Genomic DNA, 127,301 nt, shown 5'->3' with positions numbered 1-127,301 from the left:
GGACACTCCGCCCCCATCTGCCTGGACACCGCCTACGAGGTGCTGGCTCCGGGCCCTCCACCATGTCCCGGGGCCCGTGGACTGGACGCCGAGGGCGGCTGGAAGCTGCGGGAGTTTTACCGGACGTGTAAGCTTTACACTGTAAGCAGTGTGGCCTTTGACGGCAGCGCTGGGGCAGTCACAACCCAGCCCCGCGCGACCTCTTGGGGCCTGAGATGCCCCGTTGGTAAAGCGGACCGAGAGGTTCCAGATTCCGGGTCGCTTTCCAACTTGACCCTGGCCTGCGAGGTGAATGCCCCCGTGTGTAAGATGCACCCTTGAGATCGATAGCAGCAGCGCCCTCAGCTTCAGTTGCACCGCACCTACAGATAAAACTTCTGCAGATTGTGTGGTAGGAAGACCTGGGCCGCCGACGTTAATCGGTATTCAGGTTATTATCAGCCCTAGGGTGGGTTCGTTGGGTTTTTTTTCCGGGTTTAAATTCCTACCTGCACTAAAAATAGGTTGCGCCTACTGCCATCCTCCTTTGTAGAATTGCAGGGGGAAAATGTAAGTTACTGCTGAGTTCTGTATAGCTCTGTCCTTTTCTAATCAAGTACTTGCTAGATATTTCTTCTTGTTTTCCCAAACTTATTTTGACTTTATACAAAGTAATGCCTGTGGAGTTTTTTTTTTTTAATGTACAGAAGCTTACCAGAAAGTACAAGTTACCATTTACCCCCTCAGACCCACCCCCTCACAAGTTACTAAGTTTCTTGATACCTTAAAATGGTTAACAAATATTTGTTGAATGAATAAATGTCTTTCAATGAATTGTCTTTGCCTGTGGAACACACATGTATGTAAATTGCCTCTTCTCTCTTAACAGCATACTTAGATCTTCTGTCATTTCACAACCACAGAGCACTCCATCATTGGCATACTATAATTTGACCACTCTGCTGTTGATAGGCATTCACGTTTACAATCTCTTATGATAAACAGTGTTGCAGGGAAGATCCTTGAGTAGCACATGGGGTGTCTTGACTCAAGCTTTAAGTTGTTTTTCCGGGAGCTGAGAATCGGCCTGGTGATGACCAAAGAACATGGGCTTAGGATTTGAAGGTACTAGCTGGGAGGGGAGCTCTTCATATGATCATTGAAACAAAATGGTCCTTCTTGCTCTGGGAAAGATTAGTGGGATCCCCTTTGATTTAGCAGTTTTAGAAAATACAAGAGAAGAAAGAAGCCTCAGTTTCCCCCAGGCAGGCACAGTCCACCCTGCCCACCTGGTGAGGCAGAAGGTTGCTCTGGATCACCACCTCAACCTGCTCTGGAATCAGACAGGCTTTGGTTCAGTTGCCAGCTTTGAAATCCTGGCACCACCCCTTAAAAGCTTTTGAGAGTCTGGAAAAATCACATCAGTGTTTCAAAGCCCCCAGTTTCCTCATAATAGTTGTGAGGATGAGAGATGTTTGCAAATCACCCGGCTCCTACAGGCATATGATAAACAGTAATAGTAATGCTGTTAAACCTGAGGTCATTTTGCACTGACTCATTCCTGCTTTGGGCCATTTGCTGTTGCAGACCTTAGCACACATACCCAGGGAGGCCTCTTGAGAGCACAGCTGTAGGATACTTTGAAGAAGTGGAGCAGAACCAGCCGTTAGGAAGCCCAGACTCCTCTGACTTACCTCCGTGTGCCTTCTAGGAGGCAATGGGTGTTAATTCCTGTGCCACAGACTCTAGGATAGAGCTTTTCCCATCCAGGAGCTTTCAGTCTCATCAGAGATAAGACACACTTGTGAGGAAAAAAAAATACAAGATGAAACAGCTGTCAGATTAGCAGACTAGACTTCAGAGGAGAGCTAGCACTTTTGATTAGAATTGGGGGAGGTGGGGGGAAGGATTTCATCCTAGAGTTCTCATGGTGGAATTGGAATTGAGAGAGCTGGGAATGGCAGGTGTGTTTTAAGAGCTGCTCTCACAGCCCTGAGGATGATGGGTGTTAGCCTTGAGGGAGAATTCCCCACGAGACAGGGTGTGTGCCTGGTTCCCCAAAGGGAAAATCTGAGCACATTTTCCTCTAGAAACATTGTTATACATGATCTAAACTACAATGCAGTGACTAGAGCTATGTTATGGTAGATAAAGTCTCTATTTAGAACAACATAAACTTTGGTGCCCCTGGAGGTAAGCAGCAGTATGTGCTGCCAATGGGAAACTTTGTTCCACTGTTCTGAAGGGCCAGCTTAGCGATGATGAGCTTTGCAACACCACCTGTTCAGACCTTACAGCAACTACAGTGGGGGGCATTGAAAGTTCCTGAGCAGAGGAGCATTATTAGAATGTTCTGGGGGGATGTTATCTGGTACAGGCACGCAGGAGGATTTTCAGTTGCAGAGCTTTAACGAAGGCTACTGCCGAAGCCCAGGTGTGACGTAACAGCAAGAAGGACCAGTACAAAATACGATATGCAAACAGTATCTACCAAATTTTTAGAAAACAGTTAGCCTGACACCTGGATCCCTTTACTAGTAAGGTAGGTATTGTGCACCTACTGGGTGCCAGCACTGAGGACCTACCAGGAGCGAAACAAAACTCCATCCTCAGGAATTTACAGTACAACTGGGGAAGATGAGGCAGTGAACATTTGAGGGCTCACAGCTGCCAGGCACTGATGGAGGAGCTGGAGAGGTGGCAGGAAATAAAGCTTTCAAGTCCCTGCTTCCATGGAGCTCACATTCTGATAGAAAATGCAAATAAACACATGTTAAAAGGAAAAACCAAAGAGAGTAAGAGGGACAGAGTATACAGAGATTTACAGGACATACAGTGATGCCCTGAAGGCAGTGGGTATATACTGTTCATTCAGTAAGTCTGGTTGTGAATGAAGAGAAATGAAGGGGCTGCTGAGAACAGTGGGGTGAATAAAGTATTTTCCAGGATAGCGTAGGTAGAGGATTGGCAGCCAGTGAACAGTAAGGATAGAGTAGTAAGAATGGGAGGAAGTTGGGTTAAGAGCACTTTAAAAAGCTCAACTGGCAGAGGAGAGTCGAGTGCTGTGGAGGCTGAGGGGAAAGGGGAGGGACCCCTGAGTGTGAGGCCTGGGTTCAGAGCCAGCAATGCCCAGGGTGGGAGGACAGATGAGGGCTAGTGCAGCAGAGGCTGGGGAGGGACCTGGGAAATCCACAGTTCAGGCTGGTCACCAGTGGAGTCTGAACTTGAACTCTCTGTTGAGGGAAAAAGCAATTGCTGCAATCAGGTAACAGGAAGTGGGTGCAGATAAGACCAGAGGGCACCACTACCCAACATGATGGTCCAGGAGGGAGGGAATAAACGGAACTGTGGTCTCTTCTCTGACGGACCTGAGAACTGGCCCGACTCCCCACCTGTACGCTGCAGGCCAAATTGGATCAAGAGACTTGGCCCTGCCCTTTGGTCGCCCCTCTTCCAGATCAAGTGGACATGAAGTCCCTAGATTGCAGGGACCATCCTGATACCCACTGGGACCTGGACATGGTGGGCACTTGGTTTCCATTCAGTTAAAGTGCAGCCACACCTAGAATTTACAGTTAGGAGCCTCAGAAATAACCTGATTGAACTTTCTCAAGTTTGCTTTCTGTGAAGTGTGGGCCAAATTTGGGGTCTCTCATTGTAACTCAAGGTCAGACCCCCTCCCATTATAAGTAGGATTTTTCTCCCATCTTCAAGATTCGATCAGAATTTTCTAACTGCGGTCTAGAGACACCAAGGCCCCCTATGAGACTCAAAGGATTTGTGAAGCTGAAACATTTTCACAAAACTGAGATGTCATTTGCCTTTTCCACTCATTCCTTAAGAGGGCATGGTGGAGTCTCCCAGGGCTGCACTGAGCAGACGTGAGTATCCAGGAAGTGCAGAGGCGTGCAAAAATGCAAAGCAGTGCTGCCCTCCTCAAACTTAACACTTGCTATATGGTTATCTATGCTAATGTGTAATAGATTTATTTCAGGTGAATTAATGGAGCTTCTAAAATTGACCAGTTTTGCTAAGATGGTAAGTATCAGTAGGCAAGTTGCATATAAGCAAGAGTTCTTTGGGGTCTGCCACCATTTTTCACAGTGTAAAGGAGTCTTGGGGCTGAAATATTTGAGAAACACTGTGTTAAATACTGCAGTACCCCAAGCGTCCCACTTCCCTTCTTTATGAGGGTCTAAATGGTAGTTTGTGACCCAGATGCCATCTCAACCAACTCTCAGAGCAGCTCACAGTGAACTGGTGTTTCCATGCAGACACACTCAGGAATCTCACCCAGAAATCCCACTGAGCTGATAATCTTTGGACTAGTTTTTCCAGTTTCCTAAGCTTTGTTACTATCAACACCTTCCTTCCTGCAGGGAACCCTCCTAGCAGCTCAGAACTGCCCAATGAAACAACGGGGCTCCACCTCTTCTAAAAAGTGAAACCCAGTCACTCCACAGAACCACACGCCAAGAACTTGACTTGTTTGTTAAATTCGCCTTCCAAAAGTATTTTTATAATATGACCCTGGGGCTTGGTGACCACAGTATCAAGAAATGTGGGTTTGCTTTTCCAGTTCTGCAGCCAACTGGCCACATGACCTTTGAGACGCTCCCTTCCTTCCCTACCTCAGTTTTGTTGTTGTTCAGTCATGTCTGACTCTTTGCAACTCTATGGACTGCAGCATGCCAGGCCTCCCTGTTCTCCCCATCTCCCGAAGTTTGCCCAAGTTCGTGTTCATTGCATCAATGATGCTATCCAACCATCTCATTCTCTGATGCCTCTTCTGCTCTCGATCTTTCCCGGCATCAGGGACTTTTCCAATGAGTTGTCTGTGCACATCAGATGACCAAAATACTGGAGCTTCAGCTTCAGCATCAGTCCTTCCAGTGAGTATTCAGAGTTGATTTCCCTTAAGATTGACTGATCTCCTTGCTGTCCAAGGGACTTTCAGGAGTCTTCTCCAGCACCACAGTTAGAAGGCATCAATTCTTTGGTGCTCTGCCTTCTTTATGGTCAAGCTCTCACCACCATACGTGACCACTGGGGAGACCACAACCCTGACTATATGGACCTTCGTTGGCAGAGTAATGTCTCTGCTTTTCAACACACTGTCTAGGTCATAGCTTTCCTGCCAAGAAGCACTCATTTCTTGACTTCATGGCTGCAGTCACCATCTGTAGTGATTTTAGAGCCCAAGGAGAAGAAATCTGTCACTACTTCCACCTTTTCCCCTTCTATTTGCCATCAAGTAATGGGGCCACATGCCATGATCTTAATTTTTTTTTTAATATTGAGTTTTAAGCTGGCTCTTTCACTCTTCCTTCACCCTCATCAAGAACTCTTTAGTTCCTCTTTGCTTTCTGCCATTAGAGTGGTATCATCTGCACATCTGAGGTTGTTGATGTTTCTCCCTCCTGTCTTGATTCCAGCTTATAACTCATCCAGTCCAGCATTTCTCCTCATAAAACAGGGGCTGGCTCCCAGCCTCTCCTGCTTCAGCAATGACAGGACTGCTGTCCAGCCCAGGCACAGTGAAGACCTGTCCACCTGCTTACGTGCCTCTCTTTCAGTGTTTCAGTTCAGTTCAGTCACTCAGTCATGTCCGACTCCTTGCGACCCCATGAATCGCAGCACGCCAGGCCTCCCTGTCCATCACCAACTCCCAGAGTTCACTCAAACTCATGTCCATTGAGTCAGTGATGCCATCCAGCCATTTCATCCTGTCATCCCCTTCTCCTCCTGCCCCCAATGCCTCCCAGCATCAGGGTCTTTTCCAATGAGTCAACTCTTTACATCAGGTGGCCAAAGTATTGGAGTTTCAGCTTTAGCATCAGTCCTTCCAAAGAACACCCAGGACTGATCTCCTTTAGAATGGACTGGTTGGATTTCCTTGCAGTCTAAGGGACTCTCAAGAGTCTTCTCCAACACCACAGTTCAAAAGCATCAATTCTTCGGCGCTCAGCTTTCTTCACAGTCCAACTCTCACATCCATACATGACCACAGGAAAAACCATAGCCTTGACTAGACAGAACTTTGTTGGCCAAGTAATGTCTCTGCTTTTGAATATGCTATCTAGGTTGGTCATAACTTTCCTTCCAAGAAGTAAGCGTCTTTTAATTTCACGGCTGCAGTCACCATCTGCAGTGATTTTGGAGCCCCCAAAAATAAAGTCTGACACTGTTTCCACTGTTTCCCCATCTATTTCCCATGAAGTGATGGGACCGGATGCCATGATCTTAGTTTTCTGAATGTTGAGCTTTAAGCCAACTTTTTCACTCTCCTCTTTCACTTTCATCAAGAGGCTTTTTAGTTCCTCTTCACTTTCTGCCATAAGGGTGGTGTCATTCAAACACAGTAATCAATCCACCAGAAAGATCTGACTCTAGGTTGATGGCTTTTCAAAACTTGGGCTCAAAAACTTAGCATCTGCAAATTCTGGGCCCACGGTTACCCCCAGATCGGAGCACTAGCAGAGCACTAGGTGCCCACGGTTCACTTTTTGTCCACACACCTCGCTTTACTCACACCATCCACATGTGCAGCACCTCCTGTGGGCCCGGCCACGTAGAGGGCGTTACCTCACCCACTCCAGACAGCCTGGGGGGCTGGACTGTCACTGTCCAGACGAGGACATGTTCTGAGAGGTTAGCGGACGTGCTCTGGATGAACATGAAGCAGTCAAGTTAAGGTTTAAACCTGACTTCCAAGTCCATGCAGCTCCACCAGGTTGCTCTGTATGAGGATTTTAAAGAAACAGCTGTGTTTCCTTAAAAATATTTTAGAACCTGTTAGGCTGGTTCCTGTTTTTCCTATTGCTCTTACTTAGAAAGGCTTGGAGCAGTTAAAGACCAGTCCACACAGAACCCTAGTTAGAAGAAAAACATCCCCAACCGCCTGTCTTGTTTTGACATCCACTCAGTAAAATAATGTCCCCAAATCCCTACCAATGAAATAGTGTTGACTCTGCAGATCCCCTGCCCTCTCCCAAACCCTCCAGCATCTTGGCAGTGGGATGAAGGGAACAAGGGACTTCGTGAACCACGTCACACTCCCCTACATTTTAAAACAGTCTCAACACCAAGATTCCAGAGGCTCCCAAAGTTAAAAGGTTAAGAATGCTCAGCTTAGTTTTCTCCAGATTAGCTAAAGGCACACCATCTTGTCACTGCCCTTCTAACACATGGCAGACAAAGACAGGGGTCCCCTCTCTCACAAAAGTCTCAGAGAAGTGTCTTTTCTAACAGGAAGTGTTGGAAGTGTCCTATATACAGGGTGAGGTATGGATCAGCCTGCAGAGCCATGGGGGAAGGCCTGCGGTGGCTCAGGCCCCTGGCCAATCACCTGGAGCCGCCTCGGCACTTCACCTCGTGCACTGCAGGACAAGAGAGGCCTGCAGGACCAGTCTATAGAGTGGCACAAGACAAGGCTTGTGCCCAGCTAGCCAGCGCAGCGGGAGGAAGAGCCAGGCTAAGAACACGAGTGGCTCTGGGGACAGACTGCCACTTATGACTATCCCGTGCCTCAGTTTCCTCCTCAGGAAAAAAGTCCTAACTAGAGAACCTACTCCACAGATTGAGTGTGTTAAGTGGGGGAAAAAAAAAAGCCAAACGGCACCTGTTATAATTACTATTAACCCCTAAAGGATAACTTTAAGACATATGGGGAGCTTCCATTCCAAATTCCTCATTTTGCAGATGAGAAAACTGGCCCAGAAAGGCTGGGCGACTCCTCTGAGGCTAAACAGCCCTACGAACCACCAGGGCAGATGGCTTCATTCTCTGCTGCCAAGCTCCTTCTCCTCCAGGGTGTTCGGTCTGGGCAGCTGTTTTCAGGACCGCAGTAATTGTGGGCTGGTGGGATCCCCTTAACCTGCTCCACTGGCATGGCTGTGACAGCCCTTTGCAGCCCACTTTCAGACTCAGGGGATGCAAGTCAGTGCACTCCAGGATTCTGAGTCATCTCCGTCTGTGAATCAACCTTCATCCGTCCATCCATCCTGAATAGAGAGATCTCATTGTCCTCCAGTCTCTGAATGGGAACCCGGTGTTTCTCCTTTGAAAATGTCAGTGTGTTAGTTGCTCAGCCATGTCTGACTCTTTGTGACCCCATGGACTGTAGCTCGCCAGGCTCCTGTGTCTGTGGGATTCTCCAGGCAAGAATATTGGAGTAGGTAGCCATGCCCTTCTCCAAGGGATCTTCCTGACCCAGGGACTGAACCTGGGTCGCCTGCATTACGAGCAGATTCTTTACTGTCTGAGCCACTAGGCAGGTTTGGACTTTGCTTACTCAGAGTCCTCCAGCTGTAAGTACCATCAGGCTCTCCCGATTTCAGACTAGGGACAGCACACCAGAGGTGGACACAAGTGTCTGCTCTAAGATCCTGGAGGAAGCACTGAACACTTACCTCGGGCGCCTCAAAGAGGCTTCCCAGCCCACAACCCCTCCCTCCCATGAGAACTCCACCTGCCTCCCCAGGGCTGACCGGCAGAGGTGACTGCAGCTGCAACTGGCTTGCTGGACATATGCCCCAGGCAGCTGGGAGCCTGCCGGCAATCATCTGAATCCCAGGAGCAGAGGACAGTTACCATGGCTACCAAAGCTATAACCATTGGCTGCTTTGGCCGTGGGGACCGGCTCAGCTGTCCTCTCAAGGTCCCTTCCAGCCCTGGGACTCCACAGTTCCAACGAGCCCGTGGAGACCACGTCTGCTGCAAGAAAACAGGAAGTCCTGTGACACACAAGGCTCAGGCACCTCAGAGGTCACCTGTCTTATTCATCAGAAGTGCTGAGTCACAAGGCTTTCTACCTCCGCTGCATTATTAATAAGCAAAGCCTCGCTTTTGTTTGTTTTTTGGTATAGTACTTTAGGCCTTTTATAACGTGAGCTCGCTCCCACCATGTTTCATTTTTTCCCTTCCTTTTACAGCTCATACCAGAAATTTTGGTACAAGTTTTGTTCCGTATTGTGACCAGGGAAAATAGCCCAGGAACACTTGCGTCACTGGGGCCCGGAGGGGCGGGCTCCGTCAGACAGGACGCCTGGATCACGAGCCTTCTAAGAACCAGGAGGAAGGAAGTCATTCATAAAGGAGGCAGATGCTCAACTGCGACTTTGGTTTCCTCTTGCAATTCTGATTACAGGAATGTGGTTTGTTCTTATTCCACAGAAGGGAAGACTTTCTCTGTAAAACTCGACTCTCAGAAGCTGCCTACCTTTCTGAGTCAGGACAGAACAGGGAGGCGGCTGATTCAACCCCTAGGATCTCCACACAAGTGAGATCTCAGGTCTGACTGCAGCCCTCTTGAGATCCGGTGGCTGCAGGTATCTATGAGACTTCAGAGAGCAGGAGAGACGCCTAGAAATCAGAGTTGCCTGTGCTCACGGGGACAGCTGCACGCACCCTTGCCTTGCTCCTGATGCACGAAGCTTCATGTTTAGTGGATGTTCGGAGATTTTTAAAAATCTGCTTATCAAGATCAAATCAAAGCCTTTATTCAACATCCCTCCTTCAAACTACCTGCGTTTAAACCTATTCCCCTCCCCCAACTTGCAAACTACTAGGGCTGTGCGAGTTTTGTCCCTGTCACCTGATGGGTCAGATCCAGGTGAGCTGCACAATGCTGAAAAGCCACGCTGAGACACTGCACGGGCAGGCCTCTGCGGTTCTCTGCCCCCTTGGGATCTAGGCAGAGGTTGGAAGCACTGGCCCTGGAGCCAGAGCTCTGGCACAAGAGACCAGGAGGCAGACGTCTGAGCCTCACGTTCTGGACCCAGCCACGCAGAGTGGACAAGCAGCTCCTGGTGACCGCTGGGCGAGGCTCATGCGTGTGCTTTTTCTTGTCTTCTCCAAAGAAAAGAGTGAGAGATGGAGGAGGCAATTTTCAGTTGTGTGTAGGTTTGATTTAAGGCTTTGGCTGTGGTCTGTTGATACATTAAAATACTTTCTGGGAACGCCATCTCCTAAGCTCCCCATCAGAACAAATGTATTTTCAAAAATGAAAACAGTGAACAAAAAGGTGGAGCTGAAATGCTGATGCAAAGCCCAGCGGACGGGCCTGGGTCCGTCAGGTCAGGATGGTGTCGTCCACCTGCTCTGTGGAGTCAGCCTGGCCGGCCAGCTTCTTCAGAGACCTCCGGTTGCATTCATTCAGCACTTCCAAGCTGGCCACATCCAGGATCTTGCAGAGGGACTGGGGGGAGGAGGGAAACGAGGAGACAAAATGAGAAAATATGGCTTCAGCTTTCTCCAATCAAAGACAACACTGAACACGAACCCAGAACTAGAACCACTGAGGGGGACCCTGGCAAAGGAAGGAAATCGAGTGGATCCAGAGACAGCCAAGACATGCAGGCCTCACACCCCGAGCCGATGATAGAGTGGAGCCTGGAGTGCTCAGCGCTTCAAAGGTGGCTCAGCAGGCAGGGGGCTGAGGGACAGAACTCTGGGCCTCAACAGGCAGCCCTGGGAGGTCTGTTACAGGTTTGGGAGCCACCTGAGATTTTACTTGGAGGAGGAACCCTGCTGCTGAAAGGAATCTCAACACCTCAGGAATAGAGGGAGTGTTTTTAGGCACCAGACCAGATGACTACCAGATGACTATCTGCCCATCAACACTCATGCCTATGGGGTGGCAGAGTACAAGCCTTAAACACTGTCATGCAGAAGGCCCACAAGACAAGCGCCCAGAAGCTGTGGGGAGGCCCGCCAGTCCCAGGCTCCCACCTGAAACACCTCCTCTCCCTGCCTCATCTTGAGGAGGTTGACAATCGCCTGGTCGCTGTAGGCCCTGACGACGGTGTTTTTATCCTTGGTGTTGTCCAGGAGGGCCTTCAGGATGGGCTTGATGGCCTGGGGGTCCAGGGCAGGCAGCGGGTCCTTGTTTGCCCACCAGATCATCTTCTCAGCCACCAACCTGATGTCACTGGATGGGTTCTGCAGACACTGTGAAGAGGAGCGTGGGCTTTCCATCAGGCACATCCAGCCTGCTCCTCGCCACAGCCCAGGCTCTGCCCTCGTCGTGGGACCTGACCCCCTGCTCCCTCCACAGCATTCCCACTGTGAGAGGGCGGCTGGGTGTGTTCAGACCCTACCTCCTCCACGTCATCTCACACCACCCTCTCCTCGGCTCGGCACTCTCAGCCCACAAGGGCTTCCAACTTCCTCAAACACCCCACGCTGCTTCCTGCCTTGCGCCCCTGCACTGGCGGGTCCCACTACCTGGGACGTGCTTGCCCCAGATCCTCACCTGGTTGGTCCCCTCTCATCCTTCAGGCCTCGGCTCAGACGTCAGCCTTCAGGCATCTCCCCGACAGCCCTATCTAGATGAGGGCCCTCCCACAGGCTCTTTGTGTACCTCCGCCTCCAGAGATCTTGTCTGCCCCGTTCACCTCTGTACTTCAGGGTCTAGCCCGGCCAGGAGCACAGCAGGTCCTCAGTAATAAACACTGACGACAGCTGCATGCGGGGTGATACAGGCTCAGTCCAATCAGGGCCCTGTACACCCTCCTCTCTGGGTGTCTGCAGGGTGGGGACAGCAGCCGTGGGAGCCTCCCTGCTCAGAGTGAGGCCAGTGCACCAGGGCCACTGACTGCCCGGGAGCTGGTTACAAAGGCAGGGTGTAGAAAGAAAGGCGGGCTCGGCTGCATTTCTTAAAACGTAGGTTCTGGCTCTGTGTGCACACCAGCGTTCGAGCAGTATGCTCTATCACGCAGATGCTGAAGACCCCTCTGCCAGGCTCCCCAGCTTTCCCAAGCGGGTCCTGCAGCCACCAGAGCAGCCATGCCTGCTAATTACTGTCACGCCTACTAAAGGGAGGCAGGAAAGCAAAGATAAATTTGAACCCAGATCTGCCCCAAAGTTTGAAAAATTGGGGTACCTAGAAAGAATGCCTAAAATAGAGGTTCTTAACTTGATTTGGGGTCATGGATCTATGGGAGACTCTTGACAAAAAGTTGGGCCAAAAGAAAAAGTTGGGCAGTCTTCCAGAGACCATTCTGCACCCCAGCCCTACGGGCTCAGAGACCCCCCACCCCCCAGCCCTGCAGGCCACCCTCAGAGTGCCTGGAACACACGGACACACTTCCGGTGTCTTCTGGTCACAGATCCGTCTCATGAGCCAGGCTGCCCCACTCACCTTAATGAACAGGCTGGAGAGTTTGGCCGGCAACTGTCCTCCTCCGGTCTCGATGTGGTGCTTCATCAGGAAGCCCATGCCCCGGACCCCACTCACGGCGATGGGGATCTGGAAAGTGAGCAGAGAGCTAGACAGGGTGCCTCCGGCTCCCTCCTTGGGGCAGCAGGGCCATACACCATCCCTTCCCCAGGCATTTCCGGGGACCCTGGCTCTCCACCACCAGTCCCCACCCCACCCCTGACTACATCATCTCCAAGACCTTTTGACAGCTCTCATAAAGAGCTTCTGCCTGGCTATGGGGCAGGTGAACAAAGCCTGAGACACTAGTTCCCAGAAACAGAATCAGAGACTTTCTGGCCTAGAAGGGACCTCTGGATGCTCCAACCCAAACTCCTCACTATTTAGATGATGAACCTGGTGCCCAGGGAGACCAAGCACTGGTCCCAGGGCACAGGAAGTTACTGGCAAGAGTGAAATTCTGACCACCTGGTCTGGCTGCCCCAAAGCCTTACCCTGTCCGCCATGGCATTGCTGAGGATCATGTCCTGGACGTCGCTGCCATACTTGCCTACGCAGAGTCTGCCAGGAGCCACGCTCACAGCCACGGAGAGAGCCAGGCTCCGCCCATGCCGAACCATCCAGTCAATGCCAGACACGTCCGCTGGGTGGAAGGACACAGGGGGGCTGACCTGCACCGTCTACCGCCCGCGAAGCCCACCTCCACCACCTGAGACTCGTGTGTCAGCTCGGAGCCTGGTGGCAACCCCAGTCCTCACTGCACACAGACCTCCCTGCCCGAAGTGGCCGCCAAGCGGCCATCCCTCACAGGCCACTCCCAACCACAGCTGCGTCCTCGGAGCAGAGACGCTCTGGGCTGCAAGACCCCTGGAAACTCCGTTTTGACATTTCCAAGGAGAGGGTGGTCCAGCTGCCAGAAGACCCTCTAAGGGGCAGGGGAGACAGAGAGGCCCCGAAAAGTGCACACAAGAGGCCTACCCAGCAAGTACTGCTGAAGAACGGTGCTGAGCTCCTCTTCCGTCAGAAAGGCACATAGCTCCCCCAGGCACCCGGCCGAGGAGATGCGCGTGTTGTCCTGACGGGGCAGAGAAGGTAGTGAACCAGGGTGCCACCTCACATGGGCTCCACGGGCACCAGGGCGGGAGGGAGGCGGACGCCAAGTCCAGTCTTCCCTGCAGGCACACTCACTCCCACCGCCAGAGCAGGGCTGCCACTCACTGCGGCTGCCACTCGGCACCGAGTTAAAAATTACACACCCAGCACTTAACTTAATTATAGAAAACTCCAGCATGTGTGCATATGGTGATCATCATCATAATAGCAACAATAACTGTATTTACATAGCACCTTTCTTCTTACAAGCCTGAATACTTCACATTTATTATCTCAGTTACTATCAACAGCCCTGTGAGGTGGGAAGGGATGCAAGCTCTGCCCACAGTCCTCAGGGAAGGTGGTTAGAGGACCACTAGGAGCTCCACCTCAACCTCACCCCACCCCACCCCACTCCCAAACCTCTCATGTGTCCGCCTGTGTCCAGAGAGGCTCCCTGCTGCCCCAACGTTGTGTGGGTCTGTCCTGGGAAGTCAAACTGAAGCTCTAATCAGCCCAAGGCAATAGGGAAAGGCTGAGGGTTCTGTGTCAAAACCAAAGTCTCGTACATAAGCGCTTCCTGGCGGCTCTCCCTGCTGGCTCACTACAGGATGCTGTGCAGAGGATTTTGGGTTACGTGCTATAATATTCGAAGTGCCAACTTGGCGTGCCTCTCCCAAACAAAACAACCAAAGAACCAACCAGGGCCTCAAGGGCCCATGGGGAGGCATGAGCCAGGCCGGCACCCTGGACTGCCACCTCTGATCCAGCTGAAGTTCTGAGGGGGAGGAGGGTGGCCGGCCGGCAGTCTGGGCCTCTGAGCTCCCAGGTGTCACGCGAGGCTAAAGCTGGCTCTCTCTGACACAACACCCACTCTCTCAAAGGAGTCTATTTTAAGCTCCATTGTGGTGAAATGCAAATTGGTTTGCGTACTAACTTTTGCTTGCACTGTGAGTGGCCCTATAAAACCCTGACAGACCGTGACCAAAAGAAGGCAGAGGCTCCCTTCTGTGCCACAAAAGGCCGGGGCCTCAGCTGCAGGGGATAACCGGCGCCGGGCATGGGCAAACGAGGTGCAGCTCTGCGCAAACCCCAAGGCCTCCCTCCAGAGATCAGCCCCACAGTGTCAATCTGGTGACATGGCAGAGAGACGTCTGTCAAAGGGGAAAGAGAAAATCCTTCTCAAAGACTCAACCGCTTTGGGGCTCACCAGGGCACAAGGCAGCCAACTGGTACTTCACAGATGCTTGCAGACTGGGCCAGGAAGGCCCTTGGGACAGAGAACCAGGAATCATGGGCTCAGTCCCAGTTCTCACTCTAACACATGGTAGGGCACGGCCCCAGGTCAGTCTGCCCCTCACAAACAGGGCTGAACACCCCCCTCTGGACAGACACCAGACACTGTTTCCTCGGGGCTGTGCCCACACTTCATTCACCTATGGGCAAGGCTCTGCACATCAGCAAATGTTTCTCGAGCCAAAAAACAAAACTCTTCATTTGACAACTGGGGAAATGAGGGGCAGAGCAGGGGAAGCGACTTAAGACTGGAGAACAAATGAACGAGACCTGGGACTTTAGAAACCTTAGGTTCCCTTACCTATATGATACGTCGTCCATATCAACACTAAGTGCCTATCTCCCTCAAGACCAGAGGTGTGGCAAACCAGAGTGACACGAATGTCGGGAGTGATGATCACTCCTGACCAGGTTCTGCTTCTCGAGGCAGAGACACCAGCCCAAAGGAAGGGAAACCAGCCCAGCCCGCGCGCCCCGCGTCCACCTGCGGCAGTACCTCGTCGTGTCCCAGCATGCTCAGCAGGAGCGAGACGATGTTTTTCCGGATGACCACATCCACTTTGGCCCCCGCTCCCTGAATCACAAACCTCAGGGCCTGCAGCATGGTGTCCCTGCAGAACCAACGTGCCCGACTCAAACCCGGCTGTCCTCCACCCACGCTCCCACTGCACAGGCAGGGCCAGGCCGCCCCAGGGCCACAGCTCTCCCCGCGCCAGCGCCTCACCTGACGCCTGGGTCCTCCATGACCCGGATGCCATTCAGCAGCTCCGTGAAAAGAGGATCCACCTTGATGTGGATGGAAATGAGCTTTCCTAGCGCATCGGCGGCCTTCAGGCGCACGCCGCGGTTAGAGTCCTGCAGGGCTTTGGTGAAGGTGGTCTGCAGCTGGGGCAGGAAGGGCTTCAGGGCGATCCCGACCTGTCAGAGAGACCCCCATCCCAGAGCCCGGCTGAAGGGGAGTGCAGGCCACAGGGCACACAGGCATGAAAACAGAGCACCCCAAACCTGCGGGGCTCCACATTCAGGCTAGGAGTAGAGGCGCCACAAGATGGGGGAGCCCAGCACAGAGGGTCCCCTCAGCCTCCTCTTCTGCTTCCAGCTTCCCACGGGCGGGGAACCATCCGCTCAGCTTAGGGGAGTTCTGCCCACGTGGACAAGTGACTCGAAACCCCCGGCTCTGAATACATTACAGAGCGGGCCAGCAGACCTGTCAGTACCGTGGAAGAACATTCTGCAAAGGCAGATAAACAGGTCAGGTGCCACCTACTGCACACAATCCTACAGAACAGGTGGCTTCGGGAGGTCATCCCTGTACACATGTGCACCTATGCACTGACAATCCAGTCTGAGTCCTGACCACGTACAGGAAAAGACGCACGTCTGTGACAAACTACAGATGGGTCCCAGAGGAAAGATCTACTCAAGGCTAAAAGGGAAGGAAAAAGAAGCTGTTTGGAGGCTCAATGCCATTTACGGTCTAGAGACACTGGGGTTGGGGCTGCAGGCTGCTGGGAGGCGGACCACAGAATAAAGCCAGCAAAGCTGCGGTGAGAGCCACCTGCCCACGGTGACACCTGGCTCACAGCCTGTGGGACAAACTCCAGGAGGGAAAGGTTCCATCTGGACACAGAATTCACACACACACACACACACACACAAACGGCACAGAATGGAAGATAAAGATGATACTTTAAATAAAAAGAAAAAAGAAAAAACAATTTCCAACAGAACGAGGCTGATGCTCAGTCCCATTTTTTAGCTGGGAAGTTGCTCCCCCACACTTTTCTCACAGAAGGAAAAGAGCTACCACTCTCTTAAGCTTTTGTTTCCAAACCACAAGTAACAATTTTTTTTAACAAAATAAATCTTGGCTGTTTATAACTCTCTAGCCTAAAGGCTTTAATTATTGGCCTGTAAAGTATCAGAAATAGTTAATGTGTTGCTTCACTTCTGACACTTTGGGCAAAAACTGAAGTTACTGCAGTTGCTCTTGGACTTCCTTTGCGTTCTCTCCTCATATTCTCTTCATCTCCTTTATAAGGTAGTCATAAAGATGGGAAATGTATGTGAACAAAGTTTCTATTGTACTCACATGGCCCTGGATTTTGTCCTTTGAATCAACCACTTCTAATAAAAGCGATTATCAGACACACACACGCTGGCGTGTTGAGTTAGAATGTGTCATCAGATGTTATTTCACCTGAGCCCCTATCTCTCAGCCCTTTGAGAGACGAGCAGTGTTGTACCCTCAAAACACAAGTGAAGGAGCAGACTCTGAGGTCATTCTGGCCACACATCTGCCAAGTGGTGGACCTGGACTTGACCATGTGTGGTGAGTCTAGAGACCAAGGTCTTTGCTCCCTCTGCTCTGCCGACTCCCAAGCAGAGCTGTCACTCTGCCTGCACAGCACAGTGGGTGCCGGTCTCCTGTGCACAGATCTGTGCTCTAAGATCCGCGTGGACCAAGTGAACCTGTCAGTCCTCACCTTGGCCAGCAAGAGGCTGAGTGTCTCGAGCAGAGCCGCCTTCACGTTCCAGCTGAACCGGTCCCCCAGGATGCGAATCAGAGGGCCAGTGATGTTGACCACGGATGGCCGCAGGGCGTCCGCCGAGGTCAGGCGGATCACCAAGCCTAACGCTTTGGCGGCTTCCTCCTTCTGTTCCGGGCTGCCAGTCAGGACCCCCTCCCGCAGCACTGGAAGGATGGACGTTACCCCCTGACAAGAGAACCACACCTGAGAGTCAAATTGCAAAGGTTCTGGGCCCGGGTGTCCCCGACCCGAAGCCAGGAGCTTCTGTCAGCCACCCTCTCTTCAACTCTGTGAGCGACCGAGTCGGGTGGCCAGGGTCGTGGCCTGAGGGTGCTGGCTGGGGAACAGTCTCCTCGACTTGAGAGTGATGAGAGCAGAGTCCCTGCAGCCCTGTCACTCATCTGCTCTGAGGTGGCCTCCACAGCTGAAACTGGAGGTGGTGAACTCTGACCCTGTCCCCGCAGGGCCACCATGGGGAAGAAACACGCTGTCCGTGGAGGTGCGCAACAGCACCTAGAGCACTACATGGAGTAACACGCAGCTGCTCCAGCAGCCCCAGCGCTGGGGACCCAGGGAAGGCAGAGGAGGGCCACAAGCCCACAGGGCCCTGTCCAGGGCCGTGGCTCACCTTCTTCGGGAGGCAGAAGCCTGGCACGTGCTCGCCTCTGCTCTCATTTCCTATGAACCGGATTTCCTTGTGCAGTTCCTCAATGAGGGCCAGCTGGTTGCCCGCATCCAGTTTCTGTGGGACACCGGGGAAAAGCAAAGAGGATGTCAGGGTTCAAGTCAAGCCCTCTCAAGACAGCAGGAGGAAGGAAAGGAAGGGGGTGGGCGGGAGTACAGGTAAGACTGGCCACGCATGGACAGATGCTGAAGCTGGCTGACAGCACCTAGTCTTAGAAACGCCTGGAACTGTCTTCACCAGAGGTGGTCCAGCAGCCCCTCACCTTGGTGATGGCATTCAGGGCGTCCCAGCTCTCCTCCAGAACCACGGGGCTGGAGTCGTTGAAGAGGCGGATCAGGCCTGAGACCAGGCTCCGCAGGTGGCTAGTGTAGTCCGCCTTGGAGCGTGAGCAGTAGATGTTGAGGATGATGGCCGCGGCCTGCCTCATGCCCACCTCAGGGCTGCGGGTGGCTTCCAACAGGTCCTCGATGATGATCCGGTGCCCGGTGTCGTCCTCCACGGACAGGATCACGGCCTGACAGTTGGCCATCTCCTAAAAGCACAGGCGACACCTCAGCTGAGCACACGCCTCCAGGATGGGACAGGACATGGATAGAGTCCGCAGGGGTGACTGTGCCCCTCACCAGCTGCTCGTCTGGAGTCCCCAGCTTCTCCTTCAGGGCCAACATGACCGCCGGGAGGATCACGCCAAGATGACGTGTCAGGGCATCACCCGCCACAGATGAAAGGAAAGCCAGCACCCGGGTGTTGACGGGCGGGGTCGTCAGCTGCAGGACGATGAACATCAGCTTAGTGGGGCCTGCCCATGCCAGCTGCAGTGCTGGGCTCTGGGAGATCCTGTCCCATTGCAGAGTCGCCGGCCTCCCCCAGCATCCAGGTTCAGAGCTGGTCATCACGTAGACCTGGTGACGTGGCTGTGGCTGCTGGGCCAGAGAGGGTTGCCATGTGTGGGGACTTACCTTGGGCACGAGGTAGGGCAGCACCACACGACTCTTGATGGCCATCACCTGCTTCAGACCATCCAAGGCAAACTCGGACACCTCCTCGTCATCCTGCAGAGGGGCATGGGGTGACGTCTGGGAGCCGCTCTTCTCCCCGCCTCCGCAGTCTGGACCTCCCTGGCCCCGACACCCCCCACCTGACCCCCAAGAGAGTCAATGCCATCCTGTGCACCCACTCCCTCTGGAGCCTGCACTGGCTGCCTTGGCAAGAGTCAGCCCTGGCGTGCGGCCTCCACGGAGATGGTGGAACCCCTCCTGACAGGGGTGAGGCGGAGCCACTCACCAGCTGCTTCAGTAAAAACGGGAGGATGTCCTCCAGGGCCTGGTGGCCGATGGTGGAGTGCAGCTGCTCAAACGTCTTGGCCGCCGCCTCTCTGACCTCCTCCAGCGGGTCACACAAAGCCTTCCTCGCCGTGGGCACGAGGGACTCGGAGAAATACAGCACCTGCAACAGCATGAGAGTGCGGAACCTGACGTGGTGGAGGGAGGGGAAGTCAGCGGGGGATGGGGGTGGTGAGGACCTCTGGCCTAGACAGGCTTCCTGGACTCTTGCCGGGTCTAGACTTTTCACTCAGCTGGTTTCTGTGGAAATGCACAAGTATGAGAAAGCAGAGAGGATTTGTGATCTGCCCCTAAGGAGCCTTCCCCCAGTGGTGGTTGTTTTGTTGCTAAGTCATGTCTGACTCTTTAGACTCCCTGGACTGCAATCCGCCAGGCTCTTCTGTCCATGGGATTCTCCAGGCAAGAACACTGGAGTGGGTTGCCACTGCCTTCCCCAGGGATATTCCCGAGAAGGAATGGAACCTGCATCTCTGTGTTGCATTGTAGGCAGATTCTTCACCAACTGAGCCATGGACTTAACAGTTAATAGTCTTGATTTTCTTTGGCAAGTTCCCCAGATACTCTGGTCTCTCATGGGAATGCCAAACTCCTTCCCACTGTGAGGCCCCAAGTGACCTGGCCTCCACTCCCCAGGCTCCTTTGTTCATCCTCTTGGGAAACTCCAAGTCCTTCTTCAAGTCTCAACTCAAATACCTGGTCCCTTATGAAGTCTCTGGGTCTACAGTGGGGCCAACAACTGCTCTGTGCACTCCGTAACCAATTTCACCAAAGCAACGCCCCTCCATGAATCTAAGGACTGAATCTGAATATGGTGGCCATGTCATGGGCAGGGCCTCAGGCTTTGGGGCACTACCTACTTAATTAATCACAGTCCCATTTGATGACAGAATTTACCTTTGTTCTTTGAAAAACACAACTATAAAAACCCCAAATGGCACACATGTACTGACACATGCAGGAGAAGAATCAGATGAGGCTGTTCAGGCTGAGCAACTGGCCACGTGCTTGCATCTCTGACCCGCTATCCACTCATCGCTTTGGCGCTTTCATCCCAATCTAGAGCTCTATGCCTATGCTCAACCTACTCAATTAGAAAAAGTAGGGTCGGTGAAAGACTCCAACCCCCCTTGACTGCTGCCATATGGAAACAATCTCACTGCTGGAGACGACGCGTTTCCACCCACTGGGTGCTCACTCTCATCTACTCCACGCCTTCCTGCTCCCCGCCACCCTCCACCTCTCACACACATGCACCTCCCTTCACGGCTAAGCACACCACACACGTGAACTGAACTGATGCACTGACGCAAAAGGATTAATCTGAAGCCACCTCAGGAGTGCTGAGAGAAAGACCACTTCAATCTCCAAAAGCCACCCCGCCCCTAAATTGCTGAGTTCTTAGCCTGTAAACTGATGGGAAAGCTGAGAGCTGAGAAAGCCCAGGGCGCTGTGGCCCCATCAGCACCTCACTGTCCACAGCACCCTCTGGAGTGAGGCTGGCGTGTCCCTGAGGGTGCAGTGTTGTTAATGGAGCAGCTTCTCCTGGAGCCCTCACCCCCTGGCCCTCTGAGGTGGGTAGGGGGCAGGCCTGCAGGCCCTGAGGACATGCTCACAGCATCCCACCCCCCCAGGCCCTCTGAGAGGGGGTGGGGGGCAGGCCTGCGGGCCCTGAGGACATGCTCACCGCATCCCAACACCCTGGCCCTCTGAGGTGGGTAGGGGGCAGGCCTGCAGGCCCTGAGGACATGCTCACAGCATCCCACCCCCCCAGGCCCTCTGAGAGGGGGTGGGGGGCAGGCCTGCAGGCCCTGAGGACATGCTCACCGCATCCCGGCTGGTGGACTTCATGATCTCGCTCAGCCCGATGCACACGCCCTGCCTCTCGTCACTCTTGGGAGATCTCAGGCCTTCCTCCAGGATGGGGATGATCTCCGGCAGGATTTTCTCCCCTAACTTCCGGACGAGATCTCCCAGCGTCCTGGCTGCAATCTGCCGAGCAGAGCTCAAGTTAGGACAGACTCCCTGCAGACCCCGGGACACCCAGTGGGCCACTCCAGAATGAGGGCCCCAGGACCTCCCAGATGTTATTGGAGCCAGACTTAACTTTCCCCAACCCTCTATCCTGTGAAAAGCCCCCAGGGTACTTGCAAAACACCACAAAATAAAATTCTCTCTGCATCACACATGCCTACTCAGCTTAAAGAGTCAGCACCTTATGGACGAACAAGAAACTCAACACGTGTTGTCCAGTTGAGGGCTGATATCCCTGGATTGAAAACTGTGGCCTGGAAGTCACTTAACCCTCATGATCTTGCCCAGGAAAGGAGAGCTGGGTTTGTAATCACAACTTTCAGGGAAAAAGACCCATCTCCTCTGAGGCCGTGTGCAAACCCTTGTTCAGAGCCAATTATGCATTCTGTTTGCCAGGGACGGGGGTTGGGAGTGGATTGTCAGAAGTGATCATTGGCCCTGGGGGCCCTCCTCCAGCTGCCCTGGCCTTTGCTTAGCCCCTGCTCTGGGCAAATTCCTTGCCCACCTCAAGGCTTGTGCGTGTCCAGTCCTGGTATCTCAACCACTGGTCCTTTGGTCCCAAACAGTCTTTCATCACCTCCTCACCTGCTAATGCTCACTCACCGTCCGTCTTCAAACATCATTTCTTCTGAGAAGCCTTCCCTGAGCCCCTAGTTGGCTGACCTGGTACACGCACTGGCAGTGCCGTGTAGCACTCGCCATAGCTGCATTTCCCACTTGTTTGTGTGACTGTTTGATTAATATCCGTTTCCTCTGCCAGACAGCAGCTCCACAAGGCTGCTTTTCTTCTCTACAAGGTCCTAAGCCTCCACTTAGCACATGGTAGGTGCTTAAGAAATATTTCTTAAATAACTAAGTAAATAAAAGTTCCCCTGCTAGATGGTGGACCCCACTGTTCTCCCATTCTCTGCAGACCCAGCTTTCTAGCCTCTGAAAGGAGGCATCAGGGCTATGTGGTCAGAAGCCAGGCCCGGGACACTTACTGTTCTCTTATCCGCGCATGTGCTGGCCAGGAAACCCAGCAGGAGCCCAAAAAGGGTGGGAAGGATCTCACGCAAGGTGCGGGGGGTGTTAGAGACCACAATCTTCCAGACGTGCAGGGAGGCCTGCCGCACCACCAGCTGGGTGTCCGAGCGGCCCATGTACAGCCCCGCCAACACCCGGTTCCGCCGATCTACCCCCAGGGCGGTGATAATCGCCTGCAGTGGCAGAAGGGAGCCCAGAATGAGAGGTGGTGAAGCCTCCACGGTGTGAGTGCCAGGGAGTCTCCCCACCAGTAGCAGAGGGAGGAAGGTCAACTGGGGCTGTGCACCTTGTTGGACTGCGCGGTTCCAAAGTTGTCATCCTCTGAGGCAGTTTCTGTGGTCATCTTCCCAGTGACTCCTGAGATGTGGAACAGGAGATCGCCAAGGAGCTGAACAGAGCTGAACCTGAGAAGGAGGCCAAGAACAGAGTCGTAAGGGTGCAGAAGGAAGTCTCAGCCAAGCACCAGCCAGAAAAAGAGACTGAAAGGAAACGAACCCCAAACACTGGTGGTGGTTCTCTTAGAACAGGAGAGGTCACAAATTATAGTCATTTCTCGACAGTCTCCCACGTATGTTCCTTCCAAGTTTTGTACTAATGAACGTTACTTTAATAATGGAAAAGAACAAACTATTTTTAAAAGTGGATACAAATATTTCTATAATAAAAGTTATTAAAGAGAGAGAGAACACAGAGGAAAGTATGAACAGGGAATCCAGGAATGCAGATCATCAGGATGTAGGACGTAAGGAGAGGCCTAGGAGAAACTGTTTCTCTTTGAATGAATGAGTATAAAACTAACAGTTGTATTCAAACTGAAAATTCAATTAATACAAACAAATAGAAAGAAAGAGAGGGTAAACAAGCGCCCAGACTGCCAGCACCCAAGCAACCGCTCCGACACTCCGGTGACAGCCTGTACACATCAATCACCCTGTACACAGACACTCCTCCCACACACAGGATGTGCAAAGTGGGCCTGCACAGGACCTGGCCACGGCCCGCACCGCCCCACCCGGCAACAGAAGGCTGAGGAGCGTCCTGTGTCAGCGGACGCCGTCCTCACACCATTCTTCATAATGGCCGGGTCAAAGTTCAAGGTGTGGACACGCTACCCAACTTTTTCGAACCTACCCCCAGGTTTTCAAATGGTAAGCAGTATCGAAACACACATCCTTCTAAATACATCTTTAAGCACTTGACTAAATATGTCCCTGAAATGAAATCCTAGAAGGAGAATCTCAAGATGAGAAAGTATTCACATTTAAAATTTTGATACAAACTGAAGGACTGAAAAGAAAGAACATCTTAGAGGAGAATCAGAATTACAGACACTGCTGTAGGAAACTGGAGAGTTACCAAATGGTGAAAAATGAGGATCTGGAAAAGTTGAGAGCTTTTGGCAACATTCTGCTTTTCATTTCTCAGTGCATGCGTGTGTGTGAGCTAAGTCACTTCAGCTGTATCTGACTCTGCAATCCTACGGACCAAAGCCTACCAGACTCCTCTATCCGTGGGATTTCCCAGGCAAGAATACTGGAGTGGGTTGCCACTTCCTCCTCCAGGGGATCATCCTGACCCAGGGATCGAACTCATGTCACTTACATCTCCTGCATTGGCAAGTGGGTCTTTACCACTAGCGCCACCTGGGAAGCCCTCATTTCTCAGTAAGTTCCCCAAACACAAAGCTATGGTCACTGGGTCTTTCCGCCTGAGTTCTTACCTTATTCTCCAGAGGTCATCAAAGAGGCCTTGCTCCAGCTGGGGCAGCAGCAGGGCAATGGCCGTCTCAGCATACATGGAGATGACCCGCTGGCCTGCACGCAGAGCAGTATCACGCACAAACTCGTTCTCATCAGCAAGAGCCTGTGCACAGAGCGGGTGTCAGCCAGACCTGCTGCCCCCTAGGCATCGAGACCCAAGAAAAAATGGGACTCCCTGCCACCCCAGCTGCATCTGGCAGAGAAGCCGAGCCCCCCAGGAGAGAGCATGTGTCCTGGCCCCACCCTAGGCCCTATCCTCAGTGGGGGCACCGGTGCCTACTTTGAGGATACAGGGGATGATGGGCCCCACATAAGGAGTGAATTTGTCCCCGAAGGTGATGGGCAGGTAGTTGAACATCATGATGTAGCCATCTCGGACGTGGGGGGCAATGTCCACTTTGCTGGCTGTAGCCACAATTTCTGGCATCAGCTTCTCCAACTTCTCCACCCCCAAGCCGGCCATGACCTCAGCCAACCCTGCAGGAAAGGGACAGAGTGAGCCCACAGGACCTCAGGGCCCCCAGACTGCCTCCCAGGTCTGGCCCCTGGGCCCGCCCTGCCTCACCCTGCGCGGCGCCTGAGCGATCCACAGAGCTCTGCTCGTAGGTCAGTGTCTCCATCAGCCACGGCAGCAAGTCCTCAAAGCATGACTCCCCCATGCCCTTGACCATGGCCCCAAGAGCCTTTGCAGACACTGTCCGTACCTGTCAGGGAACCGAGAGAGGGGAAGGTGGGGAGATGTGACCACAGAGGAATGAGGAGAGGTCCCTAGGGTCTCCTGCCCTTCACCAGACAGATGCAAACGCAGCCTCTATGGCTTCTTAGCGATCGGTTGGCTGGGGTCGGGCTAAAGCCATGAGCTCCCGCCCTCTTCCCTCTCAGACTCACCTCAGGCACAGGATCCAGGAGAGAGGCTTTCAGACCAGGCGTCACGCTTGGCAGGTAAGGAGCCAAGTCCTGCAAAGACGGAAGGAGCGACTCAGTGGAGGCCTGAGGCCCACTTTCTCCAGACTGGTTCCTGGGTAGATCTTGACCACCCCACTCTGCTGACTAGGAGCACTCACAGGGATAAAAAACCCCCTCCATCCCCCTGGTTCCCTGAAGGCCCTGAGTGATCACTCGGAAAAACCTTTGAGGGACCCCAGGCCCTCCTCAGGTGGTGGAGAGCCCCCAGCTGCCATTCAGAGCTCTTTCTCCTCCTGGGACTGAGGGCTGCCCAGCCTTGAGCATCCACAAGATTCTCTTAGCACTTTCCTTTCAGAGTTGCACAATCTTTACCTTAAAAGGTTTATGTCTCTTGATACAGCACTCGACTTTCAGAAACAGTTTTAAATATAGAAAGAACCTTATGTTCACTGCAGTATCATTTAAAATAGCAAGAAACCTTGGACACTATGTGACCGACAATAGAATTATGTAAGTTATGGTATATAAACTTGTTGGAATGTTACATAACTATTTAAGACTCGGTTTTATGAATAACTCGTTATAACTTGGACATACGTTTATGTTCAGAAATATCATTTTTAAACGTAATTTTAAAACATAATTGTCTAGGCTTCTGGAGGGCTAAGGGTAAAATGTTTTGGTTTTCCAAATTCCAATTTCCCAAATTTCCTAGGATTTACCTAACTTTCCACTTCATCTCTTGTGCCTGTAGCCTCAGCAAGCAAATCAGAGCTGTGGTACTAAGAGCACAAACATCAGCCTCCGGGAGTGAGTGAACAGAGCAGATCTCTCAAACGAGGCTAATTTCCTGAGAGGCTCACAGAAGCCAGTGCTTATGACAAGGAGACACTGCCAGCAATCAAAGCGGCAGCCGCTTTCCCAACACCCCTGAAAAGTCAAAGGCCAGGCTGGACCTTTCCTCCCCATCAGTTGGTGAAAGGAGCTCACGGGGACAGGCCTCATCTTGGGGTGGAGGTAATCGAGACTTGTGTGGCTGGGCTCTGCAAGATGTGCAGAGGGCTCAGACTTCCACCCTCTACCCCAAACAGTCCACTTCTGCCCTGATACCATCAGGAATCAAATGCCCACAGCTGCCCTGTGTCTACTGTCGGTAGGGACCATGTGTCCTGAGCCAGCATCCATCGGTCTGTCCTGCGTGAGCCCCCCACAGGCCCATACCTTCTGGTCTGTCAGGGAGTACATGTTGCCAATGATCTGGGCGGCCATCTTCCGTGTGTCCGTGGAACGGTCCTGGAAGGCTCTCTGGACGATGGGCATGATGAGGGCCAGGGACGGTGCATCGATGAAGTGGACAAACTTGGTGTCCAGCAAGGTCTGCAAGCACTTCTGGGTCTTCCGGGAGGGGTCTGTCAGGGCGTCCAGCAGTACCGGGGCGATGGCTGCGTGTCCAGACAAGAGAGAGGCAGCTGGGTACAAGTCTGTGGGGCAGCTGCCAGAGCCCCCAGCACTAGATGGGTCAGAAGAAAAGGAGGCCAGGGGCCCTTTCCCGAGAGCCCCACAAGGGGCTGAAGAAGCCAGCCTGTCTGCAAAGAGCAATTCTATTCTTGCTCCCCAGGAGGAAGTGGTGTGGGGGCGGCAGCTGTCACCCCCTTGCCCTGCAGAGCTGTGGCTGGTGGGGTGCCTGCCGGCTAGCTTCAGTGGCCCTGAGCTACAGCCCCAGCTAGGCCTCCAGGGGAGGCCACTTAGCAACGTGGATCTTACTCAGGAAGCAGCATCAACCCAAAGTGGCTTTGTGAAAAAAACCGTTTGGAGACGACAAAGGCCCCCTGAACCAGTGGTGGGAATAAGGTACACAACACTCAGAGCAGCCGCCACAGGTAAAATGAGCTCTCCAAAGTCAGCGTTATCAGCCCAGTAGAAGGAATTTCAAGAGGGGTACCTGGCTCATCTTTCCCACAAGTCCAGGGAATTCACCACTAACAAGATACACGCCAGTCAAGAGTTCTGAGGGAATTTCCTGGCAGTCCAGTGGTCAAAACTCGGCACTGCGGGGGCCTGGGTTCAATCCCTGGTTATGGAACTAAGAACAAGCAAGCCATGCAGAGTGGTGCCCCATTCCCACCCCCAATTTTTTTTTTTTAAATAACCCAATTTAAAAATGGGCAAAGGATTTGAATAGACAGTTTTCCAAAGAAGATATGCAAATGAAAAATAAGCACATGAAAAGACGTTCCACATCATTAGTCATTAGGGAAATGTAAAACAAAACCACAACGAGTGGTTAAGACTCCGTGCTTCCACTGCAGGGGGCATGTGTTCGACCCCTGGCTGAGGAAGTAAGATCCCGCATGCTATGTGGCATGGCCAAAACAAAACCACAGTGATATGCCACTTCATACCCACTAGGATTTCTGTAACCAAAAATACAGACGGTAACAGTGTCAGCAATTGAACACCTTTGTGCGTGTGTATATAGCTACTCAGTGTGTCAGGAATGGTACAGCCGCCAGGTTAACAGTTCCCTAGAAGAGGTGAACAGTTACCACATGACCCAGTTATGCCATCTCTAGGTATCTAACCGAGAAACCTGAAATCATGTCTACAAAAACAAAAATCAAATAAAACCTTGAACACAAATGTTAGTAGCAACATTAAAAACCAAAAAGTGGAAACAACGCAAACACCCATCAATTGATGTATGGACACACAAAATGGCACAGCCACACACGAGATACGTTATTAGGCCATACAAAGGGATGAAACACTGACAGATGCTGCCATGTGGATGAACCCTGAAAACATAATGCTAGACACAGAAGCCAGGCATAAAAGGTCACACAGCGTATGATGCTGTTTCCATAAAGTGTCCAGATATGCAAACTCAGAGACAGAAAATAGACTAGGGGTCATCGGGGGCTAGAGGTAGAAGGGGAAATGAGGAGTGAAACCTAATAATGGGTGTGGGGTTCCTTTCTGGGGCGATGAAAGTGCCCCAGAACTAGACAGTGGTGATACTTACATAATTTTGCGAAGATGCTAAAAACCACTATGTTGTACATTTGTATAAAGTGAATTTTATGCAAATTACACTGCAATTAAAAAAAAAAGAAAAAAGGACCCAGGCTGGATTCCCAAAATGGAAGGCATTCATTTGATAAGAGATAAGACGGTTCTGGGCCTTAGAAATGCCCAGGGCTGTTGGACATTGTAAAGAACGACAACAAAACCCACATCTACCTGTTCCTCCCGTAAAACCCATCATTTTCTGATTAAAATCAAGTCTGGAAATACTTAGGCTGAAACGCACTGAATGGTCACCAATGCCCTAAGCTGAAGCTTAAAATTTGACAAGTATGGTGCTGCAAGTCCACATAGCTGGCTGGGGTTTATTTCTAGAAATCAGTCTTTCCTAGTCACTCAAGAAACAACCATACTAAAGAGTAAGCTCCCTAATCTTCCCTCCATCATAGGTCTCCTGGAATGAGCGTGAATACAAAGTTCCCTGGAACCTAACCCCTGAGGGGTGCTGCTGCTGCGATCCAGAGCCTGTCATTCAGTTCTGTGGATCTCAAGGCTCCCTGAGAATCAAGCTGCCTCCGGGTCAACACCTCAGTTTCCCCACCTCTATGGTCAATGAGTGCTCTAGACCAACAGGAAAACAGACCACTTCTGAACTATTTTCCACTGATTATCGTAGGAAAAGGGCTTCCCTGAGTTTAAAGGTTATCTCAGGGCGACTGTCTGTCCTCAGAGGGCCTGTGCTGAACAAGTGCACGTTCCCTGCAGCGTCGAGGAGCACAGGGAGGAGACGGCCCGCGCGCTCGTGGGAGAGGCCTTACGTACCCAGGATCTCTGGGTTCCTGATGACAGAGCCGATCTGCCTGAGCGCCTGCTGCCCAGCCTTCTGCACTTTGACGTGGGAGTCGGTGAGCACCTCTGTGAGCTTGGGCACGATGTTGGGTAGGCAGGACGACAGCTGCTTGGGAGCACAGTAGGCCATGGCCCCGAGCAACTCCACCGACCCTGCAGACGGCAGACACATGCCTGTGTGAAATCATGAACCACAGGCTGGCAGTTCACCCAGGCTGGCTGCCTGGGCAGAGGAGAAGCGGCCTGCTCCTCCCCAAGCGGGAGGGCACAGGGCTTGGCTCCAGCCAAGTGAGCAAGACGCGCCTGAGGCCGGCTGAGCCGGGGGAGCCCGGGTGAGAGCCTGGGCAGTGGTGGGGACAGAGGCCAGACCCAGCCTAGAACTGGCAGTGTCCCCAGGTCAGTTCACTGAGCTTCTCTGTCCTCAGTCCGCTCACCCACTGAGTAAGACAGTGAGTTTTCAAGACACAGTAGGGCAAAGCCTGAAGGACCACGGGGGAGCGCCCAACGCTGACCCACCCCAAATCAGAGCAGCTTCGTTTTACAAATTAGGATTCCAAATAAGATTATATTTTTAAAAAGAGGACTTAACAGGGGAAAAGATCTTAGAATCAGAGACCTAGCCACAGACCAACTTTAGAGCTCTGGGATTTTCTGATTTAGGTCTGTGGTTCTTGTCAGAGGCCTGTTTCTTGAACGAAAGTGAACAAACTATTATAGAAACAAGCCACCTGATGAGAGCCCTGGCCTCGCCCCTGGGCGGGAGGGTGGGGGGGGCGGGTGGTGTGCACACAGGACAAGAGCAGCATCTCTGCACCCCTGGGAAGGTGCTGTGCAGAACAGGAAGCTGAGACAGCGGCACCAAAGGAGCAGCCTCACCGGCTTTGGTTCTCCAGGATTCCTCCTCCAGGGCAGCCAGCAAGGAGGGGAGCACCAGCTTCACCCCATGAGCACTCAGGTTGCTCATCACAGCCTTGGCACAGTCATCTGCAGCCTCGAGGGACGAGAAAAGACATTCAGGGGCTTTCTCCAGCACACCAGGGTCAAGGCCTAAGGCTGGACCTTGTGCCCCGCTGGTGATCATTGCTCACCAGGAGTCTACTGTGTCAGAGCCCGGGCCCCGGCCCACACAGGCAACTGACAGGAGGGACGCGGTTTCTCACCTCACCAGGCTTCCGTACTGCACTGGGAACCAGGGGAGTCCACACCAGTGACCGGCACTTGAGCGGTGGGCAGAGGGGCTCCCGCGGGGCAGGCCCCCCCACACCCCCGCCCCGCGCAGCCTCAGGACTTACCTCCCGCACATACTGGTTCCCGTCCCCAAAGCAGAGCAGCAGATGGGGTAGCACGTGGACCACATACGGCTCAAAGAGCTTCCCCAGCATGGTGCAGAGCATCTCGAAGGCAAAGAGGGCTCCTGGGGGTGGCAGGGCGAGGTGGGGCAGTGAGGCTGGGATCGGGACATCCTCTGGGGATGGGGCAACCACAGGACAAGCTCCTCGTCCCCTCCTCACCCTCTAGAAATGCTCAGGGCAGCTGGGGGGCTACAGTGGCCGCTCAGGAGGGAGCAGCGCCCTCTGCCTGCCCCAAACAGAAAGGAGGCAAGAATGGGAAGCACCACCAGTGAGAAAAGCACCGTCTCCCTCGGCTGAAGGTGCTTGAGTCAGAAACAAGGACGCCCAGGCCACACCGGCGTGGCCGGGAGGAACAGCTCACAGAAGCACACACCCCGACGCCAGCCTTTGGCAGGGGAGGAAATGCCAGGTTCCCTCCTCAGGCAGCCAGGGCGGGGAGGGGGCAGCGGCCGAGCCTGGAGATACTCACCCTCCCGGCGGCGGAAGTTCTTCTTGTCCTGAATGGCATCGGTCAGCGCGGCCATCATCTCCTGCTGCTTCAGCGACAGGATGCCCAGGCCCTTCACCAGGCCCGCCAGCCCGTACGCAGCCCCTTTGCGCTCGGCGTACTTGTCTGACTCCAGCAGCTGCTGCATCAGCCTCTGGATCATACCCCCCGCGTCTTCCTTTATGGCAGGGACGAGGGGTGGCAAGCAGCTGGCCACGGACTCCTGGACCTGGGGGAGGGGCCTGCCCGTCAGTGCTGAGGCTCAACCACAGCCGGTGCCTGGCGGCTGATGCGGTCCCCCAGGCCAGTCTCTGCCACTGCCTGTCAGCCCACAAGGAGCATCAGAAAGGCCAACAGGGGCCCATGATCACGTCTGAAGTGCGTGCCCACAGGATGCACGCTACGTCTGTGAGCCCCCAAATCATCAGCTGTTATGGGGCTGTTTCTGGTCTGAAGGGAGAACCAAGGCCTGGGCAGGTGGGGTGGAGGCTCAGGACGGAAAGACTTACTCACAAAGAAGGATCCCGAGAGAAGTGGGCTACTGTGTCTTCTTAGAAACAGCCCGCGTCTCTCGATTCTCAAATTTGTTAGAATCACAGGGAAACGGGGCTGGGACTTAGAGGACCAGGCCCAAATGGACTGGTTCCAGAAGATGCTGTCAATCATCCCGACAAAGTTCAGAATGCCCAACCAGGCCCAAGAGGCGGCCTGTGGCTAGGGGCCCTGGGCATGATGCTTTGGAGGCCGGGTGCTCTGACAGCTTATTCGACCACAATTCTGTAAACCTATGGTTTTCAACTGTGACTTTGAGGAGGACACTCTGGATGGCTCAAAATGAAGTGACCAAAACGCAAGTCACAGAAAATACACATAATGTGTTCTTCAAGAAAGAGAAAAAAAAAAATCCTTTGCCCTGTGGCCTGAAAACTGCATTACTGCTGCTGCTGCTGCTGCTAAGTCACTTCAGTCGTGTCTGACTCTGTGCGACCCCATAGACGGAAGCCCACCAGGCTCCCGCGTCCCTGGGATTCTCCAGGCAAGAACACTGGAGTGGGTTGCCATTTCCTTCTCCAATGCATGAAAGTGAAAAGTGAAAGGGAAGTCGCTCAGTCGTGTCCGACTCTTAGCGACCCCATGGACTACAGCCTACCAGGCTCCTCCATCCGTGGGATTTTCCAGGCAAGAGTACTGGAGTGGGGTGCCATTGCCTTCTCCGGAAAACTGCATTAAAAGGCCCCCAAAACATACAACACACACAGAGAGAATGTCATGAAAAGCCTAACACACCAAGGACGAATTTTTCCCCCTAATCTGTGTATATCCAGAACCAAGTTTATACTAAGTGCAAAAAATAACTATTAAAAAATGATTTTAAAAAATGCATATATTTAAGAGATTTAGAACATAGTAACAAACTGACTCTCCACTAGGGCATTTCTAACTGTAAATAAACGAGGTAGTCCCCCTGAAAGAAGGGCAGAGAACACAGCCATCTGGATTTGACATCCGACTTCGTTTGCAGCTCCCAAACTTCATTTGCACTGCCCACCCAAACAGGGACCAGGTAGTCGGGGCACATACCTGCTGGGAGGGGGTGGCGAGGGCAGCAATGAGCTTGGCGACAATCGGCTTCACTTTGGGGTCACTCTTGTCCAAGTGCTTGGCTAGAGAGCCCATGAGGACCACCACGCTCTGCCGCACGGCATCGTAGCTGGCGTCGTTCGGCGCATTCTTCAGGAACTCCTCGAACACCGGCAGCAGTGAGTTGACATTCTCCTGAAAGCCCAGAGCACCCAGAGCCTCACGTCAGCCCCAGGGGCCGTGCCTGGGGACAACGGACTCTGCCCAAGCCTGGCGGAGTGACAGGCATCCTGACCAGTCAGCCAGCCATGCCAGAGGGCTTCCCGGTTTTCTGGCAGGATTGCAGCAGACTTACATCAATTTAATACCTTTTTGGGGTCTTTCTGACCCCAAGGAAATACAAACAGAATCTGCTGGGGGGCCAGCGCCCAGCCAGGACGTCCAGCACCAGGCCTCGCCATGGCACCATGGTGCAGCCTGCCGTCTGCCCCAGCCCAGCCTTCTTCCCCGCTCCTCGGGTGCCTGAGACCTTCTCCCCCATCTCCTCGCCTGGCTGAGATCTCCTACCTTTCCATGTGTGTTGAGTGTCGCAAGAGCTGCATCCAACATGCACTTCCGGACATCTGGGTTTCGGTCGTTGAGGGCGTCGGGGACAAAAAATTGAAAGAGTGGCTTCACCTGAGAGCTGTCCAAACACTGGGAGAGCTTGTTCAGGGCCAAAGCCAAGCCACACCTGGGAAAGAAGGGGGAGCGTGTCAGGGGAGTTAGAGGCCTCCCGGCTAGGGGCCTCTATCCTGGCATGTCACGAGGAGCGCGAGCCTGCCAACAGCACACGCTGCTCCAGGGCGGAGCACAGCACAAAGTCTGCTTCCCTCTGTGTTAGTGCACTGCCTAGCCTTCTCCCACCAGGCAGGAGGAGACGGAGGGGAAGGAGGCAGAGGTGACAACACCAGAAGTGCCCGTATTCTACAAAGCCAAGTATGGTGAATCAGCCACGGCCGTGAGAAGGTACCTGGGGACCTCTAAGAAAACAGTTCCCAGGGGAAAGGAGAAACACGAGCAGAGTAGCCCAGCTGGCCAAGAGGAGCTGGAAATGGACCTCAGGCCTCTGACTCAGAGGGAGGTCTTGTCTTTTCCCATCCCTGCTGACCCATCACCCTCTGCTGCCTCCTCGGGGCATGCAGCCTCCACCCAGCCACACGTCCAGAAGTGCTGAGCGGTACAAGGCTGCAACAGCTGTCGTACCTGGCTTCCCACTGGTCTGGAGGAGATTCGGAGATAACTCGTCCCAGAGCATCCAGCACCGGGGGCGGCCGCTGCAACAGACAGGTTATCGATGCACTGCAGGGCTCTCTCTGGGCCCGCAGGCCAGCCAGTCGCCCAGGTGAGGCGGGATCAGGCACAAGCCACCCTGAGCCACGGGGTGGCTCTGTCTGGATTAGGTTGGAGGCTGATCAGGGTCCAACCCCACCTTGTATGCCCAGACTACAGTGCCCGGACTACTCACATAGAGCTTCTCCTGGTAGATCTCCATGAGCCTGCCCATGACCTCAGCCGCCTGCCGCTGGTAACGCGCCACCGCCTGGGAGAGGGCTTCCGCCCCGGCCTGCCTCACAGCTGCCTCGTGATAGATGACGTCGTCGATGAGCAAGGAGCAGAGGTCTGGCTGCAGATCTAGGCCCATGGTCGACCAGAGCCTACAACAGACCAAAGGCAGCTATTCGGACCAGGACTTGCAGCGCAGGCCCTTCTGCCAAAGCCAAAGTCCCAGCCCTCGATCCCTCTGTAGGCTCAGCGTGCTGGGTCCGATTACTCCATGAGAAGAAAGAGAACAGACCAGGACAGGCCAGCCTTCTGATGGCGCTCACCTCTCGGCCAACTTTCGGATCTCTTCCTCCTTGTCGAACTTAACCACCCAGAGCCTGCGGAGAAGGTTCAGGCCATTCTTCTCATCGGTGTCAGGCGCCGGCAACACCATGTGGAGTTCCAACAGGCCCTGAGAGGGGTGGGATCGCACCACGTGAGGCAGGACCTTTGGGAGAACACTCCGACCTTCCCTCCCCGCCTCCCAAGATGAAGCCACCAGCCACACGTGGGTCTCCACAGAAAATCAATTAAAACAAACTCTTAACTTCTTCAGCTGCACCAGCCACATTCCAAGTGCTCAGGAGCCACGCGATGGCTGGTGGCTGTCCTGCTGGATAACACAGTTAAACAGTCCCATCCTGGCAGACAGCTCCGCTGGACAGCAGTGCTGGTTAGGGAGCGCCATGAGGCAGCTCAACTCATTAGCTGCTCTGTCTCTTCAAAGAGCTTTTCTTTCGTGAGATGATGGCATGCAGTGGTAAAATTTTTTTTAAGTAAACTTTCAAAATTCAACTGTTAACATTCAAGATCGACAAAAATCTCTGAAAAAGGATGTTCCCTTTGTTTTAAGAATATCTGCCGCACTGCCATTGTGTTTTCCATTTTATCAAGGACTAGTGAACACTCTGTCACAGAGCAGTAGCTGGAGGCTGCAGACTGGCATTTGGGAAACACTTTCTCATACTCCTACGGGATCCTTTAGTTTAGGTCCCAAAGCTCCAAGAAAGGGCAAGTATAAGGTAGTGGATTGAAGAAATGAGCCAATCCTGTGAGTCAGATCTACAAAACTACCAAGTTCCACGGTGCGTTTTAGAAGTTAGGTGACGTCTTCAAAGGCAAAGGAAAAAACCAGTGACACAACTGCTTCGTTGTTCCAGTTCCCAGAATGATCCCAAGCCACCCTCTGTGACCTTGCTCTTTGCCTCCAGGACACACTGGTGCACACACGCGGCACATCCCATCAGGGCAGCTCAAACAGCAGCACTGAGGGACGATGTTGGGGGGCGGGGGGCAAGGCAGCCCCGTGAGGGCATGGGCACACACCCGGAGTACAGTGTCCCGCACGTTGGCACAGGGGGACAGCAGGGCGCAGAGCAGCACGTCCACCTCCTCCTGCTCTGCAAAGGCACAGCCATCCTCGCCACTGCTGCTGGCACACAGGGTGGTCAGGGCCTCTGAAGCCAGAACCTGAGGGAGACATCCAGCCACTGGGCTCAGTTCGACAAATCGTTTCCTACTACAGGGCCAGGCAGGGGAGCTGGGGATGGGCTTCCGGGGGGAATCTGAACTAAGAACGCCCATCCCACCCACCCCTACTAGGCCTCAGACCCCAGCGCCAGACCAAGGCCAGTGGCAGGATCCAAGCAAAACCACTCATGAGCTGAGAACAGTCTGGCTGGCTCTCACGAGTACCGCTGTGCCCAAGGTCAGAACTGAGGGCTGGGAGAGGCAATCGGAACCTGAGGGTGGGGCTGTGAACAGTAGAAGCCAGCAGGGGACCAGATTACCTGAAGTCGGGAGAGCCCGTCCCAATCACCCAGGTCAGAAGGCGCAGCATGGCCACGCGAGGCAGCAACTCCGGGCCGTTCTACGGGAGAAAGCACATGAGGCAGGACGAAGCTCCACGGAAGGTCTGTAACCAAGCCCAGAGGCACGTGAGTCCCTCTCACCCACAGGGGAACATTCTGGGTCTTCCTGCTGACCACACTGGAGGGACCCTGTCAAGTCTACAACTCAATCCACAGGAGCCAACCCCAGTCAGCCGTGATCTCCAGGGACTAAAAATAACTATTCCTAACCTTGGCTGAAATTCACAGACTTTTGAAATACAGGTGGCTGATGAATACACAAAGAGACACTGAACTTTACAAATAAGTAAAGAAATGCAAAATAAAACAAGATACCATTCTTCCACCTGTCATTGACAAGCTAAACACTACGTGAGGTTGTATGAGGTTTGGAGAAAAGGAAACGCTTAGCAAGGGTATAGTTCAGAACATGTCACATGACCTAACAATTCCACGCCCAAGAATCTGTCCTATGAGAATGTGCACGTGGTGTGCAAGGCATGTAAATGAACAGGGGACACCCCACAGCTGCATTCAAAACATGGAAACGTTTGGGGCCTTAAAATGTCAATCAGCAAGTAAAAAGCTGACTAAAACATTGTGCGCCCACAGAACAGAGCCTGTAATATGAGATCCACATGATGTGGACCACACAGGTCCTGACACTGGAGGAGGCCCAGAGAAGACAGTCCCGTGGAAGGAGCGGTGCAATCCATTTTTTGCATTACTGCATTTGTGGGTATGAGCTTTATACGTGCTAAAATAAAAAAGCCCACGAGGGTATAGACCAAACTGTTATTAACAGCTACCTCTGAGGAGGGGCATTTCTCTTTTTGCTTCTGTACTGTTGGAATTTTTTTAAAGTACGTAAGCACTACTTTCAAATTTTTAGAACATAATCTACTAAAACTGGGCTTCCTCGGTAGCTCAGCTGGTAAAGAATCCGCCTGCAATGTAGGAGACCCTGTTTCAACTCCTGGTTGGGAAGTTCCCCTGGAGAAGGGATAAGCTACCCCCTCCAGTACTCTTCCCTGGTGCTTCAGCTGGTAAAGGATCCACCTGCAATGTGCGAGACCTGGGTTCAATCTCTGGGTTGGGAAGATCCCCTAGAGAATGAAACAGCTACCCACTCCAGTTTTCTGGCCTGAAGAATTCCATGGACTTTATAGTCCATGGGGTCAAAACGAGTCGGACATGACTGAGAGACTTTCAATCTATTAAAAAAGAAAATTCCTTGGGACTTCCCTGGTGGTCCAGTGGTTAGGACTTCAGGTTCCAATGAAAGGTGTGGGGATTCTAACCCTGGTCATGGAGCTAAGATACCACATGCCTTATGGCCAAAAACCCAAAACATAAAACAGAAGCAATATTGTAACAAATTCAATAAAGACTTTATAGATGGTCCACACCCAAAAAGTCTTTAAAAAAAAAAAAAAAAAGAACCCAAAAATCCTGACTGAATGAGCTCCAGTCTCAAAAGCAAGTGAAAAGGATAGTAACCAGCACTATCTTCTTAAGAACAACATACAATAAGTTAGAGTCCTTCAATTCCTTTGGCTCAGAAACTATCAGATGCAGGAGACCCATAGCTTCTGTGAGGCCTTGGAGGCTCTCTCAACAGAACATTTAGGGTCTCCCCACCAATGGCCGCTGCTGTAGGACCCCCTCCCCAGAACTGTTCATGGGTCAGGAAGTGTCAGAAGCCCCTGCCCTACCCCCCGCAACCCCACTCAAGCCAAGGGGGAGCTGAGCTCCCCAGCCTACCTCGTCCACACGCCCAGGTGGGTTGCTTGGGGAGGCCCGCAGCTGGGCGTGGACTGTGAGGATCTGAAGAATCTGGGCCATTCTTTCCTCCTCCTCCTCACTGTGGTGGGGCATCTCAGTCAGCACCATCTTCAGAAACGGGAAAACCAAGGAGAAGGCTGGCGCGGACAGGGGCGCAGCGTCTGTGAGAGCAAGAAGTAGACCGACTCTGCAGGCGGGCCGGGCCCCGAGTTTGGCCGCCACAGCGTCCATCCTCAGGGCAAGCGGGCAGGGAGACGGCTGGAGGCCCTTTCTGATACCCTGAAGCCAGAGGCATGACAAGAGGGACAAGAGACGGCAGTCCAGTTCTAAAGCCAATGCCGCTCCTACCCCAGACAGCGCCTGGTTCCACAATGTGAGCATTAAAACAGACAAGTAGATTCCAACAGCAAGAACTAAACCCTCAAGGGGGGCGGGGGTGGGGTGGGGGGGTCACAGTGACTGGACTCAAAAATCATCCATCTGGTTCAAGGGGTGAGGTGAGGAAATCAAGACCAGCAAGGGGAGAGACCAGCGGAAGCTGCGGCCTCGGGAAGCCCGGAGGATGGAAGTCAAGCCCCCGCACGGTTCACCCGCCTTGCGCCCTCTGTCCACCCTATCCGGTCCCTCACCTGGCTCACCCTTGCCTGCCCTGCTGGTGATGGTGTGACTGTGCAGCAGGGTCACTGCTCTCTTCACGGCCACCGACAGCTCTTCCTGGCACCATGACTCGTCCAGGGCACATTCCGGCTTCAGCAGGCGCAGAGTCACATGGCTCACCAAAGTGCCTGTGTCCAAGAGAAGGGACCCACAGGGATGACCCACGCAAAGACACACAATCTGGCTCGGGTGTGAACCAGGGACCCACATCCCCCTGAGTTAACACTAATCAGCTCTGCTCTGCCCTGCCCATCTCCTCAACCTAGTTTCTCGTTTCATCTCCGTGATACTCCAAAAGGGTGGACAAGCTGGCAAGGGGCTATCCTCCTGACAGTAAGGAATCAGAAGTATGCAGCAAGGAGGCATGAGCCACACAAGGTTACTCAGCTGGGAGTGAAGCTCTAGCCACAGGGTGCTCCCACCTTCCATGCAGCAGCCCAGCCAGCTGCATAGGTTCTGTGTGCACAGCCTGACTCCAGCCTCACCCATGGGAACGTATCCTTAAGGCTCAAAGGTGTCATACAATCCACAGAGCGAGGTTACCACAATTCCCAGCTACCTCACAAGGTTCTTTGTGGCTAAAGAGAAAGCTTCTCAAGGCCACAGAGCCCTCTGGTCACCCACACCTGCTGCTCAGGAGCTCTGGGCTCCATGGATAGGCCACGTGGCACCAACTATCCCACTGCCACTGAATTTAAAGCTGCTACAGAAAGATCAAGGGCTTCCCATGTGGCCCAGTGGTAAAGAACCTGCCTGCCAATGCAAGAGACATGAGAGATGAGGGTTCAATTCCTGGGTCAGGAAGATCCGCTGAAGTAGGAAATGGCAACCCACTCCAGTATTCTTTCCTGGGACACCCCATGGACAGAGGAGCCTGGAAGGCTACAGTCCATGGGGTAGCAAAGAACTGGATATGACTGAGCGACTCAGCACATACACATACACACACACACACACACACACACACACACACAATCACTGACTAGCATCTAAAACTTGGTCCTCAGAGTGAAGCCACAGTAGACATAAAAAAGGAGAGGAGATGGCATCACGTGCTCCCCGGGATGTGTAGCTTCGGCCGCCTGAGGCTGCACCCATGGGAACACAGGTCAGTAGCTGAGGTCACTGCATGCCTCCCCCAAGCACTCAGGGCACGCCTGTCCGCCCCCCTCCTGACCCGGGGTCATGCCCACAGCCAGCCAATGAGAACTAACCCAAAGCCTTGAGCCTCGGGGGCATGACACAGGCAGCCAAGGACAGGAAAGGGGTCTTGATCCTGGGAGCAGCCAGGGGAGACTTCAGCAAGGGCAGGAAAGAGTCGACCAGGACCGGGATGTACTGGGTCAGGCCGGACGGGTTCTTGGCCAGGATGGTGTCCAGCAGCCCCAGAGCCGCCTCCAGCTCACTGTCCAGCTGTAAGCAGAGTCAGCCCAGAGGGCTGGTCAGCAGGGCCTGCCCTAACAGCAAGTGAGGCGTGGTCGCTGGGGCAGCCGCTCACCTCCTGCAGCCGCCTCCGGATCTGCGCTTCCTTGTCCAGCTGGGCCTGCAGCATCTCCTTCTGTTTGCTGGTCAGCTGCACCTCCTCTTTTATGCCTTTCTTCTTCTTTATCTCCTGAAGGAACAAGCACAGCAATTCCGTCTCCAGGGCACAGACCTGCCTCCCTCCCACCACCAGGCAAGGTGAGCTTGGCGCCACCGTCGGTCCCAGGCCAGCTCTGAGTCTGTGATCTGGGCCCCAAACCTGCCGGCTGGCCTGCCCCACTCCCACAAGCCCAAGGCCGCCTGGTTTCTACAGAACAGAGAGCAGTAGAGCGGCCATTTCTTGCCAGATTCTCTATAAGGAAAACACAAAAAGAGTCTTTACGTGTTAAGAGAAATGGAAAGTTCCTCCAAGTGTTGAAGAGGGTATTCTGGGAGCCACATAGCTTCAGAACTCCAGCCTAAGGCTCTCCTACCTCTGACCAGCCTGCCCTACACTCTCCTCTAGTGTAAGCTAAAGCCTGGCAGAGGCTGAGAGCATTCATTCATCTGATATTCACTGAGCACCTAGGAGGTGCCAGATGCTGGGGAGACTGTGGGAACAAGACCAAGTCTCTGCCCTTACAGAGCTCACCATCTTAGTGGGGGTGGCTACACAACGAACAGGGAACAGATACATAAGCAAGGTGGCTTCAGATCATGACAAGTGTCATGAAAGGAATAAATATGCGTAACAAACGAGAAGGGGGCGGCTCGGCTCTGGGTAGGGTGGGCAGAGGGGTCACCTCTCTGCAGAAGGGACATGTGGGCAGAGATATAGAAGACAAGAAGAACTCAGCCTATAAAGATTGAAGAAGAAAATAAAAAAGACTGAGGGAGGTGCACAGGCTGAGACAAGAGAAAGAGCCCTGTGTGCTGTGCTTCCGCCAGAACCAGCCCCATCACCACTGAACACAGCCATGAACCCCGATGCCCCAGAGGCCACACTATGCCAGGGCCCGCGCCCAGTCAAGAGGACAGACGGGTCCCGGCCATTCAGGAGCAGGGCGTGGGGACGGGCATAGAGTCAAGTTACACCATTTAGCACAGGAAATACATGAACTACTGACAGCAGGAAGAAAAATCTCTTTTCCTGGAGTTGCGGGTGGAGAAAGCTACTGAGAGACAGCAGATCAAGAAGGTGACAGGAGGAGCCGGGCAGAGCGGGGAGGTCAGAGGAGCATGCCACGGGTCAGGGTGACCCAATGGACCGGCCTGAGGCCTCCGCACACCCACCTCCTTCAGCTCCAACTCGATGATCTGCTCCTTGAAGGAGTAAGCTTTGTTCTCTCGCTTCATGTTGGCCTTTTTTATGCTGTCCTGCTGGGCACTGAAACACCAGAGTGGGTGATCAGCCAGGTTCCATCCAGCCACGAGGCCCTTTAGCCTCCCACCAGCCACGAGATCCCTGCTACCTCTTAAGTCATGGGCACCAGGCAAGTGCTGGGTCCTCCACACGCTCTCGTATCCGGGACCGAAGACTGTGTGTGGACCACAGCCAGCACTCCCCCAACGAACAGACAGACTGTATCACTTACTGAGCCCTCGAGCAGGCGGCTCACCTCTGAATGATGGACTTGTCGTACAACTCCCCTGCAGGGGTCTGCATGATAGCAAACTCCTCCCGCGTCACCTGGCACAGTGCTGGGTTCTGCACGGAGGTGGTGATGGTGCTGATGAGCTGCGGGAGGACCCGGTCTGGGGACAGGATCGAGAGGGAGCCCATGGCGTTCATGGAAGACTGCCAGACAAACACAGACACGGTCAGTGCCTGCCACGGCTGGCACAGGAGAGAGGGCCTGCCATGTCTCACGCCCTGGGCGGCAGGCTCCCCTTCTTGCCGCTGCCTGTTCTTTCTGAGCCCTGCCGCTGGAGTGGACGGCTACAGGGTGTGCCTGCCTTCTCGGCATGCTGCACCCCGACATGGGGGACATTTCTCTCCCACTCTTGATCTCTGTGGTTCAGGCAGAGCTTCCCCCACCCTCGCTAGAGATGGACACGTGACCCAGACCGGAAGGATGGGCCCTGGGATGAGCATAAGACCTGAGTCAGGTCAACCCAGGCGGTAAGGCCCTCTGCCAGCTGGAATAGTTGGAAAACGCCAGCTTTTCCCACTGGAGCTAACAGGGGATGAGACGTAAGCCTCGAACAGCTATCCTGCTACCAAAAAGCAGAGACTGATAACAGAGCCCATGCTGCAGAAAGCAGCAGTGAGGCACAGACAGAGGAGGAAGGGAGACGGACAGAGAGCAAGAAACACACCACTTACGAGGTCTTGAGGACATCTCAGTCCCTGTCCCGTCACATCCAGGGGCTTACCAGTTAGACGTGGCAACCAGCAAGCTCCCTGCTAAGCTCAAACTAGTCTGCGCTTTCTGTCACTTGCAACCCAACAGTCCAACCCACTTCTCATCACCCCGTCTTCTGTTTCTCTGAATCTTCCTGGTCTGCCTGCTGACCTGATGCCAGAGCCAGCTCACAGGCCCAACTACCTGGTTCAAGGGGCTCTGTGTGGTGATCCTGGGGATGATCTGGTCCAAGTGCCTACTAATGAAGGCTTCCGGATCGATCTTCATCCTGGCGAGAAGTGCTGGCCAGAGGCCAGACTGCACAGCCACTGAAGGGAAGGGGAGCTCTTTGAGGCCTTCTGCCCGCCTGCTCTTCTGACAGAGTCCCTGCCCTACCCGCCCACCCAGGCCACAGACCTAAGGATGGGTGGTGAGAGATGATCAGCATCTCCTGTGCCAGCTGTTCCATGCCGGTGATGCCACCCTCCAGCCCTGGCACCCCGGAGATGACACACAGAGCCTCCTGCAGGACCCTCGGGGGCACGTAGGTCTTGCCCGCCTCAGTCACCTCCCCAGTGTCGGTCACCAGAGCCTCGAAGGGCAGCACCTGTGGGGAGACAACGAATGAGCCCCAATGATCAGAGTCCCGTGCCGCCTAGCCCTCGGGAGATGAAGACGCCAGGAACGTAGCTGTCTGTCATTCAGTAGATTCTCTGGGCCCCCTGCTGGCGTGGAGACCAAGGCCCGGAGCCCCGCGCTGGGATCCACAGGCTGTGAGATAGGCCTGGAAGGAAACACCTAGGGTCCTGAGCCTCAAAGAGCCCAGAGTGGGTAAAAAGGCAACAGAATCCGATCCAGGGGGAATGAACCTGAGACTGCAAGTCTGTCACCAGCCCACATCCCTTAAGCCCGCTCAGGGAGGGAGGGAAGCAGTGAACGGGACACAGAGAGCACTGAAATCAGGAGCCAGGTCCCCGTCCTGCCGCCATCCGCTGAAGGGAGACGCTGAGCAAGTCATGTCAGCTGCCAGAACCATGAACAACTCCCATAAAACAAGCATAGTAAGCCTGTCAGCCTTTTAAAGGCATTATGAAAAACGGACAGAGAGAAGGGTAGAAAAATGTTTTAAAAATTATAAAGTGCTTTAAAAATGAAGTGTTTTTCCATTACTCAGGAATAAAAAGGTTGACTTACGTGTCATAAGACACGGGAAGAAAGAAAGGCATCTGCAAAGGAATGGTGTGAAACAAGGTGGTCCCTGAGCTGTGGGGCAGGGCAGGAGACCTTGGCGTCACACGGAGCCCACGTGAGTGAGGACAGCCAGGGAGCACCCCAGGTGAGATCCCACAGCGCAGGCAGGGGCAGCTCGGGGGTCTGTGAGCCCCAGTTCTGGGGCCCGGAAGAGGCCCTGACCTTGTGAGAACTGAGGACGGTCTTCAGCTCCTCCAGCAGTCCGTACGCCAGCTTGAAGCCCCCGAGAGAGGACAGCAGCTTCCGGGCCGTCTGCTGGGCCTGCCTGCGCACGTGCCAGGGGCGGCTCAGGAGCACGGCCGCCAGGGCCCGGTGGTACTGCCTGCAGCAGAGGGACAGGGCGCGCTGGGGATGGCCGGGCGCGGCTCTCCGCAGCCAGCCTCCCGCCCCTCACACACAGCTGAGGCTCGGGCTCCTGCCAGGGAATGGGGTCATCTGGCCCGAGGGGGAGGGTGAACGAGCCCCACGTACTGAACTTTGTTGCCTGTGAGTCGGTGCGGATGGTCAAGAAACAGTCTCTCTGTCAGGTGCAGCACGGTACACAGGGCTGGCAAGGGGAGAGAAACAGTGCAAGTGTTTTTAAAATAGAGAATACGGCTGCGGCTGAACTGCCCTGAACGGGCCCGATCTCGTCTACAACAGAGGAAACGGGGACTTCCCTGGTGGTCCAGAGGCGAGACTCCGCGTTCCCAATGCAGGGGGCCCAGGTTCCATCCCTGGTCAGGGAACTAGATCCCACATGCCGCAACTAAGGCCCAGAGCAGCCAAATACACAAAGAAATTAATAGAGAAAATATCCAGAAAGAACTGGAAAAGTTGGAAATCAAAATGTAAGCGTAAAATCACAGTTTCACTTGAATTTTCTTTTTTTTAAACTTTTTACTTTATATTGAAGTATAGTTGATTAACAATGCTGTGTTAATTTCAGATGTACAGCCAAGTGACTCGGTTATACGTATATGTGTTATCTACTGAATTTGCTTTTCTGTTAAAAGCAAGTTATGCTTTTAGCATATACACACGTGTATCTTGGAACAAGCAAAAGTATACACTTTCTTTTAATTAAAACAGTGAGATCCTATGGTATAGCACACGGAACTATATTCAATACCCTGTGATAAACTATAGTGGAAAAGACTATGAAAAAGAACGTGTATGTATATATATAGCTGAATCATTCTGCTGTACAGTAAAAATTAACACACGAGTGTATTAATTCACTGTAAGTATATTCAACTATACTCCCATAATTTAATTTGTATGCAGTTCTAAAGAATAAGAGCACTTACTGATGTGAAATGATTTCCAAATCTAGAGAGCACAATGCATATAGCATGCATATTACCTTTTATATAAAAAGGAAGAGAACTAACACATAAGGATATTTATTGGTATAAAAATAAAATATCAACAATACACAGCAAGGGAATAAAACTGGCTCTCCATGGCTAGGGATACTGGGCAGATATCAAAGCAAAAGTGTAACTTTCAGTGTAGCCCCTCTTGGGGCTTTTATTTTTGTATTATGTGAATACATTTCCTGTTCAAAGACTAGCTAAATGTGTTTTAAACATCAGAAAGTGACTAACAGTTGTAGCTCATGAACAGAATGTTGTGATGTGCGAGTCAAAAGACTTTTCAAGTCACCAATTAGCCACAGATACTTCTAAGGCAACCTAGAATTTTAAACATACACTTAAAGATCCACAGTTCCTTTTCTGCCAAGATAGAAACCAGTAGTTTTTCTATCTCCCAGTGGGGGAGTCGAGCCAGCCACACTTCACTAGAGCTTCTCAGCTGTCTCTGAACATACGAAAACCTCTGAGACAGCACCAATTACCCAATCAGCTGTAATTATACCTAATATCACAGCTCTACAGCTATTAGTGCTCTGTCTCCACAAATCTCCCACTTCACTCCCACCTCCCCAGCCTTCCAGGCCCCACAGGAATAAATTCATTCTCAGGAAAGCTGAGCTGTTAGTCAGATCGCTCTGCTCCAGGTCTTTGCCGAGCTGACTGGTCAAAACAACAGGCAGTCCGGGAAGGGTCCTCTGTGAAGACCCACCAGAGAGACTCGGCCCCAAGTTCAACTTCGAGTAGGCAGGTAGTGACTCACCATCCTCTGAAGCCATGAGGAGGAATTTCTCGGAAGTGAAAACCTGCTTCTTCTCATCCAAAATGAGCTGCCAGAAACCACTCAGTTTGGCCTCTGCAAGAGACAAAAGGTCACTCCACCACACAGCCCACCGCCTCCCCCAGGGCTAGCCCCGCCACGCTGCAGCTGCCAGGGCTGGGTCCTCTGGAAGACCCGCCTCAGTGCAGCAGGCCAGGGTCCTCGCTCGGCAGGAAGGGGTCACTCCCAGGCTCACCGTCCTCCCACGCCAAGAACTAACTAGTTCTTCTGGTAGCATCACCCCTTATGGAAACCTCTGGTGCTTCTCCACTTCCTGCAGCAGCCCAGACGACCTGCCTCCCCCCTCGGATTCCCACCTGCTCCAGGTGCCAGGCTGAGCTCCTTAAAGTCCTCACATGGCACCTTCCCTTGTCCTTCCCTGGTCTGAACTCACACTGGGCCGTTCCCTTCCAGTCAGTGAAACTTCTTCTAGTCCTCAGGGCACTAGTTCAAACGCTCCATCCTTCAGGAAGCCTTTCCTGGCCCCCAACCCCAAAACTAAAAGCAACCCATCCTTCAAACCTGCTCTTATGCTATGTTTTGCCTTTAACAGCAGATAATGTTTGCATATCCCTTCTCCCATTACAGTAAAGGCAGCTTAAAATTTGCTGAAGCAGGGTCATGTTCATTTCTGCCTCCCCCCACGGAGAAGTAGCTGAGTGCCTTGGCATATACTCAGGTGTCAAGCAATAACATGTGAAGAGCTGAATCTTGTTTCTAACCACAGGAGTACGTCCAGCTACGTCCGCACAGAGCAGGAGTTAGACTAAACAAGCATGGAATACCCTGTAGCCCCAAAAACAGGAACGCTCTTTTTGTTGCACTGATATGGAACCTTTTCCCAGATGTGTTCAGTATATAAAATGCCATGCTGTTGTTGTTTAGTTGCTAAGTCATGTCCAACTCTTTTGCAACTCCAGGGACTGTATCCTACCAGGCTCCTCTGCCCATGGGATTTCCCAGGCAGGAATACTGGAGTGGGTTGCCATTTCCTACCCTGGAGGATCTTCCCAACCCAGGGATCAAACCCGAGGTTCCTGCATTGGCAGGCGGACTCTTTACCACTGAGCCACCAGTGAAGCCCGTGTATAGTACGTTACCCAGCGTGTTTGGGCAATTTCACATTAGCCATCTCTGGACACGAAACTGGTACTGTCCTCCAAGGACAGAAACTGAGTGGCTGGAAGGCAGGCTGGCTAAACTCAGGGGACACTGTTCATGTTACACCTTAAAACTGTATAACCAATCAAAAACAAAGTCCCACTGAGCACCTGCAGGGATGAGCCTCAGGGTCGCACTGAGCAGTGGGAGGGCAGCAGGGGGCCCTGTCACCGTCCTCCTCTGCTCTGTCGCCCCAGTGCTCAGGGACGGGAGCTTGCAGATAAAATCCATCCCGGCAGGTGCCAAGTGGCCCCGTGGCTGCCCAGGGGGTAAGTGGCCAAGCTGATGCAGCCAAATCCTGAACATTTGGCCCTCCTCCCAGGGACTCTGGAAGAGGCCCTTGTCTGCAGCCTCCTGGACACCGCTGGACTCTTACCAGCCTGCGAGTCGGCCATTGAGAGCTTCGTGAGCAGCAAGGCAGCGGCGACCCCTTCGGTGACAACGGGAACCTGAGTGCCTTGGGAGGCCGCCTTCTCCACTGTCTGGATGAGCAAGGGCAGCAAGTCCAGGGCCTGCAGCAGTGTGTCGCCTGTGGAGACAGGACCGGCGCCTGTCCATCACTCGGGGGCAGGGGCGGGGTGGGGGGGGGGAGCGGCAAGATTACCCGGGAAAGGACATTCACCCCTGTCTGAACCGGCTAATGATTACCTTTCAAATACCTCGAAGGAGTGGAATAGAATCTAGGGCTTAAATCAAACTCTACAACCTTACAGATAGAGCTAGAAGGGTCCTTACTAACCCAAGAGTCTGGCTATTCATTTGATGAATAAAGAAACAGAGGGGTGAAGTGAGTTGCCCATGGCCACACAGCTGGTTGGGCGAAGAGAACCAGGGCAAAACCTCAGGTCCACCAATTTCTTTCTGGGGCACTTCCCCCATACCAGACAACCTCCAGACCCAAACCCCCCAACCAGAACCAATCTGCTGACCTATGAACTAAAGTCTGTTTTTTCAAAAAAAGGTAAAAACCTACTAAAACCTGTAACTAAACTCATAAATTACCAAAGTGGTATATCAGAATATTTCACACAAAGAAAGCATTTCATTTGGACAATGCCATGCTTTTGAATCCAAGAAATGCATATTTTAAAGGTTTATTTTATGTTTGCTTTTAAAGTCTGGAGCAGAACTAGAACTAGCTCCAGCTAGAGACGAGGTTAAACCAAGACTTGGCTACTTAGAACTCAATCTAAAGTCAACTTTGAGCTTTGCACAGTGGCAGTATCATAGCCAACGAGGTTTATCCAAGGCGCGATTATTGCTAATTGAAAAAATAAATAAATAAAGTCAACTTTGATCAGTGCAGCAAAACTGCAAAGTGATACAGACTTTGTCTGCAAAGCTCGGACACAGAACAGAAGGGGGTCACCTTTTTAGAGGGCACTTTGGAATCTCCCAGACATTTCTTTAGACAAAATCGTCATCCATTTAAACCATGAGTGAAACACAAGCCCATCTGAGAGGTGGAAATCAGCGCTGGAGATTTTCTCCTTGGGGATCAAGCTCCTACCCAGGTTTGCTGTGTCCCCTCACTGCACGTGGAAAGGAGGCAAGTGCCCAGATGACACGCTTGTCAGCCCTGGCGCAACGGCAGGGCTAGTTTCTCACAGGTCCAGGGTGCAGATTATACATTTACACCTCATACATCAGTCTATCAGAATCATATCTTCATGATTTCAGAAAACAGAGTGACAGGTTCTAGCTATGGGTCCTCTCTGAATAAACTTTGTACTCTGAAGGTCTGATAAGGGGGAGAAGTCAAAATCAAACGGGGCTCTGATTCTAGGCTTTGTGGATGACTAAGCTGGATGCTCCCATGGACTCAGGAGGAAACAATATAAAAAAGGCTGGACCGAGAGGGCAGGCCCAGAGCCATGTCGACGCCCTGAAGACTGTGTCTCCTCTGCGGGGAGCCTCTCACCTCGAAAGCAGACCAACATGCACTGCAGGTAGGCGTGCCTCACGGCAGAGGTGGAGGTTTTAAGGCTGAAGGCTTTCTTGAACCATTCGGTGAGCTTCTTGGGTACTTCCGTGGTGAAGCGGTGACACCAGAGAGCCAAGACAGAGACAGCGTGCACCAAGGTGCCTTCATGAACTAGGGGGAGAAGTTGGAGCCGGTCAGCCAGACATCTTACACCCACGTCACATCACCGCGAGCCGCATGCAAAAGCAAGCCAGGTAAAGGGAGAGGAAGCAGTGAGGCTTCGGGGAGGGGAAGCAGGGCCTTCAGAAGCGGTCACCACAGGCTCCAACCACGAAAACCGGGCTCAAACACGGCGCCCAGCTGCAGCCTCACCGTGCTGCCCAGAATTACCTTCTTGCTGGAGGAACGGGATGAAGAGCTCAGCCACGGTCCCGCTCAGGACTTGACTAGAAGGCCCCGACACCACGTGATGACTGACACTCCCGATCCCTGGAAGACGGGGGTTCCCTGCTCAGCCCCTGGTCAGCACAGAATTGCCAACGCACCATCTTCCTGTTGCTGCCCCCTCCCGAGCGGCCACGCCTCTCCTCTGGCCATCACTGACCCTCCCTCAATCTCCCATCAGACGTCCTGCCTTTTACAGAAGCCAGGCTGGGACGTCCAAGACTGTCAGGATCCAACAGATTCGCCACACCTGATGGTCGGGGTGACCCTCATCTACAACCACACTTCCTGACACCCGAAGAGAAATTCTATACCTGAGAGAACGCTCATCTTCTGGGCTACAATAGTTAGCTTCCCCTCCGAGCCTAAGAGGAGAGAGAGCAAAGATTCAGAATTCCCATCTGCCACCTTTCCCAAGGGGGTGAACAAAGTAGTCATGTGTGTGACATCAAGACACACTGGGGGACTTCACTGGTGGTCCAGTGGTTAAGACGCCATGCTCCCAGTGCCGAGGGCCTGACTTCCATCCCTGGGTGGGGAACTAGATCCCACAGGCCAAGTGGTGCAGCCAAAAAAGGAAAAAAGAGAGAAAGAAAGATAGTTTCTGATTCTAAAAGTAGAGCCTCTTTATCATGAAGTTGGGTTTAAAACCACACTAATTGGGTTTTTCTTTTTTCTGACTAAAGAAGTAAATGGAGAAGGCAATGGCAACCCACTCTAGTACTCTTGCCTAGAAAATTCCATGGACGGAGGAGCCTGGTAGGCTGCGGTCCATGGGGTCACTAAGAGTCGGGCAAGAATGAGCGACTTCACTTTCACTTTTCACTTTCATGCATTGGAGAAGGAAATGGCAACCCACTTCAGTGTTCTTGCCTGGAGAATCCCAGGGACGGGGAAGCCTGGTGGGCTGCTGTCTATTGGGTCGCACAGTCGGACACAACTGAAGCGACTTAGCAGCAGCAGCAGCAGCAAAGAAGTAAATATGTTCTTGCAGAAAATGTGACGAACAGAAAAAATTTTTTTTAAAATCTAAAAACCACCCATCTAAGAATATTACTTATATTTTGGTGTATTTTTCTCTATTTTTTATAACCTATGTGCACAAAAACATCTATACTTAAATCTGAGCTCACCCCCATCCACACCACTCTGCCTGTGCTTCTACTCACATTCCTGACACAAGAAGACTCAGAGCACTGAGCTCCCAGCAGGCCCCAGCGCCCAGGGAGTGCCAGAGCCCGCACCTCAGCCATCCCCATGCCCGGAAAGGCGAGCCCACCTCCGAGGATAGCGAACAGGTGCCTGGCCAGGGCTTCCATCGCCGAGGAGTCACTGCACTGGCGGGCCAGGTTCCGCAGCGCCAGCACGGCTTCATCCATCAAGCGAGGGCTGTTGGACTTCAGCTGACCTGGACACAGAGAGCCGCTGCTCAGAGCTGAGTAGCCAGGCTCTCGTCTGTCTTCCTGGCTCCCAACTCATCCATCCTGGCTCTGCGTTCTCATGATCAAGGATCTCAGAAAAGAAACTCCGCGCCTGTAGTTTATTTCTAAACGGGGCTGTCTCGTGCCCCTTCTTCTACAACTGGGAGAAATGCAACCAAAAACCCAAGGTGTCATTCTAGGGGTGGGAGAGGGGTCGGGACACTCACCAGCCAGTCCTTTCCCAATGTCCAGGGCATACTGGCTGAGATCCAGAGTCACGGATGCCAGCAGACTGGAGATAGCTGAGGGGGACAGAAAGCACACACCATGCTGACCTCGGAGGGAAGTTGCCCGTTTCTGCCCGGCTCCCCAGCCAATGCTCAGGCCCGCTATCTAGCCACATGGAACACGACCACTTTTCACCTCTATATGGTCACACCTTTATCCCTCTGCTCTGCTGTAAAGCTGTACACTGCCCCATCCCTACAGCAAAATCTGTGCCCCCAACACTCCACCTATACCTCTTACCAAGATAAAAAGGGACAGAGACTCAACTCTCACATCCTAGGGTTTCAAATACCACCGGCACCAAGGTCAACCTGTCTAGAGCAGAGGTTCTTAACCTGGTTTCCAGAAGGTTCTCAGACCTCTAAAAATGTATGTATGCAGCATTTTCAACGGATACACTTTGCACACTCTTTCAACAAGAGGGCCCATTACTTTCAACATACTCTCGAAAGGGTCCCTAAGTCTCCCTCTCGAGGGGCCCAACGAGGTACACAGTGAATACAGCCTCCCCCCACACCCCCCATAAACACTGCCTGTTGCCAAGCAGCTGCGATCTGGCTCACTGGGTGATGTCATCTCCCTCCCACTGTCCTGGCTGGCAGCAACCTACTTTCAATGACATTCTCTGGACTCCTCAGTAAGGACTTCTGTATGGTGGGCAGGACCAGATCCTTAAACTCCGAGTGGGACACGTACCGGAGCAAAGGGGCACAGTTATCCTGCCAAGAGAAAGGGGTCAGGCACCCTGCCCTTGTGGGAACAGACTAAGAATAAAGCATGGCTCCGAATCACAGAATTTAAAAGGGCATTCAGCTGGACGGACGAGGAAGGGCCACCGCTCACTCACCAACAGATACTTCTGAGGCTTCACTTTGCTCATCAGGATGTTCTTCACGTAAAAGTCCAGCAGGGCACTCTGGGGAAGAGAGACCTGTCGGACCCTGGTGCTCTGAGGTCCCTCTTGTGCGAGCACTTGTGAACAGTACCAATCAGGGCCCCAAATGACATGGAGTCAAGCATGGAAATGCCAGTGTCCATGCCACTGCCCAATGAAAAGCCCTCCACAGCTTTCCATGGCTCCTGGGATCAAGTCCAGGCCCCTGGCGTGGCTCACAGGCCTGCCGGCTCCTCTCTCACCCGGGCAGCCACGTACTGCCCACGTCCCAGCCCACACACTGCTCTCTCTGCCCCCAGATGCCCTTCCTTGCCTCTTGGCCTTGTTAACATCTCTTCACCCTTTAAGTTCCTTCCTTAGAGATGTGTTGCCTGACCCACAGCCTGAGACAGGTCCCTGCCACAGAGTATCACAGCCTCTCGTGTGGTCCCTTTTGTAGCGTGTTTCACAGAGATGACAAGATGCCGCTCTGCCTAACAGTGGGCTCCTCAGACTCAGCCCCGCCCGGGCAGGGATCACGGCCCCCTCGCTCACTGCTACACCCCCAACACCTGGCACAGAGGTTGGCATAAGGCAGCTGCTCAGGGGTGAGTGACTCAGTGACAGCAAGAACAGGCAAATCAGCATCCCAGTAACTGCGGCAGGGCCCACCCCCAGTGAGAACCAGAGAGGAAACGTTCCCGCTCCTCACACATCACTGCGAAAGGCCGGGGTCTCGGGAGAGAAAACCAGCCAACTTCAGATGGGGCCAGTGGCTGGGGCCACTGGGGGAAAACGCACTCCCCGCCCAGCGCCCGCTTGCCTTGTGCTGGTTGGCCACGTCCATCTCCTTGTGGCTCGTGCAGAACTGCACCAGCAGCCCCAGCATGCCCGCGTAGCTCTGGTTGGGCTCCAGGCTGAGAATGGCTGACAAGTACTGCTCCACCAGCCCGGGGTTCTGAGGAGGAACGGGGAGGGCAGGGGTATCAGATGGCAGGGGGAGTGTGTGGAGGAAGCAGTGCCCGCCGCCCACCGCAGCCTCCGGTCACCTCTCTCCACAGCTTGGTGAGCTTCTTCACGGCACTGTCCACGGCGTGCTTGTGGGAGCCACCCAGCACCTCCAGCAGGAGCAGGCACTGCACCTCCACCTGCGGGGACAGGGTGCTCGGGTCCGGACGGAGACAGGAGCAGGGGACCCGTGGCCCTCACGGCCTGCCCAAGGCCTCTGCCAGGCCCGCCAGCCGGAACCTGAGGCCATCTCTGCCAGGCCTCTCCCACCCGACTCCAGCCAGCCCCTCTTCCCTCCACCCCCCAGACCCCCAACTCAGCCCCTGTCCCAGAATTACATCTGTTCACTCAAGCACTTCTTAAGTATCTGCTGAACACCAACTATGAGTCAGACAATGAAAACACCAGGAGAATAAGACAGATATGGTCCTTGCTTTCATGTACCTCACACTCCAGAGGGAGAAAGAGATACTAAACAAATAAACACACAAATGAATACATAATTACAGCAAGGGAAGCGCCATGTGGAAAAAGGGTAAGCATTCTGTTGCAGGTACTTCTTCATCTGCCTTGACTATTTCCCCATTAATTCCCAGGCAGTGAGCGCTGATGAAACGGCAGGCATTAGGCTAGGCACTGTGGCTAGAGAAGTCAAGACCAACAGGCTGATCCTGCCTGCGGGAGCTCACTGTCCAATCCAGAGTGGAGCACAAACAGGTGCTCGGTTAACAAGCCTCACAGAGACCATACGGGCCACAAGCACCTGAGGTCACTGGTGTGGACTGCCACCCTGAGAACGAGGGCAAGCGTAAGTCAGCCGAGTTCCATCTGCATGTGTACAAGGTGGGAGATGCCCAAGGTTACTCACGGCAACGCTTTTATGATGAGAGGCTATAAACACTGTACACGGCCATCAACAAGGGACTGGTTAGATACTGTGGTACATCCACTCAAAGGATTAGTAACAAGCGTAGAGAATGAGAAGCTCTTTATACAATACTCCAGAACAAATTCTACATCCGGTTAAAGAAAAAAACACAAGATGAGACAAAAAGTTTATATCTATGCCATGGACAGAGGAGCCTGGCAGGCTGCAGTCCATGGGGTTGCTAAGAGTCGGGCACAACTGAGCAACTTCACTTTCACTTTTCACTTTCATGCACTGGAGAAGGAAATGGCAACCCACGCCAGTGTTCTTGCCTGGAGAATCCCAGGGACGGGGGAGCCTGGTGGGCTGCCGTCTCTGGGGTCGCACAGAGTCGGACACGACTGAGGCGACTTAGCAGCAGCAGCAGCAGCAGCAGCATGCTATCATTTGCGTAAAAAAATCGACTTAATTATATACACAAGGAATATCTTTACCTACACAAGGAACTAGTTCTGGCGGGGGACCAAGATGCCTAGAGAAGGGGTGGGAAGGAAACTGGTATACATTCGACACTTGCTGAATATTGAACTTTAAAAAAAAATTTATTAAAATAGCTTTTTAAGCTTGCTGACATCTCATTAAGAACTGTACTGCTGTTCCTTCTTCCTGAATGCTCTAACCCTTCATCTGGGCATGGCTTCTTCTTTCACACCCTTCAGGTCTCTGCTCAAACGGCACCTCCTCCGGAGGCCTCCCTCCCACCACCAGCGTCGGCCCTCTCTCTATCCTCCTGCCTGCTTTTCTGCTATGCGGCTCTAAACCTTATCACCCAGGTGTGTACCTATTTGCGTCCAGCCTCTCCCCAGGACTGAAAGCTATGAGAAAGCAAGGTCCTCTTCCTTGTCCGCTGCTTCAGCCTCAGCTTTGCACCCCAGCACACGGGGGCCCTCAACAAATACCTCAGCAACTGAATGAACTGCCACCCGTGTGTAGAGTCAACATCAGCAACGAGCAAAGGAAAAGCTCTTGATGCATCCTGTCCCATAAATACAACATGACAGGGTCGACCCCTCCAGCTCACTAACCCACAAGCACACTGACTTACCTCGGGTAATGGTTATGAGAAGTCATTGGAGACGCACCAATGAGGGGCCTGTGAGATAACCATCTTATAAGAAGACCTTTTGGTAACAATGGAACCTACACTCCGAAGGAGGGTTTGGAGTGTATCCACTACTTGTGAAGTCTCGGTGTTCTTATCCTCCTGTCAACTGCTGATGGCCAATCTACGGTCATCCCCAGGAGTGTGCTGCACAAGCTCCCGGGCTGAGGCCTCAACGCATCTTACAAGCTGGCTGTGTCCGGCAGCAGCGCTGAAGGTCTGCTAACGCCACGTGTCCACCTGCACAGCCCTCCCTAAGTTTCCACAGCCCTTTCACCTCTTCTGGGCCCATCTTCATGACAACTCTTTGATGTGGATGGGTGGGTGGTACTTGTTCCCATTTTCGCAGTAATGGGAAATGGACTCAGAAACTAAATGAAGTACTTGGCCAAATCTCAAGGCCAAGAATCAAATCCACACCAAGATCCTCAGACTCCTTTTTGTTAAAACTGTGATACCTTTCTTCTTGTCCTCCACTAAGCATATCAAGACATTCAAGAGAACCTCCCAATGTGGCCTGTGGGGCCATCTCTGGTTAGCAGACATGCTGGAAGGCGAGGAAGGGAAAATGGAAGGAGCAGGCATAGACCAGGGAGGAAAGGATTCAAGGATCAAAGCACATGGCAAGAATCCCACTCCATTAGCCAGTTCAGCACTGAAATCCAAACACAAGGAAAGGAATGCTTAGTCAGAAAAAACGGAATGATTTACACTGCTGTCTGGTTTCCTAGTTTTGCGGCTGTCTTCCCTACTCTGGCCTGTCACGAAGGCAGGGACCACGTCTCTCTTGCTCATCCCTGTGTTTCAGGTCCCAGGGTCTAGCCCACACCCGATCCAGGAAAGCTCACAGATATCTGTTGAGTAGATGAACGTTATGCTGCCCTCACGCCCATCCACCAAAGTCACACACCTCAGGGTAACTCAAAGCGCCGGTCACCCGGCCCTGAGGAGAACACTGACCAGAGAAGGTGCTTAAACACACCCCAACTCTGTGCAGGGAGCCGACTCCAAAGACACAGGGACCTACCAGTTTGTTCCAGATGTCTCCTTGCCGCTTGGCTCTCGAGGGAAAGACGATGCGCACCAGTAGGCCAGTCCAGGACAGGGCCAGCAAGGCAGCCGAGCCGCTGCTCTTACTGGGAAGGGAGGGGAGCGGAGGGGAGAGGTCAGAGCAGCGGCCTCCACCTGATGACAAGGGCTTCCCGCAGGGCCCTGCCTGGCACATAGGACTCTCTGCTGACCTACATGCGACTGGACGGAACCACACACTGGTTCTCCACAAACCACCTGTGACAACTCAGGACAAGGAGTGCCGAGCCCCTGCCTCTCAGCACTCACAACTATAACATCTGAAGGATGGTTTCCCACCTTTAGGGCAGGGAGGACGGGTTGGGAGGGGAAGCATTTGGTTTCTCCTTAAAATGGCCTTGCTGCCCCTAGTTTCCCAACCCTGTTCCCCAGGAAAGCAGTCTCTCTGCTGGGCCTGACATCCTGGCTTCTCTCTCCATCTCTCTCCATCCAGAAGGCAGACCACCAGCGCCCCCCAGGGCTGCACAGGGCAAAGGGGTGGGCATGGCCACCCTGGCTGGTCTGCATGGGCTCCCCCCGAGGACTCCGGAGCCTCAGGCGCCACCAGCTTCCCCTCTTACCTGGGGACACCCGCTTTGGAGCCGATGCCTGAGGACTGCAGAGAGTGCAGAAGGTTCTTGGCAGTGGCTTCAGGCTGGGCCTCAGCCAGCTGCTGGATGGCTGCCTGCAGGGCCCGGCGTGAGGCTGCATCCCTGGGGGAGGGGCAAAGGCCAAGGTGAACACGTGGACCCAGGGCAGGGGGTGGGCGGGGGGCTTCGGCCAAGCCCCGTCTTTCCAGGAAAACAACATTGCACTGTATTTCAGCGCATCACAGATGAGGCAATTTGGAAGTAACTGGATAAATCTACCTCATCCCAGAGTTCTGGAAGCACCTAACAAAGGGCAAGGAGCCTTAAGGCTGTACGGGCACCACCTACATTTATAGAACACTTACTACAGGGCTCAGATGAGCCCTGGTGCCTTTACACGCACCAGTGAGAGCGCACAGAGCGAGCGAGAACTTCACACGAACCACCACGGAGGCACGATCCCTAGTCCACAGAGGAGGAAACTGGGGCACACAGAGCTTCCGTAACTTGCTCAGGACACAGGCAGTCTGGCTCCAAAGCCTGGGCTCTAACCACTGCCCTCTACCACCTCTCCGCACAAAGTGCTCTGGACACCAGGCTGTTAGCTGGGACTCGCCTGTATCGATGCAGGGTCAAGCAGAAGAGTTTGCAGAGGCCTTTCACAGCTCCCTCCGGCAGATCTAAAACCAGAGATTCACAGAGGTTAGTCAATAAGCACTATCGACACTTCCTGGGCATTGGCCCAGAAATAACAACACCCAACACTGAATCGGAGCTCACGAGGCACAGGCCCTGCTCTAAGCGCTTGACACACTAACTCAGTTCTCGTAAGGTGGGTACTGCGACTGAGCCAGTTTTTAAGAAGAAAAAACCAAGGCACGGAAAACTAAGCAGGCCAGTTGAGAGAAAGAGAAGCTGGTGGAACAACAGTGCTCAGTAACGGAGAGCCAACCTGTGATGGCTCTGCAGACCGGGCTGAAGCCCAAGGATGACGGGAGGAGGGTCTGATGGGGGAAAGGGAAGCTGAGTGTCAGACAGACCAGCGGGCAGGAGGCTCATGAAGGGCTCGCCCGGGCCCCTGAGGGATGGGGGCCGATGGAGGAGGAGGAGCATGGACCCAGCTCCCCAGAGCCCTGAGCCTGGCACTGGCCCACCTGATTTGAGAATGTCTCTGTAACTGAGGAAAAGAGTGACTGGGGCCAGGAACAGGTTGTGGCTAAGAGCTTCCCCAATGGTTCAGCAGATAAAAAATCTGCCTGCAATGCAGAAGACACAGGAGACGCGGGTTTGATCTCTGGGTTGGGAAGATCCCCTGGAGAAGGAAATGGCAACTCACTCCAGTATTCTTCCCAGAAAAATCCCATGGACAGAGGAGCCTGGGGGGGTGACAGTCCAATGGGTCGCAAAGAGTCAGACACGACCGAGCGACTAAGCACAGCAGAGGAGAAAAGCAGTTAGTAACTGCTAACAGATACCAGGACTGTTAAGAGCCAGGCACTATCCCTACATGTTCGCATTCCCTCCGTACTCTCACCCTGTGAGGGAAGCACGGCCTTACTATCTCCACACTCAATGCAAGGAGGCAGGCTCACAGCTGAAGGAACCTGGACCGGGCGGGTCCCACAGTCTGGAGGCAGCAGAGCCATGGCCAGAACACAGAGCCCATCACCTCCGACTGCGCTGAGGGCCTGTGACTGGCAAGGCCAGGCCCAGCAAACCTGCCTCGCTAGCCTCAGGCTCCAGGTTCAGCGAGGCAGGACTGAGCAGAGCACCAGAGGCTGTGAGGCCAGGCTCGGGCTGAGCCAGGCTGGGCACCCGCCTTCAGGGTTTGACGGCCTCTAAAGAGGCCTTCCAGCTCCCTGCCCCGCCTTGGATGAACCCACCTGCGGACCTGGGACCCTAACACAAGGAGAGGCCAGAATAACTATCACTACACAATGGCTCCACAGACTCCGAAAATGAGGAAATTGAGAACTATTTCATGTGAGGAGTTCGCTTCCCCCAAACGACCTGCACATCAAAGGCAAGCAAACATTTTACAAATATGATTCGCCCTGAACTGTAGAATTTCAGGGTGACTGGGGAGTAAAATCACCCTGGAAGGCCTGAGTAGTTCATAAACTTCACTCACACTTGTCGAACTCCTTACTCCACAAACTGGGGGGAAAGGGTGGCACTCGGCAGTTACTTAGCACGGAGTCAGCCACTAGGGTTAGGGTGGACAGCCAGCGTCTGTAATGTGGCAGCCTTCTTTAACTAGAACCCTGCTGAGAAATGACCAGAAGGACTTCTGAAGGTGCCATAAACTCATGCACCAAAGCTCTGATACACAGCAGAATCTCTCAGAAGCTCACGAACAGCAATTTACTTACACACAACTTTAACAAGCTTGGGTATGTAACCAGGCGACAATAGATCACAGCAGCAAATCAGAGTGTGGGTCAGACAGTGGAAGAAGGCTCTTTCCTAACAAGAAGTGAAAGCTGACAGAATCGGAGACCCAACTCTATGCCACCACAGTTCTCAAACTGCAGCAAACATGGGAACCAGCTGGGGAGCTTGTTAAAACACAGGTGCTGGGCTCTATCCCCAGAGTGTTCATGAATCTGCGTCTCTGGGGTGGAGCTGAGATTCTGTATCTCAAACAAGTTCTTAGGCGATGCTGATATTGCTGGTCTGGGGACCACATTTTGAGAACCAACACTGCATAGGAAAAACACACCAAAAGGAAACTCAAAAACTAACGAGGATTTTATAGCACAGGGAATGCTGCTCAATTTTATGTGGCGGCTTGAATCGGAGGGGAGTTCTGGGGAGAATGGACACGTATATATGGATGGCTGAGTCCCTTTAATGCTCACCTAAAACTATCACAGCATTGTTAATGAGCTATACCCCAATACAAAATTAAAAGATAAAAAACCAACTAATGAAGATTTATTGGTTGAAGGCAAACTAGTCTTATACACACCCCCATAGTTTGCCGTAAGAGCCCTCAGTTATGGTACAGAATCAGAATAACTACATGTGCTCAGCATTTCCCAAAATGTGCTGCCCAGACTGAATAGGTTTTCAGCAAAAAAGAGGTTCAAGGAAACACTGGATTAAAAGGTGACATCTCCCAAACTTAGATGATCTTGGAATCCTTCACTACCCAATCACTAGTTACGATCTTGCTGACTTTCATGAAACGCTGGCAAAAACAGTGCCTCCAGTCATTAAAAAAAAAAAAGTTTTTGTACAATAAAATAAAAAAAAAAGTTTTTGCATCTAATAAATTACTTAAGAAAAACTATTGGCATCCATTACAACTATTTCCAGTCAAAATGGTTAAAACTGTTAAAAGCTTTGGCACCTAGAAGGATAAACTTTCCACCAACCCAACTGTTTCAGTGCACATTTATAACAAGCAAATATAGACAGTGAAGACAGAAGTTGCTGGAAGCGAGGAAAAGAAGGCCATGGTTCTAAACAGAGAGCCCAATTTAGTCTGAAATGAAATCAGTGATGTGAAAATAAATACCTTTTCCGGCAACACATTTCCCCAGCTCACTGAGGATTTCTCTCCGTTCCTTCACACTGGCTGTCGTCACCTTCCCTGCAAAACGCTTTAGTGTCTCAGAAACCTGCAAAGACCAAGCCCACGGAGAAAATGCCACCAGTCAGACTACAAAACGTCAGCGGGGAGGGAGAGGGAGGGCGTGCTGGGGGAGGGTCGTGCAGGGCTCAGAGAGGCTCCCTCCAACCCAGGGCTTCTCAGTCTCCACTTTGGGGACCAACTTCCACTCCTGATCATTCTTGACTGTGGGGGCTGCCTTTACACCCGGCAGGATCTTGGGCAGTGCTCCTGACCTCTACCCACTGGACACCAGTAGCAGCATACCACCCTCCCACCACAGCTGAGGCAACCCCAACTGCTTCCAGACATTGTCAGGCCCCTCCTGGGGGACAAAATCACCCCCAGCTGAGATGTACTGCTTTTAACCCAACCGGTCAGCCACTCAGTTAAACTTTGGACAAAAAGAGGCAAGGCTTAAGGCAAAAACCTCAAGATAGAAAACATCCTTTCTGGGACTTCCCTCGTGGTCCTGTGGCTAAGACTCCACGCTCCCAATGCAGGGGCCCTGGGTTCGATCCCTGGTCAGGGAACTAGAGCCCAAATGCCACAACTAAGCATTTGCATGCCCAACCAAGACTCAGCTCAGCCAAATAAGTAAGGAAGTATTTTTTTAAAAAGAAAGAAAAAACATCCTTTCCGAACTAAGGAAAATTTAGGGAGGGCCGACTATGTGCCCGATATGTCCCCTTTATATTATCTCTTATAAGCCTCCTGTAACGAGGAATATCCTGACAAGTCATAAGCACAGTTGGCTAAAGGGTAAAACATTTAAGAAACTGAATCCCAGTTCAGCCTCCTACCGGCTGTGGAAACTCAGTCAAATTATGTCATCTGCTTGATCTTCAGGTTCCCCATCGATTCAATGTAGAAAACAGCACCTACCTCATGACTGTTATGGGGAAAAAATGAGAGAGTGCATGTAGAGCATTACTCTCACCCCGAGCACAAAATCAGCTACTACTAACCAGCAGGCCTTCCAAACAGGCATCGTATTCCCCACTTTTCAGGTGATGCAGAAATCGACTCCCAGAGGGGAAGCCACTGCTCAGACTGGAGTCGAGAGCCGCAGCACCTGCATTTCTGAAACTAAACCTGAAACCAGCAAGTGTAGAAACTGACGCGAGCAAGTCCTTGGCTATCAACCGCCATCCATGTTACAACTGCCTCCCTTGCACAGAGACACAGCGTAAGACCTGGAAAAGGGGCGGTTTGCCAATACTCCTGAAAATCTGCTCCTGAACAATATTCCACAGCGGTGTTCCCCAACGTTTCTGGCACCCGAGACTGGTTTTGTGGAAGACAATTTTTCCATGGACTGGGGAGCGGGGGGAATGGTTTGGGGATGATTTGCGCACATTACACTTACTGTGCACTTTATTTCTATTGTTATAACATCAGCTCCACCTCAGACCATCAGGCATTAGACACCAGAGGGTGGGGACCTCTGTTCTACAGGCTACAAAGCAGGCAGGTCATGGATATGAGCAGTAGAGCAGGGCATAAGACCCAAGTGATCAACTCCTGCCCTCTTTTTCTTTTGAGGGTATTTGACAGAAAGGCCTTATTAAAAGAGTAAGACTTAAGGGTGCATAGAGAAGTAAAATAATGCTGAGTTCCTCTTGTAGTTAAACCTTTGCCACAATTCTATCAGCAATGAATAAAATCATGTGCAAAACTCCATCTTCTACATAAAGGATCTGTTTACTGTCTTTTGCTCCTATAGTCATTCATGCATATAATTAAAGAGTCAAAAAGTTCTGGGAGGTTTGCTCTAAAAACCAGTCCCATGCCTTCACACACAAACACAATCTCTTTCACCAACTCTGACTGATTATTTCGGTAATAATTCCTCACGTTTCCTAATATACGTTAGTTCAGTAATTCCGTGTTTACATTACACGCAACTGGCATTCAACTTCCGTTTAATGAACCACGTTTGCTCTCCTGCACAGCTTTTTAAAATTAACCCTGGAGTTGAATAATGAGTCCTTCATTCTCTACACTCTCAGTCTGCCTTGTTTTATCTGTTTTAATGAACCATTCAATCCCACAGTTTCCCCCGTGTCTAAATCTCAATACATTGACGCAGATCATGCAGTCTGACCAAATTCCACCTTCCAGAAGAGGTCTCTCCCAGTTTTCTGAGCTGTCCTGATCTGGTCTGTGATCGCTACAGCTGGGATGTGGTTTATCACCCTGAGAATGTACTCTTTTTGTGTGTCTGGGTGAACCACACACTCCAACTTGTGAAGTCCTTGCAGGTTTGAAAATGTTCTGACCTCCTACCTGAAGTTTGCCTGAATACAGAATGCTAGATTGAAATTTTCCTTCAGAATACTGAAGACTTTTCTCCACTGAGTTCTAGCATTCAGTATTGTTGGGAACCTTCATGCCATTCTGATTCTCGATCCTTTGTCTGAGATCTGATTTTTCCCCCCGGAAATTTCTAAGATCTTTTTGTATCCAAGGTTTTAAAATTTCAGGTTGGGGAAAAAAAAAAAAAATTTCAGGTTGGGACTTTCCCGGAGGTCCAGAATCCGCCTTCCAAAGCAGGCAACTAAGCCCACGCACCTCAACTAGAAAGCCCATGCGCCACAACGAAAAGATCCCACATGCCGCAAATAAGACCCGATGCAGCCGTAAATAAAATAAATATAAAGAAGAAAGAAAATATTTTTTAAAAAATAGAAAAACTGAATTTCACATTAATGTGCTCTGTCATGAGTCTGCTTTCATCCATTGTGCTGACCGTTTTTGATTTGAAAACACATGCTTTGGTTCAGGGAAAGCATCTTGAATTATTCTGTTGATGATTTCCTTGGATATTGGACCTCCTACACTTTTGTGTGGTCCTGTTTTACACTCTCCAGAGAGGAAAACTTCCAGCCTTTTGCCAAGATGGAGAAAGAAAGCTGGGGTTCTGAAGGCATGTAAACAGGGCTTTCAACCAATCCTCCTAACTTAACCCCTCCCCACTCACCCTCACATCCAGGGGTTAGCAGCTGCCACCAATTCCCAGCTATCAGAGATTCTACAATGTAAATCAGGTTGGTTCTCAGCTTTCCGAACTGCTGGCTTAGGATCCTTTACCACTCCTCACTTTCTAGCTTCCCAAAGTTTGCTGCTGTTGTCTGCTCCCCATTCTCTCAAATTTTTTTTTTTTTAACTTTTTACTAGTTTCAGTAAGGCTAGAGGATAGCAAATTGAGATGCATCTTTATATATATAATACACCCTCTACCTGAAATTCCCACATAGCTGTTTTTCCATGCTAATGGTAAGTCCCTGGCTACAGTTTCTCCCCGAAAGATTAAAGGGCATTTCAGGTACAAGGCTCTTTTTCTTAATCAGAAAATGAATGTCACCCACTTGGGACCCTGTCAGAACAAAAGTGAAGAAGAGCACACTAAGATTCTTCAGAGAAGTCATTTGTTGGTTGAGATCAGATGCAAAGAGCTTAAAAAGTTCACAGGTTTCTCTCTAGGGTAACACTGTCCAGAAGCACTTTCTGTGCTGATGGAAATGTTCTTTTGCGCTGTACAATGCATCAGTCACCAGCCACATACAGCTACCCAGGCACTGAAATGTGGCTAGTGCAACCGAAGAACTGAATTTTTAATTTCACTTAATTTTAACTAACCTAAGTAGTTGGCTATTAATTAACTGGCTACTATACTGAACAACACAGCACTAGAGATTTTTTTTTTTAATATTTATTTATTTGGCTGTGTCAGGTCTTAGTTGTGGCACAGGGGGTGCCCAGGCTCAGTTCCCCGGTAGCATGAGGGATCTTAGTTCCTGGACCAGGGGCTGAACCCGTGTTCCCTGCACTGGCAGGCGTATTTAACCACTGGAGCACCAGGTAAGTCCCAAGAAGTGTTTGCTTTTTTCATTTGAGTTTTAATGTTACACATTCAGCATGTATTCTCCCAACCCCTTTCAAAATACCCCTTTCTTTCCAGGATCCATCACAATAAACTGAACAAATTACCAGTCCCTTCCTTGCACAGGAAACTCACAATACACACATTCTGAATAATGAAATTAAGGGCTCACTCTCTGGCTTCAGGGCCTTCATATCAAAATCAATAAATCTCCTCACCCCGACACCCAAGTGAGCCAAGCTGTCCTTTAGAGACCTGTTTCATTTCCCATAATATTGTCTTTTCTCTCTAAAACACTCACAGCTACAAAGGAGGCTGGGGTGGAGGAAAAAAGCCCCCCCCCCCCCACAACACTCAAGGTGACAAGACTCTTCCCAAGTTGTGACAGCTCTTTTATCTAACGCTGGACCTAATAATAACCACCAACTTACATGAAGCCCTACTTTATTTCATTGATTCCTCACAACGACCCTACGAGACAGGTATTAGTTTAGCTCCATTGTATGGATGAAAAAACCGAGACTTGACAGGATTAAGAAACTTGCCCAGCGTCTTAGAGAAACTGATCAACTAGCACTCAAACTAAGATCCGTACGAATCCAAACACTATGCTTTAAGTCCCTGAACGTAGTAGATGTCCGAGAAATATATGCTGAATATAAACTTTTAAGGCATAGTTGGCGCTGGCCGAGGTTCATGCTGGAGGGCTTCGGAAAAATGGAGCAGACTCTGAAAGGGTAACTGTGGCAACTTCAGGATCAAGAAGGGTCCGCCGAAGCCGAGGCCAGAGTCCGACTCGTCGAGCCCACGGCCAGTCTGCGCCGGCCGGGCGGGGAACCAGGGCGAACCCGGGTCCGTGAGGGGTTGGCCCGAAGCGCCCCCAGGACCGCGCCCTCCGCAGCCGCCGCCCGATAACCCCCTACGGCAGCTGCACTAGCGGTCCGACGAGACCGCCGCCGTTCGCGCCCAGTCGCTGACCGCGTTGGCCTCGCAGTCGCCCGCCTTACCTGCGTGTCCGCCGCCATCCTGCCGGCGCTGACTCCGGAACCGCTTCCGGAGCGCTTCCGGGTCACAGCGCGAGCCCACGCGGCAGGGCGAGGCCGGGAGCCGGCCCGGGCCCGGGGCCTGGCGCCCCCGGGCGGGACGGCGGTCGCCGCAGGCCGGGCTTTGACTCAGGCTGCCTGAGTGGGTTATCTGAGGGATACCGGGGACTATCAAGGCCTGCCAAGGGCGTGATTTTTGACCCCCGGGTCCCAGGGCCCTTCTCAGTCCAGCCTCGTGGAAGACGAGGGTCCCTACAGCTCCGACCCACGTGTGCGCAGGCAGGTCCGGCCCAGGTACCCCCACGTGGGCCTCTCCTGTGTGAAGACAGTTTTACATAAGTGTGGCCTACTTGTTTGCTAGAGGGGTTTCCTTGATGACAGCGGCTGAACTCAGTAACAGGTAGGCAGCCAAGTCGTGTCTTATCCCGTTGTTTGTACCCCAGCACCAATGTTAGAAGATTCTGGAGCTGAGGAAGCTGCCCAAGGGCAACTCCTTAAAACAAGGCCACAGGGTAGGAGGCTGGGGCTAAATTTTATTCTGTATGCAAACCTGACAACTCTACCTAAATATGATCTGCACACATCAGTCCTTGTCTCTGATATTAGCAATGGCTTTCAAACTTGTGTGTGTGTGCATGCTCAGCAGTTAAGCAACTCTTTGCAGGTAGATGGACTAGTAGCAGGTCAGGCTCCTGTCCATGGGACTTTCCAGGCAATAAGGGAATGGGTTGTCATTTCCTCCTCCCAGGGCATCTCCCAGACCTAGGGATTCAAACCGAGTCTCCTGGGTTGCAGGCAGATTCTTTACTGCTGAGCCACCTGGGAAGCCCCTTTGCACTTCTGAGACCTGGATACAACCAGCACTTACCTCATGACCCAGTACAGGGTAAGTGATATGTATGATTCACAACACCTACAGGACATTTTCTCTCCTTAAATAACAGTGGCCACTAAATTGGAGCACCACCCAGTCTGAAACACCCCTGGCAGCACACAGCTTAACTCAGTATGACACTAAGCCTACTTAAATTGAGTGACCCAGGCTTGTGGCCTGATGGTCATGGAGACAAATTTCAGTTTAACAAATATAGTTAACGCTGGGTAGAGACAAAGTATAGGATGCTAGGAGAGCAATGTGTCACTTTGAAAGAGGACACCCAAATGTCAATTTCAAATCAAGCTGATTTTACCATGCCTTTGGTTTCTAGCATACAGCACTATATAACCTTCAAACGCACAAAATGAGAAGCTCAGAGACTTGTAAGAGAAGTAAGCCTTTATTTTCTCATTTCACAAATAATGCTGGCCTGGTTGGCTGCTTTTTAGTGATTAGTCAAAAAGACCGAATCCCATATCCTCGTCCGACTCCTCCGACTCCTCCTTTGCTTCAACCTTGGCTGGGGCTGCGGTGGTGGCAGCAGGGGCAGCAGCGGGGGCAGCAGCCACAGGGGCAGCAGCCACAAAGGCAGATGGATCAGCCAAGAAGGCCTTGACCTAGAGCAAGGGCAAAGTTCACGGTCAAAAGGGTCATCTTAGCACCCCTACTACCCACAACCCTTCTGCCTCTGCAGAGATCTGGGTTTAAGGGCCCACTTCCATGTCAGTGAAGCCTTCCTCTCAAGTAACCAGGCAGGACAGCTTGGGTATAAGCCTGGTGAACTCAGGCCCAGCTCTTACCCATTAAACTATCCCTGCTTTAAATCTCGTAATTTCTAAAATCAAGAACACATCTCCCCTGCCTCCCAACTTCAAGTAGATAATTGGCGCTCTGTAGCCAAAGGTTTCACACTTAAAAAGACTGAACCAACTGTGGATCAAAACTCAAAAAAAAAAGGGGGGGGGGTGGATTTCCAGAACTGAATTTGCTGTATTGTAGCAATTATTTACACTCAAGTTACATTGTATTTATAAACACTTACATAACATTCAAACTGGATTAGGTATTCTAAGTAACCTAGAAATGATGTAACCTAACTAACACCATTTTATTATATGACAGACTTGAGCATGGATTTTGGTATCCATGATGGAAGCACAACTATATTCTTGCTGTGGTCCCGGTGGGTTCTTTGTACCTTTTCAGCAAGTGGGAAGGTGTAATCAGTCTCCACAGACAAAGCCAGGACGCGCTTGTACCCATTGATGATAGAATGGGGTACAGATGCGACGGTCGGGTAACCAATCTGCAGGCACACGCTGGCAACATTGCGGACGCCCTGTGGAAGGAGGAAACATTCCTTTAGCTCTCAGGCGTGACATCTTAAGAAACAATGAAGCGGAGCTCAAAGGCACACAGGATTTGCTCAGTACCTCAGTCTCACACAGGACACTTCACCTCACACCAAATGCTTCTGGCAGTGAAATTCAGACCCAGTTTAATTTACAAATGCTTTTTGCCCTTATTCTCGACAAGGGTTTTCCCTATACCATAACGATGGTATTTACTTCAAAAGCCACCGTTTTGTAAAAATATACAGTCACGGCACTCTGAGAAAAACATTAGTTCCAGGTGTGAATTTCATCCACTACTGAGATTTCCAAAAGTAACCAGAGTTAAGAGTATATGTAATTACAATTGTCTATCTGTCCAAAAAAACAGGAATTATATATTGCATCACTTTGTTAAGAGAGTGTATTAGTGGCAAAACAAGACTAAGGATGGACTGAGAGAGCCTTTCTCCCAAGATAGTAGGGTACTTGGCAACACTTGTATATTAATTACCTCATTTTCCTTATCCCTCTTTTGACTCACTGACACTCAAAATCTCACATTTTATTGCAGGCCCTAAAATGACAGCCCTTACTGTGTACCCAGCACAGTTCCAAGGCCTTACACTCATTAATTCATTAGCTCCTTCAACGATCCTATATTGTCATTGCTGTTTTAAGGATGAGGAAACTGAGATACAGATTAAACAACTGTTCCTGGTTATTAAACTGCTAGTCAGCTGCATTGCCAAGATCCAGCTGAAGCCAGACGCGCTCTCAACTATTAATGAGAAGGGAAGAGCCTGGAATGGGCCCTCGGGTACCTCCAGGAAGCGGGAATGCAGAGTTTCCTCTGTGATGTCAAGCACTTCAGGGTTGTAGATGCTGCCATTGTCAAACACCTGCTGGATGACCAGCCCGAAGGAGAAGGGGGAGATGTTCAGCATGTTCAGCAGCGTGGCTTCGCTGGCGCCCACTTTGTCTCCTGTCTTAATCAGCTGCACATCACTCTGAAGAACAAGGAGTTGGCAGTTAACCCCTGGATGTCCGGCAAGTCCAAGGCCACCGAGTCCCCACCGCTGGCCCAGCTAGCACTGGCAAGCCAGGTCCACTCACCAGGATTTCAATCGTGCCCCTGGAGATCTTCGTGGTGATGCCTAAAGCCTGGAAGAAGGAGGTCTTCTCGGGCCCCAGACCAGTGTTCTGGGCCGGCACAGTGACTTCACACGGTGCTATGGCACCAGCACGGGCGGCAGCTGGCACCTGAGAAAATGGGGAAAAAAAAATGTGAACAGTGAGATGTCTTCTCTCCAGACACAACCTGAGATCAGTCAGTTTTGTTGCTTTTCAGGAGCCAAATTAATGATAAGGTCTCTCCAGTCAACCTGATTCTCCCTTACCTTGTTGGCCAGCAGCATGTCCCTGATCTCAGTGAGGTCCTCCTTGGTGAACACGAAGCCCACATTCCCCCGGATGTGAGGCAACAGTCTGCGAAGAGAAGTTTACAGGAGAAGGTCACTTTTTAACACCATTCCTCTCCAAGAAGAGGGAGGAGGACACTGAGAAGAGAGGATGAAGACACTGACTTCTCCAGAGCCGGGTTGTTTTCCAGATGCCCTCGGATGGCCTTGCGCATCATCGTGTTCTTGCCCATCAGCACCACAGCCTTCCCGCGGAGGGACATGCGGATCTGCTGCATCTGCTTGGAGCCCACGTTGTCTGCTCCCACAATGAAGCATTTTGGATAATCATCCAGAAGTTGCTACAGAAACAAGCCAAAAACAAGCAGTGTTTCACAGGAGGAAAGAGGGAAAAGGTTAAGAGAAACCAAATCCCGCAATCACCAGCTTCCATCTCACTGACTCTTTCCTCTAAGCTTTTGAAATGACACAGAGATTGGGACAGTTCCTCCTCCTATCGGCCACCTGAGTTAACACCAGTTTTGTCAAAGACTGGCTTGTTGAGTATAAACGGTAACTGTTTCTACGGTAAATAAAAAAAAAAAATTATAACTTTTGCTCTTTCCCCAATTATGAGGCATGTTTGATTCACTAAATGACTGCCTTAACAGAAAAAAATATACTGTTCCAAGTCAGATTTACAGCAATCAAAATACAACATAAAGGAAGTACAACGAAATAGTAACTTGTAGGACCTAGGCTGTGTGTATATAATCATTTTACAAAGTTTTTTGTTAAACTGAAAACCTGCATGATAAATGAGGAAGAACGCAAAGAACTAAATTCTACAACGCATCCTAAGACTTGAAGAGCAGCGTGATTAACATTTCTGGCCAGGAAGACCCAACTCAAGGCCATCTAAATTAAAGAACTCAGATGGTTTCTTGACTGACAGGCTCTAAATAGGCAACAACTTGCTCCATTATAATGAATCACTCATCGCCTCAGATCTTCTTAAAGATGGTGACAAGGCAGGAAAATTAGGACAAGTGCTATCTGAACTTCCAACAGGCTTGGGCTTGAATGCTCTTCACCTTAAGAGCCACTTCACCTGCCTGAGTCTGTTTATCTGCAACACTGGGAGGGGGAAGGGCATGGATCTCGGGAAATTGTGAAAATTAAATTAAATGTGCCTAAAAAGACCTAATGTGGTAGCTAAGGAGTAGGCCCTCAGTACATGCCAGCTGATTGTCCCCATTAGTGCCTGGGCCCGAGGCAGCACGGTGGGCGGCTGGGGCCTACCCCAAACTTACGATGATCTTAAGGAAGTAGTTGGACTTCCAGGTCGCCCTGTCTTCCCTGGGCATCACGGCGGTGCGTCAGGGATTGCCACGCAGGGTTTAAAGACGATGTCACTGAGGAGAGAAAAGGAGCTCAAGCCACCCCGACACGCGTCCCCACAGCACGGCGGGCTCCAAGCTCAAGGCACACGCGGAGTAGGCCACGCGCGGGCGCCCGCCGCCCCGAGCCAGGGCTGTGACCGCCGCACCCCCAAACCAAGGAGGCCGGACCCCGCGGTCCCCAAAAGCCTCCAAAAGAACCCCCAAATAACCCCATCCTTCCCGCCACAGTTGCCGGTAACAACACAGCGAGACGGACGAACCTCACACGAGGACGCCTGGCGAGAGGAGGGCCGCGCGCCGGCGGGCATCTTTTATAGATGAGCGAAGCAGCCAATCAGAAGCCACGGGCAGAGCCCCCCGCCTATTGGCTGGAGCCAACGTTTGTCTGAAGAAATCGGATAGATGCAGGCAGCCATTGGGTGGCATCCCTGCCATTCCAACCATCAGGAAGCTGTTTTTAAACGAGGTAGTTAAGGAGGGCACTGCTGTGTGCTGGAGGCGCTTTCTCAGAGCTGCTGCCCTCTGCCGGGTTGGAGGTGCTGCCGTGTAGAGTTAGCATTTACAAGCTGAGTTCACGTTTCCTTTGGTCACCTGGCCAAGTCGCAACTACAGAGTATGACGTTGAGAAAGAACTCTCATGCTTTAGAAACAGGATGGTCTCTCGTCTCCTCTACAGTTTGTTCTTCCCCCTATCGAAACAAAGGGATCCTTTAAACCTAAGTCGGATCACTTCCTCATCTGCTCGCAATACTTTCGAGTCTCCCCATTTCCCTCCCAGAAAAAACCTAAAATGTAAATGGCCTACATGATCTGTTCCCCACCTCCACCCCATCATCTGACTTGCCTACTGACTCATTTCCTCCCAGCTGGGTGACGCTCCCATTTCAGGGCTCATGCACTCTCTAGTCCCTCTTCCTAGAAGGCTTTCTGCCGATATCCACACCTCCATCGCGTCTTGGCGCAATGATCACCTGCTGAAGGTCTATCCCGATTGCCCTATTCAAAATTACCCCCAAAACCACTCCCACTTCCCTCTTCCTCCGGTTTAACTTTTTGGTAGCACTTCCACCTAGTAACACACTAAAATAATTTGTCTCTCTCTCTGCCATGAGCCTGGCACCTATGGGCATATAATAAACATTTGTTGAATGAATGGATGCAGAGTTTGCAGTCAGATAACCTGAATTCATATCCTTATTCTGTCACTTGCTAGGTTGGTCATCTTAGGAAGTGATTTCACCTTCCTGACCCTCTCTTTCCCTATCTGTAAAATGAGGATAATAGTATTCACACCCCATGAGGATTATGTGAGTTATGTGTTAACACAGTTCCTGGAATGCAGGAGATTACTTAATGTCAACATATTTTATTACACTTTCATTCAACGTTTATTTGAACTATTATGCTGTATCATTAAGTATGTTTTTAATGAATAAGCTTAGATCCTAGGGTGGGAAGGGGAGAGGTGATTCTCCCCAACTCCATCCTTTTAACTTGACCAAGTTAGAACCCCTGGTATTGTTTTCAAGCCTCCTGATGATAAGCCTGTATAGACAACTGCTGGAGTCCATTACTGCTAAGATCTCTTCTTAGTGACAGGGTATTACTGCACGCTCAGCATTGTACTAAGTACTTTATGCACATTACTGCTGTTCATCTTTGCAACAAACCCCCAAGGAAATACAGTATTAGTACCATTTTACTGGTAAGGAAATTCACAGAGGTTAAATAATTCACCCAAGTCCCTCAACTGATAAGTGATGGCTTCAGGACCAAAACCTAAAAGCAAGTTCAAAGCCCATGAGTCTCACTATGCTATACAGTCCCTTCCAAACCCTAAGGCTGTCTTCCTTCAAATGCACTTTTGCAAGGATATACATACTGACACATTAACTTCCCAAGGACATCCTGCCTCTGATGATATTGTCGCTAATTATAGTACATCAATATAATGGAATACTGTGAAGCCATTAAAAAATGATGCCTATCTCTATTTATTGACATGGGAAAACATAAAGTACAGTTGAGTGAGCCAGTTACAACGAAGTGGACCTGTTCAATTACGTAAGTCCAACATGAGCTGGAAATATGATTTTTGGGTGAGGGGTGAAGGTAATTTTCACTTCTGAGCTCAATGCGAAATGGTCAAGGTTCAGACTTGAAATCGACATGCGGCTTTTGGAGGACCATTCCAAACAACAGGGAGACTGCAAAGCTACAAAACTGTCCAGGAAGCTTGCAAAGGCCCAGGACTGGAGTTATGGCTCTGATAAGAGCCAAGGAGGAAGCATGCATGCAAATTCAGACATGACCACCAGGGGGCAGTGGAGACCCATCCTCTACTATTAAGTCAGTTCAGTTTAGTCGCTCAATCGTGTCCAGCTCTTTGTGACCCCATGGACTGCAGCACGCCAGGCCTCCCTGTCCATCACCAACTCCCAAAGTTTACTCAAACTCACGTCCATTGAGTCGGTGATGCCATCCAACCATCTCATCCTCTGTCGTCCCTTTCTCCTCCTGCCCTCAATCTTTCCCAGCATCAGGGTCTTTTCAAATGAGTCAGTTCTTTGCATCAGGTGGCCAAAGTATTGGAGTTTCAGCTTCAGCATCAGTCCTTCCAATGAATATTCAGGACTGATTTCCTTTAGGATGGATGGGTTGGATCTCCTTGCAGTCTAAGGGACTCTCAAGAGTCTTGTCCAACACCACAGTTCAAAAGCATCAATTCTTCGGCACTCAGCTTTCTTTATAGTCCAACTCTCACATCCACTTGCAACAAGGAAGGTTCTACACCCAAGGTATGGTGCCAGAACTAGGGGGCAGTGGTGATGTGTCTGGTCAACATGTAAGAACACAGACAAGCCCTGGGTTCACAGCCTGTCTCTGTGCTCATTCACAGGATATCGGCTCTCTCTGAACCTCTTTCCCATCTGTGAGTGGGAGGCCACACCCCTGCGCCCATGGGAGGCAACCCATGGCAAATTGCAGTGGGTAAGAAAGCCAGGAGGCCCACAAGTGCCCCGTGAGGGCTTTGGCCTCAGGTAAGTGAACTGCAGTGACTGACCCTCAAACTGTAGTGCTTGTGAGTCTGGGGAGGGTTTGGTCTCTCTTCTGGGGCTGAGCTGTTCATCTCGGACCACAAAGAAATGGCACTAACACCGGTGAAAATAATGGCAAACTTTATTGGCATAAATCACAGGAATTAAAATGGGAAAAAGCCAGGTTATAAGTTTACAGAGGAAAAAAAAATTTAAAATCAAATCATCAAATAACCATCCACCCAGAGGGTAGAACCTCTGGAAGCCCCAGATCCTCCTCTAGGGGAGGGGTCTGGGGTGGGTCACTGTAAACAGAGCAATAAGGCCTAAGAGTAGAAGTGGAGACATCAGACCTGTGGCAGGACCTGGCCGAGCTCCCCAGACCCAGGCTGCTCCCAGCCCCGCCTCCAAGGAGGGACCCCCTTCTCCTCCTGAGAGGCTCAGGACATCCAGTCTCTGATGAGGTTGGTGGAGTGGGTCTGGCTTGTCCTCACTTAAGACCCCACTGGGGCCCCGTTCCACTGACCCGGAACCCCAGCCCTGCCTGTCTCATCCTCAGGGGGCTTCCTGTTGCCTCCTGCTGTTCTTGTCCCTCCGCCCAGAATCCTATCAGGTCCCCAGGCAACAGCCTGGGTGGGCTCTCTCCTCGGTGGGGCGGGGGCGGCCACCACCAGTCTCCAGGGAAGGCAGGAAGTTTGGGGAAGGGACGCACCCAGTGGAATCAACAAGACTAACGGTCAAAATCAGATCCCATCTTTCCTGAGGAGGCAGAAGAAAGGATCCCCAGAGTAGCAGGGGGGGAGGCTGATAATGTTCTCTTTGTGGCCAGAAAGTTCACAGGGGTGTGAGCACTCCTAACAGCTTACACAGGGAAGGGGCACCCCCAGAGTGGACGTCCCCCTCTCTCCCCGCTCAGAAACAGGACGGATGAGGTTCGGAATTCTCAGCCCCAGAGGGCAAGACACCGTTCAGGTGGGTTTCAGTGAAGAACTTGCTGGCCTGGGGAGTAAGGAAGGGGGTTCGAAATACAGCAGTTTATAAAAACAGTCCCGGAGAGCTATGAAGTTAAAGATGGGGAGTCAACAAAGCCGGTCCCCGTTCACCTGCTTGTGCTAAGAAAAAAATAAGATACGAATTGCTTCCCCACCCCGAGCCTTCAGTACAAGGCAGGCCCTGCGTATCCCGCAGCCACCGCGGTGCACACGGGGAGGAGTACAAAAGGAGTCGTCTGTAAAATCTCTTCAAAGTCAGTTTCGTATAGAGAAGTAAAAGCAATTCAGACGATATGAATCCAAACCTCAGTGTAGAAAACTATCAAAGTCGGTACAGTGTCCGGGCAACGGGGTGACACTCACCACCTCACGCGGCCCCAGGAGACGGAGGAGGTGCCTGGAAAACATTATTGCTGGAGAGGCCTTTCTCAGTAGAACCAGAGCAGTTGTGGGGGGGTGGGGGGCAGGTGTTGGGGGCAGCTGCCCAGGCCTGGGGAGACGGGAGGGGCAGGAGGCTCGTGAGGAACCTTCCAAGGCCCCGCAGGCACGTCCGCCCTTGGGTGGATGGGTGGGTGGATGGGTTGGGTGGATGCTGGCATTGTCTGGGGGGAGCTTGTGTCCCCCCCGGTACTCTCAGAACAAGGCTGACGAGGTTGGGGTTGGGGATAAGGATGCAAAGAGGCCCCCGTCTGACCCTGCCTGCCCTCCCCACCCCCGGCTCCACTGCCAAAATACAAGTAAGAGATGGCTCCAGTGTGGGGTGCTGGCTTGGCCAGGCGGGCTCGTGGGGACACAGGTGGGACCCTCCAGCCTCTGCCTCGGGGGAGGGTGATGGGCTGGCAGCCTGGGGGAGCCTCGGGAGGAGGAAGGCGGCCCAGCGGCGCTGGCAGGGGACAAGAGAAGCAGGCAGGACCCCTCAGTGTCCTCTCGCCATCACCGAGGACGCAGTTCCAGTTTCAGTCGGGTTGGCCCCTTCGCCACCGCCCCCCACCCCGGCCCCCCCGGGACGAGGCCTCTGGGTCCCAGCAGCAGTGAGGAGGCTGGGCCAGGGAAGGGGCCACGGGGAGGGACGAGGGCGCCTAGCAGAAGAGCTTGAGGAAGCAGTTCTGACAGTAAGGCTTGTCGTTCTGCTCCTTGAAGGTGCCCTTGTTGAGCTGCTTGAGGCAGAAGGCGCAGACGAAGTGCTCGGGGTGGAACTTCTTGGCCATGGCGGTGATGCAGCGGCCCGTGATGGGCTTCTGGCAGCCCGAGCACAGCGAGCCCCGCCGCTCGTGGTAGTGCGCCTCGCAGTAGGGCTGCCCCTCGTGCTCGAAGAAGCTGCCGTGGACGAACGGCGTGAAGCACTCCTGGAGACAGAGGAGGGCGGGGGGCTGTTCAGGCTGGGGGGCTGGGGGCCGAGGCAGCTCCTGGGTGACGGGCAGGGGAGCGTCAGGGTGGCCACACTGCAAACGATTCCCCCTCGACAAGTGTTTTCGACGTGCCGAGTGTGGTGCTAAACCCTTACTCAGCTCTCCCGTAATGACCTCGACTCGCTGCTGCCAAGTTGCGCTGCTGTTTTTGCTGTTCAGTTGCTCAGTCATGTCTAACTCTTTTGTGACCTTACAGACTGTAGCCCGATAGGCTCCTCTATCCATGGGATTCTCCAGGCAAGAATACTGGAGTAGGGTGCCATTTCCTTCTCCAGGGGATCTTCCTGACCCGGGGTTCGAACCTGCATCTCCTGCATTGGCAGGCAAACTGTTTACCACTGAGCCACCAGGGAAGCCTGCTAAGTTGCACTGCCTGGATTCAAACACAGGTCTGACTCCTGGGCACTGCAGCATATGTGCCCAGAAACCCTGGTGTCAAAAAAAAAGGGTTCTGAGGTCAAACTCCGCATCCTAGATTCCCGTTTATAGAGATCCGCAGGCACACTCAGGTATATTAAAGGCTCTGAGAAGTCCTGCAATGAACAGTGTTTCCCAAACTTACATAATCAGGGGACCCCTGCCGGAACCCTCATAACATCTGGGGGCCATCATCCCCCAGAATGCAGTCTGGAAACCATCCTCCATTGTCCGCCGAGGCTGCTGAAGGCTTGTTACCTCATTTCACTCTCACATCCCCTTCTCCTGGACCTGGCCTGACCCAGGGGCGGCTGCATAGGTCTGCCTTGCTCTCATTTCTCGCAGCCCCTGCACAAGCCCTGGTCCAGGACCGACTGTGCTTGAGGGAGTGCGCCGCCTGCCTTCCCACCTGATCAAGAATCTCAAGCAGGCCCTGTAAGTCAGCTTCAGAAAGCACAGGGAGGTAGCCGCTTCTCCCCGCAACGGCCCGCCCTCAGCCCCTCCAGAGGAAGCGATGGGGCTCCTTACCCGACACACAAAGCACTCGGGGTGCCAGAGGGTGTTGAGGGCCGAGATGTAGTTCTCCAGGATGGCCCGGGCGCAGCCGCCACACTTGGGCGCAAACATGTCAAAGTAATCCTTGCGGCAGTAGGCCTTGCCGTCTTTCTCGTGGAACCCTGAGGGGCGGGGGTTGGGGGGCAGGTTAAGCTTCGGGGAGGGGCCACCCTGACTCAGCAAGGGCTCTCCCCGCACCACAGCCCACCTCCCCGAGGCTCAGTACCTTCAGGCCCGAAGAAGGCTCCACACTGGGCACAGAAGAAGTGCTCAGGGTGCCACGTCCGGTCGAGGGCTGTCACCACTTTCTGTGAAAGCCAAGCGTGCGGCCCCAGCTGAGCGGCTGGTGTGCGCGACAGACTCCCCCCACCCCCAGCTGAGAGAGACCCGCAGGCCAGGGTGTCCTTCCCACTCCTCCTCCACCGGTCAAGGAAGGAGCTGACGCTCCCCAGATGGGGGTCTCTCCCAGCTGTGCTCTGAACACCACTGAGAATTCTGATTTACTGAAAAGGACGTGACGTGCCAGACACGCTCTGTCTCCTGTAATCCTCACGGGCAGTTGAGGTCATACGTTCTACTGGGCCACCCATCTTTTAAGTGTAGACATGGAGGCCCAGAGAGGCTAGGCATTTCCCTAAAGTCTCACAGCAGAAGAGCGAGGGAGACCGCACTCTGCTCCACCTATCCTCGGCAGAAGGGAGTGGGGGATGGCTGCATGATGGGCGTTAGGACCAGCCGTGCTTCAGGCTAGAGGGTGAATCCCAGTTTCCCGGCTGTGTGTGCTCGGGCCTGCGCGTGACCTCTCTGGGCCTCGCCTGGCCCCCACCCCTGCACCTGGGCACTCACATCCAGAATGGGCCCATTGCAGTAGTAGCAGCGCGGAGAGAAGAGGTTGTGATAGTCCTTTTCACAGTAGGGCTGTCCATCCCGCTCAAAGAAGTTCCGGGAGCCGATCTCCTCCTGGCAGTGGGTGCAGACGAAGTGCTCGGGGTGCCACGTCTTGCCCATGGCCGTCACCACCTGACGGAGGGGCGGGGGATGCGGTTCAGGACCCGGCCCTGCCCCTGCGCCGGGCACCCTGCCTCTCATGCCCCCCGGCAATGCCCCACCCCTCCTCATCACCTGCCCCGCGATCGGCTTTTTGCAGGCCCCGCAGACCCCCTTGGCGACCGTGGCGACCCCCAGTTTGTTCAGGTCAGACTGCAGGCTCCCCAGCATGCTGTCCAGCTGGCTCCCGGGCTTCGGGGGGCCCCCTGGGGGAGAGCTGCTCCCCGTCTTCCCCTGGGCCATAAACTGCAGAGACAGGGAAAGAGGGCAGGTCAGGACACCTGGGCCTTGGGGGCGGGGACTTGGTGCCGCACGAGGGCGTCTCTCCCTCCTGGACAGACAGGTTGAGGCGGGCGGAAGTGTAGCCCCTCCAGGGGCCTTGGAAGCCCTCAGGTGGGAACGGTCTCCACAACGCATCCGGGGGTCCCAGGGGCTCACAGTGGGCCTGACCGGGCCCCGGAACACACCACAAGCAGGACCTGCAGCCCCAGCCTCAGCACTGACCCCTCCCATGTCCTGCCCTTCGGGGCCACTCTGCCTGCCGTTCAGAGGCCAGCCAGCCGCCCAGCACAGCTCGCCATCTGCTCTCTGTTCCAGGTCCTGGATCTTAGGGGAGGAAACGAGAAGGATTGCTTTTATTTTTTTTTAATTACAGAAGAAAGAATAAGAAAACTTGTCACTAGACCATGTCACAAAAGGGACTCCAGGATAAGATAAGAGAATGGATTTTTCCCCCCCTACTGGCAGTAACCAAAATCAGGAGAAAAAGTCTACGGAAAAACCACCACGAGAGAGAGGGGCCCAGGGAGAGATGAAGAGGGAGAGAGAGGTAAGCCCACCAAAGGCACGGGACTGAGGGGGCGGGGTGATGGGTCAGAGAGCCAGGGGGCCTTGCCAGGTACCAGACCTGGGGCTGCAGGGGACACAGGCTTGGTTTTCCTTCTGAGGACAGCATCCTCAAAGGGAGCCTGGGGCAGGACCGAGGGGCGGCTGACACCTCAGGGGAGGCAGTGAGCATGGACATCGGGTGAAGCGAGGGTCCAGGGTCAAGGCCAAGGCCAAGGAAGGGCTGTGGTACCTCGCAGGTGCCTTGTGGGTGGAGGCACAGGGCCAAGTGCAAGGACGGACATGATACCTTGTGGGTGGAGAGACAGAGCGCTGCGCGTGTGTGCGCGTGTGTGCGCGCGCGTGCGCGCGTGCGTGCGTGCATGCATGCGTGCGCGCGCAGAGTGGGGACGCCGCTGGAGCATAAGGACAGGCACAGGTGGGGCTGGGCCCCAGGAGGCCTGCCTGCATCGGGGGGAAGAGCGGATCCTCATCGGTCTGGCAGCCTATGGACCTCACGGAGCGGGGTGCAGCCACGCACGGGGCGGGGCCCTGCACGCCGACTCCCTGCGGCCCCGTCCCAGTGCTCTGGACCCCGGAGGGGCCGCAGGGGGTGGGCGGGCTGGGCAGGGGAGGAGAGCTGCTGGCTGAGGAGGCGTCTTTGCGGTGCTGGAGCAGAGGGCTGGGAGGAGGAAGAGGAGAAGGCAGAACAGAGAAGGTTCTCCGCAGGGGAATAGGAGAGCCGGGAGGGAAGACGACCTGGGAGGGAGAGAAGAGGGACAGAGGTGAGCACGGAGACGGTGGAGGAGACGGCAGCTCGGCGGGCTGGGGCTCCCAGGGCCCTCTCACTCTTGGCATCAGGGGTGAGGCCGGCCTCGCGAGGACGCAGGATGGCCCCCCTCGCCCGCCCCACCCCACCTGCCCCTCTGGCCAGGGCTGGGCAAGAACCAGAGGCCCTTTCCGCCCCGGCCCGGCCCAGGGGCATCTGCTCACTACCTTCTCCACCAGCTGCCCCCCAGCCCGCCTCCCACGCGGCTGCACAGTGATGACGACGCCCTCGGTCAGCCAGTCCTCAGTGGAGGCCCCTGCGGCCCCCGTGGCCTCCTCTGCCTCCGGCCGGATGCCCAGCCGACCCTGCAGCTCGGTGATGAGCCGCTCCTGGGACGGGGTTCTGCTTAGGGTGGCGGGGTCCAGCCGGCGGCGAGGGGAGGGCTCCCGGGACATGGGGTGAGCGTGGCCGGTCTCCCGGCTCCTCCTGATCACCGAGCGGATCTAGAGGGGAGGCACACTGTCACAGGCCACTCTGGGGTCAGCGGAGGCGGCTCAGTCCACACTCGGGGGTGGGGGTGGGGGGGGTGCCAGGAGGGGAGAGCAGAAGAACCCAACCATCAGAGATGAGCCGAGCAGAGCTAGAGCAGAGGCAGGGGGCCCTGACCTTGGGTAAGACCCTGAACTTCCAGGGCCTCAGCTTCTCCATCCTTTAAATGGGGTAATGGTATTTTTTTTTTTCAATGGCTTTAAGGAGTTATTACAAGAATGATGTGAAAGAACGTTAACTGGACATTCTCGAACGGGCTTGAGACTTTTCCTCCCTTTTTTTTGTTTCTTAATAGAAACAAAAAAAAATAGTCTTTTCTTCCAGTATATCCTTTAACCAGTTGTTTTTTTTCCCCTCGTTTATATAAGAAGGATTATAACCTACTTGTTTTTAGCAGTTTGGTTTCATTTTGTTGTCGCTTTTGAAAAGGGCCTAAAAATTTCAATCAAGCAAAAAGCAGATAATAACATGACGTCAGCCACAGCTCACTGGGGACGGCGTGCTATGTTCTTCCGAAGCACTTTTCAGGCATTGTTTCATTTAATCCTTTGGACAACCTTGGGGGAAATGGGTCTATTTTCCCTCATTTTAAAGATAAGAAGACTGAGGCTGGTGGCGGGGGGGTTGCCCAAGGTCACATGGGGCACGCGAGTTGGAAGCGTGGTTTGTATTCATTCACTTCTTGCTGGTTCCAAAGCCCATGCTTTTAACCATTCCACACACATCCCATCAGGATGTCAGGCGAAGCTCATCTAAAGGAAAAAGCCTTCACTGAGCAAGAGGCTGGCTGTCACTAGGAGATTCCGGGGGCCACGGAGCTCCGCTGGCCCCACAGAGCCCACTGCCCAGCGCTGGCCGTCGGGGTCTCAGGCCGCAGCCTCTTGTAACCGGCTGCCCAAGCAGACATGCGCAGACAGGGAGGCTGCATGCAGCCAGCCAGGCGGGGCCACGCCGAGCAGCCGGGCGAGTGCGCGCCTGCCTGGCTAGATGTGGAAATCCTCTCCGTGGTGCTGGGCGTGTCCACGGCCACAGCCCATGGGAGTTCTGGCCGGTCCATCCTGGCCTCGGTGGTGACTTCGGTGGTGCCCTCTGGCCTCCTGGGGGTCTCAGGTCCCCAGGCTGGCCTGACCAGGCCACCTGCCAGGGGCGTCTCTCCACCTAGCTGCTCGTCCTCAACGGGGGTGTGGCGGCCGCTCTCCGGCGCCCCTGGCTCTGGCCTTGCCCTCTCCTGACATCCACGTTCCTCCGTGAGGCTCCACGTATCGGGGAAGACGGCCTGACGGTCCACGGCCACGACAGCCGGCTCGGTGACCTCCTGGAAGTTGGGAGCAGCTCCCTGCGGGGGCTCAGGCTTGAGCGCCCCCAGAGCCCACGGCCCCTGCCAAGTGGCAGCCACCGCCTCTTCCGGGTGCAAAGCGTTGGCCAATGGCGCTTGGGGGGCCCCAGGATCCTGGGGACCTGTGCCCCCAGGGTAGGGTAGAATGTGGCCAGGAGGCACCCTGCAGAGCTCCCCAACCAGGTCTGGTGGGTCCCTCCAAACGTGAGCCTGGCTCTCTACACTCAGCAGCCCTGGCCAACCCTCTGTGGAGGGAAACCTTGAGTTGGGGGTGTCAGGCATCACCCCAAAGCCAGCCAAATCGAGCTGGCCGGGGGCCACGTTGTCCTTGGCGCAGAGGACGCCCAGGGTGTGGCTGTGGCCTTGAGGGGAGGGCTTCCGAGGGGGTGGCAGGCCTCCAGAGGACCCGGCAGGAGGCGGAGGGGAGAGGCTGTGGTGTGAGGATGGAGCTGAGCCGGGCGGCAGCCCCGAGGAGCTCAAGGCCACAGCAGAGGAGGAGCTGGTCTGGAGGAGGAGAAAGACAAGAGACAGGGGGGAGGAGAGAGACGGGAAAGGTGAGGAGGGGCACACACTGGGGGGCAGACCGGGCCTCAGGGCTCTGACAGCCCCAGCTACACTGACCAGACCATCTGCGCTGACCAGACCAAGATGGCAGCAAAGCTGAAGCAGAACAACTGGTTCTGGAAGAAGACTCAGCCCCTAGAAGGGTTTTCCTGGGCTCCACCTCCCCGGTTCCCATCTACATTCCCCATCCAGGGAGCCCGGGTCTGACTCCTGGTGGGGGAGCCAGATCCCACATGCCGCAACTGAAGACCCCACATGTTGCACCTGGGATCCAGCGTAGCCAAATAAAGATTGTCTTTTTTGAAAAAAAAAAAAACCCAGGCAGCAGAAAGCAGCCTCTGACCCACGCCTGTGGGGCTCCTAGTCCAAGTAGGGACGAGAGAGAAGAGATTAAAATGGGGTGGACCGGGAGAGGTCAGCCCAGACATGATTAGGAGACAGGCAGCTGCAGCCAGCTCCCGGCTCTGTCTCTCCCTGGTGATCCCAGGTCTCCTACATCCCCCCGAAACCTCGCTCCTGGGGCTCAATGAGAACCAGCACAGCTTCTCAAGGGAGTCTAAAGGGGATCTCAAGGGGGTTTGAAAGTGACAAAGTGTAAAGGGCGCTGGGGCGCGGTTCCCGCCTGAGACCAGTGTACACGCTCCTGACTGTGGCCACTCAGGAGGTTCACACGTGCAGGCCACTGCCCCGCCCCAGGTGAAGCCTCAGAGGCTCAGAGGTGCCCCTGGGGCCCAGAGCTGGTGCCCCTCCTCCAGTTCCCTAACCATGCTCCCCCAACCATGGGAAGGGTGGAGTCAGTAACGGTCAGGAACTGGAGTTCACTCACTATCAGGACCCACCGAGGCACTGCCTCCTCTACACAAGCAGGTGGTGGGTAGGGGACAGGGCACCTCTGGCAGGTGTGCCCAAGAGCCTGATAGATGAGGTTTCCCAGACAAGACCCTGTGGGCCTCGGAGGTCCATGGAGGCTGGAAGGAGGCCGGCGAAGGAGCCAGAAGCAGAAAAGAAAGAGGACACACTGGGGACGCCAGCCAGCGTGGGAGACGGGGCTCCGGGACAAATGACCTCTGGGTGAAGGATCCCACCCGCCAGCGGAGCCCGCCCTCCCCCGCCAAGAGCAGCCACCAACACTGGGCCCTTTGTCCCAGCCTCCTGATCCTTGCCTGGGTGGTGGGGAGCCGGGAGCACCCAGGCAGGAAGGAATGTCCTGCTGAGCATGTCCCCAGCCTTCACAGGCTGCTGGATGCCCCTGTGTCCCAGGCTCGGAGCGAGGCACCCAAACCCTGAGTGGCCAAGTCCCAGCCACTCACACTGGGGTATGGGAGGGGAAAACTGGGGGCTTCTGAGCAGGCAGGGCAGGGGAAAGAGCAGGGGTGGGGGGACCTCAGGGCACCTTAAAATCCGACAGCGAGGCCATCAACTCGTCCAGCTCCCTGGTGGCGGAGGAGGCTGAGATGCGCGTCTGCTGCTGACTGGAGGTGACTCGCTGGGGACTGCTCATCTCTCCCTGGTTCACAGTGATGGTGGGGCTGCGGGCAGGCAAGGAGGCATCAGCAGGGACCCCTGGGGCCAGCCTGAGCGCCCCCAGCATGGCCCGGCCCTCCCCTCCCCAGGGGAGGGTCAACACTTCGGCTCCGACACTGGGACCCAGCCGCCACCCAACCCCGGGGAAGCCCACCAGCTCCCAGTCTCTCCTGGGGACATGTTGCTGGTGGGTGGGGGGGCACTGCTGTTGGCCAGGGGGACGGAGCGCCAAGCGGAGCTTACGGGGGAGAGGAGAAGGCAGCTCACATGGCACCTTTCCCAGAAGCCCAAGCCCAAGCCCAAGCCTGCCTGTGCAACAAGCCCCGGCATCCTGTGTGGCCTCCACGACACTAGACGCACACGCAAGGCTGCTGCAGCCATGCAGAAAAACAGAGAAGAGCTGACCCTGGGGAGGCGCTTACCATGTGGACTCGGTAACGTGTTCTAAGGGTCTTATCAGGTCTCAGCCCACTGAGGTGGGTGGTCTCATCCCCACGACCTCACTTCCCCTTATTCCCTTCTACAGATGGGAAAACGAAGGCTTGAAAGACGACACTCCCTAAGTGCAGAGCTAAGATGTGGCCCCGACTGCGTGGCTCTGAAGCCTACACTGGGGGACTTCCCTGGGGGTCCACTTCAGGGGCCACGGGGTCCAGCCCTGGTCGGGGAACTAAGATCCCACAAGCCACATGTGTAGCTGGAAACAAATAAAAAGCCTGCACTGACGGCCGCTGGGCTGGGGTGCCCTTGGTGCACCCAGCGTCTGTCCTCCGTGAGGGATGGTGGCTCACTGCCGTCCCCCAGGGCCTGGTGCAGGGCCCGGCAAACAGCAGGAACTTCAGGGTGACACCAGGGATGAGCACAGGATGGGCTGAGCGAGACTGAGACCCTCCCCGGCCTGGGAGGGCCCCCTGGAGACTCACACGGGGCTGGGCACGGAGCTCTCCAGCTCATCCAAGAGGTTCTCCACGCTGGGCCGCAAGTCCTCCAGGCCCCGGCCACCGTTCCGTTTGGGCTTCTCTTTGGTCAGCGCTCCAGCTTTGCCCCCTAGCAGGCTGTTATTCTCTGGGACACCATAGTGGGTGCTCAGAGCCCCCGGCAGTGGTGGGCTGGAGTTGGCCTCATCTTGGGAGAAGGAAAGAGAAGAGCCGCTCAGCCCTGAGCCCCGCAGGGACCCAAGACCAGCAGAAGGGGTTGGAGCAGGGGCGGAGTGGGGGACCCCTGGCCCAGTCCTACCTGCGGGGAAGCCTGGGGGGTTATGCTGCACGGCATTCAGCTCCAGCAGCAGGCGGTCGAGCTCGGAGAGGTTGCTGCCCAAGGAGGAGCTCATGACGGTGGGCGAAGGCTCAGCTGACTTCTGCTTGTTGGGGAAGCTTCAAGAAGCAAAGGGAAGGCTGTGGTGAGAAAAGCTCCTCAAATCCTCCAGGAGAACCAGGAGGGGGCGGGGGGGTGGGGTGAGAATCCGACGTCTCCAGCAGCCAAGGACAAAGTGTGGGGAAGGGATGTGGCGAGAGGAGAGGAGAAAGGAAGTGTTGCTTCAGTTCCTGAACCTTCCTCCATGCAGGGCGGTGTGACACCCAGCCCAGTGGCTGCATGGGGATGGCAGATAAGGCCACACCGGGCCTTCCGCAGTAACCCGAGGACCCAAGGAGGAACCCCCGCCCCCCTCCAGCGCCCTGGCGCAGCCTCGGCTGACTCAGCCCAGCATGTGTGGGATCCCCGGGTCAGGGGAGGGGCTGGCACCTGTACACGTGGTCTTCCTCGCCGGCTCGGGGACACGGGGGCCCGCCGCCGTCCTGGGGGTTGGAGGCACTGGAAGTCTTGGCACTGGAGCCGTACACGGGGGATGAGGACTGAGGCTGTGGGGAGGACGGTGCTCAGGGCCTCCCCGAGGGGCGGGGGTGGGTGGAGAAGGAACAGCCCGCATCACCCCCGGGGGCCTCCCGCTCACGGCCAGCCTCACCAGGGAGTTTCCACACTCTGGCCAGGAGACAGGTGATTAACGCTTGGTCACTGTCCCTTCACGTGGCATCCGGTGGGGAGGGCCAGACGCTTCCTGCCTCTGCCGCGCCTCCCCCCCAACTTCCTGGGCTCCCCAAGCCCCTGCCAGACCCGCTCCACTGGCCCCAAAGCTGACTTCTGAGTCCTCCCCATCCCCCACCTTACCTGCTGGTGGGTGAATCGGGAGGTGCTGGGTGGCCAGGGGTCTAAGGGGTCAAGGACTGAGCCATTGAGGGCCTCGCTGGATGGGGGCGGTGGGACGGGGGGCACGGCGATCTCCTGGTACGTGTGGTTCCCAGTCGGGTAGGAGTAGGGGGTCTCCTCAGACAAGAACACAGGCCGCTTGGAGATGTGGGAGGTCGTGGACTCCAGGTCCGCCAGCAGGGCGTCTGCAGAGAGTGGGCGGGGAATGGGTGAGGGAGAGGGGTCCTGGGAACTCAGCCTCCAGGGCCGGCACCCTTCAGGCCTGCACCTGAGAGTTGATGAGCAACTTCTGAGCACCAGCCCCACCCATGGGAGAAAAGACCGGCCCTGGGGCAGAAAGGTGCCAGCCCGGACCAGCCTGGCCAGGTGTGCGCCCAGAGCTCAGCTCCCGGCCAAGGAGGAGGTGCTCTGGGGGCTCTGGGGCCGCCCCCCCGGGGCTCTCCTACCTCTGGGAGCCAGGCACCGGCGCTCCCTCCCCGACAGGACTGTGCGGCTGGCTGGCCGGGAGTCAGAAATGCCTGCCTGACTCCGCAGGGCAAGGCAGACAGACCAGGCGGGAGGGGCCCCACGTCACGGGGAGGGGCCAGGTCCCCCCCAGGAGCTTAAGCCAGCTCAGCCCGCAGCCTGGAGGGGTGGTACCTGCCTTCCTGACCAGGTAGAAGCCCATCAGGCTCCAAGCTCCTCCCTAGTCTCAGGGCTACTGGGGAGGTGGGGGCCGGGACAAGGCTGGCATGCTGCTCCCTACCCCCTCGGCAGAGAGGGGCAGGCTGGACTGCTCTGTAGGCTGTTTCTGCAGAAGCCTGGCAGGCAGCCTGGCCCCAGAGGCTCCAGGGCCCCACTACTCTGCTTTTAACAGCAGCTAGGGAGCCGGATCGGCCTTGAGTGCGAGCTTCCATTACCCAGGCACCGGGCAACCAACAGGGGGGGCTCTGCATCTCCCCAGTCCTCAGACAAGAAGGGTACAGCTGGGGGAGGGGGTGGGGGCAGGAACTGCTGATCCTCCCCTCCTGAGACCCTCAGCTGCCCTAGCCCGGCCGACATGCCATGCCCTCACTCATGCCCTGCTCTGTGCTCACCAACCAGCTCACTCTCACCCCAGTGCTGACCCATTGGGGTCGGGGCCTGGTGATAACCATCCTCAGAAAGCAATGGCTGGCTCACAGCCCTTTACTAGTAATGGGCCCAGTGCTCGGCACACTGTATCCATGGTCTCCATTAACCCTTCTAATGAGGCTGGAATTCCCACCCTCCCTTTACAGATGGGAAACTGACTTCAAGAGGTGATAGGACTGCTCCCCGCCCACCGCCGCCATACCAAAGTCCAGTGCGTCACAGGAACGACTCCTCGGAGGCCCCCCAAAAAACCCAAAACTCTGCCCTGCAAGAGGCTGCGGTGATCACAAGATGATGCCGGGTTTCAATGGCACAGCTTCCTGAATGACAGGGCCCAAGCTCCAGGGCTGCCAGTCTGGTCCTTCCTGGTGACCCAGTGTCCAAACCCTACCCCTGCTCAGAGGCAGTGAGAAGGAATCAAGGGCCACACCCAGGGCCCCAGTCTGCGGGCCCACACCGCCTCCCAGCTGCCTGCCCTGATCTCTGACACCCAAGGCTGGCCTGGCCCCACCTACCCCAGGCTCCTAGCCCTGCTGATCAGAAGCTTGTTCCAAGGAAGGTCAGGTCCTGCAGGTCCCCCTCCCCCTCCAGGTCCTTTGGAAGACGTCTGACTTCCTGTCTGTAGCAAACCGGAACTAGAGGGAGTCAGCGTGTGTCTAGGTAACAGAGGAAAAGGAACTAGCCTCCAGGGCCAATCCCAGTGGCCTCTCCACGGCCACACCTGCTGCCTTGGCTCCATAAGGCATCCTGGCTTCCTCTGTGCCCAAGCCGGCAGGGGGGGGCGGATCCCTCCTTCTCCACCACGGACAGAGCCAGCCCCCTAGAGCTGACAACAAGTGCAAGTCCAGTAAGGGTAACGTGAGCAGCTGCCATGCTTGAAGGCCCGCTGCATGCTAGGAGTGCCACCTGGGTCACCACTTTTGCTCCTCACAACACCACTAGCGCGGGTGGCAAAACTGAGGCTCAGAGAGGTAGAGGCACATGCCTGCGCCATCTGAGCTGACCGAAGGGACGCCACTCGGACCTGAACGCGGTCTCTTGGGCTCCACTCAATCAAAGACAGATGGTGAACCTTCCCTGTCAAAGCTTCTGAGCTAGGGACACTGCCGCCCCTGCACCAAACGCCGTCCCCCGCCTTGTTCATGAGCTGACTCCAAGTCTGGCTGATTGGTTTATGATTTAAACAGACTCTTTTCAACACAGCTACATCTGTGGGCCGGAAGGCACAGTCCTGGGGGATCGAGACGGAACAGCACAGGTTGTGGAGTCAAGCCAGACCTGAGCTCAGTCCCAGCGCCTCTGTCTACCCTACCCATGGCCATAGGGCAGATCACCTGGCCCCCACCTGACGGCACTGGTGCGAGGTTTACATGGGAGAGCAGATGATACAGGACATGGGGGGCTGCAAACATCACATGTCATCTGCTTCAGAAATACAGGAGAAAAAAAAAGATTTTCCTCCAAGGAAGCCAGGTGAGGGTGCCAAGTGCTGACTCCTCCTTCTAAGTCCTCTCTGGGTAGGATCTGGGCAGGACAAGAAAAGGGTGACCTTGAAGAGAGAAGAGCAAAGTAATAAAGTAACACTCAAAGTGAAACGTCTGGATGTCAGAGAGAAGAGCCCCGTCGTTGTCGAAACTCCTGTCTGAGGGAGGGATGGGACCCGTGTGGCTGCCAATTCCACCAAACCCCCCACAGGTGCCTCAAGGAAGATAGGGGAACACAGAAGGCGTGGGGGGTACTCTCTGGCCTCTACTTTGCGTTCCTGGGGCTGCTATCTCCCCAGAGGCTGCACAAGGGTGCCGGGCCAAAGTCTTCTTGCAGGCTCAGCAAACTCCTCTCTTGCCTGAATAAACAGAGGAGGCAGGTGGAGGACGGAACAAGGGAGTCCGCCTGCAGGCAGCGGCCCAAGGTGTCTGGGCTGGGGGGTCCCCAGTTTTCAGCTAGAGTTACTGCCTGGTGCCAGCTCTGGATCCCCTAGGGGCAGGCTCAGAGATTGCTTAGCATATGCCCCGGAGAGGGTGTCTGAGAAGACACCCTCCCACGTTTGCAGGCTGCCTTTCATCCACACAGAGGCGGCATCTGAAGCAGTTCAAGCTGAGGAAGGCCTCAAACTCCACTAAGCTTCTGGGTCCAGGCCTGAGCACTCTGGGACAAGTCAGAGCCACCAGGAGGGCCCTGGTCACCCTGGGGAAGGAGATCTCTCGGGGGCTTTCCAGTCTCCTTCTGGAGGAAACCACCCCAGATTCTGCAGACGCTTTGCCTCGAGGACCAGCTGATTCAGGCTCTGGCACTTCCATCCAAGGAGAGGGTCTCTGGGTACATGTGTACAGGGTCTCTGAGTCTCTCCTTTTGACACTGTGGGTGGAGGGTGTTAACGCTAAGTCTCCAGCCCACCAGAGGCAAAGGCCAGCCAGCGGCGCCCTGGCTGGGAGGGGTGTGCACTGTCCCCCACTGCCCGCCAGGGGGCGCTAGTCGCCCGTCGGCTCTCCACGGCCGGGAGTAACCGAAGGTAACCGCGCTGCAATCACGGAATTTTAGAGCCAGAGGAAGACCCGGGCGCCCCTGGCCGGCCACAGGAACACCGGCAAAGTTTCAGTGCCAGAAAGGCCTAACTGAGCTTTCAGGACGGAGCAGGCTGCAAGGAAGAGCACAACGGGCCCGGGTGCCAAGCCTGCAAGCACATATATCACTTGAAGGCGAGACTCAAAAGTGCCGCAAGAGCCCGCGGGAACCCGAGAGAGACAGGCACAAGCCCTGGCTTCCAGGGCCCGGTGGCTGCACCTAAGCAGCTCAGAGAGGTGGTGGCTTCGGCTGAGAGCTGCCCAGGTGTAGGGAGGTATCTGGTGGGCACAGCGCACCAGGGCCAGGCCAAGGTGACAGGCCCCTCTCCCAGCTGGCTGCAGTAACCACCCGCTGAGCACAATCCTCAGGACAGAGTGGGAGCCCCTGGGTCTGCCGCCCTGAGGGGGTTAACACTCAGGTGTCCAGGCTCTCTGCCCTGGGAGGGAGGAGACCCAGGGGCCGGTCTGCCTGCATTCCAGGGCCACTCACATTCCCAAACCAGCTCAGACACGTGGGGATGACGGGAGGGGGACTCCGGGATGGGAGGACCCCCTGACGCCCCCAACATAGGGGATCTCTCCCCCAGGCTGCAGCTCCTGGGGCCTGAGCTGACCCAATAAGAAGTTAAAGAAAAGCCATTAACCAGCTCCACCCCCAACTGGAGTCTAAAGACAAGCCAGGCCTCTTTCGAAAGCCTGCCTTCCTCCTACCCAAGCTTGGCCACTTCTTAGAATGCGATAACGACTATCAAGATCAGAGGCCTAGAGCTGGCCGGACGCCAGAGAGAGTGAGATAAAAGGCCAGCCGTGATCCCTCAAGGTGGGGGCAGGGTGGGGAGCCCAGCACAATGTCATTCCCCCCATCCTAGGCTCTGAGGACTCTAGGTGTTTGAATTCACACGGTGGGATGGTTCTGAGTCACACAGACTCTGCTGCATGGCCGAGTTGCTCGGCCAGGCCAAGCTGCTTAACTGCTCCTGTGCCTCAGTTTTCTTGTCTGTCCAATGGGAGTTTCACCGTCTGATTCACAGGAATAAGGACTACAGGACAGAGTGGATATAAAGTGCCCGCTTTAGCACAGTCTCTGGGATGGGCGGGCGGACGGACACACACACACACACTCTCTCAGTAAATGAGCTCCTGCCCACAGGGATGGTTAGGCCTGGATGAGAAGGAGAAAAGCGCTTCCCCACCCTGGCCCACTCCTAAAGGCAAAGGATGCTGCAATCTCAGATCAGCAGTGAGGGGCACCGTTCAGGGGGTGGAAAACAAAGTCGCGACAGGAGAAGCCACCCCAGCGGGTCTTCATATTGGGGCAGGTTCATGGGGGCATCATCGCATCCCAGAGTTCACAGGCCACCCCCTAGCTAGGCCCCACCCACCAACGCTAGGCCAACTTAAAAGAGGTGGGGTCCTTTGGCCACCAGAAAGACCCCACCTCGACGTGCCTTGTATTCTCAAGGCCTGGCCGAGGAGGGGCCCACAACAGGAACAAGATCTTTCCAAGACTGGGCTCACCCACCTTCTTTCTGCAGGCCACTTTAACTCAGCTTCCATGGCCCAGGCAGGTATCTCCTTAGGAGCTGAGAAGCCGAGGGAGGGTAGAGCGGATCCTGCCCCGAGAGCTCCGGTACAGGCTGTCCCAGTGGCCCAGGGCCAGCCGTCCCTCCCCGCCATTTATGGTGAGACCCAGCCTCTCACACAGACAGCAAGTCCCTTCCCCTCTGGACCTGGAGAGGCCCGGCCTTCCCGCCTGCCCACCCTGCTGGGCTCAGAACGCCGGGCGAGAGGTTTCCACCCCTGCTGACCACTGGGGCAGCCTTGGTCACCTCGAGGGTCCGAGGAGAAGCTGCCCGAGCTCAGGATGCAAGCAGGGAGCAGGGCTCAGCCCTGCCTAAGGAAGGGGCCGCATTAACAGCAGGGCCGGCTCCCCTCCATGGGGATGGTCTCTCGGCCCCCTCTGCTGAGACTTCCAGATTAGGAAGGCTAGCCGCAGGAGGGCGGGTCTCCCCTCCCCCAGCCCCAAGCACATGAGCAGTAGGGGCAGAGGTAATCTAATCCACAGCAGCGGGGCACTTTTGCTCGCTGAGTAACTCCCCAGGAATGGGGAGCTGGGTATATTTATCCTGATAACTGTCCTGGGAGGACAGGCAGATCTGAGACTAGGAAGGGCCAGTCCGACCATTTCAGCCAGGTCCGCTCTGTACCGCCCAGCCCCGGCAAGCCTGGGCTAGGACCTGACTAGGAACTTGGTCTCTCAGAGGCGCCTTCTCCTGCCGATCTGGGTTCTGGGTTCTTGTCAACCAACGGCCTCCTCTCCAAGAAATTAAGCTCTGGGTGCCCTATCCCCAGCAGCTAGCATGAAGGGTTGAAAGACAGCGGGACAGTGAGGAGGAAGAAGATGGAGAAGAAGCCGTGAGCCAGAGAAAGCAGTGGACCCAGCCTGCCAGGTACCCGTCACTGAGTCGGCCTAAAATAAGCAGACCCAATTGGCTCCCACGCCAGATTGCAAGCTCCGAGGAGGAGGAGACAATATAATCTCGGGTGAGATTTATAGAGAACTTTCCTGGAGTTCTTCAGAGTTTGTCTAAATCCAAGATACTGCTATTATCTGAATCCCAGACAGGGAAACTGTGCTCCCTAAGGGGCCAGGAGGAGAAATGATCAATACTGGAGTGTCATTTAAATATTTAATAGCTGTGCCTGGAGGTTATGAAGACTCAGCCACCGCTCCCCTCCGCTGACTCATGCCTCACTCAACAGGAACTGCCATTTTCCTCTGGGCCCTGCAGGAAGTGTGGGCTGGGGGTGACACACAGGAAACCCTGGGCGTAGGCCAGAGTCTTCCAGACTGCTGCCCCGAGAGGTGGGCGGCGGCCCTGTGGAGAAGGCCGCTCTTCCCTGGGCTTTCCACCTGCCTCGGAGAACAGTTTCCCGCCTGCCCTTCCTTGCAGGGACTGATATAACGAGAGTGCGCCAGCAGGCAGGCCGACTCTCGGCTGGGTGCCTGGGTGGCGCCCAAGGTCACCGAGCACAGGTAATCAGAGACACGAGAGAATAAAGGCGCAAAGGCAAATCCAGGGGCCACCCCAAGCTCCAGGCAGAAGCCAACCGAGCCAGGCCCCGTCTGCACCAGGCACCCAAGCAGGGCACCCCCCAGGGACCCGGCCCTGGGGGGGCCACCATGCTTCCCCATCTGAGGGGGCTCCAGCAGGCTGAGTAGCAACAGGTGGCAAGGCCGCCCAGGTACACACTGCACATCTCCACCACCCACAACGGGCACAGCAGCAGGTCCAGGCTGCCTGGACGGCCAAGTCTCGTTTCTGTTGTAAATAACTCATCTCTGGGTCCAGCACCAGCTGGCCCCGCCCTCCCCCAGAGGGGCCCAACCCCATGGACACATTTCATTGGTCAGATTTCATCCACCTCCTCAGGTGCCCCGGGGACTCTGGACCTTTCTAAAGTCACATCTAGGGTCCGACTCCAGGCCCACCCCGTGATTTCTTCAAAGGGTGACATGCGGATTTACATACAACTAGTGAGACAGACAGCCTCGGACCTTGGAAGCTCAGAGGCCAGGGTTTTTCTCAGCTATTTCACAGCCAGGCCATCCACCCCTGCAATCTGGGCTCTTCAAGGCAAGTCGGGCTGCTGCAGAGCAGGGCGGCTCCAGGGGCCTCCCACCCCTGCTGATCATCAACAGAGGTTAGGAGGGGCTCTGCAGTGAGTCATCCGCCCTACAGAGACCCAAACGGAAAGTTCAAAAGTTTGCCTGTGTTCCAGGAACGAGCTGCAGTCTTTTCCCGATGTTTGTGGATTTCGTAGCACTAGTTACCCACTCTAGGCCAGTCAAGTTCTGACTGACAAACACGGCTCACGGAGGCCCCCAGCACAGGTCCCTGCTTCCCCATCTCTGGAAGCTGGGCCACTTCCCAGCCTTTCCCTGTTCTCCTGTAGCACCTGTGATAGCCTGCAGGTCCTTTCCCAACTCCCCACATGTCACTACCAAGTACCATCAGTTCTTCCTTCATTGGGCCTCTCCCCTTTTCCCCACCCCCCCCACTTTTTGGCTGCAACTCAGGGCATGTAGGATTGTAGTTCCCTGACCAGGGATCGAACCCACGCCTCCTGCATTGGAAGGCAGATTCTTAACCACTGGACCACTAGGGAAGCCCCCCTCTTCCCTTTACTTGCCTCCCTTTCTTTTTATCACAGGAAGCCAATCATTTAAGACTGGCAACCAAATCCATGCTCAGCCCTTTCTCGAACTCACCAGCAGCCCCCTGCCCTGCATTCCCCGACTCTAACCCTTGCAGAAGAGGCCAGCATGTGAACTTCTTGATAATCCCACCCTTGCGTATGCATCCACTAGACAGCTCGCCCTCTGAGGGCAGGAACCTCCTTTCTGCTCCGCAGATCCACAGCACATGGCCCTTCGTGAGCCTCTCGGGTGGTAACTAAGTGTCTGTCAAGCAAGGGGGACTCACAGTGCCCAGCCACTGATGACCCTCTCTGCCTGCAGGGTGAGATCAGAACCCCCAGGGCTGGCATTCTGGCCTTGAGCCTCTTAGAATACAGTCCCAATCAGCCTTTACCTCCTCCTCGGCCTGCTCACCGCCACCTGCCTCTGCAGCCAAACTGGGCCCCTCTTCCATCTCCCCATCCGTGTGCCTTTATTCACAATACTGAACATATACCCCCACCGCCACCACCCACAGGGATGTCCATACCCCCAGGGGGCACGTGGAGGCCCGGGATACAGGAGCCAGCTGGGGGTAAACCCAGAACACCTTCTCAGGATCAAACTGACTCAGGAGCAGAAACTGAGACCACTGCCTTGAATTAAAGGGCCACTGTACAGTGGATAGGAATCTGCCTGCCGATGCAGAGGACATGGGTTCAATCCCTGGGCCGAGAAGATTCCACGTGCCTCGGAGCAACTCAGCCCTCATGCCACGATTACTGAGCCCACGTGCTGCAACTACTGAAGCCCATGTGCCCAGAGCCCGTGCTCCGCAACAAGAGACGCCACTGCCACAAGAAGCCCACACACCGCAACCAAGAGCTGTCCCCACTCGCGCAACAAGAGAAAGCCTGTGCACACAGCAGTGAAGACCCTGTGCGACCAACATATAAATTAAACTGCTAGAAAAGGCTACTCTTCCAGAGTCCGATGCCGATGGACCATGAGATTAAAAACTGAGGTGTCAAAGCGCCCTTCTGCACGTGCTCGTGCTGAGGGCTCAGGAGACATTTAAGCAGCCCGTGGAGTCATCCTGTCTAAACCATAGATGTGGCTGCCCACGGGGTGCTGGGAGCTGGGCTGCTGACCACACAGCTCTCTGAAGCCCCCTCCTGGCATCCCAGCCCACATGGCAGTGTGGCTCAGTGGACAGAATGGGCCTCCAAGTACAGAGGGGCAGCGGAGGGGCACGTTCAAATCCACAGCGCTCTCAGCCTGCTCCCAGTGGCAATTCTGGGTTTTAGTTGCTCAGACACCTCACAGAGTGCAGGGTAAGGAATCAATGAAATCAATCAGTATACGAAAGCCACCCGCAGGGGGAGAACCTCTTGGGCGTCCCACTGGGACAGGAGGAGACACTCAGGAAAGAAACCCCCGCTGGGACAGGAGGAGACACTAAGGAAAGAAACTCGAGGCCCCGCTCTGAGGACGGACGGGAGGGGAGGAGGCGGAGCCGGGGACTGTGGCCAGGAATCCCGGGAGCTGTGACAGGTCTGTCACTGACTTGGGCCTCCTTGCCGAGCAAAACCACTGACCTCATCCCTCCGTGCCTCGGGTTCATTCCAAGTCCTCCTCGGAGAACATCAGCTGAGCCCAGGAGCCTCCGACTCACTCCCGGGCAAGGACAGAGGTCCCGGGGGAGAAGCTTCAGAGCTTCGCGGCCCCGCCCCCAGGCTGCTGCCGGCTGAAAGCCCTGTGACTTTGAACCTGGAACTGGGACAACTGGAGGAGCCCAGGGCAGGGCGGCCCCTTCCCCTACCACCGAGGCTCAAAGCCTGCCGAGTGCCCGAGGGAACCCAAAGCCAGGGCTGCCCCCAGGCACAGGCAGAGGACGGAGCGGGACAAGGAGCCGCGGAGACATCTGAGGAGTACAGCAGGCGGCCTGGCGGAGTCGCCACCCCCTCGGGGACAGCTCTGCCTGGCCACAGAGCTCACCCTCAGTCTTGCTGTAACACCCCACCGGGAGGGGAACAGCGCAGTCAGCTGTCCCTCCTTCTGCCTGTAACCACTCTCCGAAGTGCCCGTCTCCAGTGCCCCTGAAGCCATCCAAGAAGCCTGGCCACTGAGGTGCCCCTCCACCCCCACCCCTGCTGGGAGCCTGTGCTCTGGGCCTCCCTTCTTGTCTCTCCCTCCTGGAGCAGGCTCCTGAGCTACAGGTGAGCCCCTCGGTGTGGCACAGGGAGCACCCTGTTCTAACTTGTTGCCTGGGGGCTGGGGGGGGGGTGTCTACTTGCAAGAGTGTTCCCCCCACCACCATCGCCGTGCCATACCCACTAGCCCACTGGAACATCATGACCCAAGATGGGGCTACCCCCGGGGCGGGCGCTGACCTCCACCCTCTTCTCATCTGGACAGAGGGAGGGGCCCGGGGCTCAGAGAGATCAGAGGCTCCCCAGCCTCCACCAGAAGCAGGGACAGGAAGCAGGAGAATCATCGGGAGACAGGCAGGCAGGCAGGGCTCCTCTGAAGGCACCAAACAGCCAACTGAAAGAGGGACAAAGAATCTCTCGCGTAATGGGGGATCGATCAGCCTGAGGCGTGCCACCAACTGTCCACAGCTCAGGATCACAGATCGCGGACACTTGCTACTTCCTTGCTGTTACTTTTTGAGAATACACTGGCAGCGAGTTTGCGACCGTTGGCCCCACCCACATGTGTCCCAACATGATTTCTTGAGGGCGAGAAAGGGCTGGGAGGGGCTCGGAACCCCAGGCAGCACCCTCCAGAAGAAGGATGGGCAGCTCATAATCCTTATCTGCCATGAGTGTCATCTGGAGGGTGTGACGCTGCAAAGCACAGTTGGAACCACTATCTGAGAAAGTCAAGAGCAAAGACGAAGGGGCAGATGGGCCAAGAAAGAGCCAGGGCCAACTGGCCCCCAAGTGACCTCAATGACACTTTCGTTTCCCTAGAAGTATCTATGCCATCCAGCCCTGGTTTTCCAACAGTCTCACCAGTTTGAAAGCCATCTACTTGGTCTGGGGCAAGACAAAATTCTCGGGCCAGCTGACTGCCTGTTGGAACCTCCCTAGGAAGGGAGGAGTCCCCGGTCTTGTCCCAGTCCCTCTGGCATCGCTCATCTACAGAGGAGAGATGCCTTCAGCCACGGCCCTGAGGACAGGGCAGATTTCTCTGGAAGCCCAGATCCTTGCCCACTCTCCAAGCTGGGAAACCAGCCTCTTCCTGGACAGGGAGGGAGAGGATGGAGGCCGCGGTCCTCAACGGTGTTGCCTAACCAGAGTCACACTGCGAAACCGCGAGAGTGAAAAAGGAGGCAAAGATTTTGCTGAGGGTCCTTCTCAGGGAGGGAGGGACTGCTGTGGACTGTCGGTCTCGCTGGAAGGGCTCACATGTAGGGGCATCAAGGAACAGAGGAGGAGGACGGGCGAGAAGACCCTGTGGTCCACCAGCAAGAAACCCCAGAGCAGAGGCAGGGAGCCAAGCAGATAACAGGTCTCACAGGAGAATTGATCAGGGACATCTGTGCCCCGGAGATCATGAAACAGGGTCCCAGGGCTCTGCTTGGCTTGGCGAGGCTGGCCTCCCTCGATCATGCCCAGCTGGTGACATCAGAAGATGAATGGTGGGGAGGATCCATCTCAGCCCTGGTTTGGATTTTAGTGGAGACATCTGGGGCTCTGGGAACCCAACCCAGCAGAGCCAGGAGAGGTGACAAGAGTAGGCGTGAACTGTAACGCCCTGAAACATCACAAAGGAAGACCCCAAATGTCCTCACACCTCAGTTTTCCAGAATTTTGTTTGGAAGTTAGAGACTGTCTCTTTTGGGGGTGATGGTTCAGGGAGACCATTTCTATCATTCATTCCACAGGATGCTAGGTTCTGCGGTTTACAGAGAATGCTTTCTGATTCTGAGGGGGCCGAGGGGCCACCCAAGGCGGAGCAGGGGGCAGCTCAAGCCAGGACCACTGGATCTCTCATTGTGCACTCAGCCTAGTCAGGTGCTGTGCACTGCGTGCGCGTGCGTGCGTGCGTGCGTGCGTGTGTGTGTGTGTGTGTGTGTGTGTGTTGGGGGGGGCGGCGTTGGCCACACACAGCTGCCCTGGATGAGGCTGGTCTCAACTTGCTGAGAATGCACAGGACAAGAACTGCTGTGCCCCTGCCCCTGAACAACTACATGGGAAACGGGAGCCCTGTGGTCAACTAGGCAACCTTCGATCTGGACAGAACTGCCAGCTGGGGCTGCTGCCTCTCCTCCTGCCTGCCACTGCATCCAGAAAAGAAGTGGCCACCCAGGAAGGCGGCACGCTGATCAAGCACAGCCGCTCCGGCCCTCTTTAACACCGCCTGTTTCTCCTTTTCAAAAACACAGGTCTCCGCATGGTTACCACAGGAGAAAGTGGGGGAGGGATAAGTCTGGGGTGAACAGATCCACACCGCTATAATATAAAAGGAATTAAAAAGGACCCCCTGGAAAAGGGAATGGCAATCCACTCCAGTATTCTTGCCTGGGAAATCCCATGGACAGTGGAGCCTGGCAGCCTACAGTCCGTAGGGTCGCAAAGAGACGGACACGACTGACCAACTGAGCACACACTGTATGGTACAGGGGAACAATGTCCAGTATCTTGTAATAACCTATAATGGAAATGAACCTGAAAAAGAATATATAACTAAATCACTTTGCTATATACCTGAAACGCTGTAAAGCAACCATACCTCAATAAAAAAAGAAAAATTACACACACGCAAAAAAAATAACTGCAACTCTTTGTCCACATCCACCCCTCCTACTGTACCCTGAACTGTGACGTCTTCCTCTTTGGAAACCCTCCCTGGCAGGAAATCGGGGTGAGGTGGGGGGGTTGCCTATAAGTAGAAGGGGTGCCTGACCCCACTCCGCTGTCCCACCCCACACCCAGCTGAGACAGGAGCTGGGATGAGAGGAGTCAGCTGTCACTGGCTGTGAATAAGGACGCCCGTTTCCACATGGAAGACACAAACTTCAACAGTCAGGCTCAGAGCGCAGCCCTGGCGCCCTCGCCCGACGTCCGGGTCCTCTGAGGCAAGATCCCAGGGCCGGTGCCCTCCTAAGCGCCACCGGCAGCTCCGTGTGTGGTGGCAGACAGTGGCAGGCGGGAGGAGGTGCCCACGGCCGCTGCGGGTGGGGCGGCAGGGCTGAGTCCAGTGGCTCCGGCCGGGGAGCACAGACTCTGATTTCACAGGGCCTTACTTGTCTGCACCTATCTATCTTTTTGGTGAAACAGGAAACATAAATGGCTAAGGGTTGGCCCAGATAATCTTGCAACAGCTTTTTTAAGTCAGGAACTCTGATTCTTCTCCTTCTGGAGAAAACTCTAGAGGCAACAGGACCAGGGGAAGGTGGGCGCAGGTTCAATGAGGCAACAGAGAACATGGCAGAGACCACCGGCCCAAGGCATGTAGGCTGCAGCGGGCCACATAAGGCCCTGGATGTGTTTGTGCTTTTCTGTGCTTTTTTTCCTTCCACTGTGGGATCTTAGTGCCCTGAGCAGGGATTGAACCCGTGCTGCCTGCGGAGGAAACACAAAGCCCCAAACACTGGACCGCCAGGGAAGTCCCTGTTTGTGCTTTTTAAAGAAATCTGAGTTAGCCTTAAGAAACTGAGAGGTTTCACACGAAAGCCAAAATGTCTGGCTTCCGGGGAGGGGTCACAAGAGCTAGCAGCTCACGTCCACTTTCCTTCAGGGCCGCCACTGGCTGTCTCTTGGAATCCAGCACCCTTCCTTTGGGCCTACTCCACTCATTCATAACACCCACCGGCCTCAGCGAGTACGTGAGTTTGCCACAAGAATGCAGTGTGAGTTTTGTAGCTGAACAACTCCGGTCCTTAAGTCCTGACTCTGTCACCTGCTGGCACTGCACCTCTTTGAGCTCAGTCCCCACATCTGTAGACTGGGTCTGAAAACAGCCTGTAATATCACAGGGGTGGGAGGGGGTTTCCTCAGAACACGCCTCCTCCTGTCCTTCCATCCCTCTCCCTGGGAGCTGCCTCACCTTCACCTCTGGTGGCCCTGACAAGTGTCTAGAAACACCACGCTGGGCACAGAGGTGACAGAAGTACAGTGCCTGGGACTTGCCTGCTGGTCCAGCGGTTCAGACTCCGTGCTTCCACTGCAGGGGGTGCAGGTTCGATCCCTGGTCAGGGAGCTAAGGTTCTGCATGCTGGGCGGCACGGCCAAAACATGACAGCGTCTGTCCCCACAGAGCACTGAGTAGGAGACCGTCATAACCGGGGCCAAGAGGAAGGAGCAGGGCTTTTTTCTTCCCAGACACAGGGAGGAACAGAGGCAGAGGTGAGACGCAGCCAGGCAGACAGAGGGGGCTGGAGCTCAGTGTGCAAGTCCCAGCTTGGGGAGAGAGGGGAGCAGGAGGTGCTGTGGAGTCTGGACGTACCGGGGCAGACGGCAGGGCGGGGGGATCGACAGGACCAGGCTTGTGCTGGTACATCAGCGTGTGCAGGGGAGCCCTGAGGGAGGCGGGGCGCACCCGAGGCAGCCAGGAGCCTCAATGCTCTAAATAAAAGTATGCGAAATCCAGGCGACCTGGTAACTGAGCGGCTGTGAGCAAAGAGGACAGGCTGCCTCCCACATTTGTTTCCTGCAGGCGGACGGGCCATCCACCAGATGAGACAGGGCAGGTGGGTGCGGGGGCAGGGCCATGGGGAGGAAGGTGCCCAGGAGGGTCAGGGTGACGGGGACAGGTGACGACTTAGGACAGGCAGAGCCACGGGGCTACCGAGCCCCAGGTCTTTCTTTTCCCCTGGCCAAGCTGCCTCTGAATCTCTCCGGGGCCCAGGAAGCAGAGGTTTGGGAACGGGCACGCCTGTGTGCTCTAGCTGGGTGTGGGGAGGCCGTGCACTGCATGCAGCTGGCTTGGGGAATTCTCGGGGTGCTCACCCCTCCCTTGCCCTGCTCCCCAAGTCCAGCCCTGGGATCCAAATAAGAGCCAGCTCCATCCCCTCAATGGCTCCCTTCCGGAAGAGGGGCCAGATCCGGTCTGTTATCACAGGAACCAGGTCCTTCCTGTCACACAAGCACATGGGCTCACCGCTGGGGCCAGCGGGCCCGGGACACTGAAATCTCAGGTCCCACGCTCCTGTGGAAAAGCCCTTCAAAACGGGCCCTGGGCTCCACCCCGGCTGAGCCCGGGAAAGAATTTGCCCCAACGGAGGCTCTACACCTGACTGGGTGTCCCAGAGATCGGCCCCATTCCAACTGCCATACTGAGGCCACCCAAAAAGGTCATTCCACCAAGGAACCAAAGGTTAGCGGCTGTCAGTGGTGGCCTCGTGGCTCAAGGCTGAGTTTGATGAGCCTGTAAGATCCAACTGGGATGACACACAGTGCCAAAGCAGAGCCCATGAATTCATCATCACACACAGAAAGCCTCCTCCCTCTGGGCCTTTGCACTCACAGCACCAGCTGCCTAGACCACCCTCCTGTCTTCTTTACCACAATAAATCCCCTGAGACTCCTCAAGACTTCAGTTTCCTCTTCTGCAACCCGAGGATAAAGAGGATCCACCCTGCCTACCTAAACAAAAAGGAATGCATGGTTTTTATGCTGGGGAGGGGGCGGGGGAATGCCTTTTTTGTAAGAACTTCCCAAATCTTAGTATGGAAAATAAGCATTTTGGGAGGTGAGGGGATTCAGCTTCTTCATTTTCCCCCTTGTACACAAAACAAAGTAGAAATAATATAGATTAAAACTTCAAAAGTAGTTAATGAGTAGAACACGGAGGCACAAAAATATCCAGACAGGAAGCAAGCCTATTTACAATGAGGAAGCGCACATAAGTTAAGGCAGTCTGTCGTTTTCCTTTGAAACGTTAAAAAAGAAAGTCAAAATACACTTCATGGGTGATGCTGTTGAGAGAAAACACTTATTCAGGGATGGGTACCCCACAAGGAACAAGTTTTACAGCACTTCTGTAAGAGATTTCCATATCTTATTATAGAAATCCTTGTGATTTATATAAACAATGAAAGATTGGGGCTTTTCTAAAAGTCAAGACTCCAGTTAAAAAAAACACACATTAGGGACTTCCACGATGGTCCAATGGTTAGGACTCTGTGCTTCCAGTGCAGGGGGCACCAGTTCGATCTCTGATTGGGGAACTAAGATCCCACATGGCACAGCCAAAAAATAGAAACAGCAATGAGAATGATGAAATAATTTTTTTAAAGAAATATAAAATAAGTAAATAAATAAACCACATCAAAGAGTGAGTTTAGGGTACCATTTCCTCCAAGAAGCCCTCCATGACTACATCCCCGGCATAGAATTCCAAGCCCCTCTCCTTTGAGCTCCCAAAGCACCGTGCACATCCCCTAAGGGAGCACGCATCAAACTGGCAGAAACTGTGAGCCGGAGTGCCTCAGTCCCACCAGTCTGTGACAGTTTCCCAGTTTATCGAGGGCAGGTGGGCTGTCTCCATCCATCTTTACCTCCTTGCCTCCAGCAGAGCCATGCCAAGCCCATCCATCACCAAGACTTGCTCACCCCCGCACTCCATGCCACTCCTGGCTTTGGTGAGCGCTCACGACCCGCCAAGCACAATGTGGGGTGGGGGAGGGTGGCCTGCACAAGCAGCAGGGCCCCAGCCCTTCCTCCTCTTCCATCCCAGGAAGTCGCCCTCTACTGGGATCTAGTTACCACCACCCCTCCCAAACCGGCACCGCTCCTGCCCTTTAAAGAAAAAAAAGAAAGAAAATCAAAGGAGCACCGCACAGGACTCTGTGGCCTGAGCACAGCAGCCCCTGGTGGGTACTTAAGGCTTCAACTCACTGTGTGGCCAGTCTGGCTTCCTCTGTGGGTGGAGGAGAGCAAGTCGGGAGTGGGGGCTGGCCGGCAGAGGCAGCTGGCCTGGGGGGAAGCTGGTACCCGGGGCAGCTCGGCCCTGGGGCGGGTGGGTACTTTCACTTGGCGCTGGAGGGCGGGGGAGGAGGAGGGCGGGGAGGAACAGGGAGGACCGCAGCCTCGGTGTCCTGCGGACCTGCTCCTGTCTGTCACACCTCTTCCCGGGGAACAGAGGAGGCAGGAGGAGACAGGAGCTGGAATGTGCTGATTTTCTGAACCCTGGGCCACTGGAATGTGTTAGCAACACCAGCCATGGGGCTCTGTAGCTGGGGCAGCTGATAGCATCATTGATTATCACCACCCAGCACAGATGAGACAGCCAAAAAAGCACGCAAGGATTAGCGATGCAGAGGGAAGCCTCGCAGGCGGGGGCAACTTGCCAGCGAAAGAGAAAAGACGACAGTTTTTTGGAAGAGAAACTGAAAGAGAGGGGAGAGGGAAAAGATAAGGTTTTGCAAACATTTTTGTTAATTTCTTTGAACTTAATATACTCAACAAATCCAAAAGGAGGCAAGAAAAGAAGAATTCAGAAAAATAGTAGAGGGACTTCCCAAGTGGCTCAGTGGGAAAGAATCCACCTCCGGATGCAGAAGACAGGAGGTCGATCCCTGATCCGGGAAGATTCCACATGCCGCAGGGCACTTAAGCCCGTGCACCACGAATATTGAGCCCGCACTCTAGAGCCCAAGAGCCACAACTACTGAAGCCCACAAGACCTGGAGCCTGTGCTCAGCAACAAGAAGCCACTGCAACGAGCAGCTCAAGGATCACAACTAGAGAGCGAGCCCCTGCTTGCTGCAACTAGAGAAAAGCCCACGCAGCAACGAAGACCCAGCACAGCCAAAAATTTAAAAAATAAACATTAAAAAAAAAAACAAGAACAAATGGTAGAAACACAAAACAAGAGGCAAGATCGCGGACTTACACCCAATCATGCAAATAATTACTTTACATGTTAGAAGGTCTATACACTCACAGTTAAAAAGTAGAGATTGTCAGACTGGATAAAAATGCAAGATTTGAAATAGGACATTTATAAAATGATCAGGCAAAAGATACCACACTCATACTAATATCAAGAAAGTTGGAGTGGTTCCGTTAATACCAGACAACACGGACTTCCAGACAGGAATATTATTAGAAATAAAGACCCTCTGTGATGATAAAAGGTCAATTTGTCATGAACATTTAATAGTCTTAAACACAGATATATCCAATAACTGAGCTTCAAACTAGATGAAGCTAAAATTGACAGAAATGAAAAAAAAAAAAAAAAAAGATAAATCCACAATCATAGCTGGAGAATTCGACTCTCTAACTGGAAAATAACCCAAAGGACTTCCCTGGTGGTCCAGCGGCTAAGACTCCATGCTCCAGAGATGCAGGGGGCTCAGGTTTGATCCCTAGTCAGGGAACTAGATCCCACATACCGCAACTAAGACCGCGCAGCCAAATAAATAAATTAAAAAAAAAAAAAAGGTACGGGCACTCCTTTGGTGATGATGAAAATGTTCTGAACTGAACAGAGGCAATGGCTACACAACTTGTACTGCTGCTGCTAAGTCGCTTCAGTCGTGTCCGACTTTGTGCGACCCCATAGACGGCAGCCCACCAGGCTCCCCCGTCCCTGGGATTCTCCAGGCAAGAACACTGGAGTGGGTTGCCATTTCCTTCTTCAATGCATGAAAGTGAAAAGTGAAAATGAAGTCGCTCAGTCGTGTCCGACCCTCAGCGACCCCATGGACTGCAATCTTCCAGGCTCCTCCGTCCACGGGATTTTCCAGGCAAGAGTTTTGGAGTGGGGTGCCATCACCTTCTCCAACTTGTACTAAATGTACTAAATACCACTGAATTTAAGGTATACACCTTAAAGTGGTTAATTTTATGTTATGTGATTTTCACCTGGGCTTTTTTTTTTTTTCACCTGGGCTTTTAAAAAAATGAAGAATATGTATATTACATGCATGCCTATATATTTATAAATATATACAACATGGGTGGGTAAGATACACACCAAACCGTTAACAAGTTAATCCTGGAGGGGGATGAAGGAAGGACTTTCACTTCTGTACCTTCCTCTTTTTTTGTTTTACAATAAGTATGTATCTCCTCTGACACAAGAACTTTTACAAGTAACAGTATCAGACACATAATGACATTAGAAAGATCTCTAGAAGAAAACAAGGCCTGAGGCCACACTGTGGCAAGTGTGTGGTTCTAGAAAGAAGACTAGGACCCCAGATACACCCCCAAAAAAGGGCTAGAAAGAGAGGGGAAAAAAAACAAAAACACAGCCTTGTTCTGCTACTAAGTGTCCTAGGCAAGTGCTTTCTCCTTGGAGAACTTCAGCCTGTCACTCTGTAAAACAGGTGGGCTGAACCTCATAAGTCATTTTCCAATGTTTTTATGTTCTTATTTTCAAATTTTTGAAAAACCACAAAACCCCTTTTGCGATTGCAGCCTCCAATGGAAGCTCAATGTATAAACAAAGTGAGCAGCTCCGATGGGAGAAGTAACGGGCAGAAAACCCCAACCACGGGAGTGGGTGACATCCGAAGGCCCCTTCCACTCTACAAGTGTAGGAGTCTAAGGAAGACTGAATCGGCCCAGCACCACAGGGAAGGGAGTGGCCACTGGTCACGCCCAGCAGAAGATTTGGAAGAAAAACGTTCACAGGCAGTAGAAGCAGCGAGAAGAGAAAGGGCAGAGCTGGGACAAAGCCCAAGCTGGTGACAAGGAAAGGAGCTGCTACCAGCAACGCCATCAACAGCCCTGGACCACACAGCCCAGGGTCCCCCAGAGGCAGACAAGCTGTGACACCCCCGGGCCCACGCCTCTGCCCGAGGTCAGGCAAACAGATAACAGCTGGTTCCAGGCCGGTGTTCCCGCCGCACTAAGGGTGCAAACAGGATGTTTAGGGACAGCTGACCACAAGGGATCACAGGGAGCGTGACAACCGCCTCCAGGTGACCCCCAGCTTGCTTGTGGCGTCAGCACACCAGGCCAAAAAAAAAAACTTCTGGTGCAGCTCTCCAGACAAAGCAGGGGTGAGGACTCTTGAAAGTTCAAGACACATCAGAAGAAGCCACCTGAGGGGTTGAGACAGGAAGGAAGCAAGGCCACCGAGTTCAGCAGCTCCCTTGCCCCTAAGATGTAGCTAGGCTGGCGCTCCGCCAGATGGTGAGAAAACTACAGGTCCACTTGTGGGAACAGAAGACTTTCCAAGATGAGCAGCAGGTGACCAAGTAGGCCAGGGGTGGGGGAGGAACCAGGTCGTGACCCCGAGGCACGAGCGTCATTTTCCAGGTGCTGTGGTTGCTCTTCCTTCACACCCGCCCCAGAGGGGCCAGCCCGATTTGGCTGTCCTGCAGCTCAACCACACTGAGAACCCTCCCAGGCCGGCCAGCAGGGCTGGGAGTCCACGGGACACACGGTGAATCCGGAGGAGACCAAGTACAGGCTGTGTGGGACACACCCATTTCCACCCAAAGAGGAGGAATGTTCCTGGAAACAGAGGGCAAGGAAAAAGCCTGTCCAGGACTCTCTGAGCCGCTCCACACCCCAAATGAGGGGGGCCCGGTGCTGATCCAACATATCAACTGCCCCTAAAAGGGTAGAAAGGCAGGCAGGGGGCAGCCCGGAACTAAGCCCACTCCACTGACAAAAGCCACAGTTTCCAGCCCAGAAACTCTCCTGTTCTACTGCTACTAGGAGCCTCACTGGCCTGGACCCATTGTGGGAGGCCTTGTAGATGCTACTGAGCATCTTTCATGGCCTGCCTTGGCCAGCGTACGGCCTGCGAGTTCCAGGAGAAGCCCAGGGCTGACCTCAGAGCGGCTCTCAAATTTTCGCCTTACATGAGCAATCAGGATAAACCAAGCCACCAAACAACCTCCTCCCCACCGCTTCCTCCTCAAAGCCACCAAAGAGGCTCGGGGAAGTGAGACGTCATATAACCAAACCCAACCTAATGCCACCAGCACTAGGACTGACCATTTCATTTGCAGAGCCCCAAACGTGCATTAGTCACCCCACAGGGCCACGACCGGTCCTCCGATCACATCGCCAAGGGAGCTAACAGAACTCAGGGTTCCTCCTCCAGGCCCTGGCTGAATGGCCGTCCAGAGCTCTGAATGCCACCTCCAAGGCCACAGCGGACACCGGCAGCAGGCTGTGAAAGCAGGCGGAAAAGTAACAGAGAAAGCTGAACCCCGCCCTGCCCGTGACCCACGACTAGATTATTCCATGGATGAAAAAGAACCATCGTTACCATTTATTGAGCACCTTACCGCATTTCAGGAAATGCACCTGTTTCACAGATGAGGGGACTGACGCTCAGGGTATCAGGTGACCTGTCCAGGTCACGCAATTGGCGAGTGGCAGCATGGATACAGAGCGGGGAGACGAGAGGCTGATGGGGGACCCTGCGTTCTGCCCCGGGGCTCCAGGTGGCCTCCCCACCTGCTTGAAACCCAGAGGGCTTCACGCTGATTCTCCAGCGGAGGCAGTGTTTCGATGGGGGATCAGCGTCTTGGTGGGGGTCCGCAGTTCAAACCCATTTCATCATCGACCACTGTTAAATACTTAATAGGGTGGGCCTTCCCTGGCAGTCCAGTGGTTAAGGAAGGTTTCGCCTTCTAGGGCAGGCAGCATGGGTTTGCAGGCAGGCAGCCTGGTCGGGGGGCTAAGATCCCACGTGCTTCGTGGCCAAATGACCAAAACATAAAACAGAAGCAATACTGCAACAAATTCAATGAAGACTTTAAAAATGGCTCACATAACAACAACAACAAAAACTTAAAAAAAAAAAAAAAACTCATTAGGCAACCACAGAAAGAACTGAGCCACATTTGGAGGTTAGGGACACTTGAACGGCAGGTGAGATCCCTGTCTTCGAGGGGTTTACAGGGCAGAGGGGGAAACACAAGGGGAAAAGCCCAATGGGCACAGATCTGTGAAGTTACAGGAAAGTGGGAGGGTCAAGAGGTTGGCTAGTTTTAACTGGAAAGGAAAAAAAAAAAAACTCTCCTAAAAAAGTGCCTGCAACTGAGACCTTAAAGAGAAAGAAAGGAGATGGACAGGTCAGGGGGTTATTTTCTGCCACATGGACAAGGGTCCAGACCCCAGGCAGAGCTAAGCACTTAGAGTGGTGAGAAGTCAGATCTAAGTCACAGAATGGAGTTCAAGAAATCCCCTAGATTTGGCAACTGCGTGTTTGCCATAAATGGAGGGCAGGAAGAGAGCATTTTTAGGGACTTCCCTGGTGGTCGAGTGGTTCAGAATCTGCCTGCCAATGTAGGGGATACAGGTTTGATCCCTGGTCTAGGGAAGATCCCACATGCCACAGGGCAACTGAGCCCGTGAGCTGCAGCTACTGAAGCATGCATGTTAGAGCCCATGCTCTGCAACGAGAGACGCCACCGCGACTAGAGAAAGATCGAGAGCAGCAACAAAAACTCAGGGCAGTCAGAAATAAATAAATAAAATTTTTTTAAAAAGAGAGAGCATTTTTAGAACTTTTCAAAGCAGGCCTGCTGCAGGCAACAGAGAAAGCCGCTGTGAGAGCCGAGCTGTCAAGTTCAACCCACAGGTGCCACGGAGGATGGGCATCCAATGTTGCCAACTTTTGAGTTTCCAAAAAAAAAAAAAATAGCCTATGGGTTTTGAGGTGCCATCTCCTGATACTTTCAATGCTGGGGTCTAATTCTGAATATATTTAAATACCATGAAGGCCAAGTGACACGGGTCTGCAGGCCACAGGCACCCTGTGACTTCCCATCCCTACCTTCAGGCTTCCAGCATTGAAGAACCAAAAAGAGAACCGGCTGGGGCGCTCGAAGACCTGGGACCAAACTCTTGCAACATTATCTGCGGTGACACTTGGGAGTGTCCACTTCCTCTGTGCCCCGAGCTGCAGTTTAGCTTCCTCATTTGTAAAATGGGGAAACCACCGCTTACCCCAAAGGGCTTCTGTCAGAATCATCAATGATGATGGAGCACATAAACATGTTTTCCAAACTGTAAAATGTTGCAGAAACAGTTTAACCCAGGTCAAGAGAAGGGAGGGGACAAAAACAGAGCGGACAATAGACTGAGGGAGCGAAGAGAGTGAGAAGGAAATGAGTTGGATCTTTGCTGGCTTGCAGACCGGAAGAATCTGGACAATAGAATCCACGTCAGGGGTGGAAATATAAATTTAGGCATCACCAGCATTCAAGTGATAAAACAGGTCACGCAAGTAGATAAACTGACCTGGATACATAGGAGAGAAACAGGGGGCCCAGAAAAAGCCTTCGCAAAAATGCACTGGTGTTCCCCCAAAAAGGGATCAGAGAAGGAGGTGGGGAAGGAAGTGGGGGGTGGGCAGAGGGTGGTTCTTCAGAGAATGGGGGATCTTCAGAGAAGCAGAATTTAAGGAAGAGAGGGGGAAATATGGCTGCTACAGAGTGGGACGTGTTCTCAGCCAAAGAGAAAAACATGGAAGAATGGCCCAGGCTGCATTGAAAACAGGACAAGGAGGAAACTAAATAAGTCAGGAGGGGGATTTCTCAAGAGGTCCAGTGGTTAAGACTCTGCTTTCCAATGCACAGGGTGTGGGTTTGATCTCTGGTTGGGGAACTGAGGTCCCATATGCCACAGGGTGTGTCCAAGAGAAAAATTAAAGAAGAAAAAAAGAAGTTAGGAAGGACAAACAGGGTCAGGGGGAAGAAACCAGAAGGAAAGCGGATCCAGGTGTATCTATGGATAGGTCACATCCAGGCACAGATGTCGACACTGATGGGAGATGCTGGGGGGCAGGGGGGCGGGGGAGGCCAGGGAGTTATGGGAGGTGTTGAGGTGGGAAGGAGGGGGTACAGTGAATAACAGACAGATGTCTCGGAGGGTCTGTCGGCTGTGTGGGAGCACTCCCACGCCCACGTCACTTGGCCTCCCAACAACCAGGGAGGCAGCCTCAGGCTCAGTTTACAGCCCGCTTGCTGTAACAGGGTCTTGCTGTTGTTGCAAGAAGCATCCGTTCAGAAAGGCACCCGGATCGGTATCCAGGGGAAGAGTCCAGCCGGCCGAGGACCCTCGCTGTGAAGGGAGAGATCCCCAGAGGCCTCCGCCCACCTTGCTCACGCTCACCCCAGGCTCCACTCTCTTCCCAATCGGCCTCCTCGAGTGTGTGACTCGCTCTCCCCCAACGAGAACACAGAACAGAACATGGCTGTTTCTGCCAAGCGCATTCTGAATAAGCTGCATTCCATTTCATTAAAACAATTACCTGAGTCCCAGCCAAGAATTACATAAAGCTTCCTCCCAGCACCACCCCTCCCCATCCCCCCACCCCGCCCATAAAACACACGTCATTCTGCTCCTCGAACAGGCGGTCAGGTCGGACACGCGGCTCTGAGACTCCATAGGATGACCCCATGATCAGGACCCAGCAGCCAGCCTCGGAGTCCTTGCTTGGGGACAGACAGACAGATGTGAGGCTCAGAGAAGACCCTCATGTGAGGCACTCCCCTAAGGAGGGCTGACGGGCTGCTAAATGCTTCTAGTGGGCACCAGGGGCCGTCTGAGCCAAGGGGGGCCACTGGTGTGGGAATCCGGCTGTTTCTCCCACAGAGATGGGAGGCCCGGCGGACAAGCTTTGGAGTCGGCAGAAAGCGAGACAGGAGGGCCCTGGGAGTGGGGATGCCAGGAGCGGGAGCCTCAAGTCTGGAGAATCGAATGGCCAAGAGGGGCTGCAAGCAAGAGCCTGGGGCCACTCCGGCCTCCACTGCCCACCGGCTATGGTGTTCCTTTGGCCACAGATAAGAGGTTCTCCTGATGTGAAGCGCAAGGCATGTCATCCCCTCCTCCCAGGCTCCAGCTGCCCAGAGGCGGCTCTCTGCATCCCACCCAGGCCATCCCTTCCCAACTCCCACTGGGGCCCAGCATCTTGCTTGCCTGGACCACAGTCTGGTTCACATCGCTACACTCAGAATAACCCCAGAGGCTCCCTCCACACCAGCGATGCTCATTGTCTCTGCTGGGCCCTGTCCTTTCTCCTGCATGGGTCACTGTGCGTCCCCATCCCCGGCGGCATCACCAGTCACTCCCATGCCAGGCCTGCATGGCTCCTGTCTCTACCCACCTGGTCTTTCTACCACCTGCGTCAGAGTTACAGGAGGCCAAGAGTCACTCGGGTCAATCACAGGTAGGCAACTGATGCCCATCCCTGATGGGATGACTACGAGCCCGCTGTGGAAAAGCAAGGTTTTCTCACCTTCTCTCCCCCAACTTTTTATCATGCAAATGTCTAAACGTGCAGAGAAGCTGAAAGGCCGCTGCAGTGAGCACGCACATGCCCTCTACCTGGGTGCAGTCACAGGTGATGTTTTGCCATTTTTTTGTGCACACACGCACAAGTTTCCTCTTTCCCTCTTTACATACACACACAGCATATACATATCCTCCCTACGTTTTCTACTACATCATTTAAAACTCAGTTGCAGACATGGTGACACTTCACTCCCAGATACTCTCGCCTGCACCTAACAATAACAACGTTCTCCCATAAAACCACAATACCACAATCACACAAGGAATAAGCATTAAGAGGCCCTCTTTAAGGGGAAACTAGGCCACTGGGGCTCTGCTGGGCCTGGCCAACCACACGTCCTGCCTGCCTCTGGCCCAGCATCCACGGCCTCCCCGGAGAGGCCAGCCCTGAGCCCCACTGGGTAGGCCATCAATCCGTTAGTTGGGAGACTTATCTGGTCGAGAATGGACGCTTGAGGCCAAATGTGAGGCTCCCAACAGGACTGCAACTGAAAAGGCAAAATGGGCCTGGGAGGCCATAGGGCTCCAGGCCTATCCCAGGTCAGGAGATGATCTCTGGACACTTATTTATTTTACTTCATTGTTTTTATTTTGGTCACATTGTGAGTCATGCAGTTTCTTAGTTCCCTGGCCAGGAATAGAACCTACGCCCCCTGCAGTGGAAGCTTGGAGTCCCACTCACTGGACCATCAGGGCAGTCCCCGGCCCCCCCTTGGAAGCTGTTGGTTTGTCAAGATTTCCGGGAAAATTCAACTTCCTAATGCTTTCTCTTCCCCTCTCCCTCTCCCAGGATTCCTCAGTTCACTACCTGAAGGTTTTCTGAGGATTTCTTCCTCTGGAAATGGGCTGGCTCCCAGTGGTAGCCAGGTGCAAACACCTGAACAAAGACAGGAGGGTGTACGGAGCTGGGGGCACAGAGGGCTTCTGACTCCAACCGCAAAGAGTAGAAGAGGGAGCGTGGAGCCTGCCCCGGGTTCTCAGCGCCAGCTGTGCTGGAAGCTCGCAGCTCTGTCTTGAGGCTAACCGGTGAGTGGACAGAGGACAGTGAGAGAGAAGGGAGGTCTTCCACCAAGCAGGAGACACTGCTGTAAGCGCCTAGCATCCTGTCCTGAGCACGGCATCCTTGAGAAAGAACCGAGAGCGAGGAAGCCACAGAGAACAGGAAAGGACGGTGTGAGACTGAAGAGAAAACGAGGGGACACCCCTGGCAGACCAGGGGTTAAGACTCCACACCTCTACTGCAGGTAAATTCCTGAACTAAGATTCCCGCGTGCCATGTGACGGTGGCCAAAAAAAGAGAGAGAGAGAAGAGACTGGGGGTATGGGAAGGGTGGAAAAAGATTTTTAGCGTTCTAGAAACAGAAAGCAATCAAACCAACGGGCAAACCAGATCCAATCCAGTATCAGGAACAGACGTGGAAAATGGGTTACAAGATTTAAATCCCAGCCCTGCCACTCGCGAGTTATAGAACTTGGGCAAGTGGGCCTCCATTTCATCATCTGTAAAATGGGTGGCAGTAATAGTAACGGAACCTGCGCCTCGTAGGGCCAACATGATTCAATGAGAAAACGCGGGTAAGGTGCCCAGCCCAGGGCTCGCACGTAGTAAGTGCTCAATAAACGTTACAGAAAGGGGTCTGCAAACACCGTATAAACAAGCAAAAGTGTTCTACAGATGGCTGTGATCACGAATGAAGACACTGAGACCAGGACAACCCAGGGGAGGGCTGGAACGAGACTGAAGTGGAAGGGAGTTTTTCCAGTCTCTGCCCTGGGAACTAGAGAAAGACCTCAGGAAAGCTTTGGGAAGTCAGTACCCTCAGGCATGAGGATCCTGGGATGTTCCCTTGAGGGGACTCAAACCCTCAGTGGCAGGGCTCTGTCCCGCAGCAGCCCGAACCTCTCCCCACCAACCTCTGGCTGCCCAACAAAAAGGGCACCTGCTGAAGAACCAAACACACCAGGGTCTGAGTGCCCGCTCCGCACCTCACTAGAGTACAGCCTAGGAGGAGATCTGGGGCTGACGCAGGGCCCCCCGAGGAGCACACCATCACCCCACAGACCACCCCTGCCACAAGCCCAGCAGCTGGTGCCCTTGACCCTGCCCTAACACACAGAGGCACCACAGATGGGTGAGCCCAAAGTCCAGACTTTCCATGGAAACAGAGAGGCTCCATAGCCTGGAATGCCCCAGGCAATTCCCCTGCTCCCCAGTACTCCCCACCCAAGGACAATGAGGCACTGTGTTCCAGAGGGTCAAGACTGCTGAGAAGCTGCAAGGAGACAGGTCCAGATCCCAGAGGCAACTGGGCATTGCCAACAGCTGGCTGCTCCCCCTGCAAGGGATGGGAATGGCAAAGCTATTGAGGCCTGAACCAGCCTACCCACTGCCACCCAGACCATACTGGACGATGGCCCCAAGGGCAGAAGTTTAAAAGGTACCCAGCAATTACTCAGAAGGCCCCATGGCTCATTCCCCTGGTTGATTACCAAGCACTTACTAACTCATTAGGGCTTCCCCCAGGGGCTTAGCCGCAAAGAATCTTCCTGCAGTGCAGGAGAGGGTAGTTTGATCCCTGGGCGGGGAAGATCCCCTGGAGGAGGGCATGGCAACCCACTCTAGTATTCTAGCCTGGAGAATCCCCATGGACAGAGCAGCCTGTTGGACTATGGTCCATGGGATTGGAAAGAGTCAGACATGACTGAGCATGCATGCGTGTACTACTTATTATGAAGATGATCAGGTCTGGAAGTGGATCAACCTGGGTTACAATCCCAGAGCCCTCACTGAACTTTCCTGACTCAGATTTCTGCGTCCATCAAGCAGGGATTAAACACCTCCCTCCAGGAATCGCTGTGATGATACCAAGGAGTGCTGAGTAGGCTGCCTGGCTCCTATCAAACGCATGTGATCACTATTAGCCCCCAGCTGTGGTCACAGTCCCCATCCCCCCACCCCCAAGCGCACTAAAAAACGTGAAGGAGGGGCGAGCAGAACATAACCAGAGTGCCTGTCCGTGTTGTGAGAACTCTGTCCAGGAAACTCTAGCCAGAACTGGAACACCGAGAACTCCCAGCCAAACCAGCATCTAAACAGCAACAAGGAAAGCCACCAGCAGCCACCCCGCAGCACAAAGCGGACGGAACACACAGGGAAGGGCAGGACACTACCTTTACTTATGGACTTTCTGCCCAAAGAGCTGTAACTTTGTAACTTATTAAACAACACACGGTGAGTTTGTCACTAACAGCTACAGGAAGGGGAGGGCTCCCCAATTTTTTTTCTTTTAGACCAAAAAATAAAAAACAAAATCACAGCACAGACTCTGACCCCTCTAGACTTGCCACAGGTCAGACTCCTCTTTTAGGAACCAAGAGGCTCACAGCTGACAGCACTCTCAGGAGAAAAATAAAAACAAGAGGCTTGGCCTCTGGGTCCAGCCTAACTAAGGAAAACAGCTGACGGGCAGGGTGCTGAGCAGCCATCCAGACAGCTGATGGGGGCTGAGAGCAGAGGCGAATTCCTCTCTCCTCCTGCACGCCCCATTCCGCCCACCCCAGGCTCCTCCGGTCGGTCAGCCAGGCGTGGCTGGCCCCCTGGGAGCTTAGGCCGAGGCAGCCAGGCGGCCCAGATTCAGACAACTGAGGAGCCTCCGGGGGGAGGCAGAAGTAGTTACAGGTGGCAGCCATCACCTCTCTGAGACCCCCTTGCCACGAAGAAAGGCCTGCTGGTGCACAGAGCTGCAGATGCAGGAGCGAGGGATCGGGCTTCCAGTCATGATTTTGTCATCTTACGACTGTGCAACCTTGAGCCAGTGAATCAACCTCTCTTAGCCTCAGTTTTCTCCATTTGTAAAAGGCCAGCAGTACTGATAGCAGGGACCCTTAAGGGGCTCTTCAAAAAGAGTTACTGTGAAGACAGGACAGTTGAGGTACGGGGAAATACTCCAGGAACAGCAAATCTCAATTCCTACAATCTGCTCTGCCAGGACACTTTCTTTCCTTTCAAGAGACGAACTCAGTTCCCTGGCCCTAAATGGAAGACTGTCAGAGGACAGGAATTCTGGGCTTCAACAGGGAACTCTACAAAGACTTTCTCAGTCCTTCAAACAGCACGGGGCCTGTCTGGAAGCAATGGAACCGACACCAGCATTTCAGAAATTGACTCTGCTTGTGAGTTCCCACAGGGAAAGCATTGAGACTTTCAGATCCTGATTCGAAAAATATCCCCCAGCCTCCTTTCAGTTCAGTTATTTTTACATGAAAAAAAAAAAAAAAATACCTGCCTGGAAGCCATGCCAACCTTGAGTGTGCTGGAAAAATGGGTGCCAAGCCTGACCCAAAGACAGAACTATGCTTGGCAGCCATTGTACTCTGCAAAACAGGCAGGACCGCACACTCTCCCCAGCTCCAGGATCTTGGGGGTTAGGGGGTTGGGGAGGCACCTTGATCCCCAAAGGAAGCTTCTGGGAAGCAGTCATGCCCCAATCCTCCTCCCTGTTCCTTTGGAAGTCCAGTGCCTACAAATAACCAGTCTTAATTTAGTGCCCTATGCAGCTCAGGGGAGGCCCATCAGTCCTGTCTGATGAATCCACCCCTAAGAGCTTGAGACAGAGAAAGCATCAGTGGTCACACAAGCCACCCACAGTCCTTAGAGGGAAGACAAGGCTCCTACAGAGAAGAAACTTTCCTCCCCCTCCTCAACTCCCTGGCTCAGAGGCCTTCCAGCTCCAGGCGTGAAGGGGAGGGAGGGAGAGTGAATCCTCCCACTCGAGGGTTCACGGTGCTCAAGGCATTCCTAGAACCCCCAGCACAAAGACCCCTGGGTTTAGTGTCTGGTTCAGAAGATACTTTCTTCTGCCCAAACTCCAGATCAAGGCTGGACTGAAAAAAAACAGTTTGGGAGCTCCAGTCACATGAAAACAGTAAAACCCTATTCTGGGCATCCTATCCTCCTTACCTATGATAGGGCTTTCCGCAAGGTACTGCCAGCCTGGACAAGTTCAGAGATGGCCATACCTCGGGGGCCCACTTCCCACCTCGTTCCCTTGGCACTTCACCAGTCTGTCTCCCCAGCTTACGCTTCTAGGATGAGGCTGGTCTGTGATATGAAAGCGGAGGGGCTGGTCCACTGAGTGGCCAGGGCAGTGAAATGGACCCAGGGCCTTAGTGGGGCAGAAAAGAGCCTTGTCTTTGTGGGGATGTGGTCATGGAGGCTCATCCCTAACCTGTGAATCTGACCTGTGAAATAAAAAGGGTAGACTCGGACGGGCTACCCCTGAGGTGCCGGATGTCCGTCTGTGAAGTGGGGGTGGTCCTCCAGGGGCTGGGAGCAGGCCCCGGCTGCGCGATCAGGCAGCTGATCCCCAAATTGGGTGTTCCAACTGTGCGATGGGGGTGGGGGAGCGCCGTGTGAAGTGAGGGTCCCGCAGCGGGGGAGGTGGTCAGGTCCCGGCAGTGGGGGCCCGTCCCTGAGGCGGACCGGGCGGGTCCCTGACGAGCAAGCAGGTCCCTGAGGCTGAGCTGGGAGATGGGGGTGGATCCCCGAGGTCGGGGGGTCCGGAGGTGGGGCTGTCCTCGAGGCGAAGGGGTGGCGGCTGTGAGCACGGCGGCTGGCCTGGCCTGGGACTCAGGCCCAGCCCGGGATCCTGTCCCGCCGAGCCGGGGCTGGCCAGAACCAGAGCCGGGACCCGGGCCGCAGCGGGTGGGATTCAGCCCGCCGCTCGCGCGCTCGCTCGCCTCCGCCCCGGCCCGGGGCCCGGGGCCGCGCGCCCCTCGCTGCCTTCTCCCTCAGCCCCTTCAGTCACTCACCGAGGTCGTCCATGGTGGGGGCGCCGCGGGCGCCGGGAGCCGGTTCGGCGTCGCGCTCGCTGCCCGTCCCGGGGCCGCTCCTCGCCGCCGCGCAACTTTTCCGCCGCGAGCCTCGGCCCGGAACGGAACGCGCCGCCGCCGCCGCGCGCGCCCGCACCCGCTGTACGGCCCGCCCCCGCGAGCACGCGCGCCCCGCCCCCGGCCGCCCCCGCGAGCACGCGCGCCCCGCCCCCGCCGCGCCCTCCGCCCGTGGGGGCCCCCGCGAGGCTGCCGGCCCCGCCCCGTGCGCACGATGGCCACGCCCCCTCCGCCCACCCGCGAGAACGCGCCCAGCCGGGGCGGCTGGCGCCGCTGGGCTGGGCGGCGGCGCCGCCTCGCGGCCAAGCCTGCAGGTGAGAGCCTCCCGGGTTTCCTGTCCTCTGTCAGTTTTTCTGTCTCACGGTCGCCTGCCTGACTGTCTGGCTAACATATCCATCCGCCTGTCTTGACGCCTCACAATCTCACCTGTGTCTCTCCGTCCATCGGTCTCTCACTTATCACACCGCCGTCCACTGGAGAGTCAGATTTGTCCGCCCGTCCGTCTACGTCCATCTTTCAGTAAATTGCCACCCCACCAAAGAAGACCAGGTAATGAGCAACCTAGATAGCATATTCAAAAGCAGAGACATTACTTTGCCAACAAAGGTCCGTCAAGGTGCCACAGTCAAGGCTATGGTTTTTACAGTGGTCATGTATGGATGTGAGAGTTGGACTGTGAAGAAAGCTGAGCGCCGAAGAATTGATGCTTTTGAACTACGGTGTTGGAGAAGACTCTTGAGAGTCCCTTGGACGGCAAAGAGATCCAACCAGTCCATTCTGAAGGAGATCAGCCCTGGGATTTCTTTGGAAGGAATGATGCTAAAGCTGAAACTCCAGTACTTTGGCCACCTCATGCGAAGAGTTGACTCACTGGAAAAGACCCTAATGCTGGAAAGGATTGGGGGCAGGAGGAGAAGGGGACAACAGAGGATGAGATGGCTGGATGGCATCACCGATTCGATGGACATGAGTTTGGGTAGATTCCGGGAGTTGGTGATGGACAGGGAGGCCTGGCACTGCGATTCATGCGGTCACAGAGTTGGACATGACTGAGCAACTGAACTGAAGGCTGGGGACGTTTGAAGGACCTTTCCTGGGGTTGCCCTCTGGCTCCGTGGCAGTGCAATCTCTCAGCCCAGCCTTTGAGGCCAGATTCAATATTGTCAAGGTTTGTTATCGTTTAGTCACTAAGGCGTATCTGTCTGTGACCCCATGGACTGTAGCTTGCCAGGCTCCTCTGCCCATAGAATTCTCCAGGCAAGAATACTGGAGTGGGGCCATTTCCTTCTCCAGGGGAATCTTCGCTTCCCGACCCAGGGATCAAACCCACTCACTGGGGTCTTCTGCACTGGATTGTTTACTGCTGAACTACCAAGGGAAGCCCATTTTCAAGGTTATATATTCTTTAATTTTACACATATCCATCCTCCCTAGAAGAAGACTTTTCCAAAGTTCTGGGCAGAGCAAAAAGGACCCCACCTTAGACCCTAAGGGAAAAACTACAAGGAGGTTACACCCAGTGCTGGGCATGGTTTCCTGAAACACCCCACTGCCACCCCAGACCCCAAAGGGGCTTTGCTCTCACAAACTCAGAAATCATGTGATAGCACCACCTGCCGTTTTTTGTTTTTCCACCTGCCATTTATTGAGTGCCAGCACTATCAATCGGAGAAGGCAATGGCACCCCACTCCAGTACTCTTGCCTGGAAAATCCCATGGATGGAGGAGCCTGGAAGGCTGCAGTCCCTGGGGTTGCTGAGGGTCAGACACGACCAAGCAACTTCACTTTCACTTTTCACTTTCATGTGTGAAAGAACCCACTCCAGTGTTCTTGCCTGGAGAATCCCAGGGATGGGGCATCCTGGTGGGCTACCGTCTATGGGGTCGCACAGAGTCTGACACGACTGAAGTGACTTAGCAGCAGCAGCAGCACTATCAATAGAATGAACAGGCTGTGAGCTGGGTGCTTTCCGTGCTTTCTTGCATTTAATTCTGACACAAGCCTAGGAAATGACCACTAGTATCCCCTTTTTCAGTTGGAAAAGTTAAGATCAGAGAGATTGAGTTACCCAAGGTCACGGAGCTAATAAGTGGGAAGACTGAGATCTGAACCTGAGAAGGCCTAGCTAAGGCCTCTGCAGGACACCTGCTACTCTGCCAGGTGAAACTATTGTCCTTAGACCAATCCCACAGCATACACATGTCCCTGTTTCAAAGGTCTCAAACCCTTTTTTTTTTTTTAAGGTGGATCAACTATTTTTTTTAGTATTTATTTATTTATTTGGCTCTGTTGGGTCTTAGTTGTGGCACGTGGATCTTTCGTTGTGGCTCTCAGGCTCTCTAGTTGGAGTGTACAGGCTTAATTGTTCCCTGGCACATGGGATCCTAGTTCCCCAACCAGGGATCAAACCAGAGTTCCTTGCATTGCAAGGTGGATTCTTGACCATTGAACCACTGGGGAAGTCCCTCAAACCTTTCTTTTCAAAGCAATATTTCCTGGAAAGGAAAACATCAATTAAGCTGGCAATTATGCCTTTGGTGGGTGAAGTTCTAAGGAGGGGCTTCCCTGGTGGCTCAGTCGGGGAAAAAATCTGCCTCCATTGTGAGAGGTGGGTTTGATCTATGGGTCAGGAAGATCCCCTGGAGAAGCGAATGACTACTCTCTTCAGTATTCTTGCCTGGAGACTCTCATGGACAGAGGAGCCCAGCGGGCTACAGTACATGGGGTTGCAGAGTCAGACATGACTGAGTGACTAAGCACATCAATTTTAATGTTCTAAAGAGAACTGAGTCTTTGCGGTTCAGTACTGTGACCTTGGACACTCAGTCCCTTACCTGGGATTTCCTCCCCTTGGGACTCCCATCCCTGAGCCATCAGACTTGTTTAATTCTAACCAGGTTTTCTCATCCTTCCTCAAGATGAACTGATGTTGCCTCTCCTCGTTACCCAGACTGGGGTCCATATGGCATTGTTCTGGATTCCCATTGTAACTTAAAGGGAAACTTTCACCATATCCAGAGCCCTTGATGTCCTGCAAATAGGGAGGAGGGTGTCCTCAAATTCCTTTCATCAGAAACTCACTTGTGTGTGTGTGATCAGTCACTCAGTCATGCCCAACTGTTTGTGACCGCATGGAGCTCGCCAGGCTCCTCTGTCCATGGAATTTTCTAGCAAGAATACTGGAGCAGGTTGCATTTCCTCCTCCAGGGGATCTTCCTGACCCAGGGATCTTACCCACATCTCGCTTCTCCTGCATTGCAGGCAGATTTCTTTACCACTGAGCCACCAAGGAAGGGAAACCCACTTAGGTGGCACCAACTTTAACTTTCAAACGAAACAGCATGTCTACAAAAGGAAAAGTCATGACATCTACATCATAAATCTGAAGAGAACCTTGCAGAAGCTTCTGTTGGCAGCTCATGCCATTGCTGTCACTAAAAACCCAGTGGACATCAGCGTCATTTCCTCCGAGAATACTGGCCTGTGGGCTGTGCTGGTTTGCTGCTGCCACTGGAGCCGTTCCTATTGCTGGCTGCTTCCCTCTTGGAACCTTCACTAACCAGATCTAGGCAGCCTTCCAGGAGCCAAGGCTTCTGGTGGTTACTAATCGCAGGGCTGACCACCAGCCTCTCACAGAAGTCTCTTCACCTGCCTTCCATTGATCTTTGTGACACAGACTCTCTGTGCTCTGTGGGCCCAGCCATCCCGTGTGACAAGGGAGCTCACTCAGTGGGTCTGACGTGGTGGGTGCTCGCCCGAGAAGTTCTGCCCATACATGACACCATCTCCTGTGAACACCCTGGAAGGTCATGCCTTATCTTTCCTTCTATGGAGATGCTGAAAGGGATTGAAAAGGAAGAGCGGGCGGCTGCTGAGAAGGTTGTGACCAAGGAGGCATTTCAGGGTGAATGGACCGCTCCAGCTCCTGAGTTCACCGATGCTCAACCTGAGGTGGTGGACTGGTCCGGAGGTGTGCAGGAGCTCTCTGGGCTTATTCCACAGTTCCCCACTGAAGACTGGCCTGTAGCTCCCACCACTCAGGCCACTGAATGAGTAGGAACAACCACTGTGGTTGTTGAGGAACAACCACAACAATCTTAAGCTGTTCTTCTACAAACTTTTTTTTTTGGCTGCACTGGGTCTTAGTTGCAGCACGCAGAATCTTTAGTTATGGCATGCGAATGCTTAGTTACAGCATGTAGGACCTAGTTCCCCAACCAGGGATCAAACCTGGGCCCCCTGCATTGGGAGCACAGAGTCTTAGCCACTGGAGCACCGGGTGGGGAGGTGGGAAGTTCTCCACAAACTCTTTCAATGGAAATAGGTTGATGGAAAATAAACAGTCTCTAAAAAAAGAAGAACCGACATTGACAGGACCGTGGGACCACTCCATGGCCAATGTTGCCGAGGGCCCTCTAGTCCGTGGAATGTCTGTCTCTTCGTGTAGTTGTTCTTTCCACGTTCATGGCTCTGGATGCCTCTTCCTGTCCCAGCCCACGGGCGCCTCTGCTCAGCAGTGTAGGGTAGAGGTTAAGTACACAGCTCAGTGGACTGAGAAAGACCCAATTCCAGTTATCTTCCTTGATGGTGGTGAATCTCGGTCCATTTTACTCTTTGCATCTGTTTCCTCCTCTGCAGAAAGTAGATAAATAATAGCTACCTGTCAGAGTCATCATAGCATTAAACAAGATACTACACATTTACACCTTGGTATATCCCTGGTCATCAACAAGCACTGTCTGACTCAGGGATCCGTATGCCTTGCTCAGTTGCTCAGTGGTGTCCAACCCTTCACAATCCCATAGACTGTAGCCCACCAGGCTCCTATGTCCATAGGATTTTCCAGGTAAGAATACTGGACTGGGTTGCCATTTCCTGCTCCAGGGAACTCAGGGCTTAGCCCCTAGAAACAAAATGCAAAGTATGTAATTAAAAATTTTCTAGTAGCCGCATTGAAAAATATCAAAAGAAACAGTTAAAATGAATCTTAGTATATTTTATCTAATCCAGTCTATCCTAAATGTTACCATTTCAGCTTGTAATCAATATAAAAGTATCAGTTAGATAGCTTACTTCTTTTTTACTAGGAAGTCTCTGAAATCACATTTGCACATTACACTTACACCACATTTCATTTCCACTAGCCACAGTCCTAGGACTCAAGAGCCTCATGTTGGCTAGTGGCTACCACCCTGGACAGCACAGGTTTAAATGTTAGCTGGCAGCATTATTTGGGGGGAGTGGGGAGATTTCAACCTAAAAGCCATTTTCTCAGAAAACCATTCCTTGGCCTGGTAGACTATGTCAGGGCTCCTGTGATTATGACCTGTTTTTAGCACTCCTCATAATTGTACAGTTGACTCTTGGAAAACACTGGTTTGAACTGCACAGGTCCACTAATAAGCAGGTGGGTTTGGTTTTTTTTTTTTTGGCTGCTTGGGTTGCAGAATCATACTTCCGCAATTAAACCTGTGATCTGGGCAGTGAACGCCCCAAAGAATCCTAACCACTGGACTGCCAGGGAATTACAAAGTTATTACAAAGGATTTTTTGTAATAACAAAAAATTACAAAGGATTTTTTTTTTCAACAAATGTAGATAGTATTACAAGACCTGAGATTAACTGAATTTGTGAATGCAGAACCGGAGACACAGGGCTGACTATGACACTTAAGCATCTAAGGATTTTGGTATAATGGGGCTCCTGGAACCAATCATAGATACCGAGGAACTGTAATGAAATACTTACGCACTTGCTTGCATCTGTCTGTCTTCTCCTAGATTCTAGGCTTCAGGAAGGCAAAGGCCGGGTTTGTCTCATTCACTGCTCTACCCAGTGCCTGGCACGGAGCACAGGATACAGTAAGTGCTCAATAAAAATATGTTGTCTGAATAACATCTATTATTGAATTTAATTGAATGAATTAAATTTACCACTGCACTGGGCTTCCCTGGTGGCTGAGGTTAAAGCGTCTGCCTCCAATGCGGGAGACCTGGGTTCGATCCCTGGGTTGGGAAGATCCCTGGGTTGGGAAGATCCCCTGGAGAAGGAAATGGTAACCCACTCCGGTATTCTTGCCTGGAGAATCCCATGGACAGAGAAGCCTTGTAGGCTATAGTCCACAGGGTCAAAAAGAGTCGGACACGACTGAGCGACTTCACTTTCATTTAATTGATGTTGGGAATAAAGAGGCGATGTGTGTGTATGTTAGTCACTCAGTCATGTCCCAACTCTTTGCGATCCCATGGACTATAGCCCGCCAGGCTCCTCTGTCCATGGAATTTTCCAGGCAAGAATACTGGAGTGGGTTGCCATGTCTTCTTCATGGGATCTTCCTGGCCCAGGGATTGAACCTGCCTCTCCTGTGCCTCCTGCATTGGCAGACAGGTTCTTTACTGCTGCACCACCTGGGAAGCCGAGAAAGACCCCTGTGGTGATAGTTTAGTTGCTTAGTCATGTCCGACTCCTGTGACCCCATAGACTGTACCCCGCCAGGCTCCTCTGTCCATGGGATTCTCCAGGCAAGAATACTGGAGTGCATTGCCATTTCCTTCTCCAGGGGATCTTCCCAACCCAGGAATCAAACCCGGGTGTCCTGCATTGCAGGCAGATTTCCATAATTCCCCCCAAATTAATGACCAGTTGTAGATTCTTATAGACCATTCTTTTTCACACATACTGAGAACATTTATTGTTTAGCATGTGGGAAACACCTGTAAAGTCATTACACTATTATCTCATTTAATCCTTGCAAAGATCCAATGGGGGCGTTCTATGCCTGTTTTCCAGGCCAGGAAACTGAGGCTCATAAATGAAGCCATCTGCCCTACGTCACACAGGTACGATGTGGCAAAGCTGGGATTCAAACCCAGGACCATCTGACTTCAGAGTCTAGGTCATAGCTCCTGAAGGGGGGCTTGGGGATTGTGTCACACCCCTCAGCAAGTTTAAACTTCCCCAGAAGGCTTGGACACAGTGCCTTGAGAAGGCTCTGCTATTCCTGAATTTGGGCGGAGGCCACCCGGCACTCCCCTGGAGCAGGAAATTGCAACCCATTTCAGTATTCTTGCCTGGAGAATCCCATGGACAGGGGATCCTGGCAGGCTATAGGGTCCATGGCGTGGCAAAGAGTCAGACACAACTGAAGCTACACACGTGCACCCCCCACTCACTGTCCTGCTTAAAACCTTGCTGACACCAAAATAAAGCCCAGTGACTCCCCAGGACCTCTGACCTCATTAGGGGACCCAGTGCAAGGTATCTTCTCCTCAACTCTCCTTTCTCAGCTCCAGTCACAGGGAATGACTTTCAATTCCCCCAAGAGGCCACATTCTCCTAGCTCCAGACCCCTGCTGATATGCATCCTGTCCTCTTTCTCCTGGTTAACTTCTCTCTTCCCTCATTTCACAGCTCAACCACCCCCTCCTCCAGGAACCCTTTCCTGACCACCACCCAGGCTTGGATAATTGATCCTACAACACCCACCAAAGTATATAACTCTATGCCGGGCACTACAGGGAGCCTTTTCCCTATATGTTCTCATTTAACACCCACAAAATCTCTATAGCACTGACACATCAGAATGATCTGGAAAGCTTTAAAAAAAAAATTTTTTTTTTCCTGCCCCAGAACTAACACTCAGAAATTCTGATTGAGTTGACCCAGAATGCAGCCTGCGTATCAGGATTTGTTAAAAGTTCCCAGATGAAATTTTAAATGCTCAGCCAGGGTGGAGACCCATCGGCTTCTGAGATAGATGTGATGACTCCGACACGCCTTTTTCAGCCAGGAAAACTGAGGCACAGAGAAGTTAAGTAAGCAGCCTAAGGTCACGCAGCTAGTGAACGGTGGAGCAAGTATTTTATATATATATATATATAAAATTTTATTTATTTATTTTTAGCTGTGCTGAGTCTTTGTTGTTGTGCAGGCTTTTTTCTACTTGTGGTGAGCTGGGGCTTCTCTCTAGTTGTAACGTACTCATTGAGGTAGCTTCTTTTGTCGCGGAGCATAGGCTCCAGGGAGTGCAGGCTTCAGTGACACATGGGCTCAGTAGTTGTGGCTCCCAGGCTCTAGCACACAGACTCAATAGTTGTGGTGCCCGGGCTTAGTTGCTCTGCGGCATGTGGGATCTTCCCAGACCAGGGATCAAAGCCAGATCAACCCCTGTCTCCTACATTGGCAGGCAGATTCTTTACCACTGAGCCACCAAGGAAGCCCTGGAGCAAGGATTTGAACCCAGAAAGTCTGTTTTCAAAGCTTCATGGAAAAAAAAAAAAAATCAGTTGGTCTCAGCTCATTTCCCCAGTGATGAAGAAATGGGAGCCAGCTCCCTTCTGAGACAGACACTGAGGGCCCCTCGGGCATGGGATATTTTTAACCAAAAGAAGCCAGTGATTCCTGCAGCCAGCCTGCAGTGACTTGAACACTGGGAAGATTGTTTCGGGGCTAATGGACCCTCTTGCTGCTGAAATATTCCTCTGAGTCCAGCCTTCTGTCCCCTGAGGCCAATAGGTCCAGGCTGGCTCAGGTGACAGGGGTGGAGGGGGTGGGGTGGGGGTTGGCTCCATCTGGAACCGATGTTTCCAAGCATATTTCCATACATGGTGGAAGGGGAGAGGGTCAGGATTACCTCACCCAACCCAGCCCCTTCTCCCTGCTTTCTGCCTGGAAAGGAGAACAAACAAGTGTTGGAACTGGATACGAATTCACCCTCCTCCACTTCCCCTCCCTAACCCAGAAGAGTCCTGTGAAAGCTGCAGAACATGTCCAAACACACACATCGAACATTCTCCAGACGCTCTCCTATGTGGCTTTGTGGGAGGATTCATTGGTATAATGTTGGGGGAACCCAACTTGGGGGCACCTCTTAAAATGCAAAATATGGAGAATTCCCTGGTGGTCCAGTGGTTAGGATGCCATGCTTTCATGGCTGAGGGCGCCCTGCAGTGCAGCCAAAGGAAAATTAAAATGCAAAATGTGGGAATTGCCCTGGTGGTCCAGTGGTTAGGAATCTGCCTTCCAATGCAGGGGAGGAGGATTCCATCCCTTGTTAGGGAACTAAGATCCCATATTCTGAACAACACAAGGAGAAGCTCAGGTGCAGCAGCAGACCCAACACAGGAAAAAAAAAAAAAAAAAAACAACTACTAAATAAAGTTCTAAGAAAAATAAATAAAATGCAAAATATGAATGGCTTTTGTGCAAGCAATCTCACCTACAGAATTTCCCCTAGAGATAGCTTACTGGGAGGCAGAATTCCCCCCAAAATACCCCATGAGTTGGCTAAAATGCACATTCAAGGATGTTCATCACAGCATTGCTCATCATTGGAAAAAACTGGCAACCACCCAAATGTCCATCCATAGGGGACTGGTGAGCTGAAGTGGGATGTATCTATATGGGAAGAGGAGAGCTATGTGCTGACATGGAAAATAGGTCCACCATCTCAGTTTAGCAGAAAGAAAAAGGAAATAGTAGAACTGGATGTGGGGTTCCTCAGTGGCTCAACCTGTCTCCAACGCAGGAGATGCAAGTTCGATCACTGGGTCAGGAAGATCCCCTGGAGGAGGGCACAGCAACCCACTCCAGTATTCTTGCCTGGAGAATCCCATGAGTGACTCATGAGTCCATGAGTTACAAAGAGCTGGACATGACTGAAGCTACTGAGCATGCACACATGCACAAAACTGAATGTAGAGTATAATCCAATGTTTGTTAATAATTAGGTTGACACATAAATAGAACAATTTGGAGGAATAACCTCACCTATCTGTGGCTGTTTCCTCTAGTCCTGGAGGTGGAATTATGGTGATTATTGACTGTCCCTGCTGTGTATATATATATATATATATATACACACACATATATATAATATCTGGATTTGATATCCCAACATGCGGTAATCTTATTACCAGATAAAAATTAGATAGTGAAACAGAAACTTACGTGAAAATCAAATGGATCCACTTGAAAATTTGTTCATGTTCTGTGAATTTTACTTCAATTAAAAAAAAAAGTCATTGTAACTCAAACTACCCAAAGAAAAATTCCACTAGAGCTGAGAGCAAAATATTACATGTATGTTCCATGAATTTTACCTTTAAATAAAACACACTGGGGTTTTCCTAGTGGTCCAGTGGTTAATTCAGGAGATACTGGTTCAATCCCTGCTCCGGGAAGATCCCACATGCCTCAGGGCAACTGAGCCCATGCGCCGCAACTACTGAGCCTGTGCTTTGGAGCCAGGAAGCTGCAGCTACTGAGCCCACGTGCAGCAACTACTGAAGCCCTCACGCCCTAGAGCATGTGCTCCACAGCAAGAGAACCCATCGCAATAAGAAGTCTGCACACACGCCTAGATGGTAGTCCCCACTCTCCGAAAGTAGAAAAAGTTCAAGTGTAGCAATGAAGATCAAGCACAACTGAAAATAAAATATTTTTAAGAAACCATTGTTTTGCTTTTCAGCATTGTTTTGTTCATATTTTTGGTGCTCTTTCCATGCTTTTCTTTCTTGTAACTGCTTACAAATGAGTCATTACTTACTTGTTATTATGAATTCCAAGGAAATCTCACACACACACACACACACACACACACACAATCACATGTTTGCTAGAGCATCATCTGACTTTCCAGTCAACACAAAATTTGCCATGGAGGGAGCATTCTTATTTTGTCTTTTCCAGACCTGTTTTGACACCCAGGTTAGCCATCTTGGCACCCAACTAAGGTGAAAAGAAATGGTTGGAGTGCATTTTCAGACCACACTGTCACAGATATTTTTAACTCCTTGAAATTTCAGTCTTTGGGTAGCACATGTCGGCTCCTCTTGTAGTTCCCACATTTGGGATGCCCCTTTGGCAGCTATCACTGACCCCCTTTTTCCATCAATTTTGATACATTTGGGTCAATTAGGGACTCTTCTTCCCTTTTCTGGAACCACAGGGTATTCCTTGGTCTTACCAAACCTTCCCTGGGTTCCAGAGAAGTGACGTTAATTTATCTTACTTAGCCATATTTTGATGACTGGTCACAAAGTGGTTTAAAGGCATGGTTGTGGAAAGAAAAGGTCTTTTTTAGTACCAAACAGTTCCTATGTCAAGGATCCTTCATTCCACAGATTACTGACTACACAGGGGAAAATGCACGTTTACAACAGAGAGAGAGCAGTTACTGCTTACCCTGGCATTTAAATTCAGCATTGATTATAGTGGCAGGTGTAATACCAAGTTCACAAGGCCATCTCTGAAATCCTGCTGAATCAAATCAAGCTGTGGTCTTGGTTACAGGAAATAAGGGGAACACAATCAGTGAAGTCGGAATGTGAGAGTTAGATAACTGTCTTGGACTCTTAAAAAAAAAATCACTGTTGTGAAGGAAAGAAAAAAGGCAGAGGGACTTGCTGAGTTTCATTTTTTGGTGTTTTGTTTTGTTTTTTTGCTATACAATAGGTCCTTGTTGGTTATCCATTTTAAATATAGCTGTGACCTTCCCAGAGTCACTGCTATCCCTTCCCCTTGG

At 53.3% G+C, this 127,301-nt stretch overlaps 3 protein-coding genes, 1 long non-coding RNA gene, 1 other non-coding gene and 1 pseudogene across 13 annotated transcripts; 3 read left to right on the top strand and 3 right to left on the bottom strand.

Moving 5' to 3' along the window:
• Nucleotides 1-9,463: 9,463 nt before the first annotated feature.
• On the bottom strand, nt 9,464-64,564 carry GCN1 (GCN1 activator of EIF2AK4). Its single transcript, XM_070386036.1, has 58 exons — nt 64,528-64,564; nt 59,542-59,644; nt 56,635-56,698; nt 56,010-56,141; nt 55,388-55,496; nt 52,372-52,470; nt 52,146-52,280; nt 51,296-51,364; nt 51,059-51,167; nt 50,388-50,462; nt 50,019-50,147; nt 49,054-49,104; nt 48,686-48,784; nt 48,293-48,466; nt 46,748-46,900; nt 45,154-45,246; nt 43,507-43,582; nt 43,198-43,357; nt 42,202-42,391; nt 41,989-42,113; nt 41,059-41,237; nt 40,733-40,826; nt 39,477-39,590; nt 39,193-39,391; nt 37,951-38,106; nt 37,301-37,482; nt 35,477-35,556; nt 35,013-35,181; nt 33,971-34,098; nt 33,610-33,799; nt 33,348-33,418; nt 32,670-32,835; nt 32,103-32,297; nt 30,504-30,750; nt 29,975-30,096; nt 29,559-29,673; nt 28,656-28,835; nt 26,031-26,251; nt 24,792-24,860; nt 24,469-24,607; nt 24,184-24,380; nt 23,864-24,006; nt 22,430-22,547; nt 22,101-22,316; nt 20,911-21,075; nt 19,028-19,189; nt 18,703-18,795; nt 18,367-18,510; nt 18,006-18,275; nt 17,687-17,800; nt 17,014-17,244; nt 15,252-15,445; nt 15,024-15,138; nt 13,118-13,214; nt 12,634-12,782; nt 12,122-12,229; nt 10,711-10,929; nt 9,464-10,177 (listed from the first exon to the last, which is right to left on the bottom strand). The coding sequence occupies exons 1-58, from the start codon at nt 64,543-64,545 to the stop codon at nt 10,052-10,054; spliced, it is 8,040 nt and encodes a 2,679-aa protein (XP_070242137.1). The 5' UTR covers nt 64,546-64,564; the 3' UTR covers nt 9,464-10,051.
• LOC138991536 (U4 spliceosomal RNA) lies at nt 47,576-47,712 on the top strand. Its single transcript, XR_011467509.1, has one exon. It is a non-coding gene; the product is annotated as a U4 spliceosomal RNA (small nuclear RNA).
• Nucleotides 64,565-64,610: 46 nt separating the features above from the next.
• LOC138991474 (uncharacterized) lies at nt 64,611-67,601 on the top strand. Its single transcript, XR_011467426.1, has 3 exons — nt 64,611-64,963; nt 65,312-65,449; nt 67,346-67,601. It is a non-coding gene; the product is annotated as an uncharacterized lncRNA (long non-coding RNA).
• On the bottom strand, nt 65,822-69,886 carry RPLP0 (ribosomal protein lateral stalk subunit P0). The gene is made up of 8 exons (XM_005891475.3): nt 69,835-69,886; nt 69,485-69,586; nt 68,358-68,533; nt 68,172-68,259; nt 67,888-68,034; nt 67,596-67,781; nt 66,639-66,779; nt 65,822-66,057 (listed from the first exon to the last, which is right to left on the bottom strand). Exons 2-8 carry the CDS (start codon nt 69,536-69,538, stop codon nt 65,893-65,895), a joined length of 957 nt encoding a protein of 318 aa, XP_005891537.1. The 5' UTR covers nt 69,539-69,586; nt 69,835-69,886; the 3' UTR covers nt 65,822-65,892.
• A 2,850-nt stretch (nt 69,887-72,736) lies between these two features.
• PXN (paxillin) lies at nt 72,737-115,867 on the bottom strand. Of its 9 annotated transcripts, none has more exons than XM_070386025.1 (15): nt 115,698-115,857; nt 84,766-84,989; nt 84,343-84,458; nt 83,836-83,972; nt 83,523-83,724; nt 82,469-82,604; nt 80,155-81,015; nt 78,854-79,129; nt 78,323-78,616; nt 77,537-77,638; nt 77,108-77,278; nt 76,832-77,005; nt 76,212-76,293; nt 75,959-76,107; nt 72,737-74,950 (listed from the first exon to the last, which is right to left on the bottom strand). In XM_070386025.1, exons 1-15 carry the CDS (start codon nt 115,708-115,710, stop codon nt 74,684-74,686), a joined length of 3,204 nt encoding a protein of 1,067 aa, XP_070242126.1. In that variant the 5' UTR covers nt 115,711-115,857; the 3' UTR covers nt 72,737-74,683. The 9 variants fall into 9 exon arrangements, with proteins under 9 accessions (XP_070242126.1, XP_070242127.1, XP_070242130.1 ...); XM_070386026.1 differs by lacking the exon at nt 115,698-115,857 and adding an exon at nt 101,508-101,636; XM_070386029.1 differs by lacking the exon at nt 115,698-115,857 and adding an exon at nt 85,251-85,342.
• LOC102275781 (small ribosomal subunit protein uS2 pseudogene) lies at nt 115,709-119,877 on the top strand (annotated as a pseudogene).
• Nucleotides 119,878-127,301: the final 7,424 nt, after the last annotated feature.

This window comes from Bos mutus, chromosome 17 (assembly GCF_027580195.1).
Source record: "Bos mutus isolate GX-2022 chromosome 17, NWIPB_WYAK_1.1, whole genome shotgun sequence".
Taxonomy (NCBI): domain Eukaryota; kingdom Metazoa; phylum Chordata; class Mammalia; order Artiodactyla; family Bovidae; genus Bos; species Bos mutus.
The sequence above is the reverse complement of the archived record's forward strand: the minus strand, read 5'-3'. Positions and strand labels throughout refer to the sequence as shown.

Bases quoted from the DNA above. Each gene is read 5' to 3' on its own strand.
- GCN1 (XM_070386036.1), bottom strand. The intron at 42,392-43,197 runs GTCAGGGCCTCT...GTCTCCCCACAG, and splicing joins CCGTCCTCAGTTCTCACAAG to GTGCTGCCCTTCGAGGCTCT. The intron at 37,483-37,950 runs GTGAGGGACCGG...TTGCTCTCACAG, and splicing joins GGCAGGCAAGGGTGAGCCAG to ACGCTGCGCCCCTGTCCGCG.
- RPLP0 (XM_005891475.3), bottom strand. From the start codon at position 69,538: ATGCCCAGGGAAGACAGGGCGACCTGGAAGTCCAACTACTTCCTTAAG. The intron at 68,035-68,171 runs GTAAGGGAGAAT...CCATTTTCTCAG, and splicing joins ACATGCTGCTGGCCAACAAG to GTGCCAGCTGCCGCCCGTGC. The intron at 66,058-66,638 runs GTACAAAGAACC...CCCTTGCTCTAG, and splicing joins CCTTCCCACTTGCTGAAAAG to GTCAAGGCCTTCTTGGCTGA.
- PXN (XM_070386025.1), bottom strand. The intron at 79,130-80,154 runs GCAGGCGCGCAC...CCTCCCCTCTAG, and splicing joins GGATTTCCACATCTAGCCAG to ATCCGCTCGGTGATCAGGAG. The intron at 78,617-78,853 runs GTAGTGAGCAGA...TCTCCCTCCCAG, and splicing joins GGGGGCAGCTGGTGGAGAAG to GTCGTCTTCCCTCCCGGCTC.